This window comes from Ornithodoros turicata, chromosome 1, assembly GCF_037126465.1.
Source record: "Ornithodoros turicata isolate Travis chromosome 1, ASM3712646v1, whole genome shotgun sequence".
NCBI lineage: Eukaryota > Metazoa > Arthropoda > Arachnida > Ixodida > Argasidae > Ornithodoros > Ornithodoros turicata.
Window position 1 is genome coordinate 106,460,983 of NC_088201.1, and position 144,179 is coordinate 106,605,161.

General features: G+C 44.1%; 1 protein-coding gene and 3 long non-coding RNA genes across 4 annotated transcripts; 3 read left to right on the forward strand and 1 right to left on the reverse strand.

Annotated features, from left to right (window-relative positions):
* Nucleotides 1–1,665: 1,665 nt before the first annotated feature.
* LOC135381939 (neprilysin-1-like) lies at nucleotides 1,666–93,714 on the reverse strand. Its single transcript, XM_064612573.1, has 8 exons — nucleotides 93,599–93,714; nucleotides 92,446–92,496; nucleotides 35,762–35,923; nucleotides 35,125–35,220; nucleotides 34,127–34,332; nucleotides 2,272–2,469; nucleotides 2,099–2,185; nucleotides 1,666–1,800 (listed from the first exon to the last, which is right to left on the reverse strand). The coding sequence occupies exons 1-8, from the start codon at nucleotides 93,687–93,689 to the stop codon at nucleotides 1,666–1,668; spliced, it is 1,026 nt and encodes a 341-aa protein (XP_064468643.1). The 5' UTR covers nucleotides 93,690–93,714.
* LOC135367420 (uncharacterized) lies at nucleotides 6,321–8,652 on the forward strand. The gene is made up of 4 exons (XR_010414456.1): nucleotides 6,321–6,787; nucleotides 6,918–7,013; nucleotides 7,137–7,255; nucleotides 8,239–8,652. It is a non-coding gene; the product is annotated as an uncharacterized LOC135367420 (long non-coding RNA).
* Nucleotides 63,120–64,120, forward strand: LOC135367425 (uncharacterized). The gene is made up of 2 exons (XR_010414457.1): nucleotides 63,120–63,600; nucleotides 63,945–64,120. It is a non-coding gene; the product is annotated as an uncharacterized LOC135367425 (long non-coding RNA).
* Nucleotides 93,715–106,054: 12,340 nt separating the features above from the next.
* LOC135367432 (uncharacterized) lies at nucleotides 106,055–110,356 on the forward strand. The gene is made up of 5 exons (XR_010414458.1): nucleotides 106,055–106,139; nucleotides 108,870–109,067; nucleotides 109,552–109,680; nucleotides 109,768–109,836; nucleotides 110,318–110,356. It is a non-coding gene; the product is annotated as an uncharacterized LOC135367432 (long non-coding RNA).
* The last annotated feature ends 33,823 nt before the right edge of the window (nucleotides 110,357–144,179 follow it).

Consider the following 144,179-nt stretch of genomic DNA (forward strand, 5'->3'; position numbering starts at 1 on the left):
GACCTTTAAAACTCGTTTACTTAATATGTAAGCTGTTTTCGGAAGAGAAATTTGGCAAAGTTGACTCTGAAGCGGTGAGGAACATTACCCTTTCGGTATCGTACATACGTTCCCGGATGCGATAGTCCCTTTAAGCCATCTCGCCTCCCAGACTCGGTGTGGAATGCCATCACCGTAACCGAAACCATATAGAGTGCGCGCGACGCATTCATAGCGTGTTACAGGATATATCCAAGCTTAAGATCGAGGCCCCCTTTTGTTACAGCAGTCTTAACCGGCCCCATAGAGGGAATTGAAGTCTCCATTATGTCTTCCATATGAGATTGACTCCAATGCACGGGGGGGTCTGGGCACAGAAGACATATTCAAAGAATCGCGTTATAAGGGGCGCCTGTGTTGCTGCACGAGTCCGTACACCGTCATGGCTAATATCTTCGTGTGTTTCCGTCACCTGACACTGGAATGCGTTGTCCGAGGACACCCTGTCACAGGGGGAAGAATCAGTTCGTGCACCAGCTCCAGTGGCGTAGTGGTTAGAATAATGGGTTTCTACTTGAGACTGGGAGGCGACGCGGAATCAAATCCGCTGTGCTGTCTGAGGTTTTCCCTGGGTTTTCCGAAGACTTTCCAGGCGAATGTCCGCACAGATCCCCCTAAAGCCGACCCAGGACGCATACTAACCCCCAGCCCCCACTCCTTCGTGCTGTCCTCTCTCCATCTGTCCACGCCTGTACGCCGCTCATAGCCACAGTCGCTTCCCGGCGCTAACACGGAATTTTTTTAAAAAAAGTTCTCCGTCCGTTGCGTCTTAACGTCGTGCCGTCTCCTTCGCTTCCGTTAGAAATGTGTCAATTGAAATCGCTTTCCGTTTCTGAACCTGTTTCTTTTTTTGTTTTTTTTGCCATGTACAAGTCGCACAGTACACCCGTTTAGCAGTTCTCTGATATATCGGGCCAACTGGGCCAATGTCATTATTTGACGCTGTACACGGCTCCTCTCAAATACACCACGCTTTCTCTGCCTGTCTCATAGCCCTGACACACGGGCAGCCTAAAAGCTTCTACAGAGAAGGACACCAGTCCGAACGGCGTTTCCTTTCGCACACGCACACCGGATCGGACGCGGATGATGATGTTGATGAGTTGATGTTTAATGGCGCATAAGCAACTATGGACTCTGTGACGCAGATAGAACAAAGGAAGTAATCTCTATGTTGACTTATGACAGGCGGCGTCTCATTCTTTTTCTGAATATGTCGTTTCACAGCTGTAGCTTTTTCTCCGAACTTACGGATATTAACAGAGATATGATGAATACAAGTCGGAAAACTCCGCATCCTCGAAACATAATAAACTCTGATAAACATCATCCGAATATCCAAAAAATAAACCCCGAAAACCCGGAAACTTACTTATGGGTCACTCCCAAAAGATGAAGCAAAAAGAGAGAACAAGTAGGTCTATGGGCGCCATGCTGGTTCTCTTGCGTGAGACACGCAGTCGAGCACATCAATTAAAGGATGCATACATACGACTGCAGTATCTACATATAGAGATTATAGCGATGGGAGCCTATTCTGCATGATGTACAACTCTCCTCTAAACCGAGTATTATATCATTTCTCTCTAATTAGTTATATGGAATAAATGACCTTACTGTATTGCCTCACCTGTTGACAGTGCCGAGGAAGTCGAATACTGATTTATAGTAGTCCGTTTCCCACACAATAAGGGGTTCTTCTGCGTCAACACTTATGTTGATCGTCTTGAAAATATTCTTTACGATCTCCAGCAATGGAAACTAAATTAACAAAATCATTCAAATGAAGAGTGGTCTCCCTGCCATTACGGAGAAAGAGCATTCATTATAGAACACATGATCGAAAGCTCAGAAGCTACACCTGTTTACGTCGTTTGTGTGTTCAACTGTTTAAAGCCATACAGAACAAAATATCTAACTCTTTGGCGCCGTACAAGAGTCACAGGTCGAGTCACTTGATGAGAGATCTCTATGCAGCGAATAATATGCAAATGATGTACTATAGATTCATTAAAACAGAAAATTAGAGTAAATGTGATTGTATGATAAGGTACCTTACCTTCGGATTATCGTTCTGCAGTTCACCCACAGTTACTTTATTGTACCTAGCAATATAATTACGCCTTGCTTCTTGTGATCGGGTTCTCTGTAAACACACATGCCTTGCTATAGAGATCACTTTACCATAACTCAAACACACTTTTCTTTCTTACGGAGGCGTTTTCGACTTACGTTTGCAATCTGGACTTCGAAGTCAACTATTTCGTCTGCCAATGCCCGAGCAGCCTTCTGGTCCGTGGTGCCGTTTGTCATTAGTGTTGTGATATTGATGATGTACTGCTTATATGTTTGGATTATTTTGTGGTTGTGCGGGTTAGACTGGTTCAGAAACTGGTTGCGGCCAACAGTTCCAAAAACGTGCTGGTCCATCTGAAACGTTTTCCATAACGTTGTTTTCATCATGCCATGTTGTATGAGAGATGAACACATTAAGTTCTACCTGTGACACACTGACACTAAAGGCCTTTGAAGAGAGGGACATCTATCCACATTTGAGTTCACTGAAACACGGCAACGGCGAATCTTCGTTTGGGTGCTTTTCGGAAGGGGAAATCGGATGTCTCTGTTCCTACTGAAAACCATCGAACACAGCGCCAGCTGATGATTTCCAGCTCACTAATATCCAGTGATGTGCACTAACTACTCTCGACGTAGGTAAAGTACAACTACGAACTACTTGTTCAAAGGTAACTGGAACTACTAACCCACTAGTTTTTATAGCAAGTACTTAAACTATACCTGTAACCACGGAAAAACAGTTTCGACTACATTTGCAACTAGATTTCCACACGGCGTAGAACCTGTAACGGAATGGTAGTAACACCCTTTAAATACTGCTATGTACAACCAAGTTGCACCACAAGTGCGTGGTTCCCAGTCCGGCTCCAGTTCCGAAACAGAACGATCTTTTCCACAGCACGAGCGCGGCGGATCTCAATTCTCTGCTTCTTCAGCTGGCGCCACTACAGAACCTAATAAAGTTTCACTGAATTTATGTCAGGCTAAATGTACTGCTGATGATATTATGGGATCACTGTGGTTTGCACTTCGCAAAATAAACTTCGAGAATAAACTCTTAAAAATAAATCAAGAAACAATCGACGGTGTAAAGATAAAGCCGTAAAAATCAACTTTTGCGGTATAAACGATTCAGATTCGAACTTTCAAAATAAATAATCTCTGATTGGTCGACAGGCACAACAGCCTCAGAGCAGCGAAGGCTTTTGGCGCCCGCGTCTGAAAATAATTCCCCGCAGGGTGTGGCCATCTGCGGTGGGCTGGGAACGAGAGCACCGAGTCTGGACGAATCGTTTGCAGCATTTTTCGCCTGCTATCAGGATTCTGTTGGCACTACAATTAATGTTTTGTTCTGCTTCTCGCCTGTCAAATTTGAGTATGTCGAACTTGAATTCGTGTCGTAAGTCACCAAGTCAGTTCCCGGTGTTGATTCCAGCTATGGTGGACACCTGTCATATTGTGAACATTGTCGCGGACATCGCCATTCTCCTACAGGGCTGCCTTGGTTGTGAAATCGGAGAGTTGAAAAATGACGATCGACGAAAGAGCCCGATATCGGCACCTTGTGGATGTGTTGTGTTTGTCCGTCTGTGTGTCCGTGAAATCGGAACCTGCCTGTGTACTTTCCTGCGTGTGGTTTTCCTTGGGAACCTACTTTCTGATAAATGCAGGGAACTGGTACTGGACACACTTTCGAAGTGCCTCTCTGCAAGTAAGCTGCACACGAATGTGAAGAAACTGTTTCTTTGTTTGCAAGTAAAAACTATTTTCTCTCGGATGGATAACTTAAGTTAGCAAAGGTGCCTTCATTTTCTGTAACCAGCAGACGGTAATCTCGAAGTGTAACGAAATAAGATTATAATTGCAGGAATATCCACATTGACTCGCACACCTTCATAGGCAACGATTTGCCATGCAAAAGCTGCACGAGATCTATCTAGACATAATACTTCAAGCGCTTTGTTTTCTCTGGTCTTAGAATACCCTGGTCTTTGAATGCCATTTTCAAGATCTTAAAAACCATGAAATTTTCGTGCAGAAGTTTTTGCATCTTTTGTATTCGCGTGGATATACAGTGCAAATTCTGGCCATCGGATGTCGTAACTGTAGAAAACCAAGAGCAGTAAGTAACTGAAATCAGAAGTGTGAGAAATGAACGGCACCCTCTGTTGTATTTGTTTGCCTTCCTTTTTCTCCTATGACCTTCATTCAGAAATCCCCAGGTACGTTTATTAACAGATCATTCTTTATACTGGGCACCTACGCCAAGAAGAGATCTAAAATTTACTATACCAGCAACTTCATTGTGTGCAATGGCACCCTTGCACCTATTTTATGTACCTATAACCTATACCTATAACTTACATATAACACCTATAACTTATATATATTGTGCTGAAATATGAAATCGCTACAAAACTTGCATCCTGCGCGACATTACATTAAATGTGCTGGTTGCAGTTCTGCAGCGTTATGTCTCCCTCACGTACAAGTGAAAAGGCAAAAAGAACTACTAACTAACTCTAAAGGGACTAACTCTCACACATCCTCTATTTCGGGGTCATGCCTTCGCGCTGGTCACGAGTATGCTTTTGAAAACAATAGCGGCACATAGGGAAACCGACATTGCATTTGCACCGACCTTGTATTTCCAATAATTAAACGAGACCTAATTATTACATCCACTTTGTAGAACATGCTGTCAGCCCTTATAACTGCAAAAATATGATTTCTCCAAGAATAAAAAAAAAATCAGTGCATGGACACGCTATATGCACCGCGCCTACTATAAACTAACCAGTGGTCGCTAAAAATATACTGGTATTTGTATTTTATGTGATGTATGATCCACGTTTTATTTTTGTTCAGTTATGCCAGTGTGAGCTCCTACCCCAGACTAGCTAATTCCTCCTGTTTGTCCTCCATGGAGTCACATACACGTTATATTACAAGGAATCGAGCTGGTACTACCAGATCCAAACAGGTGACTTAACATCAACAGAACAACATAGCAGAGTGAATAGCAACCAACTTTGTTGACTTATCTAGCTTGGTCGATGACGACCGAAGGTGGCATATTTCTTTCCTCACATTTTTTTATCGGTTTGTTCCAGCTAAAAGCAACACTGCGAAATAAAAGCACGGACACGGCATAGAAAAACAGAAAATTCAATTGCTAACCTTTGCCTCCAGAAGCCTGACTTTGGCATGAAGCCTGACTTTGAGCCGTGATAAAGGGGACTATGACTGTGTTCGGAGTACCATTTACAAAGTTTGCACCTATAGGGTTAGACTGCTGCCCCCTAATTGCGTGCAGATATTCTGATGCCTTCAGAGCTGCAAACTGTTCTTCCGGGTCAACGAAAGCTTGAAGTCTGCATACGTTGTGGCTCACTCCCGAAGACGATTGGAGAAGAAATTACTGGGAATAAAGCACAGTGCGGCATGCTCCACCCAGGTCACAAGGAGGTACTATTACCTTGAGCCACCTTCTGTTAATGCAACAAAAACACCTATTTCCACTGAAAGCAAGACTCTTTTTTTAATCTGTTGTGGGAGAAGGGCACACGAGATCATAATAAATGGTTTCGAGAAGCTGTTACGTCGCATTCTGACATGATCTGAGCCAATATGGTAAGCTGAAGTAATAAGATCTACAGAAAACACATGCCAGCAGATTTTGAACATGCTATGGGAGAGTGTCTGTCCTTGAAATGATGAGATTTGTTCACTTTCCAGATGACTTCAGGTATGTGAAAGCGGTCATAAATGTTGACAAAGCTGTTATGAAGCAGCGACTGCAACTAATGTGTAGAACTGTAGAATGCAAACAGTAGAATGCAAAAGTAGAATGCAAAATTTGTTCAAAGTGTGCTATAGCGTCATACAGATGGGATATGGATGAGCTGACGAAATATTTTTCTTGTGTACACTCTTAAAGGTCAGATATGCCGATTTTGAAGTGCCGCAGAACTGAGCGATACTCGCGCTGTGTGTTCATTACCTAACACTGAATATGTGTGCGAAATATCTTGCTCCAACTGTTCGTAGTTTTTTAGAAAACAGTTTTTTTAGTTCCCACGCCCGGCCGTCAGACCGTCGGCAAACCCTGCGCACGGGCGCACCGACGTCACTGCTCTCGGTTTATCTGTCTTTGGCTTGGCATGCACTCTTGGCTTGGCCGCTTGGCTTCTTTCGTTTCGTACTCTGTGCATCGTACATAAGCGAACAGCTGTTATGTTATTGCTAAGCCGGAAACAAAGCATGTGAATATTTTTTTTTTTTTTTTTTGGCAAGGCGTCGTTTGGAAAGTGCACTTCCTTGTTCTGACCTTGCCTTTTATGGGCTGGAGCGATATGCCACGGCGAAGTTGTCGAAGATGCGACGGTGCTACGTGCTACGCTGTTAGAACAATTCATCGGAGCATTCAAGTGTTACCTTTTATAAGCTGCTAAAAGACCAAGCAGTGCGAAGCTCTTGGCTGACAGTGGTGCCTGCTAATTTCCACTGCAAGGATTTCGTCAACGAATGTTATCATAGGTTATACGCGCGACTCCAGAGGCAATTTGGAATATCGGCACGAAATCGTCGGATGAAAATCTGAGGTGCCCGACGCACAACATTTTGAACGTGCCACGGAGGATCAAGGCAAAAAACGAGAGCAAAAAAGGTAAGTCGAGGTTCAGATACAAAAAATAGCAAGCCTAATGAATCGTGCAGCTGTCCTACTGCGCTTACTCTGATATAACCACGATTAACAACACAATAGTATTGATAATCTAACTTCTGAATTGTCACAGGTGCACGCTGAAGGCGGAAATGAAGCATGATCTGGCTTGCATCTGGTGCATGAAGAAATTGCTGGCACGTTAGTTGCAGTCTACCTCCACCAACAGGTACGACAGTGTGATGTTATAATTTGAGTATTCACCTAAGTTCAACTTTTCATGTGCACTCGCATGCAAGCATCTTGACACCACTTTTAAATCTGCCCTCAAAGTTACAACCTGTGCTTTCAGGGTGGAAAACAAAGGTCGCCATTCCGATTAGCTGCTATCTCCCAGTTCAAGCACTTTTGCTGTCTGGACACTGGTTCCTGTGGATGGGCTGTTACAAGCTTCACTGTCTGATATAGAAGGTACGTTACATTAGTTCAGTTAATTTGTCTTTTGCACATTTTCGTTACTGTTAGTTGGATTACTGTTGGACATACAATCCTTTGACACACAGAAGCTGATGTCGCCTCTGATAACGTTTTAGAATTTTCAGTGTCATCAACGTCCATTGAGGAAGGTGCCTTTACTATCTGTGAACCTTTAATTGAAGAATAGTCCAGAATTCATGTTAACATTGTCTACTCTTATTAATTCACTGTCTGTGTTCTGAGAGCTTAGAAAAATCGAAACTATTTATTTGTCACAACTTCACACTGGATGTGGTACTGGCTCGACATGTAAGCTAAAATACCTGGATTCTACAATAATTGTGTTGAACTTGGTGCATTACCGTGGGCAATGCCACATTGACTACATTTTTAGTGGGTCTGGTGCACAAATACTGCGTGCATACTGCATACATACATACTGTTTGATAGGCAAAAATACCTGAGGAGTGCTGTGTAGTCTTTTTACCTAAAGTCCACACCCTTACTGCAAAGTCACAGTACGTAGAACAGCAATGTGCAGGTATGCTGCGATAGAGATTCATAACAGAAAGAAAACTGTTGAGAGCATCTAAATTTTAATGAGACGAGACGTTCGTGCACAAGGCTGCTCTTGTTAATGTCTAACATGAAGTTACAAAATCCCGGAATATATAAAACATGTTGTAATGTAGAGAGCGAGGGTTGCTACAGACATAAAAATAATTACACAATCATATATAATAAAATAAAAAGGGGGTACAACTCCCCCCTCAACTCAACTCGACAACTCAATAACTCTACTTATTCTCTACCTTACAACATGTCATATATTCTGGAATTTTGTAACTTGATGTTAGACCTCAAGAAGTACAGCCTTCTGTGCGAAAGTCCTCTTTCTGTTGTGCACAATCATTATACAGTAAATACGACTATCCATTTCTTGTCATTAAATGCCTTTTGTTTCTTTTTTTCTGCAGTGATGAGCATCCATAAGAACACATGGCAGAAAGGGAGTCTCTTTGAGATGACAAACCCTCATCACCTCATGAGGATACAATGGTTGACGAATGGTTCTCAAGTACATCGAAACTTCAACAAATAATTCATGAAAAAGCCGGGCAGTGCTAGCACCAGGAATTGAACGTGGACCGTCCTGCTACCAGTCAGAGATGTTACATTTCAGGTGCTCATTGACTTTTGGTGAATTACTTGTTGACTTTGTCCCAAGGTGGAGCTCGCCACAGCTCATTTGTCTATCTGTTAATGTTGTGGCGTGTGTTGCGTTTTTCTCTTTGTGTGTTCCAGACTCAGAACGGTAAATTTGGATCAGGTCAGGTACGTTTCATTTAGACATGGCAAACATAAAGTGGTGTTTCTCAACACAACTTAGCAGTGACCTTCATGCATTACTGCCACGGCCATTAAGCGTGAATGGAAGGCTGCACATTATGCATGATGTAAAACCCCAAGACTAGGAACATGAAGGGACAAACACAAACACGTCCCTTTTTGTTCCCTAGTCACGGGGTTTTACATATGCATCATCTTCACCAGCTCACTTGCTTCCTAGCCATTTTTTCTGCCACATTATGTTCACTCTACTTCTATCGTGTGCTATGTAATCTTGTTCAAGTTCTGTCAAACGACGTGTAATACTATAAAAACATTCAGTACACTGTTTATGTGGGTTGAATGGTAGCGCATAAATGCAGAAAGGGAACTGTCATGTTATGGAAAGTGTTTACGTATTGTACATTTAACTACTAATTTTATTGGTTAGCTTTCGCCGGCATATGATGTCAAGCCATGTTATATTAATTTGGAACATGTTCTTCTTAGTAGCCAGAGCAGCTGACACACATTGAGAACATAGCCCGTGTGTGTTTGTCTTTTCCACCGCAGCCCTTGGGTTTCCTCCCTGATGGCTACACATGTCAGGGATAGGTTTCAGAACCGGTAGTTCCCGCCAATTGTGAATTACTTTTCAGGGGATCATCACGCTGGCAGATGAAACATATCGTTTAAATTATTTGCAGGACAGGAATTGCGTAGCTTCACACAAATACTACTACTACGACGTAAGAGTGGTTTCAAATCTAGTTTTTTTGCATTCCTGACATTATCGCACGAGATGTAGTATCCACTATGATCCTTTATATGAGGGGTATGTACAGTGCAATCAACAGATGCTATTTACAAATCTGTGTTTTCTACTGTGTTGAAATGGGGTAGTTTGTATCTGAGAGATATAGTGAAACACAGGCAGCCAAGGACAGACTTTTGATGCCCTCGAGAAACATGGCAACACATTGCAGGGATTCTGGATGCTGCATAAATTTCCAGAACACACAGCTCAAGGCAGCGGTTAAATAACAAGTGGTTAGAGAAATACAAGACAGTTGCATGTGTAAGCAGTCTGCTGTTGGATTTGCTTCTGTCTGAGATACGTTATCTCAAAGGGAACGCACGGACACACTCCGAATGATACTAGGGCTGCCTGTGAAATAGAATGAGGAGAGGGGAAGATATATAACCCTTTTTTCTTGTCTGTTATTCTATTGGTTAACTTGTCATTTGCTTAGCAGCATATATGTGTATATTCCAGAGTCTGCTAATAAATATATCAGTTGAGGGCTAGCAGTCGCATTGCAGATGTCTCATCCTGTCCTTGGCTGCTTGTGTTTCACTATGGCCATGCTTGCTATTGCAAAAACAGAAAACAAAAAAAGACAATAGACAAACACGAAAAGAGCGACCTAAAAAGCTGCCTGTGCTAGTGCTCACATGGAGGGAATGCAATGAGGTAGCATGTTCCATTCATGAACTGTGCATAGTAGTACATATCACAACGACAACCAATTATTCAGATTTTTTTTTGAAGTACTTTGTTTTTTTAGCTTCGTTTGCACAGTCTATTATTGGAGCTTTATGTGACTCCCCTCTTGAGCTACTTTAAGATTGCTGATGCTGTGCAGTTTGTTAATTTTGAAACTGTACTGTGCTGAGGTACAAAAACAGAATTGTCATATCTGCATTTGAGCACATAGGAATAATTTGTAAGTACTTTCCTTGTTGACATTAATATTTGCACCAGGTCACAACATTGTTGATTGATGGAAAATGTAAATAAATATATTTATTTGCTTGCCAAACAATGCACAAATGTCTTCTTTTCTAGGGAGATATTCCCTGTTGACCAAAAATAAATGTGGAAAAGTTAAAGGGGCACAATAATGGTAGAGTCTAGCATTGCTTTTTGCCACTTCACATATATTCACTGTTGTTCGTGTGCACATGTAGGAACAGGAAGGTAGAGCATGCGCATAAAAAATTTCGTATGCAGCCACACATATGGTTCAGAAGATTAATTAGATGATGTCCAAGCATATATAATTGTGCTTGTGCAATGGGTATGCTAATGGATTGCTTCCATGAAGCCTTTTCATTTATTTTTTATAAATTCTTTTTATAAACGTTATTTTTATTTTATATAAATTTCATATTACATATTGTATACTTATATTTTTATAAATTAAAAACTCAAATTACACGGCCCCTGTAAGTGTGCCCTTTTTAAATGGTTTGGTAACGTGTCTGAAACTGTAAAGGTAAGAGGCCATCGAGAATGCTGCAGACAAGGTTGCAACTTACATATTGCTTATCATGTCCTACATACAAAGTGATTTGTACAATAATTCCTGAGCACGGAATTAATTCCGACGATGGCCAGTGATGTCACCCGGGACGACAAGTCACATAATTGCCTCTAACACTTTTACACCCCATGGGCTGAGTTGTGAATTGAAAGAGCACTCTACAGAAGGATAAGGTGCACCTGATTTCTAGGATCTATGCTATGCCCTAACTCTTCAGACACCACATTTCTAAAAACACCATTTCTAAGTGGCAATATGTGCTCTGGTACTTCTTTTGCGTCTGCATAGTGTGCAACCACATGGCTACTGGAGCTTTCGTGTGCATGTTTTTGTGCGACGGTGCTCATTACAAACAATATCCAGATGTTAGACATAAAATGCAGTAGTTTGTAGCGTGCCACACAACGCAGCGTGGGGGTGTGATTCAAAGATTGCTTCTGGAAAATGCACAGAATCCCACAAAAAGTTTAAAATGTGATTTGTATTTCGTTTTACGTCTCTCGTCGTTACATACCATCGTCGACGCTGTTGCGCATTGATAAATCGTACGTAAAACTTGTCCCATAGTAGTATGCGGTTTCTCAAATACACAGCACAATTTTTTTCCTGCAGGAATAAAACGCTGTCGGCATTTTCTTGCTAACACGGCTGTCGAAACGTCAGTCTCTACAATGGGCAAGTGATGTAAAGGCGCTAACGCAGACGAGACTTGATACAAATTGTACATGCTCACAAAACACAAACGACGAATTCCAGTCACAACATCGCACAGAGGTTGGTTCGCGAATGAGTTCGCAGCTGCTGCACTGTTTACTTATCGCGGAACGGTGGAACCCGGCTGTCCGCCATCTTCAAGCACAGATACGTGAAGCCGCGAGAAGCCGTAGCTGAAATCCACTGGCAAGTACGAAGGCGCGTACACGTCACAATGCCCGTTCGGGTGCATCTACGTCATAAAAATGGCTGCGCCCATGTGTGTTTCGGAATGAATTATCTATTTTTTTTTACATGGTACTGTACCGAACTGAGAGAATGAAGGTGCATTTTGGGGAGAGCTGGATGTGGGCTTTCAGAATATCACAACCGTTTCGGCTATTTGGGATATCGGCATAGCTGACCTTTAAACCCGTACCTTTTATTGTAACTTTTAGAAACATGTAACGTCTATATAGACATAGATCTCGAGATTTCTTATAGGTTACACCTCTGTAACGTATATTTAGAGGTTAAAAGCGACGGAAGTCATGTCATTACAACAGCAATAGAAGTTACATCTCGGAAAAAACAAAAACAACGTGTTGTAACTTATAAACGTACCCTTTACTCCGACACCGTAACTTCTGAGCAAAATCTCCGGAGGTTATTTCTTTGTTATGTTCTTTTCGTTTGTTTTTGTTCTGTTTTGCAGCATAATGCCATGTTTCAGCCTCCCATGCGGGACGACAGTTGCGAATCTACGTGCACGTTGTTATTTTGTATCTGTTTCAGCGTCATTTGCGTCGACTAAATATTATGAATGCTGTATAAACACGGATTGTAAGTTTGCAGTCTTGCATACTGTTAGCATGTTTCTTTCTACAAGGTGGAGAACCATTGCCAATGCCGCAACAACCAAGAGTTCCGCACTTCCGACAGTTTCGATTTCGCTGCGCAGTCAAGCCTGGTCTAGCCACACTGATGGCGGTTTCCTTGAAATGGGGAACGCCCAACGTGCGTCCGTTGACAGGTGTAATCTGTTTTCATCGATGGTTTTGACCGTCGATTTACCTCGCGTTTATCATAGCATCGTCAGGAACAACATAAATGCGAGATGTCGCTAAGAAACAATGATATTTTCGGTGTTCTGAGAGGAAGGCGTAGTGAGTGCGAAGATTGCAAAGAATACAAACGTCATTCACCGCAGCTGAAGTGCCTATATTGTAGCCACAGCCCTGGTTCACACAATAAGCTTCATACACTGGGTAAGTGCACATTTTGTGCGACGTACGTACTACGTGCATTATTTTGATAGCAAGAGCTGTTAGCGCATGTTGTGATTATGGCAAGCGTTTTGTGGTCCTGCATGTGAACGCCACTTACCCTTGCTACTTTTCTGCCCTCAATTGGTCGCCAAGTCGATACACCGGCGTGCATTTTTTTTAGCTGCGGACATATCCATAGAGAACACGAGTATCTATAATTCGCGGCTTCCTACTTATTGTATTCTTACGATATTCTAAGACTCAGTCGTGGAGAGAACGCCTTCCTGCATTTATGCTGTTCTCTCAGCGTACCTTGTGCTTTCTACGGATGTAATTCAGCAAAACATTTTTTCGTCGACACTGCTGCTAAATGAGGATGGCTGTTCTGCATTGTTGCAAATAGAGGAACACAACGCAACAACTTTTATCGTATTGCTAGCCTCCGATTTCATGTACGTAACGGTCACGGCACATTTCGTACATAATTGCTGCTAGGTATAATGGGCTGCTGATGTTTGCAGATGGAGCAGAATTAGGTACCGTAAAAAAGGCCGCCTCTTGAGGCTCAGGTGCCACACGACACATGGATAGAAGAAGGTATGTGATCGTTATTTATTTATTTTTTTTCCTTTTGGCATTTGTGGTGGCGCTTCCCTGCTTGAAAGGTTTTCCATAAAACTCTGAGTAGTGCTACGGGTTATTTATTGGTTACCTGCTTATTTACTTCATCTCACGAAGTTCTTCGAGCGGAGGGCAGTGGCTGGAGGGCTCATCAGAAAGCGGTATATGCACAAATAACATATTGAATGGTTCCGTAAATGTTACTCTCAATGCCCAAACTTGTGTTCCCAGGATCCCACATGCAGGTTCACAGGCCTTCACCTGCGCAATGGCGCCTCACACAAACTCTTCTCAGAGCGCCTCCCACGCTGATAACGCAGCTGCCAACCAGCTTCTGATACTATTCGAGGTTACCTTGATAATTTGAGTTTTCTCACAGATCTGATGTTCATTATGCCTGAGCCATACAAAACCCTATGTGATTGGCTGCCCTAGCTGCGTGCACAGCACAGCTACTAATGTAGTGTCTCCTGCATTACTCTACACTCATGTTTCCCAAGGTTGTGTGCGTTTTACGTAATACTGTGTCTTTTGCGCTCGCCTCTGCAACACGAATGTGGAATATATTTTTTCAGCTGCAATTTTCTGGTTTGTTGTGTCTGTTTAGCTTAGCAAAAATAAGTCAATTGTTCTGACTCGCTGGCTTTCTGCACAGTTTTATGCATTACTTCTCACTTGAAGATCGTTTTTCTTTCCATATATCTTTGGTAAAGCGAACATGGCTTCTCCTCACATCAAAGTCACACTATTGCACAATGTGTCAGCATGTGGCCTTTCAACTGTTCGCAACGCCAATTGTCATACAAGACGTCTAAATAGACTCCTGTTTTTATAATATATATATGTGCAAGATCTCCTTTTCTGTTGGTGCATTTTGGTACCTTGGTGTGTTCGGTAAATGTCTGTCCATATGCGCACAATGTACAGGGTGTTTATTTTTATTCGCATCACAGGGCAGCGCTCAGTTGGCAGGCGGGTTATGTTAACTTTGGCTAATTAACCCATCCGTAGTTACAAACATATCCGACATTTCCTGACGCACGTGTTTGTAACTACGGATCAATTAATTAGCAAAAATTCACATAACCCACCTGCCAAATGAGCGTTGCCCTGATGCGAATAAAAATAAACATCCTGTATAAAAAGCCACATGTTGGCGTAACCTTTACCGACAGGTTCTGAATTGAAGGCCGTAACCTCTAATTAGTGGGTGTCTTTGTAACTTTTATAAAGGGTACTGCTCAGAGGGTACTTGGTAACTTATGAAATAGAGGGTAAAATATTGCGATTTTTTACCCTTTCCTAACGGGTACCGAGTTAAGAGTGTAAGAACAAATACACTTGCCAGTTCTCAAAATGGAGGAGCAGAGTGTCGATTTTCGCAGGAGACAGCCACAATGTTTTTTTTTTTTTTGCTTCCTAGACGACCTCAACTGACAAACAAGCTGCAGCACATTATGGCGACGAATTTTTTGTTTTTTTAAAGAAAAATAAACCTGTAGATTTTCAGTATGTTGTAGGAGAGGACTGGTTATACAAATAGGGGAAGATTTCCTTTAGGCGACCTATATGTGAATATGCTATTTGAAAAACAGTGTCATTTTTTGCAAGTGCTTGGTATTCTCGAACGCTTCGTTAAACGATGAATATGGACCAACTTGATATTTTTATGTGAAGCTAATCCCCATGCAGCTGTGTACAAGGATAAACAGTCTGGGGTCCTTCAAGAATGCTAATTTTCCGGAAATTTATCGTAAACGACCCAGAATGTGCTCCGTTCTTGAGTTCTCACCACGTCACGATATTTGTTCTCGTTCGACATGCCCTTTGGGATGGCAGACCCATGCTTCTCCTCTAACAACAGGCAATGAAAGCACACAAATGATGTATACGTAGATGTCAGAAGGAAGCTCGTAAGGAACAACTTTTGTATATTTCGGCACAGTTTAATGTGCCCCCATTGTTCAAGGAAACAAAATGACGAGCAAAAAAGGTTTACATTCTATACATGCATCGTCCAAAAAATGCACGCAATTTTTTCAGTGATATTTAAGAGAGTCAAGCTACACCTCTGGCTGGTTTTGGCTGGAATAGCCCGGATTGACAGTTACACAAGCAGATGTGTGTCAGCATTGAAAAGATGAAGAAAGAAAGGTCATTTTAAAATGTCGCACTATGAGTATTCTATGGCCCGCTTCCTTAATTTACTACTTTTCATAGCTTACACCTTCACGGGTGTTCTTTATCCTAAACTAGTTTTATAACCAAAATCCAGGAGAATGACTGTCACCACATTTAGAAGTTTAAACATGAAATTTAAGTTTACGTTTAAACCAAATAATAAACATTTGCTTACTTTTCTGCAATCAAGATGTGAATTACGTCGTTAAATTGCAGGCTTCAGTGAAAAATCGTAACTGCTAGTGACGTAACATGTGATGCCAGTGTCTTTCATCCCACCCCATGTTATTCCATGAGCAGTGAGCATCAAAATATAAATTGCATCGATGTACTTAGGATGGGTAATTTTATGTGTACCGATGAACATACTGCAGTGCTAATCAAAAATGTAGTTCGTGGCTATGGAGCACGCTCATATTCAGTATGCCATGTGAACTAGGGGACCATTTTCTGACATAAACATTGAATGAGTGAAGACCCCAAAACATGTAAGCACTGTTTGCGTGCATTTGACAACCTGCATTTTTATTACTGAGAGGCTCTCTTCGTAGCAAGAGGGCAAGAGTGCTGGCAATGTGGCACATCTTTATAAACTGTAGAATCAGAGACACAGAAAAAAAATAACAGCATATCATGATCTCATGTCATTGTGTCCGTGTTTCTGTCTCCTGTTCTACATTTGTTAATCTTTTTGTGAAGTTGCTGGATTTTAGCCCAACAGCAGGCGTCAGCAATTAGAGAACGTTCACCACATCCAAGGCATAAATTTCCTCATTCTCCGCATTCCTCATTCAAATAATGTTGAAGAAGTAACCGTGCGAAGAAACAAATACAACAGTGAAGCTGGCTTCAGTACACTACAATATGTCACATGTATAGTATGCCTCAGTGTTTCCCAAACACTGTGTCAGGACGTGTGCCATTGAGGCCGCGATAGCGCAAGCGGGGCCCATGAAAAAGCAAATGAAGCGAGCGCAATATGCGACGAAACCCAGAAAACTCTCTCACTACAACTGCAATATATTGAAGTTGTTTTACAAAAATGCAAGTTAAGTTCAGCGCACAATCAGTCGGGAACCAAGCTAATGCGCAGCAATGCTTTCAATCAAGTGTGTCGCAGTATTCCTCACTGTATCGTGACGAGACCCTGGACGTCAGACGTCATTTCTGCGCAGTAGTATAACAATTATATTGATGTATATGTGACAGGGCACAGTTCTAGCTTCCCAAACAAGAGCGCACCCACACACACATGCACAGTCGGAGAAAGACATCAGCTGTCGCACATAGAGCCATCCCTAAAGCTATGCCCACCTTTGTTGATGCACCCACGGATCCACAGGAAGAGTGCCGAGACTTTGCCACTCGCATTAAGTACCTATAACTTGAACTGCAAACAGTTTGGTGTACGCTCCAGAAAGCGAGAGCAGCTGATTGCTGCCGCGGGCATGTGAGCCGAGAAGGACAGTTCAACTTTCAACAGAGAGACAATTTTAGCTGAGTTCGAAGGTGACGCTAGTCTTCGGCGCAACAATTTCCAGAGTGAAACATCCTCGATCTGCTCAGATAGCTCAACGCTTTTTTATTCTTTTTCTTTTTATTATTATGTATTCCTATATTTGTTTCATATCCAATTCTAATTCCAATTCCAGCTCGACGCTGAACGGCCCAACCGCCCAGCGCGCTGACACTAGTGCAACGTAGAGTCAATAAATAGCTGTGGTATAAAAGCAGCACTTCAATTTCACAGCGTGTAGGAAACGAACGGGGAACTCTCGCTTCCCTAAGAAGAAGGGTACTTAAAGTATATTTGTGTACTTACACTCTTAGAAATGGATCTTCTATCGTATCTTCTACATACACCCGAAAAACGGTAATTTTGGGGTTTCTACGTAGAGACCACGCGAAAGCGCGCGGAATGACGTCCCATCACGTGGTTTCCCTCGTAGAAGCCACAAAAGTGGCGTCTGTTTTACTCTTCGCAGTTTCCTCCTTTCCCAGTCGTTTCCCCCTCCCCGCGTGCTACTGCTTCCCCTCTCCCCCGGCGCATGCTTGCAGTCAATAGAATTTGTTTCAAAGGGGATTGAAGACTTTATTTCGGCAAAGTTGTGAAATTGTGGCAGTGATACAGTGAATATTGACTAGACTTGCAAGCTATGCAAAATACCCTCTTCACAGAGAAATGACTCAGAGAAAATAAAAATGAATAAGAACCACACATAGTCAAAATATCACAGATTGCACAAAACGGCGCGGCTCGACGCCGCTGCTGCGAAACTATTTGCAAGCTTGAAACTCGTATCGAAACAAGTTTCGCTGGGATGCAGACCTGTTTGTTGCTCAGGGCATATGATCACCATATTTCAGCGGCTCTACATCTCTTTGTGGGGGCTGTTGATATGGCAGTTGTCACCCGTTGTGCAGCGTTTCCTCCATGCTTCCCATCCTGGCCTCGAATCGGAATTCTGCTTCAAGGCGTAACTGTGACGAACGACGACAAAGACGCATTACAAAGTGGATAGGAACAACATTAAGTGTAATAAAAGTCACTATCGACAACAGTGAAAGGGTACGAACTATAGCTTATACTACAACGATGATAGGTGAGGCAGCGAGGAGAGAAAAATGGTACATTGGTACCACAGCAGTACCAAGTATGTAGGAGGAGAGGTCAAAGAGATATCTTACTGAATGCGATCATGGTCGGCAGGTGAGTGTTAGCATTAGACGCATGTTCCGGGTAACACTTGTGCCGTGTACCGGCTAATATCTGTCAGTGTTCGGTATGAATCGCACGCACATTTCCATCAGGCGGCACGTTGAACACCAGTGAAGTCTTCGTTGGTGACGTCCATACCCACTGCGGCCAGCTGAGACAGAGAATGGTTACTCAAACCACGGTCGAAACGAGCCCCCGAAAGGCAAAAACATCCTGCGCCATACACAAACGTTAGCGCTCGTGAAGTCCACGTTTAGAGGCAATTCTAACAGAGCTACAAACCGGATACAGCTGATAACACATGAGCGTCTCTCGAATACCTTCACAACTCAACTTCTCAAGCATCACCACATAAAGGGCTAAACGCATGGAGCGTTTTTCCAACGTTTTCAGGACGCGGGCGCGCTCGGCGTGCGTGTGACCTCGTAAAAACCAGTTCTTCAACGCGCGCGGAGGGCGTACGCCGGAATCTGTCGACTACAGATATTCGCGCGCGTCTGGGCGCGTTTTCCGAGAAGTAGACAGAACCATGGCCGTCGTGCGGCAGACAAGGTGGCGTATGAGCAGCTCGCATAAATTTGTGGGTCATTATCCATCACACCAAATTTACTTGTACATCTTAATGATGTATGGAATGAAGGAACGCAGGAACCACAGGAAAGAAGAGCATCTACACGTTCTAACAGATATTTGTGGTCGACGAATATAGCAACAGTGGCGTGCGTCACTCGCTCCGTACGCGTCCCATGCGTTTCGTCGCGGTGGTCGCGGTGGTCGCCTCGCTGGCGTTTCTTCGCCGCGTGTGCAAGGCCATGGCGTACGCGCGACGTTTTGACGCTGAGAAAACGTCCAATGCGTTTCGCCCTCAACTTTCGTTGACCGTTCTGTCACGATCGCCATGACACTTCCATTCGCACCTGCAAATTCCAAATGCTCGTTAGAAGCGTGGGGAAGTAACAGGTAGCCACAACAATAGTAGTGCTGCTAGCATAGTTATCGCAATAAAATTTATTAAACGGAGGTGTCTTACCTGTAAAAGAATCCCAGAATCAGCAAAGCGAAGAAACGCTGGCGGCAAGTCATCGAAGAAGAGGTGTGACCAGTGCCGCGCCACCAGCATGTCTGTCCCCGTCGCATAGTTCACGTGACTCCGGTCCTCGACGCCGGTCAGGTGATCACTCCGAGCGCATAGAAACCACGGCAAAAATTTAGACAACACGAAATAGACTTCACGACGTCCGATTCCTGGTCACGTGATAAACGTGTCTTCTACACGGAATACGCGCCAAAAAAAGCAAGACAATTTTTTATGGTATTTTCTTTTCTCCCGGGTCACGTGGGCATCTGTCGTCTAAAACTTCGGCCTTGATCGTGAATCTAGAAGACACGGCAGCTCTTGACGGCACGATAGAAGGCCTATTTCTAAGAGTGTGCAAGCACTGCCCATCACCTGCACTCAGCGTTGACTATACCGTGCTGATACAGATAGAGCTATGTGAGAGCTGCTGAGCTGTCAGCCTGAGAATATTATTGTTGGCGCCAGCGTATCTCGACATTTGCGTGCTGCAGAATCAGGCCTGAGAACACCCTTCCAAAGTTTATATATTGTATCACGGCAGCCTTCTGATGCATGGGCACCGTCACATGGGGTAACTTCAGCCTGTAAACATTTCCGTTGCAACGCAGTCACCAAATTCCCAGTAAACGACAAACGTGTATTAGACATACCAGAAAGATCCAAACATCTAAGACGTTTGGGATGTCTAGTAGACATCCGGATATGTCCAGCTAACGTGGAAAGGATGTATTATGGATCGTCAGAAGCTCATCCAAAACTGTATAAATGGATATCCTCTGGATGTAACAGCTGGACATTTGTCACATCCGGTGGACGTGCTTGTGAAGCATTGCGACGTCCAATATACGTCCAATCGATGTTCCTACTAGATTAACATACGATAATATATAAACGTACGTTTACGAAACGATGTTTCGACTATCAATCCAATAGTAATTTTTACGTATAGCGCTAGAAGAAAGCGAATCTATCTTGCGAGAACGTGAAAAATTGGAGAACAAGTAAAAGCAAGTTTTTCCATTTCTTCGCGTCCTGCTCTCTGCAAAGTATCTACGTAGCACTCTTCCACCAACACAGGAAACTTCTCAGTTTGACAGGTCCACTCAGTAGGTAACCTCATCATAGACAATAGCCTGAATTCCAAACACAATATTTGTTAGCAAGGAATATCAGAAATGTTAGCGGGCAGTTTGACTCATAGCAGACGTACGAATTAATTGCAGAAACACATCCTCGTCACCGTTACAAACGTTTTCGGCCCCACTACACTTAACAAACATCCCGCAGTTATTGGTATTTTAGTATATGTTCCACATGCAAAGATGTTCCAAAAGCCGGCGGAAGACATATTAAGAAAAACACACAAATACACCGACTTAACACAACAAACCAACAATTTACTGCAGACGTTTCGTCTCCCATTCGGGAGGCATCATCAGTACAAAAGGCAGCAGTGAGAGACACAAAAGTCGCTAGATCTATGTCGGAGATCTATGTCGACCTTCTTAAATAGCGACTTTTGTGTCTCTCATTGCTGCCGTTTGCACTGATGATGCCTCCCGAATGGGAAATGAAACGTCCGCAGTAGATTGTTGATTTGTTGTGTTAAGTCTGTGTATTTGTGTGTTTTTCTTAGTATATGTTCCATCCAGTACGCCAACAGAGGCTACTGAGAAATGCCCAAGCCGTGTCGGGAGGGTTACGGCCACGGCTACGGCATTTGCGCTGTTCATGCACACAAAATAACTGAAAAAGTAGACTTGCAATCTGGTCCATATATTGTCGTTAATCCAGTAGGAACATCGATAGGACGTATATTAGACGTCGAAATGCCTCACAAGCACGTCCACTGGATGTGCAAATGTCTGGCTGTTACATCCAGAAGATATCCATCTATACAGTTATGGATGAGCTTCTGACGATCCATAGTACATCCATTCCACGTTAGCTGGACATATCCGGATGTCTACTAGACATCCAAAATATCCACGGTGTACCATCATCTAGAATCTAGATGTCCATTAGACGTTCGTGGTTTACTGGGTTATGGTTCCTTTTCCTCTCTCTAGGTTCCAGAAACATACGGTTTCTGAGCCAAGGCATTATAGTTGCAGTTGACATACAGAAGTATATACAGATCCCGTACCGTGAAGACCACCTCGTCAAACGTGGTTGCTACGGTTTCGGTTTTGGCCCATTTGCATGTCAAAATTCAGGGATGGATATTTCGTTTCACGTGCGTGTTTCAAAATATTTAAACTTGGTGTGGCTTTCAACTAGGACAGTTTCCCATACCGGTACCTGGCTTTTGTTCAAGACGTTCTAATTAAAGAGTTAATTAATGAATTTAGGTAATTAGTCATCTTTATTAGTCATTATAGTCTTTTTTGGAAAAGATATGCGCCTGACCGTAGCTCAACTGTGAAAATAACGTGCTCCCGTGCCTTTCTAATAAAAAATTGTCCAAGCTGAAACACACACACAGACACGTGCCAAAAGGCGCGTGTAGCATACTTCGTGGTCGTAGCCCTTTTTAATACAGAATTTTTGTAATAAACCATAAAGAACTACTTGTACATTACTTTCACATTTACGCGTATGCGAGTGGACGAAGACCTTATCTGCAAGATATTTTCACTAAGATAATTCACTAAGATGTAAATTTTTATAACTAAGTCGTTTTTGTTTCTTTCGAGAAAGAGCAGAATTGCTGTCAATTTTTCTTGATGTTCATTTTACATATGGGATGAATCCTTCATATCTGCATGCTTCAAATTATTATCCCCAGAGGTAACATTTGTATGAGTTTGAGAAACAAACAAGCTAGAGCAAGTACACCCCTTTTTGTAGTGCATCGCTTCACGCTTCAGGTTTTCCATTACGGAGACACATCGCTAGCACTATTCAACTTTCCATATTATCCATAGGGGAGGTCCTTCTGAAGTCGGAAGTCCTTCACGGCAAGGGGGAGCGAGCCCTAACCTAACCTATACCTATCCTGACCTGGAGGAAAACACTGCAGGACATGAAGTTAGAGATTGAGAAGTGCGGCATATACAAAAATAGGATCCACTAGCAATGACGCGTCCAAGTCATCTGATGACGGTGGACGGTGTAATGCAGATGGGAAAGGCCATCTAGCGTTCTTGAATTCCTTGAGGCGAAAAAACTCGCACTAGAGCAGCAGGAACTGCAATGCTTGTTGATCGTTTCACTAAAGGCGGTAAGATAAATTTATAGAAGTGAGCGTGCGAGCGATGGCGTGTTTCTTCTTTTTTTTTAAATTCATGTTGTGGTGGTGGCCAAAACCGAAACCGTAGCAACCAGGTTTGAGGTGGTGGTCTTCACGGTACGGGATCTGTATATACTTCTGTATGTCAACTGCAACTATATTGTCTTGGCTCAGAAACCGTATGTTTCTGGAACGCAGAGAGAATAAAAGGAACCATAATTTGGTGACTGCGTTGCAACAGAAATGTTTACAGGCTGAAGTTACCCCATATGACGGTGCCCATGCATCAGAAGGCTGCCGTGATACAACATATAAACTTTGGAAGAGTGTTCCCAGGTCTGATTCTGCAGCACGTAAACGTCGAGATATGCTGGCGCCAACAATAATATTCTCAGGCTGAAAGCTCAGCAGCTTTCACATAGCTCTACCTGTATCAGCATGGTATAGTCAATGCTGTGCACAGGTGATGGGCAGTGCTTGCAGTACTAAGGGCCGTATTCCCAAACTACCCGCAACTTTGCCCTCAGGGCGCCCGTAGCCCAGGGTCCCTTGAGGGCGAACATCCCCTCAGGGCAGCATGCGTTTCTCAAACGTAAACGTGCACGCCCTCAGCGAAGGGCTGGCCGTCGGGAGGCTCGAAGGGGATTCGGCCCGATTCCTCGTAGAACGAAGCAGAAGCGCATGCGCAGGACCGCGCTTCATTTCCGCTTCCGACGGCTGTCGTCTGCTACTTTGGTATCTCTCCTGTTCTACATGAGAGAACTGATGTTCTAAGGCTGGAACAACATAGAAGGGACAAACACATACAGATGTGGGTTCGACTCCTACAGGTGGCTAACCTTTTCAGTGGCTTTCATCTTTCATCGTTGATCTCCTGTTCTGTTCGCGTTTGACTTGCAAACTTCATGTATGGTGGGCTACTTCATGTCAGTATTCAGATGCTGTACAACTGTTGGATATTGCGGATATGATATGTACACATCTCACCATCGTCTCCTTATGTGTGTGTGTGTGTGTGTGTGTTGTACTAAACGGCCAGATTGTAACAATCACTGAATGGGCGGACAAGGGAAGCCAGGATTGTTGTGGCCCTCCTGATGTGCATTATAGTCTGTAGTGTTCATGCACACGCCCAACTTATCTTTCTTTCAATTCATATTCGTCGTACCGCACAAGATGGTTTTCCCAGTCACGAATTCGTCGAACCGTCACTACGGCAATACCACCGTGAGGGTATAACGCTCGAATCGCACGACGCGATCCACAAATGCATATGTCATCCATGTTTGTTTCGAGGCGAGCGTCCCTCAGGGAGCGTACATTGAGCTCGCGAGCTCACTTGGCTGGCGCGTGCCCTTGGAGCGCCCCTTGCAGATACGGGCGCTTTGGGAAACAAAATTCTCCTCCCTCAGGGCTAGAGGTTACATAGGGAGCCCTCAGGGTTGGTTGGGAATACGGGGGTAAGTACACGAAGTACCCTTCTCCTTAGGGAAGCGAGAGTTCCCCGTTCGTTTGCTGCACGCTGTGGAATTGAACTGCCGCTTTTATACCACAGCTATTTATTGACTCTACGTTGCACTAGTGTCAGCGTGCTGAGCGGTTGAGCCGTTCAGCGTTGAGCTGGAGTTGGAATTAGAATTGGAAATGAAACAAAAATAGTAATAACTAATAATAAAAAGAAAAAGAATAAAAAAGCGCTGAGTTAGCTGAGCAGATCGAGGAAGTTTCACTCTGGAAATTGTTGCACCGAAGACTAGCGTCACCTTCGAACTTAGCTAAAATTGTCCCTCCGTTGAAAGTTGAACTGTCCTTTTCAGCTCGCATGGCCGCGGCCATGAAATCAGCCATCAGCTGCTCTCATTTTGTCGAGCGTGCACCAAACTGTTTGCAGATCAAGTTATAGGTACTTAATGCGAGTGGGAAAGCCTCGGCAGTCTTCCTGTGGATTCGTGGGTGCATCAACGAAGATGGGCCTAGCTTTCGGGATGGCTGTGTGGAGACACCTGATATCCTGCGACACCTGATAGATATTTGTAAAACAATTAAATATATTGCAGTTGTAGCGAGGTAGTTTCCTTGGTTTTGTCGCATATTGCGTTCACTTCATCTGCTTTCTCTTTTCCCCAAGTGGTGTAACCACCGCTTTGGTTATCGCGGCCATCCTATATGATTCATGTCCCACAGCTTTGGAAACATTGCGGTATACTAATATTGTTACATGTGACACATTGTAGTATACTGCAGCCAGCTTTACTGTGTTTGACTGATAATTTGCACAGTTACTTCTTCAATATTATATGAATAACTTTTATCTGATACTGTACCATATAATAGGAATTTTCCATTATGGTTTAGAATTTTTCCTTTACGATGCTCCCACACTAGTCTTGGTGACAAGTTCTCTCTCATTAAATTCCTTTTGAATTGTATTTCACACTCAGTTTTCTATTGTTGCAATTTTTTTTCACTTCTTCTGCCTAAGCAGACCCTTACACAGTTTGAAAAAATTTTGAGACATTCAAAAGCACGAGGAGTGTCGACACCGCGGTGGGATTAACTAAGGTTACATATGCTAGGCTACATTTAAAGAGTTGCATGGGCATGATCTATACAAAATGTTTATGGCACAAAGATTGATATCTCTGCTTGTTAGATATATCAAGCAAATATTGTGCCAAAAATGTGTTACCTATATGACATGCTGTATCTGCTGAGATATGTTACGGGAGAGAGAGACTCCTGGAGCGATTAAAGCAAGTGCATGAGAGTACACATGCTTTGCAAACAAATTGTTCCAAAGCATAATGATGTTCCTGTTGAATTGGCAAAGCATTAGTCATCTCATAACAAAGTGATGAAAGAAACTAGTGAGAAATGCAAAGCGGCAAGCACTGTTGCATGGCTATGTCTACAATGGGCAATGACACATTTCACTTTCCGTACCGCGGGCCGACTATGCTCAATGAGTCGTTTTCAGTGTTTATGATTGATGTAGGCCATGGCAACTACGGATGAACTTTGCACAGAAATGATGTAACCTGCAAACAGGGAAAACCTCAATGTATTACCTTGTAATTTTGGTCCTACAATTAATTGAATTGAGGGTTTCAGGTATTTAAGTGTTTACCTCTCTTCCGATCTTTATTGGAAATCACACATTAGTTATGTGTCTTCTAAGGCTCTTAAAAAAATTGTCTCTTTGAAGTGTACACGAAAACTACCTTTCGCAGACACTACGCTGCTGGTATACAAAACCCTTGTACAGAGCGCCTTGGAAACGGTTTGGAAATGGTTCAGTTGAAGGCCGTTATGTTTATCACTAGACAGTATGCTGAGGATCAGCTTAGAGGATCCATACTTTGTTTTCCCAGGATCCTCTTCACAAGGCTGTGCACATCATCTAAGTATGCCCTCTGTTCAAGTTGCCCTTTTTTCTGTTGAACAAATCTTCGCGGACTGTTTGCTCGCTCCTGCCATAGCCATATAAATGGCTGCAGTATGTATAAATTAGTTTGTAAATGGCTGAACAAACAGGCAATATATATTGTGGTTTAGGTATGGTAATGGGCACGAAATAAGTACGGTTCCCCAAATTCTGGGTTAAATCTCCCCCAGGACATCTGCAGAAGTCGCACAGGAAACACAGAGAGCTTAAGAAATGTGGACTTTATATCCTGCTGTATCAATAGATCTCTCCCGGTTTGTAAGCAAATGACATCATTCTGTTCAGCAGCGCCACCAATTTGGTAGAGTTGAGCTACGCTCAAAGCTAGGGGCGGACAAGATCTGGCCTAAAAGCCACGGTCTGGAGGGGATTACAGTGGTCTGAAAGGGCTCGCAACCTTCGGTCCTACTTTTCTTTGATGAGGAGGCAGCGAACAAGTGCCCATTCGTGGAACCCAGACCTCCCCTTCCGATTTCTTTCGGTTTCAGTCAGTCTACCAACGTCATGATGACATTTATATTCTGTTGAGTTTCTTACGTGCAGTCCGGGACATGTATGCAGGTATGTACAAATTGTTATGCCAAGACATTTCTTCTTATTAACTTTTTTGTAGTTTGGATCCCTTGAAAATCCATTGCACAGCACCAGAACACAAAGGCTACATTATGACACAGTATCACCAACCTGTTAGCATCTGAACTGAGATAACCGTAGGGTGGGTTCAACAAACCTCTTTAATAGAAGACTGAACAGGAAACGGACATGGCTTCAACAGCCCAAGAACTCAAAGAATAACTGGCACACGCCAGAGTAGAATATGGTGCTCTCGCGCATCTTCTTCTTGGTAGTCGCGCCACCACAATACCTCCCCCTTTAAGCCGGTTGGAACCGATCTACCGGCCGACCTCCTGACCGGATACCTACGTGTGGTTGTACTCAAAGGAGGAGAATTTTCTCCTGAAGGAGCAGCTCCTGCCACTTGAGACGGCTGGGCATCTTGCGTCGTACGGTGGTGGCCGTCCTCACTGAAAGTGTCCTCAACTTCCGGGAAGGGTAGAGGAAGTGTTGGTTCTTCCGGTGGCTCATGTTCTGTCGGGGGTTTGGGAAGCGATTCAGTATCCCAGGTATCGGAAGACTCGCTTGCCTTGAGATGGTAGCAGACACATAGTGTATGGGGCCGGTTGGTACATACATAATGGTTGAAAGTTGCGTCGTCGCTGTCTCGTTTCTTCGTCTGTCGTCGCAGGACCAAAGGATTGAGATGGTGTTTGTGTACCCGTTGTACCTTCCCAGAAAGATCCCGAACCTTGAAAATGACTGATCCTTCTTTGCCCACAACAGTGCCACATTTCCAATGACCTTTCTGATGAGGGTCCAGCATCCACACCTTCGCGTTACTTCCAAACGACCTGTCGCGCGCTCGCCTGTCATGACATCTCTTTTGCCGTTCCCTGGCACCTGAAAACATCACCGGAGGGATTGGTCCAGGTGGTCGCACAAGATCCAAAACAGAGCGGTAGTGTCTGCCATTGAGAAGCTCACAGGGTGGACGCCCTGTGGTCACATGGGGAGTGACTCGGTACTTGAAGAGGAATTCCCCTATGCTTTCCCTTCCCCCTCCGCTTGAACGGCGCAGAGCAGTCTTAAATGTCCGCACAAAATTATCTGCCAATCCGTTTGATTTGGGATGGTAAGGGGGCGTTAGCACATGGTGAATTCCCTGATCTTCGAAAAATTTCCGAAACTGTTAACTTGTGAACGGAGGTCCGTTGTCCGTCACGAAAACTTCAGGGAGCCCATTTTGAGTGAAGATGTCTCTGAGCGTGTCTATCGTTTTGTCTGCAGTCGTTGTTGTCATAGTCCTCACGTCTGGCCACTTGCTAAAGCTGTCGATGACTATGAGATAATGCTTCCCATGGAGCTCCGCAAAGTCTGCGTGCAGACGATACCACGGCTTATCCGGCGGCTCCCATTGGTGAAGTGGCACAGGAACCTCTTGCGCTGCAACGGACGCACATTGATCGCAACCTCTCACTCTGGATTCAATGTATTTGTCCAGTCCTGGCCACCACAGATATGAGCGAGCCAACATCTTCATTTCAGTTTGTCCTACATGACACTCGTGGAGCGTATTCAGAAGGGCTGCGCGATACTTTTGAGGTATAACGGTGCGTTGGCCCCAAAGAACGCACTCACGGTGTGTTGTAAGTTCAGCTCGTCGTTGCCAGTACGGAACCAACTCCTGTTCTACGCGTTCGGGCCAGCCACTTGCAATGTACTCTTTTACTTCCTTCAAGTATCGATCCTGAAGAGTCGCCTCAGCAATCTGCTTAGCTCTGACTGGAAGAGTGTGCATGCGAAAATCCTGCACCGCATTAATCTCCTCGTCCACAACGTTGAAAATACCTTCTTCCATTTGCTGATCGAACTCCAGATCGGCGCCTTCGGGCAACCTAGACAGGCCATCTGCATTTGCGATGTTCGTCGTCGATTTAAACTGTATGTCGAACGCGTAGCTCATTAGAATGATGGCCCACCGTTGCAGACGACTCGCCGTTGTCGCGGGAATGCCCTTTGAGGGTCCAAAAATTACAGTTAACGGCTTGTGGTCGGTGAAGAGTGTAAACTTCCGTCCCCACAAATACTGATGAAATTTTCGGACGCCGAAAATAATAGCAAGGGCTTCCCGTTCTATTTGAGCATATTTTGTCTGGGCTGGTGTCAGTGTCTTCGAAGCGTGCGCAATCGGTCGGTCTTCGCCGTTGATGCGATGATAGATGACGGCCCCAATACCTTTCGAAGAAGCATCCACCGCCAGAAATATGTCCTTCCGTGGATCATAATGGGTGAGTACTTCAGCGGAGGCGAGCTTCCTCTTGATTATTTCAAACGCATCTACGCAAGACGCAGACCATTGCCAAGATGTCGACTTGAGTAGGCTGTTGAGTGGAGCACAAATATCGGACAAAGACGGCAGATACTTTCCGGAGTGCTGTACCAACCCCAAAAATGACCGCAGTTCTGAAACTTGTGTTGGCGGTGGCATGTTCAGAATCGCTGATACTTTTTTGGGTGATGGTCGGAAACCTTCCGCAGTAACCACGTGTCCCAAATACTCAACCTGCCGCTGCAGGAAGGCTCATTTCTCCCTCTTGAGAGTGAAGCCGAACTCGCGGGGACGTGACAAAACTTGCTCTAAGTTTTCCAGATGCTCTTTGTCGTTTCGGCCATTCACGATGATGTCATCGAGATAACAGGCTACAGAAGGAATCCCTGCGATCACCTGTTCCATGGTACGCTGGAAAACGGCTGGGGCACATGCGATGCCGAAGGGCATTCGATTGAATTGAAAAAGGCCGTTGTGAGTATTGATCACCAAGATTTTCTTAGCTTCTTCGTCCAGCTCCATCTGTAGGTATTCTTCGGACAAGTCTAATTTCGTGAACTTTTCACCGCCATTTAATGTCGCCAGAAGTTCTTCAGCAGATTGGTATGTTCCATCCGGGTAAAGAGTGCCTGAAGCTTTTCTACCCTTCCACCTATGGAAACATCGAGATCTGCTGCTCCACGAAGTGGTATCTCGTCCTTGTTGAAAGCACGAAGACGGTACGGAGATTGGTATAGCTCTGGCTCACCCAACCTCTTGAACGTCCTTTCATCCAGAAGTGTTGCCCGCGACCCCGTATCGACCTGCAGGATGACGTCCTTGTCTTTGATACTACAAGCAATGAACTTCCCGTCTTGGTCGTCCGCAAGAAACACGTCGGTCACAAGCTTCACCTTCCGAAAATGTTTACCTTTCTTCCGCGTTCCCTGTGAAGCGGATGAACGACACATTTTCGAGATGTGTCCGGTTTTGCCACCGGCATGACAGTCCTCGTTGCGGAATCTGCACGTTTCTTGCGAGTGGTTTGAATTTCCACACCGGAAACATCGTTCCTTGCTCTCCGGCTTGACTGTCACCTTGTGCACAGAGGGTTCTGCATGCAACTGCTTCGACTCTGCCTCCGCGGCCAGAAAACTTTCAGCGAGCCGGATCGCTGTGTCCATTGTCAAGGTCTTTTCCAGAACAAGTCGCGCGCGGATTCGCTGATCCCGGAGTCCTACGATGAACGCTGTCATCAGGGAACATGCTCGGACGTCAGACTCTCCTTCATATTCACAGCGGGAAAAATTGCCGACAACCGCTCAACGAAATCCTTCACTGACTCACCGTCCTCTTGACGATTTGAGAAAAGCTTGTATCTCTCAAACTCCTTGAACCGTTGCGGAGTGAAATGGTCAGATAACGTTGGAGTAAGATCCTTGAAAGGTACCTCCATGATGTTCCTCGGTTGCAGCAGGTTATAGAGCCGCTTGAAGACTGCCGGACTCAGCGACGAAATTAGAAGTCCACTCTTGTCCGCATCGTCCGTGACTCTTGCCACACGTATAGCCGCTAGAAACCTGATCTCATAGAGGTTCCAATCTTCCTTGTCAGGATCAAACGTTCCAGGGCTGCGAAACCGCCGAACACCATCGTCCGAACCTGCTCCGGTTGAAATAACTCGAGACTCATACCCTGCATCTTCTGTGAAGTCCTTCGCTCGTTGCCAGTTGAGATAACCGTAGGGTGGGTTCAACAAACCTCTTTAATAGAAGACTGAACAGGAAACGGACATGGCTTCAACAGCCCAAGAACTCAAAGAATAACTGGCACACGCCAGAGTAGAATATGGTGCTCTCGCGCATCTTCTTCTTGGTAGTCGCGCCACCACATGAACTAGGATGAGCGGCCATTAAACTCTCTACTTCACTAAAGGAGTTATTATTACTGAAACATTCACCACATCATCGATGTAAAAAAAGAAGTGTGTGTTAAGTTCAAGGATTGGCAACCCTTGATCTTGGTCAGTTAATCAGAGTTGGTGAAACCGGGCCTACGGAAGTCGCCGAAACATTGATGACATAACCAACCAAAGTTTGTAGAAACGATTGAGTTCTAGCATGAAGTTTTCGCAACCAGTGATGGGCAGTTGTGAATAGCAGTTTATCTACTGCCTATGTAGCTGCAGCATAATTAGAACTAATTCAGAAAAAGTACTACAAAATGTGAAGGTACTTTACTCTACCTTCCTCTGCGTGGTACTAAAAACTGATCATTCCAAGTGCTCATCCTCTTGCACCAGATTCTGTAGCAGATTTATCGTCCACTTCTGTGCGTATTTGCGGTACTGTGGCAAACTAGCCACTTTACCCACATACCAGCATTCCCAGGTTTCAGAGAACATGCAGTTATAAGGGTGGTTTAAACCACCTTGCCGAAGTTGCAGAAGCTGTTCAGTAACGTTATAAGATATGGAGTTAATCGTTCCAACATCAACTTTATTTTGAGATGGACAGGGAGTTTCATCGCCAGCGGCGATACTCTACCACATAGCTGCTGGTGGTGTGAGGAAGGAAATAATGTCCCATGGAGTCTAAAATGATCAAAAGAGCGTTGAGGGCAGGTATTCGTGAATTTGGTTTAGCCATAGGCCAAGCAATTTTAGACAGGCGGGCAGGAGTCCAGATTATTAAGAGATCCGAAAAAGGCAGTTTGGAAAGCTCGGTATTGTGGGCAATGACGAAGAATATGCTCTGGGTCTTCTACAGCACCGCAGTGACAGCGTCTGAGAGAATCACACTCAGGTGGTAATGCCACTGAGCTGTAAATGCCCAATTAAGTCACAGTCTATGAATTAATACACCATCTTGGCGAGAAGTGTTCTGTGGCATCCAGAAATCAAGTTTTGGGTCAACATTTCTCAGTACGGACGGGAGGAAAATGTCAGTTGTCCATTGACAGGAAGACAATTTGTACAATCCATTGATCTGTTGGTCAACGAGATCTGCTTTGTACATGACCAGTAACACTCCTTTGCTATCTTTCACTGTGATTTAATTAAACACATCCCTCATGTGACGGTGTTCCCGGCAGAGTTTGAACTTACTGAACCACTTTTCGCGGCTCTTATTAAACATAACCTTCGAGGCTCTTCGTAGGCTGAGGCCGAGGAAAGCGAGAGACGTTTACATGATGTTTACGTGATTACCGTCGTGACAAATGGTTGACACAGCAGTTTTGCGGTACCTTGTATATGTTGCTCATCCTGGACATTTTTTACTACCAGATTTCCTGTCCAAAACAGCTATGACTGCATCAATGTTCATTTGGCTTCATTTATCCGGATCCCGCGGTATCCTGACAAAAGGCACGGGAACGGATTTTTCTCCATGTATTTTGTTCTCGTTTATCCGGACTTCAGCTTCCGGACTCGGACAAGACTTCCAGGGAACGAAAGTCGAAAATTCTTGTAATCCAGCTTCAGTTATGCGGACTACCGTGAGTAAGAGGAGACGTTGACCCTGCTTCGTCACCCTTTTTGCTGTGTTGGGGTTATTCCCGTCACACGTCAGGGACCTACATTCCTCCGTAGGGGAGACAACCGTGCACGATGACCCCCTTTTCTATTTGTGTGCGTTGGGTCACGCTGACCAGTCGAGTCATTTGGAAATATCTCGATCAACTGTCCGGTTCTAGAGGGGAAAACTCCAGGCTTGCAGCTTACGGTCCGTTGGCCGATGAAGACATTCCCCTAGCTGAGCTGCGATCCCTGATGCAGAGGCTCACTGCGACTGCCGTATGATGCTGCGGTTTCTGACTACGTTGACGTTGATAAGGACGATGACGCGTGTGCAGCTATGACTGATGACGGTGTGATTGCTGCTGTTTTCTCCGATGATGTGCAGTAAGACGGTGCCGATGACGCCAGTGAGAAACCAGGCTCCGACATCGACATTCTTCGAGCAGCGCAACAGCGTGGCTCAACTCTATGCAATTAGCAAAATTTTGCAGGAAACGAGTGCCTACACTACTATGTAACAGCTGTCATTGACGAGATTTCTGTGTTTTAATTAAACCTTGCTCTGTAGGACGTTTCTATTGGGTCGTTTCATTTATCCGGATGCCCCGGTATCCGGACGATTTCGCCGGGAACGGCACCGTCCGGATAAACGGGGGTCGACTGTATATCGCGGTGCGGACACGAAGCAGACGACCTCCGAGACAATCGCTTGCGCTGCGCTGCCATTCGTGTGTCTGGTTCACGTCATCGTCAAGGGAGTCTGAATTTTAAAACTTGTTTTTTTAATATGCAAGACGTGTTCGGAAGAGAAACTTGGCCAAGTTGACAGTGAAGCGGCTACGAACGTTACCGTTTCACTCTCATACACACGTTTCCGGATGCGATAATCCCTTCAACGTGCACTGCAATCTCAGCACACCGTATTTAACATCCCTAGCGGAAGACATGTCAACTTGTATCCTGACGCCAAGTTCCTGGCGTCTTCGGCCAGGTTTGAAGCCGCAACATTGTATCAACAGGCGAGCACGCTACAAACTAAGCCGACGAGACCAGTCAATGAATGTCAGATTATCAAATCATGTCAATCTCCGACATGTGTTGGAAATATCGAGTAAGTAAGAATCAAATTACATTACACATAAAAGGGGTCAAAAGGAATGAGAATAACAAGATTTAAAACCGCCTGTGTAAGCTCACCAACTGCGGTTTTGATCGACCAACTGCTGGTGATCGACAAGGGGAGATGATCGGGATGCGTTTGGTACAGGTAACTTCGAGGTTACTTCCGAAATAACAGTTGAGAAAAATGGAGGAGGGGTTCCGCTATAAATCCTTGTAGGAATGTGTCTTTATTGTTTCGTAAAAGTTGGTTGAAAACGACGATATGTTTGTTTGTCTACCGTTCTCTTGATGCGCTCGCCCGTAATTCGAATTTCGTTGTAGTAGGTAAGCATATTGACCGTGCTTGACCTTAGCGCTCGGCACCTCTTAATGAAGGGTATCTTGTAGATGAAACTAGCATGAACAGCAGTGAATGCCCCCACAAAAACAGATACCAACAACGTTGTTACGTCAGGTCCACTTACCTGTAGCGCATAGTTCGTAACATTTCTCAAGTCCTGTAACACAAACAGGTTCACTACTGGCACCAGACCAAGTTTTACCACGAGTTTAGTGAACGTCTCGTTCCAGTCAGGGATGTCGGTATCTGTATACGAGACGGGCCATCTTGCGATGCCCACATCACTCAATATTCCTCGTAGCGCCTCCGTGCTTTCATCTTCCGATATCTCTGCAATGGGTGTAACGAAATTTCTTTTTTAGCACAGATATAGTTGTAGGTGTACAGAGATGTTCGTTTTGTGTTCAAAGGATATCGCTCTGATTACATGGAGGCATGCTCTGTGCGCCGAACTCTAATTTCACGGCAGGTCGGCATGTACAGAAAATTGTTAGATCGTCAGTAGCGAGCGCTGCAGCTCTTTCTCGTGTTGATGGGGCTGAGATCGTCTAACACAGTGGTTCTCAAAGCGTGGTCTGCGGACCCCTGGGGGTCCCCTAGAGTGTTCGTGGGGGTCCTCGGTGATCGAAGACAGCCCGATGACATGTCTTGGCGAGTGCAAGATTTTCATGTGTGGCACTGTAATGCCTAAAGAAGGCAGAAATATACTACCTCTTCATTTCCTGCATAGCGGTGCCTTGCTTGTTTGTTTGTTTTTCTGTTTCTTTCTTTACGTCCCTTATTTATGTCAAATGAATCGTACTTAACGGGGGTCGTGGAATGGCTTCTAAGTGGTTTTGGGGGTACGACACAAAGAGAAGTTTGGGAAACGCTAGTCTAACATACATGCTATTCTTCCTTCCGCGACTGAGGAATAGACTTGCGTATGGTTCTGGCAAGCTTACTTTCTATGACATTCGGTACAGAGTCAATATTGGAAAGGATTATGCTACTGAAGAAATTGGTCACAAGAGAGAGAGCGCTCTAAGCCTACGCCTTTGTAAGCTGTAAGCATTTACAATGAATTAATAATTGTCTCGTTTTCATGTAAGTTTCTAATACATACTGAAATCCAATACGCACTCTCATTGATACACGACTGGTACGCTCGCAGTATCTTGTGCGTTATGTTTGGGTTTTCCGGTGGCTGGAAAGACAACGTGGCGTTCCCAAGGATATCTGTAATAGAACATACAACATTTTGTGAGTCCTCGTAATATAGCAAATGACCTTGCTTTGACAATTCCAGGTATTCCTATAACGCACTTTTATAACAAGGAAGATAACCATTGACTACGTAGAGAAACTTCTATTCAACTACTTGGCCACTTTTGGGGCGAAAAGAAACAATCAAACAATCAAATCAACACTGTAGGCACTCCGTGATGTGGGCCTTCTGAGTTTTCTTCGAGGTATCTGAGTTTTTCAGCAGACATTTCAGGTAGAAAGCCTTCGCGAAATGAAGGTCTTCGTTCGCCCTTTTTTATGTCCGTTGCACAGGCCGTTCTTATTGTACCAACCAACCGCTTAATTTTTCCGCCATAGATGTCGTTAGGACTACCGTATTCTAGCTTTTTTTAGCAGAACAGTTTCTATATGCTGCATGGGGCACACAGTGGTACCTTGTTGAATTCATTTAGCGGTCCTACACTATCTTCATCGGGTCGTGTTCATACCTCTTTTCTAAATTAGTCAGCCTCTAACCACTCTAGCCACGTACCTTTTAGTTCTGTTTCGAGATCTACTCTAAGTTGAGTAAACACTCCGTAATAACTCTGGTCGGCAGGAATGGGGTGCGCCTCAAGCCATTTCCTACAAACGTACTGGTCGAAGTCGTTGCATGGATCAGACTTGGTATCGAGAATATCCAGGAGAAATTTTGCTGAAAATGTAAAGAATCAGTAATATAGATTTGCAAGAATAAAGCATACATTTTTATTGATATTGATTTGCCACACTTAGATTAGATACACTCCATTATGTACAGTCGGGTGGGGTGGATGGACGAAAAATAAGATGGAGATGGTGGTTCCACAGACGCTGAGCGCAAAACTACGCAATGCTGACTGCTCAGCGGGGTTGCGGGTTTGAGTAAGCGAAGGAACCACAGGGGAGCAAATGAGAAAGCGAAAACGGTCAAAGAAGGATGAACTAGCTTACTAAATTTGTGAGGCTACAAAGCGAGTTCTGTAAGTTTCAATTCCTTCTCGTTGTACGGCACAGAGTCATGGTTAACAGTTTCCCGGAATGTCCTGGAAATATTGCAAAGTTCTACCTGCTACCTTACTCTCAAAACAGAACTTCACCGCATAGCATGTTCTCCGCCAGCCATTGCCACGAATGATAGGGTCATGGCTTCTGATTCGGTGAGCGAGGGGGTCGTACGCCTTTTTTGTAGAAGTTTTGATATATGATAATTTCATTTACCGCACTGTTGCACCCTTTATCAGACGCTATGTTGGCCTCGGTGGCAACTATAGAAGATACCACCTTTGCCATCCTTTTTTCTTAGAGTGCATAGGAGCGCCCGTTGTCTACCATGGGGTGCCACGCCACGGCCCTTACTGCACTGCGAGAAAAAAAAAAAGGTATGGCAACAACTCCTTTAGGGGAGTAACTGGCTTGTCCCGTAGGACACTCCCTTTAAGAGTAAATTTTACTCCTCCTAATAGGGAGTGAAACTTTACTCCATGTTATGTGAGTGATGATAACACCATTTAGATGAGCTATACTGACACCACTCATGGGTGTCTTGCCAACGCTCTTGCATGGAGTGTTCGTTACGGCTGTTTCCAGTTTTATAAAGACATTCCTGCAATGCCCTGTAGGGCATAGAATTCACTCCTTCCAGTGGAGTGAATGGAACTCCACACTGTAGGGTTGTACAAACCCCGCTTACAAGAGTGACCGCAGTGCCTCCTCGTGAAGTTAAGGTAACACCTTTGGTTGTTTCTACACTGGAGTCACTCATGTTCCCAGCAGGGGCTGTATGTCACACTCTTAATGGGAGTGATCGCAATGCCCCCTTGTGGAGTTCAATTAATACATCCAGGTCTTTCTACACTGGATTCACCCTTGCTCCAAGGGGTAGGGAGATGGGAGGTGAAGGTCACACTCTGAATAGGAGTGGCTGCACTCTAAAAAAAAGGGTGTCGAAAGAGAGTATTAAGCAATTTTACACCCCGTGCTGTGGATGAACTCTCACCAAACACCCTTGAAACTCCTTGTTTGTGCATTTCCATGTTTTGATGCTTTAATAACTCCCTTCAACCTGCGCTTTACTCCGTGGCGAAAGTTAAATCTGCATATTCCTGGACAGTTTTCCTCCTGTCGTTGCGCGCAGTCTAGCAACACTGATATCGAGGCCGTTGAGTTTGAGCGTTTGAGCTCTGCGGCGTGCGTCTCTCTCTGCTTGTCGTGCAGAGACTTGTTAACGGTCTATTGGGCCGCTGAATAATATTTACTTCCAACAATAACGTTTTTCAGCATGCTGAGGTGTAATGAGTGCGACGACTGCAAGTCATATAGCTGCGTGTCCTACCACTACGTACTCAAGGAGGTAAGTCTCCGTCCTGTGAAACGTACTTACACGTATACGTTGCTTTGAAAGGAGGATCCGCTTTGGGGACACTGCTAACAAAATACGGTAGACGTTGGCCTGTACTTTGTTCACACATATATGGTTGAGAGTTTCTTTCTTTTCATAAGCTTGGAAGTACCTTTTTGTTGTGTTCTGAAGGAACTCCGCTAGAGGAATTTTGACAATAGTTGAAATGTGATTTTAGCTAGGACACTGCGTACATGTTAACCAATGTTAACTATATTGCAGAATAGTCTGGCTTTAATGGCACGCACTGCAGATGACGAAGGTGATAATTTCCTCTGAAAGGCCAGCATATCTTGGCATGACATTCAAGTCACAAACTGTGAAGGTGGTGTGAAGGAGGTCCCCTGCGCTGGTAAGTTTCAGTGTGGTAGGTACTACTGCTGTTCTGTATTAATATTTCATTCATATGTATCCTGTCGATGATAAGTGGTGTCAGTGTTGAGTTCTAATGCTGTTGTTAGTAAGTTTCAGATTGACCAGTGGTGTGCACAGCACAGTGGAAAAGACGATGTAAAAGCGCTGCTCCACTTCCACAAAGGAAGAAAGTACTATGCAAATTGCAAGGAAGAGAAGGGCAACAGTGGAACAAAAGGGTAGGTACAATGCAGTGAATTAAATCCCCATTATTTTCTTCTATTACATCACATTACAGTGCTGGACAAAAGTTTGCGGAGCACGCTCCGGAGCATATCTTCCTCAGCGTGACACGCCAGCAGCGAATGGCACCTATAGACTTGCAAACAGGTGACTGGGTTACCTAGGCACATGTCTGTAAGTTCATGCAACCCCATTAGCTGCTAGCGTGTCACTCTGAGGAAGGCGCCGGAGCGTGTTCCATAAACTTTTGTGTAGCACTGTACTAGCATCAATCAATTTTTCCACACGTATGATTCGAACCATTCATTTTCCTAGCACTGTTCGTTTGGCATACGAAATGGTTAATTAGCAAAAATATTTGACATATGATAGCATCACATATCGCCACTGCGTGGACTCTCATTGCCTATATTTATGTTGCAGATTATTACACAGCAGAATTAATTTATGTCTTTGCTCATCTGGTGAGGGAGATCAATCTGACCTGTTCACTTGTGTAAGTGCTTACTTTATTTCATGTGCTTTATAATAGATATACAGCAAAGTGCGTACACATACCTATTTTAGGAAAGCTGCAACAGATGAACAAGCTGGAGATTCACTCGCACACCAATATGCACATCCCAAACACTGTGATTTCTGCCAGTCTGGGATGGCACACACATTCTTACAGCATATGGTTTTTACAGTGCATCCTACTATCTGTCCCATCCTTATATTTAAGGAAGTAAAATGTTTGCAAATAAGAAAGTTTTGAATTTTGGTGTGTATGTGCTCTGTTTGATTTGATTCTTCTCTAATTTTCAGTAACGAAAAAAAATACTCTGCCTCTTAGATTAATTGGTCTACATTGCATACTTGACTGATACTACTTGAGAAGGCCATATAGAAAGGAATGTAACATAACTTCGTAATATATCGCTATCATTTCTCTCCCCTTAGCGGTGTCGCTTAAGGCAAAAATGATCTATATCTCACAAAAATGCTCACAGAAGACCCATTCAAGTTCCAGTCCTCCTGTATCACGGTGAAGGGACACGCCTGTCCAGTAAATGACCGCATTCAAACATCACGAATACTTCAACCTGAAGTATGTTGCATTGGTTAGGGAACGCTTTAAGTGCCGTTAAACACTTTAGATCCTAACTTGTTGTTTCTAGTCATATGATTATGTTCCATGTACATAGCGTGTAATGTGCATAGTAATGTTCAACTTCTGTTCTGTATCAGAGGCACAATAAATGTATGTTTTTTCAAACATACTGTTTTACAACACTTCCTTGCATGTTTTTCAAGATGAAAAGTTGACTAGAGTAATGCACACCCCAGGATAGGGGCATAATTTTTACGCCTTATGTAGTGTAACCATAACTCCCCAACGGAGTTATGTTAACCTCATGAGTGGAGTTGCTTTTACACTCGACATGTTGGAGTAAATAGGGAGCTGTATAGGAGTAACTTTTACTCCGTACTATAGGGGTAAATTTTACTCCATAGTTCCTGGAGTTGCAGATACTCCTCAAAAAGACTCTAATTTTGCACATGGGAGTTAGGGTGTTTTACTCCCGCAAAGGAGTCAGTATGACACCTTTTTTTTAGAGTGTGCCGTGCCCGTCCATGGAGTTACAAAGACAACTCTTACTTTTTCTGCCTAGGAGTCACCCTTGTTCCCACAAAGGATTTAATATCAATACCCTGAGTGGAAATCGCCATGGTGCCTCTGCCATGGGGCCATTTATACACCATCTGTGCTTTCAATAAGGAGCCACTCATGCTGCCATGAGGTATCATAACTGCACCTCAGGTCAGCATTACTAAGAAGAAATTACAGAGATATTGCACTTGCTTGCTGTCACTGCAACTAGTTGCTGCTAACTCGTCGCTGCTCGTTGGTCAAATCGACAGGTACAAACTCTTAGCACAAACACAATATGTTTATTTACAAAACTTCAAAGATGATTCTTATTTACATGCACGTGTAGCAAAACCAATTTCGTTTTGCAACTTTGTAACAAGTACATATTTTTGGTTAAGACTTCGCAGCCCAACGAGAGTTTCAAGCATTTGGAACACCTTTTTGGACCGCTTGGTGTAGTGGATGTTGTAGACCCAATACAGTGACAGCACCACGGCCATTGCTGTGCTGAGGTCTACAACATCCACTGCAAAACTCTCAAGCCTCACTGTCAAGGAAGACGGAGACCATAGTGGTCCACAAACTTCGATGCATGGGTATGCCGGGTCAGAAGGGAGTGGTTCCTGCACAGAACACAATAAATTTAAGTTGAAAAATATGGTCCAACCCGTATTATCTTGTTAGGAGTTACGTATGGAAACAAATATTCTACATTCATATATATTTAGCCCACAGGACTTTGGAAGTCTACAATACGAAAACACGGAAAAAGTATTTACAGTATGGAAGATATCCGCTGACACATCCCTCAGCAGCACTGGTAGTACCTTCCACACCATGGCGGCTGTGCAGGCTGGAGGAGACATTTAAGTTGAGCAATTAGTCACAGTGAGGAAAACTTACACACACTGGCTTGACGTAACAATGAAACAAATGTAATATGCCGTTCCGATGCCTGTTCAAGCGTCATCATCAGAATGAAACAAGAAACGGTACGCCATCCGAGTTCTTCTTATAGCTTAGTCATGACCTTGTAGTAATCAGGTAGTGGTCCTTTATGACTGCGTGCGTTATCATCACGGTGAATGTGCCAAGATTTCAAAAATTTTCTTACCCCGCCATCTATGCTCGTGTGCCACGGTCTTTGCATTGTGAAAGTCAAAAGAATGACCTGTTTCTAGCACGTGCTCGGCAAGTTCTGTGCTGTGATTCACTGCCGGTGGTTTTGATATCTGTTGCTGATGTTCTTTCAGTCTCGTGGCTTTCTTTCTTCCAGTTTCTCCCACGTAGCAGGCACTGCATTGTTCACATTCCATGTTCATGAGAAGAACCCCACTCCTGAAAACATTGGAAATACAGCAAGCAGTGTTTGAAGGCAATAATTCAAGAAAACGAACCCCACATCAGGATCTGCCGTCAACAACTAACGAACCACGAAAAGATCATATGCCGCAGTGTGTCACCGCACTCCTTTCAACGCATCTGTACAGCAAGGCGGAAGGCAGAACAACAGGGACATCTCAAGTGCAACGACAGACACCAACGTAAGTTGAATGCACTCTTATCCGTACACAGCGAAGATCTTCCCCGTAACAACCAGGCCATCAATATGTCGTCGAAACCCCTGACCAAGGAACAAGAGGTTGTTCTAAGTAGAGGTTTAAACTTTGCACCAACCACAGCGAGGATACCACGCAGGGACATCTTCGCTGAGGTCGAGGAAATATTTCGTTTCATCAAAAATGCAGGCGCGGTTAGCTTCGAACGAAACCGCCTTATGGGTATCCTGTCTAAGAAATGGAATGCACCGCCACGCAAGCTTACCACTAAAGAACATCAAGCATTGAAGGACTTAAAGACAGATACGACTATTGTTGTCCTGCCTTCTGACAAAGAGTACTGTTGTGCTTGACAAGACTGCTTACATCGCGAAGATGGAGGAACTGCTAAACGACGAGTCCCACGTTACAAATCTACAGGACGATCCGATAACAAAATCGGAACGAGCTTTGGTAAAACGCCTAAGACAATTGAATACGATAGGCAGCATCTCTGACGCGATTTACAAACGCCTGTTTTCATCCGATGGGCAGATACCAAGAGCGTACGGCCTACTCAAGCTACACAAGCCCAACGTCCTCCTTCGTCCCATTGTGTCCTTCATCGGTGCTCCGACGTACCAACTGTCAAAATTCCTTGTAGAACTTTTAAATCCCATCATTTACAAGAGTGGACATTCTGTAAAGAACTCGAATGAATTCTGTTCAGCCGTGCGCGATCTTGTACTTCATCCTGACGAAATAATGTTGTCTTTTCATGTTATTTCGCTCTTTACCAATGTACCAGTCGATACTTTTCTTTCTGAAGTCATTTCATACGTTACTTAACAGCCTTCACCCTAACATACAGTTTACGAGAGAGAAGGAGAATAACCATAGTCTTCCTTTTCTTTACATTTTAGTTACTCGTGACGAGTCAGGACACATTAACACTTCTGTTTACCGCAAACCATGTGACACTGGATCTGCCTTAGACTTTTATTCATACCCCGCACCTGAACATAAACGTGCTGTTGTCAGAAGCCTTTACAAACGTCTAGATGCAGTTTCAAGCACTCGGCAAACAAGAGAAACCGAACGTAAGGTATCAAGTGACGTCCTCACCAAGAACCATTACCCTCTCGACTTCCTCAAAAGTATCATTTCTAGAATGTCTGGTGTTCATGAGAAGAACCCCACTCCTGAAAACATTGTATGCATTCCCTATGTTCGCGGCCTATCAGAAGTTGTGCGAAGAATTTTAAAGCCACTTGGCATACACAAAGTCTTTAAACCCATTAAATCACTATACAGGGTGTCCCAGAAAACGTGTCATTGCGTCATAATAAAAAAACCACACCACCTAGAGTCATGCGGTCAACGGCATTTGTTATTACTGGTTTTTTGCCACCTCCTCATGTGAATGTCGTATAACGTAAGTTTATGTAAATTTTTGCGAGCTTAGGTTGGAAATTTGCCTAGTAAAGGTCACTTTTTTACCCCACCAATGTGAAGAGCGTGTCTAATTTAGTCAAATTAATGATAATTGACAGGGATATTCAGGAGCTATCTTATCGGAAAAAATAGCCGAACATCATGCTCTACGGAGGTCGCACAGAATAGCGCACGATGAATTTTTCAGCGCAATCTTTGTCAGTCCGACGAAAGGAGGTAGTAAACCCCGCCCTCCACGACATCGCAGAAAGAGATAAAACAGGCACGGCTTATCACGTCCGACTTTCGCAGGGGTAATGCTTTGTCTCTCCCAATTTTAGGAACTGTTACTTTTTCTACTATCACTCTGTGGGCTGGCTTCCGAACCTCCTTTCGTCGCACTGAGAGCGATTGCGCTCAAAAAGTCATCGCGCGTTATGGTCCGGTGCCCCGAAAAGCATGATATTCGGCTATTTTTTCCGATGGGATAGCTCGTGAAAATCACTGTCAATTATCATGAATTTGAGTGAATTCGGCACGCTCTTCATATTGGTGGGGTAAAAAAGTGACCTTTACTTGGCAAATTTCAGACTTCAGTTCGCAAATATTTACATAATTAAACTTGCAGTACATGACATTCACGTTAGGAGGTGGCAAAAACCTAATAACAACAAATGCTGTTGACCGCATGATTCTAGGTCGCGTAGTTTTTTTATTATAATTCAATGACACGTTTTCTGGGACACCCTGTATAATACTTTGTTACCCCAAAGACCCTGTGCCCCACATGGAAGAATCTGATATACTGGATGGAATGTGAACAATGCAGTGCCTGCTACTACGTGGGAGAAACTGGAAGAAAGAAAGCCACGAGACTGAAAGAACATCAGCAACAGATATCAAAACCACCGGCAGTGAATCACCGCACAGAACTTGTCGAGCACGTGCTAAAAACAGTTCATTCTTTTTAATTTCACAATGCAAAGCCCGTGGCACACGATCATAGATGGGGGGTAAGAAAATTTTTGGAATCTTGGCACATTCACCGTGATGATAACGCATGTAACAGTCACAAAGGGCCACTACCTGATTGCTACAAGGTCATGACTAAGCTATTAGTAGAATTCAGATGGCGTACCGTTCTTGTTTCATTCTGATGATGATGCCCGAACAGGCATCGAAACGCCATATTACATTTTGTTTCATTGTTACGTCACGCCAGTGTGTGTAAGTGTTAGTCACAGTAAATTTGCTGTATCTTACTTTTTATTGTATGGAAAGCCAGAAGCATTCACCCTTGTCATCTCCACTCTCTGGGCGTGGAGCTGTAAAATGGTGTAGGTGCTTCTAAACCCGTTTCTTTTTCTCTGCGGCAGAAATGATGCCTTTTGCGTACTCCTGAATGAAGCTCCCTATTGCCCTGTCAGCCCTGCAGCTTGTGAGGCGGCAAAACTCATTGTGGATCTGCAATAAGCAGGCAAATTTATCAGCACGAGCTAGCACACAGTAACGTTCCAGCAGAAGCGAAAATGATGTGAAAAGTTTGGGAAAGTTAAAATCAAACCAAGTAGTAGAGTACAAGCCAACTCACTGTAGCAAGTTTGATCTGATAGTTAACACATGAATACAGATGCACAAGACCAATGAATCAGTTTTAAAAAATACATAATCAAACGGATTATGGGGGGAAGCTTTACATAACAAAATAATAAGAGCCAACAAATAATAAAAAGCCACAGGACATTGGACAGGTATATTCCTCAATTGGAGGTGCACACTAACAGCAAACAGGACATTGAATTATGAACCAGTGGGACCAATAACATTCCATCCACTTTCCAGCATGTGCAACTGTTTACTGGCAGCTTATCGCTTCAACCAATGAAAAATGTCACACCGGTGTTCCATTAATTTATGTTTGTTTTTGTGTTTTACAACAAAGTCTGATTGTGTGAGCAAAGAGTCTTTCATTTGGTCATCTGGTCTCTGAGATGTCCTACTCTGTATAGGCACGGCTGCACCAACAACTTTTCACTGTGTATTACTTGTGCCTGTGTGATGAAAAGGTAGACACTCTCAAACCTGGAAGATCCACATTCAGCTCACCTCAGTTTCTAACATGAGAGCTGGGTACTCAGAAAGTATCTCGGCCACTGAGAGGCACTGCGGTGTATTGTTGCCTCCATCCTTTTGCTCGACCAGGCTTCTTCTCCTGGTGTGAGTCCTGGCCATAGCATCCGAGATACGGCTCGGGTTCCTCTCTCCAGGGCTTCTCCGCATCTCCTTGATCATGAATAGCTGATGAGCATTTATTGTTTCAGCATCCTCAGATTGACATTGTAAGGTCACCTGCAAAACCAGAAATCAATTGCACCATTCGACACCAATGCGCACCATTCGACACCTTGAGCACTGCTGTCCACTGCGCTGCAAAGCATACAAGGCTCTGTCTAATTAGATAATGTATATCGGAACATGTGGACAATTGAAGGCTACAGTCTTTCGCAGACAGATTCTGGGTGCTCAGCAGCCCTGCGTCTCTTCTTGTCGCTTTCTCTTCCCAAATTTTTCACGCTGGGCCTGCATCATTTGGACTTCATTTAAAGACATCCGCTGGTTCTTTGTTCTTTTCTTTAGTTGCCGCCACCACGAGTTCTGAAAATGAACAAGTACATATAAGTAGTCCTACAATAATAACAAAGAAGGTTAAGAGCATCAACTGTTTACCATATACACATTAAAAAACAAGACTTTCAAGTTCGAGGACCTGTTACAAGTGGTGTCCTCAAACCTGAAGAAGTGCAACCCACTGCACGAAAGTCTTGTTTTTTTAATGTGTACATAGTAAACAGTTGATGCTCTTAACCGTCCTTCTTATTTTTGATTCTGCATCGCCGACAACTTGCACATTATCTTTCTTCACGTTCTACGATAGTCCTACAATACACTGGCACCAAGGGAAACTGGCGCTTAAAAGTAAGGAACCTCAGAATGGAAGCTACCGATGCTTTGAACAGGAAACTGTTTTGTCAAGTGTAAGAACAGCCTCACATTCAAAATATTACCAGCTTCCGTCTTGACGCCCATCGTATTTTGCTCCTAAGGCAAAACACGTCTGAAGCAATAAAAGGACGTAACCTGTGGCATCGACTAGTTGACACATTGAGATTCGACATAGTTTGGTTCATGCTACACCTACTCGGGAAGCAAGTATAGAACATAATACTTACAAAGCCAGGTCCATTGATATCGCGAAGAACAGGGTTGAAAAACCCCAGCAGTCGTGCCGCTTCATAATACAGATTCCTCACTCCAGGGTACCTGAGAGCAACAAGTGGGCGCACTGTTACATTAGTGCTATACTAGTATATTTGCACTAGTGTGGGAGACACGAGTCCTGAGGTCACTTATAAATTCTTCCAAAACGTAGCAAAATAGATTGGGAGTCTGATTGGTGGGCAATTACTTACTGACAATACGGATTCAATCAAGTTATGAGGGGAGCGTTTAGGTCAAATTTGGACAATAGACTTGTTCCCTTCATGAAAAGATGAGCTCATGTAAACCAGGTTGTTTCATGAGAGCCATATCACTTGTCAGCCGCGCACACAGACAGTCTTAATTCGTCAAAGGGACGGATGTACCTGAGCTACCTAAAATAACACAGGTCTCAGGTGGACTCATTGCAGAACTGTTTTGGTCGTGTCATTGCATTCGCACGGTTTTGTTCAAGAAAAAGGCACTTACAAGGTGTGGAGCCACCACACAACTTTCGTTCGGTGTTCATCCGGGATGGCACCAGCCTTAACAAGGGCGATTCCACGCGAAACGATCCAACGGACCTGCTCGCCCCTCACCAAACCATCACGGATTTTTACGAATATTTTTTGGGCAGCTCCCAATAGTGCGATTCGACATACCACGAAATGTTTCTTCCCAGACTTCAATGTGGCGCGTGCTAGAAACATGTGAAGGTCGCAGCGCTGCTGAAAACCGTGCCTCTCGTGAACGGCAGCTGCGGTTCATAAAAAGCAGCTAGAAGTGTGCGATTTTCTTTTGCGTATAGAGGAAGCCATGGTCTACACAGTGTCCAAATGCCGGTTGTCACGCTGTAATTGGTGCTGGTGTAGACAGGCCTGAAGTTTCGAAATTTTCCTCCTATTTCGCGATTTTTTGTGGAAAATCAAATCACTAAATTATGATGAATACTTTTTTGTTCAGAGGTCTCTTGGAATACTTCAACAGGAAAAACCGCAGGACACGCAACTTTCGTATTCATTACAGGAAAAATAGGGAAAGTATGCGCTTTTTGCAAAATTCGCTACAATCAAGCGTAAAATACGCAATGAAGAGGTCAGAAGAGGAGTGTGAAACCATTTATATGGATTGAGCTTTCTTGTACAACATATACAAAAATTTCGAGGGTGTTTTTCCGTATACAAGAGAATTTTTTTTTTTTAATTCCAGTCAGGTACACTGTAAGTGCAGCACTGGTAAATACTTATCCAGCATTTTCTAACGCGCACAGTGGCTGTCCAACTATACCTTGAGGACGAGAAATCGCTTCGTGCCGTGGCCAAAAGATGTCTGTGTGGCCAACACTTCGAAATCGCTCACGGGTATAAAGCTGTGGTATGTCCTTGTTCCAGGTACAGCGACAGCTCGGCTGTAACGCTGCGCTAGCTCCTCTTGCTCAGCACTGATGTCTACTTTTTGTACCCAGAACGCGTGCACAGATTTCATGTTGCCGTGCACTCATGTGAATAAGTCATTTGGCGTCAGAATTTGTCCTTCATATGGTTGCTGTAGACTTGGTTTGGATGCAATGCGCTTAACTGTACCCCCGACGCCATCGCACGGCCCCTTTCCATGCGAAGTGGCAAAAAAGTTCCACGTGGCCTCAAGGCAGAAATCTTGGAAGTGCAGAAATTCGCGAAGTTCTTCATGTTTTTATATTGGGACGCCGCACCGTCGCTGAAGTAATGTGCCTTGGTAACACGGGGATGATTTTCCCTGACGTAGGTAGACAGCTGTTTTTAAACATATGTACAGCGGCATTGTCGTGGACAATGCAGTCGGAAATCACCACGAAGGTTTCGTGACAAAGTTCGACGTCTTCTTCTGCGCAGTTGTAATACAGCACCATGGGATGGATGGTTGCTTGACTCTGCTCGCAAGAAAAGGATTGGGGAGAGTTTTGAACCACGAAAGAATAATTTTCTGCGAAGTACATGACTACTATTGCTTCTGTGGATGATAAACGTCGTTTCAGGTCACTGTGGTCAGGTCAAGTGGTGCGGCCTCAAACACTCCATCTCTCTGACGAAACGACGGGTGAGTCTTCCACTGGTAGCGATATTGCAGCAAGGGTGACGCGTTAACCCACTGTTTGAACGAAATGAGGTCGTCTGACTGAAACTGAAGCACTTTTGTGCTCATTAGAAAATCTCGCAGTTCCTTAATTCCCGGACACGTTTGCACTTTGCACCGCAAACAGTGTTTTCGAGGAGTGTTTTGTAGTCATCTTTTAATCCGACACCACGGAGCATGAGCTTAACATATTGATGGTATGTGCACACACTCACACACAGCATGGATACCTGGGCCTCCCGCTATGACGCGCACGACGGACGCAATGAAGCAAAGACAGAAAATCCTGCCTTCGTATCCGGATGCTCCTCTTTGCACAGTGTATGCGCCTCCTGCAGGATCAGAAGCATGGGCCTCTTCTGGTGTCCGTCCTTCACGTCTTTCTTTCCCGGCAGATTATGCGAAATTCTGTCATCCTGATAGAAATTTGGAATGGAAGATACAAAGTCGGAGGAAATACCGCGGCCTGCTCGGCGCTCAGGTTCAGCAAGGACTACGTGCTTTTGTCGAAGCCTTCTTGCTTTTCGCAGCATGGCTTCGGATGCGCCGAAAAATTTTGCTAACTTGCGGCGGCTCCACGACAGAGGAGACAGTGTCAGTAACGACGTCTTCTTGCAACGAGACTTTTCATCGTGGAATTTTCTCTTCAGTTCAGCGAGCAGATCAATGTATTCTTTCGAAAGGGCGTCGCTATTATGTGTGTCTTCGCACGGTTTAATGTTTTTAGAAGCTTTCGTTGATACGACGTCCTGATCTTCGCAAGTTTCCTCCTTGGCGGTCTTGGCTTGGCGGTCTTTCTTTGAAAACTTTCTTTTCACGGGCGTCTCTCCAATCAATGTAAGTGATTCGTTTACCGCCTCCAACACATCTGATTCTTTGCTCTGTTCCTTATGTGACCCTGTTTCATCCGGAGTTAAATCCTTCTGTTCACCTGTTGTCTGCGAGCAGCGGATGTTGCATCCCAGGCAGAGCAGGTCACCTGGCACCAGAGAAGGATTCGCTTCCACGATGCGTAAGCTTACCCTTTTAGTTCCTCTTGAGCTCTTTTTGTGAGTGCCAAAACGATCGCAGCAGTTTTTAGGCGCCAAAAGAGACGAGTATTGCAATACGTAGAGATACTAGTGGGGCGCACATACGTTCGCAATTTTCTCTTGACTTCGGTTTGATCGCAGATGTAGTAGCCTTTGCTCATTGTAGCCGATATCACAGAAGTTGGTGAGCGCTGTCTTTTTCGTCAAAGTATGCTTGTGACAACCATCCGGACCAAAGGAACACGACTCCAGGGACGCGTTCCCAGCCACGTCGTAGGTGCGCGAGCTCGCTATTGTTTCACCCATCTCCATAGCAACGGCCGGGTCACGTGGAAGGCTTTGCGATGGAGCACTAAAGAGCCGTTCCCTGATACCCCGGCGGCGGCTCGTGCATCACGTGACCGTAGCCGTTGTGAGCGGAGGTAGGACGACCCACACCGTTTCGGGGTTCGCAATCAAAATGGCGGATCTGTTCGTCATTTTTGATGAGGAGGGCATCGCCGATCGCGACCCGGAACGCACATATCGCACCTACAGCGATGCTTTCGCTACGATGTCAGAGGACAACTTCATTGCAACTTTCCGCTTGTCTAAGGACGTTGCTAGAGAGGTCTGCGAAGCTGTCAAGGGGATGTACAACAACAACTTTATTTTCGGCCTTGGAGAGTGGGGAGTTTCATCGCAACAGGCGATACTCTACCCCAGTGCTTAGTGGAATGGGGGGAATAAAATAACGAGCCCCTTTACAATAACGATCGGAGTCCGATGGTGTCCAGAAATGTCAGAAGAGCTTTGAGCGCAAGGGGATGTAGAGCGGCGTAAGTACTATAGAAACTCGTATAGTGCACTTGCTAACTGCATTTATGTACCAATGCAGAAGTTCCATTCGTGAATAACGGCACATTTGAGCTCAGCAGTGGCGTCGTACAGTCCTCAGCGTCCAGCAGAGAGTTTTAATGGCGCTACGGTTCTACGCCACTGGGGCATTCCTCGGCAACATTGCGAGAGAAGAGAACTTCGTTTGCAGTAAGCATGCGATATCCGAGGCTCTCCACGCAGTAAGCCTCATCACAATGAACCTTGCGCGGAAGTATGTCCGGTTCTCCTCGACTCCAGAGGAAACGCTTGAAAGTAAAGCGCCGGTCGAGTTGGCTGGGTTTCCTGGGTGCCTGGGTAAGCTTTCCTGTTTTCCATAAACAACATAGGAATGCCTCTCACAATGCATGCAAGAATCATGATGAATAACACATCTCCTCCATTTCACTTTTTTGCCCAAACGCAATGTGTAAAAAAAGTCACGATACAAAAACACAAACTGGATATAACATGAACTATAACGTGCACGTGATGGTGATTAGCTTCAGCATGCGTGATCAGGGAGTAACCTGGTACGAAATGAGTCGAATGAATATCCCCTAAAAGTCGTGTCAGAGGGGAACATCCTCATTATTTGTGTGTATATTTTTCGCAGGTGCAATTGATGGTACCCAAGTGGCAATACAGCAACCGAGCCTTACTGGTAGTGAGGCTTATCTTTAACTACCTTAAGGTAGTTAAAGATGGAAACTACTATTCCCATAAGGGGATTCCCCATTCCATCAACACCTTAGCGGTGAGCAATTCTCGTACTTTTTGGAATTTATTTCTGCACAAATATTTCATTTCAATTTTGTACCACAAAGTCAAAAAAATCAATTAGGCAACTGTGTTTCCAGAACCATTGGATTTCCAATGCCCCTATATGTACATTCTCTTGCTTGCTTGTTGCCTTTTATGCATACAGAGGATGTTCACGCTGTAACATTGTACATCTTTTTTAAAATCTGTAATGCAACCAGGCGCATTCTGTTCCTGAATGCCAGATACCAGGAACCGTGCCATGATGCCTCTGTATGGGCAGCGTCCCAGGTCTGTCGAGAAGCTCCCACAATATTTGAAGATGCAGAGTGGCTAGTTGGTAAAAATTTATTTGTTTGTCTGTACATTTCCTGCTTTTCTTCATTTGGTTACCGATTTGGGTTGCACTTTTTTTACGATGGGCCATTTTCATGGAACCCCTCCCCCCCCCCCCCACACACACAGACCGCCACACACACTGGAAGTTGTGTCAACATCCCCACACATGTACTTCAGTGTTCCTTAGACGCTGCCTAGATTTTATTGCCTGCCAACACCTGAGTCGCAGGTTCAAAATGAAGCTTGCAGGCCTAATCCTACCTCGTGAGAGAAATGTATATAAAAGGCACATCTTTGTGACATCCTGATAGCTATTACAGTTCACAACTGCATCATCGTATAGCTAGAGAGCATGTGTTATTCTTTTGTTGGTTATGTAATGTTGGTTATGCAATGATCTGCTCAACAGAATTCTCCATATGACATTTACATATATGTCCGGGTGCGTCAAGTTGTCATTTGAGACTATCAGTGGATGTAGATTGTTTGATTTTTCTGATACAACCAACATACAAGCCTCACAATGCCCCTTTGCATGCTTTGCTGTAAGAAAGAACATATTGAGGGTGAGTGTTTGTGTTTCCCAGCATGGCTTCGCACGTTGAAGGGAGGGTGGCTAGCATGGTGTAACCGCTAGCTCCTCTGGCCAGAAATTGAAGGTTGTGGAATGGGACCCACTACAGGTGCCTTATTGCTTCAGCGGCGAATTGAATAGAAAGAATAAAACGGAAACGTAGATCACACAGACGCGACCAGCTGCTCCCTGACGCTTGATGAGCGAAAGCATGCAGTCACTTGAAAGATTATTTCAGCACGTATGTTCGAATATCCATTTGATGCAGCCATTCTCAGTACGATCAAACTAAAAAAGAAGTCTCTTACGTCTCATAACATGTTTGAGTGACCTGCTTTGCACTACATGCTATGATTACGATTGGGCATGCAACCTACCTCTGCAGTATAATGGATGAGAGTTTTTAATTATCTACAGGAGAGAGCACCTACCCCTTGCAGCCATGGCTGATGTTCGCGATGGAGCACTAAAGAGCCGTTCCCTGCTACCCCGGCGGCGGCTCGTGCATCACGTGACCGTAGCCGTTGTCAGCGGCTTCATTGCGTCGTCTGAACGCCAACGACACAGGAAGAAATGGACTACAATGACGCACACAGTCGAACACGTGTGCGCATTGAGCACTGTTTCGGCATGCTGAACATGCGGTTCCGGTGCCTTCAGAGGTACCTTACACTTTGCTCCAGAGCGGTGGTGCAACATCATAAACGCTTGTGTGGTATTGCACAACATGTGTATAGCGTACAACACACCTCAGCTACCTGATGCCGGTGATGAAGAAGGTGGGCCTCATGATGACATGACAGAAGAGGCACACGTTACGGTGGCAGAGGATGCAGAGGACAATGACAATGCTGTTGCCACAAGCAGTCGTGCAACCCAGGTTAGAAATGCCTCATAGCACGGTGCTTGAGGCGACATTTTTAACTACCTAACTGACTCCAGTGCTTGTGGAACTTTGTCACTCGTGGCTATAAAACTCTGCCTTTGACTTCTGCTCTACAACAGGGGCCTCAAACACCTGAGCAAGCTATGTGACTGATTTTCAATTTCTTTTTCCAAGATTACTTTGTGAAGAAAGTGCACAATACACTTTGTAAATAGCAGGTAATTTGGATTCTCCTGACAATTGTATTTGTTTCTGAGGGACTACACATTTTTGTTGCTTTTTTTTTTCACATTTTCAGTCTGGATTTGGAAAGGCATTTGATTTATTTTCCTTGTGTGTCATGTTGGGTTTTTCAGTAACAAATTTTGTACACACACCATGATGGCTCCACATTAAGTGCCCCTCTCCATGTTTTCTTTTTATCGGCTTAGCTAGTCGATAAAAAGCGGCTAGCGGCTTATCTGGAGACTATTTTTTCCATCGTGATTTCCCCATAGAGTGGTTTTAACAAAAGTGACAACTGTGTCTTCGGAACAGCACTGCCCTGCCAGTGAACGAACAATACGTGATAGGGGCGTGTCCACATTCAGGTAGACTGACTTTCTGGTGCCTTCGCCAGGCAGCTTTAACGAAAGTGGTGTTAGTGATTCATTTCTTCTTGAAGGCCACTGACCTGTCGATCCATGAAAAAACGCTCAACAACGGCACAATCTGACCCTGGTAGTGCAGTACAACTGCACTTCTTTGTTGTATACCATGCCAACCCTGGAATACGGATCACAGGGTTTTTAGCCTTCTCTATCGTCTCCATTGTCGCAGAAATCAGTTGTGTCGTATTGCATACAGCTTATCTGGCCAAAGATTTTCAAAAGACTTTCCTAAGGACAGTCCCTGTAGCTTATGCGCGTGAAATTACGGTGCTCAACTCATTTTATTCTCCTGTACATACGCATTTTAAGGTATACTCAATGACAGCGATGTTCACACATGTCATGCAACTTCCTTACAGTTTTCGAAGATTTTCAGTATTATACGTGGTGAATGTTTTCCTAGAAATGGAGCGGAAAAATAAGAGTTGGTTTATTTGTGATATCATAGTATTTACTTTCACTTCCAGTTCTCACCCTTTGGAGGTAGCAATGAAAAAATTGAAAGATTTGTTTATGTACTTGTATTTCTGTACAGTGCATATTGCCTTTGTTCACAGTGTTGCAGTCCTAAACCCATGTGCCTCTGCTCTGTTCTTCCAGACTCATGCTGCCACTCGTAATTGCGAAATGCATTAGTTGATTGTGTCATGTAATGTGGGCGAAGTGTACGGAAACACCACAAACTGCACACCGAGGATCAACTGATAGAAATGTGTGTGATCAAAACAAGACAGACACCAGTAACAAAACTGACAGGACTGATTTATTGAAGAATTACAGTGTCCCGTGTCAGGTATGTGCATGTGTATATACCCGAGATGGGTAAATTACTGTACAAAAGGAACTCATTGCCGCTTAAGTTACAGTGCAAGAAATCTAAGTTACTAACAAATCTACATGTAATGAAACTCAACTTTCTCCAAGTTACTCTGAGAAAGTTATATATATATATATATATATACATAGATACAAATATAAAAATGAGCAAATGCTCCATGGCTGCACGTGAGGCATATGTTTACAGTTCAAGCGTGCCACAATCCCAGCTGTGGACGGCCGTTTCGAGCTTCTTGGCTCTCATCGGCACAGCGTAGGGATGTGACACGCTCTTGGGTCGGCACAAACACTGTGTCTCTGCAAGACATCAATGTTCCAGGGTGTTAGCAACACCCCTGGAGGCCGCAGTGCAAAGCCAGTAAGTACAGATACAAATATAAAAATGAGCAAATGCTCCATGGCTGCACGTGAGGCATATGTTATGTGAGGCATATGTTATGTGAGGCATATGTTATGCGAGGCATATGTGAGGCATATGGCTGTGCCGATGAGAGCCAAGAAGCTCGAAACGGCCGTCCACAGCTGGGATTGTGGCACGCTTGAACTGTAAACATATGCCTCACGTGCAGCCATGGAGCATTTGCTCATTTTTATATTTGTATCTGTACTTACTGGCTTTGCACTGCGGCCTCCAGAGGTGTTGCTAACACCCTGGAACATTGATGTCTTGCAGAGACACAGTGTTTGTGCCGACCCAAGAGCGTGTCACATCCCTACGCTGTGCCGATGAGAGCCAAGAAGCTCGAAACGGCCGTCCACAGCTGGGATTGTGGCACGCTTGAACTGTAAATATATATATATATATAATTAGGGGTTTACGTCGCGATACAACTGAGATCATGAGTGACGCCACAGCGGTCGGTCTGTGGATTGCTTTTGCCCACCTGAAGGTTCTTTAAAGTGCAATAACAGCTCATCACACGGCACCCTGTATTTAACATCCCTCGAGGAAGACTGCATGTCTAAGCAACTTGTACCCTGCCACCGAGTTGCAGGCGTCCTCGGCCGGGTTCGAATCCGCGATCTAGGGATCAGAAGGCGAACACGCTACCAACTGAGCCACCGAGGCCGGTCCTGAGAAAGTTAACTGACAAATGAACATGTTCCTGAGGAAGTTACTGAACCTCAAAAGCAACAAATTAAGGAAAAAGGTACTTAAAAAAGAAGCGTAGTTACAGTAACCAGTTACCCCCAATACTGGTATATACGAGTACATAAAAAATTCATAGTTAATAAATAGTTCAGTGCTATACTATCAGTAAGTGAGGATGTATAGTTATAAGTTATTTACAGACATAAAAACTGAACATAGTGAAAAATAGATCAGTCAGTCAGTAGTGATATTATAATGTCAGGAAACTGGTGAAATGGTAAAAGGTGATGGTAAGCTGCTGTTCATGAGGGTGCAGAGGCTGGAGAAAAGCAGAAAGTGATATGGCAGAGAGGCAGTCGACACAGAGGCCAAAAGAAGTCATGCACTGCATTTGCACGTTACAGTTGAGCTCATGACGGGGGTTGTCACACTGGATGCTAGCTTACCTTCCTGGTAACGTCCTGTTGTTACACAGCTGTGGCGATTCCTCGAGGACGTCTAACTAAAGGATGTGCTGTTGATGTAATGCCATCTCTAAAAAAGGGGTACAATATGCTATGTATTGGAAAAAGACAACAGAAAGGGAATAGTCATGTGTTTTAGTTAAAAGTATTCTCCTGCCAGCCTGTGGTTTGTATCTGAGAGCTAAAGCTGATCACTATAGAGCTACTTGCGAACTCTCACTCAAATGTTCATCCAATTTGCTTACAGTAAGTACAAAATTACATTGTGTACAAGTTTAATGTCAGCAAAATATTCCCAACTTCAGTCTGAAACTTAGCGTTAGCGTTAAACTTAACGCCTACAATCCAAGAACTTCAGGCCCCAACCGAAAGTCAGGACACAAAAGTAATTGAACTAAACTACGAGTAATGTGATACCAACTTGCTGTGAACTTTGCTTACGTTGCATAACATCGTAAAACCTCAGTCACTCACTCACAAATGATTTATGTAACTGATTTGCACTTACCACGAAGTTTTCGCTGTGGATGTGAATGTCGATATGGAGCTACTAACTAGACAGCAGACGACAGCGCTGTGCGCTGTTATTGGTTAAGTTGACTTAAAAAGTTGCTATAAAGGTGGACACATTTCTGCAATACAGCATCACTTTATTTCTGAATGTCAACAAAAGAACACGTATGGTTTTCATTATGTTACATTTACTTCTAGCCTTATTGTTGTTCCAAGAGGCACCCCTTGTGGAGAGATATTGCGGGTTCGCGGTTGGTTGTTGGAAGCTGCGATGCGCACTCACAAGACGGCGTTCCTTGCCATGCGTCGGCTGGCGGCGGCACACCGTCGGTCACACGCACAGCGCCGACTATGAGCGGAGCAATTGCGAGCTCGCGAGGTGGCCGGGAACGCGCCCCAGTTGACCGCTGTGGAGTTTCAAGTAACCAGGATGAATATTAGGCGCGTAAATACATGTTCAATTAATCAAAGTTCCCTTTAGTGCTGATACAATTTAAAAAAAATTACAATGTTGCAGGAAAAGACGAAGATACAAAAGCGCCACTTACTTGGCACAACTACTGGAAGCGACGGAATCTCGTGGTGGTGGTCCTTCGTCCATGTTGTACTAGGTTTGAGCTAGGCTCACACGACAAAAATTATTGCTTAGACCTGGCCATCACCGCTAATTCCCAATCTCAGTCGCCGGCACCGTGCACACCGTAAACAAAGCCATAAACTTAGCCACTCAAAATTTCAATACGTGCGATATCGTACTGAAGAAAAGACTGGTAACCTTCCCAAAGTCTGTGCCACAGGATATTCCTTGCACATTGAAACCCGACCAGACAACAACAACAACAAAAAAAGGAAACAAATAGAATTAAAACAGCAGCCCAATAAACAAAGATAGATTACCTCACCGAATATACGCAATATATGCCACTATGCCTGTAATACCTTCTGCTACCAATTTTTTTCTTCTCTTGTATACGAAAAAACACCCACGAGATTTGTTTATGTGTTGTAGAAGAAAGTTCGTTCTATAAAACTGCATTCGTTTCAGATGTCTATTCTGACCTCTTCATTGCGTATTTTACGCTTGATTGTAGCGGATTTTGCAAAAAGCGCATACTTCCCCTATTTTTCCTGCAATAAATACGAAAGTTACGTGTCTTGCTATTTTTCTTGTTGAAGCGATCCATGAGACCTTTGAACAAAAAAATATTCATTAAAATTTAATTGTTTGATTTTCCACGAAAAATCGCGAAATAGAAGGAAAATTTCGAAACTTGAGGCCTGTGTACACCAGCACTTATTACAGTGTGACAACCAGGATTTTGACACTGCGTAGACCATGGCTTCCTCTATGCGCAAAAAAAAAAAAAGAAAAGGAAACCGCACACTTCTAGCTGCGTTCTATAAGCTGCAGCTGCCGCTCAAGCCAGACAAGCTTTTTCGCCAGCTCTGCGACATTCGCGTGTGTCTAGCACCCGCCACATTGTGATCTTGGAAGAAACGTTTCGTGGTATGTCGGTTCGCACTATTAGGAACTGCCAAAAAATATTCGTAAACATCCGTGATGGTTTTGTGAGGGCCGAGCAGGTCCGTTGGATCGTTTCGCGTGGAACCATACCAACCAGATAACAGAAAAATAAGATCTATCAAACTGTTATATTACAAAGCAAAACGTCGCTAAATATATAAGGACAAAATCAATAAAGTGGCGCTTGGGCCGTTGCGGACTGCCAATTTGATAAACCTGACAATTAAAAAAAGTGGCTCTCGTTCACGCGGAAGAACGTCATCGCGCGTCGTCACACATGACGACGTGACATTATAGAAAACGTAGCGACTTCCAGACTAGGAAGGGGGGTCTGACGCATAAACGCTTTGCGTAAAGGGAACGGAAAAAACGAGTTCGCGAAACCATCTCCACTTCAAACACTGCTGCCCCGAATTGCAATTATCGTCCTAACCATAATAGACACGGTGAATTGATGCGTTACGATGACGGTCACCCCAACTCATTCCGCAACAGGACCATCGCGTGATGGCGAGGCTGCTTTCTTGAAAATCAGCTTTATTTTATCGTTGTCTGTCACTGTGCTGTCATCCCCAAAGCCGAGATATTCTTCAAAGCCCTTATCGTAGACCAGCTTTAATACAGATAGCTTCGGTCACAGACATATGAAATGCGAACTAAAAACAAACCGACTTACTTCGAGCTGCAAGTTGTCATCCACCAGATAGCTCAGATCCGTTTCCAAAAGGGCTGCTAAGATGTCGATCCTTCGCCGTTTGTCTCCAACAAGTATCAGTCGTTTCTTTTCGCCAAAAACTGCGAGACAACGTGACGCAGCCATCACCTCGGACTCACGAAGCGTGTGGAAGTGACTCCAGTACGGTTTGACGCTTGCTTTATGCAGGTCAGAGCTTGAGGACAGTAGGAGAAGTATCAACCAACCACTGGCACTGACATTCGTGTCCTTTGTAGAGTCTCGTGTCAAAGAACCACGATCATGGTCATACCACGGTCAGACCAACTGTCATGCCGACTACTGGCCTAATAGTCAGCATGACTCATGGGGGTTCTTGGAATCCGGGAAGACGGTCAGGAAAAATGGGGGCACAAAAGGTGGGAGGCCACAGAAAAATGGCCAGTCAGCAATGGATCCGCTATATGGCGGGGCGAGGTCTCCTCACTTCTTGCAGTCTATGTGAACGACGTTATTGGGGTTAGGGAAAGCATAGAGGATGCTAGCTTCGTTATACTGCCCGTTATTTTCTGCACTTTTCGTGTTTTCTTTTTCTGGTAAACCATACAAGTAGTGAGAATATGCAAAATAATATTTCAAGCTGAAAATTTACGTGTTGGGTGGAATGTATAGTTGGAACCAAACATCAAAATATGCTTCCTTTTTTTCCTTTCTCTTTTTCTTTTTTGCAGTGTGCGCAAGTGAAATTCCTTGTACGTATTGGGGGTCCAGGAAAAAATATACCCAGAAAAAAATGTCCCCGAAAGAAGTGTCCAACCAAACCATATTTACCAACCAAATTTGGAAACCATAAGATTTAATTATGTCTTCAGTGTTCAAGCAAACAATTAGATTAACAAGATTAAATTAGTTAAAAAAGAAACCTCTACGGGCTTTTGTGCAGCTTTTTCTTGCATATTTTGTCTTATTCTGGTACACAGCAAACCAGAGCCTTTTCGTTGAAACCCATTAAAAACACACACACACACACACAAAAGAAAAACGTTTCATGGATTGTGCAGCGGTTTTCCGCGTCCGGCAAAGGAACTGACAAAAGCTAGCCAGACTAACCTAGGCCCCTGAATGACCTAACCTAACCTAACTCGATTCCCGCTACTAATTATATGCCGGCTATTCCAGGCGCTCGATGAAATGGCGTGCTTGCGGTGAAATTGACAGACACGTTTTCCCCAAATTTGCGAAGAAATCAGTGTCGCAAAAGAGAACATTGCGGTACGCGATACGCAAAATCTTGATCGATTAACCCATGGCCGGTTGTATTTTATAAATAAACGTACGCTTCTGGGTCTCTTTCACAGTTCAGATTTTTACCACAAATTGAACGAAATAAAAAAGACAATTTACTGATTATAAATTAGTGATCGAATTACCAGTGATTAGATGTATTTCCCAGCACGGGGAACTTTGTAGCTCTCATTGAGGAGTAGGTTAGGGATAAAAAGGTTAGATCATGTTACAATGCATAACGTTTGGTCAACGACGTTGCCTTAGCGTGACGGCGTTTCCGCGGAAAGAGCCGTCTTTTCGCAGCTTCGGCCCCCACAGTTACATAGAAAATATAGAAAACGTGTTCCCACGGCACACGACACCACCACCGAGCGACCATGCCACTCGCTATACTAACAATCGCGCAAACACGACCTCAGGAAAAGAGACATCGAAACCGTCGCCTTAATAGGATTCTCCTTCCAGCGTACCAAATCTGCGAAAATGAAGGTGAGAAAAATCATCCTTCCAATGCAATACCCCGGAGCCACAGAGTGGCGACGCTGTATACCAAGAGCCAGCAAAGCAGACTTTGATCAAGGAGACGGCGACATTGTTGCCCTAGGTTATGATCATTAGGATGTCCCCCTGCAGCGCACCTAGTACACGAAAATGGAGAGAATAGAGCAAGTAATGGACATAAGGACGGTTTGTCTGTTTTGGCTTCTGCTATTTCTGCATCATGCATGTCCGTCGCCCTCTGAAGTTCTCGGTGAAATGGGTCTATTGAGAAAAAGACGGCTCCATCACCGCCCTCCTGCCCTCATCCGAACCTACAGGGTGGTTCAAGATAACCTTACGCAATTCAACACGTCCGCAGAAATTAAAGGTTGCATGAAGGACAACAAAACTTTCGGTGATGAGGCACAGGTATCCCAAAAAATTGTTTAAACCACTTTCATGTTCGAGAGTTTTAACTAAATACGGGAGACTATTAAACACCGGGAACCGCATTAAAATCTGTCTTCTAGTTATATTGTATTGAGTAACAAGTTCGTTTCTTTTCCTTCTGTGACGTTGAGTTTCTATTTCGCCACTGCTTTCTTTTTTGCCGTTTCAAGTAATACTCAGCAGTAAACACCTCGCGTCATTTCCATTCCATCCATTTCGGAACGCCAGTCTGGCTACATTTTTAAGCGAATCCAAAGTCCCTCCAAATCCAATCCGCAGCCAACACAATCAGCTATGGCTTCAGCTCCTTCAGCCATGACTTCATTCTCCGCAGATTCTTTTCCCCTTCTCCGAATGGTCAAGCGTGTGCAGTCAGGGGACTTTATCGCTCACTGTATTTGAGACTCTGCGACTACGTTGTGACTGCGGTCACAGTTGCGAGAACTGGCGCAGTTGCTTGTTACCCTGTGTATGATTGATTTCTCTGGCGAACTCTCGAAAGCTGAACGAAGGCCGACAGATTTTGAAGATGTACACTTGCTCAAGTTGTGCGTACTTCTCCCCTGTCTATCGCTCTGTTATGTACCACATCGCACTGGTGCATTCGCGCGAAAAGGGCTTTAGCGTGGCATGCGGACTCAACGGTTGCAGCAATACGTTCACGAAGTATGGCACGTACCGCAAACACGTGCAGAGAAAGCACAGGGATGTGGTGCCGCAAATGACAAGAAGTGCAGCGTCCACTGCCGAAAACAGCGCAGACATCGACGGAGACCTACCCGACGAAGGTGAAATGGATGCGGGACCGACACCGCCGAGAGCGGGGGACCACGAATCTCACGATTCTAGGTCTTACGTGAGTGACGTGCGCAACAAAATGAAGAAGCATCTATTGCTGTTCAGCTTGAAATCGACGGAGGGCCACACGCTTCCTCATAGTGTTTGTGATGGCATTTTCAAGGACGTCAAGGTGCTCCTTGAACTTCTCCTAGAAGCCTGCAGGACGTTCTTCGACTTGCTTGTCTCTAGTGAAGGCACCGCTGTGACTTCTGAACATGACCTGTGGTCAGTTTTTTTCGAATGACATGGTGGGCATGTTGTGGGATGTGATTGAGTCAGAGCACGCGCGACTGAATTATGTGAAGTAGGACTTCCCTTTTCAAGAGCCACGAGAAGTCACTTTGGATGCGAGCTACCGAGCACGATCAGATAGCCCAGTGTTTTACTATGTGCCTATTGAAGAAACCTTGTCACAGCTGACCTATGAAGCCATCTCATCACAAGGCAACTGCAGAGTGCTTCATGTGCTCCCCCAAATCAAGTGCTTACTGATGTGCGCGACGGAAGCTTCGTTAAATCTCGTGTACTGACTGACTGATGAAGGTGCTGCTGCCACTATACTGCACTTGTTGTACACTGATGAGCTCGAGGCTGTCAATCCCCTTGGTGGTGCCAGTGGAGTACATAAAGTTCTCGTCGTATATGCCAGCTTGTTGCACCAAAAATATAAGTCAAGGCTAAGCTCAATCTACCTTGTCCTTGTGACGAAGTACCCACTTGTAAAGCAGTATGGCCTCCATAAAACCTGGAAACGCTGATCACAGATCTGAATTCCCTGGAGTCCAATATAATTTAAGTCACACTGAATGGGTCAAGTGTTCGTTTCAGAGCTCTTGTTGTTGGGTTCAGCGGTGACAACCTCTCCATGAACAGGCTGGGGGGATTCTCTTGTGGGTTTGTTTCTGGCCGAATATGTCGGTATTGTCTGGCAAGCACTAAGAAGCTGTCGTCACTTACAGAAAAAAGCCAGTGCACACTGAGAACTGCTGGAGTGCACAAAAGTCACGTTGCAGCAGTCGAGTTGAGCCCTGACAACTTCAGGTTATGGTGTCAAAGAACGCTCCTGCCTCCTTGCATTGGATGAGTTTGATGTAACAAGTAAACTCCTTCCAGACTTGATGCATGATGTTCTGGAAGGCGGTATTAATGTCGTCCTTAAAGCTGTGTTTAAACTCACTGTTGTCTTCAAAAGTGCTCTCCAAAGCTGACTTGAGCGTGGTGAAACAGTTCCACTATAAACGCCATGACAAGGAGAACAATCCCCTTGCTATAACACTCACGAACACCGACAAAGTTCGGAACATCAAGGGTAAAGCCAACCAAAAGCTTTGCCTCTTCCGTCTAATTCCACAGTTTTTTGCAGACAAAGTCCTAGAGGGAAACTCAGACTGGGAAGTATATCTCCAGCATCGCGAGATTGTAAACATTTTGTTGTCTGACAAAATACCTGGGGACTGTGTGAACTATCGTGAGCTGCAGATAGCATCATTTCTTAGGGCATTTGTTCATACATACCCGGAGGAGAAAATCACACAAAAATTACACTACCTCGTCTACTATCCCCGTTATATATCACTGTTTGGACCCCTACATAATTTCTGGTCTATGAGGTTTGAAGCCAAGCCAGCCGCCGGCTCTAAAGCGAAACGCACCGCCTCCAAAATAATGTCGCCACCGGCGCGCGTACGCTAACGATCTCTGATTGGCTGCGCAATATATGTATAAATATTTGGATGCTCATTGGTCTAAAAAACTGGCGTCAGTTTCCTTCGCGCTGATTGGGCGAGAGTCATTTGACTGAGGAGCGAGCATCCGAACGCGCGAACCGCTCAACGGAAGCAGTCGAACGGAGGAGAATCACGAATCACGTCTGTTCGGCCACGCGTGTTCTCTCGGACTGCAACCGTTGTGCACGCAGACGCTGGGGGTAGTTTGAGGGTTTTCAATGCTTTAGATTTAGATTGTGGCGAACTGCTAATGTGAGAACGGAATGGCACATCCACCTCATCATCACAACAGCGGGAAGACGAACATGTGATGGAATCCCTGCACCTCCAAAGGACGCAGAAATCGTCAGAGAGGAAGTCTGCACTCTTTCCGACGTACTGCAGGTGAACGGTAAGACAAGTTTGATTACTTTTTTGTGACTGAAGGAAGTAATGCAGGTTTATCACGTTAAGTGCATTACGTACAACATTTACGAGTCACTCGGTACGTTAGCGGCGTTTCATTGTGCAGTGCATTGCCGTAACTTGTACGTTTCTGATATGCCGTTAATCAAATTATGTGTGGTTATGCTAGTTGCCCCTCATGCGCGTCGTAGCCGTTCATTCACTGTGATCTACGAACATTCGTGACAAATGCCTTGGTGTTCAAATACGAAATCAAGATCGATTGCCTATCATAGCAGTGATTTCCGTGCAGAGCTACGGATCATCAATATATTTTTTGTTTTGTTTTAGTTCTCCCGCAGCCATCGGCAACAACGACGCACATAGCCCAGCATTGGCTTTTGAACTACCCTTCGATGCCGAAGTACCTAAAGCTCCAGTGAAGCCTGTTACAAGACGTAAAAAGATATGTACTGTAGCTTTTTCGAGGCAGTTTCCGAGGACAAATAAAGTTGATTTGTCATACAGCATCGCTTTTTGATTGTCTGCTTTGGGACAGCATGATCGTTGCTCTACAGCAAGCCGCAAGCGCCGAAGACAAACGGACGAGGCTGGGGGGATAAGGGGGACGAGAGGAGAGACGAAAAACCCGAGGAGAGAAGGGGAAGGAGGTTGGGAAAGGAGGTCGGTCTGCGCATGCGCACTGGGCCCCAGCTTTTTTCCCGCGCTGGCCAGCGGAGACGCTGTGAGTGGCTCCTGGGGATCACGTGGTTTGGGCGCCCGCCATTTTCCCTGGACCATTGCGTAAACGGCAGCTTCCGGCGGATGGCCAAGCATGCTAAAGTCAAGACAATCGCAGTGCGGGCAAGAAGCTTCCTCAATGTTGGAAAGACAATAGCCACAAGAATGCAACTGCACTCTAAGAAAAAAAGGTTGAAAACGGGTAGAAGCGCAACAGTTCTCCCCGACCTATTTTCCCTCTACCGACTGCAGGTTGAAGTTGTGCTGTTTCTGCCCTTTTGCTCAACTCTCTCCCCCTAACGGTAGAACCACTGTGGCAATCTTGTCACTATCAGGGTTCAAGTGACTCTTTTTCTTTTTGTGTGTTTCGTAGCAGGGTCACTAATTGAAGTGTAAATGGAGTCACTCAAGCGACGAGAATAGTTGAGGGTTACTAATCCTGCGCACAAAGGCGTTTGGTCCAGCTTCGAGGTCACTGTTCAAGAGATTAGCCAGAGCGACCAAACACAGAGTGTCTGCGCTTGCGCGGAATCGCTGATTGTGTAAAAGGGGTCAGTATAGAGACGAACGCTGAAAGTGACAGACTGTCGGTTTGCACGTGCACATTGCTGCACCGAAGGCCATGCGTGCGGCCTAATGGCTATGCTGAGTCGGGTATTCGCATCTGCATGGTGGAAGGTGTTATCGGTTCAGCTGCAATGGTATGAACATAAGCAAGGTGGAGTTAGGACAGAATGAGGTCAGTAATTTTGATATTCAAGATTTTTCTGCTCGAGCGTCTTATATGCAGTGATCAGATGTGTTTTGCGCATTGCGTGTTCGGGTTGACCTGCATGTCGTCTGACACTTTTTCAGCATCCTATGAAACTGCAATATGAGCAAATGCGTTTGTGTAATACACACAGGTCACCATGACAACTTTAGCACGGCACCTTATCAGCGCCCGCCGGATGTGATTACAGGATCCACTTCGAAAATGAAGAAACGGAGCCATAACATACGGTGAGCAACTGTTTGATGGGAGAAGGCACTCATTGCTCGAGTCATGGTTTTTTAGATGTGCGCTGTGTTATTTATATATTCATTTATTTTTTCTTGGCTTTTGTCTACTGCCGGGTTAGCCTTCTTCTTTTTGCATGCTTATTTCTGAGGGAATCACACATGTAAACATATTTCTGAGAAGTGAAACCTGTACCGTCGTTATTATTTATCGCTTGTCTTAAATGCTCTATTAAGGCCATTTACATTTCAGTTGAAATCATCCGTCCTGCCACGTGTTCCTCCGGGCAGATATTACACACCGAGTGAAGATTCGTGTGTATTTAGAGCGACACAGTAGTGTGAAACGTCAAGCCCTCAGAAGTTATCCCGATGCCCTTGTTATGGTGCATGCCTGTGGAATTTATGTGCAAGACAGTCCATGCAAGTGTTGTGCAGTCTGATGGATGAACAATGGAGTCGTCTGTGATGTGTCGTGTTTTCTTTCGTGTCTCCGTGCTCAGGCTTCTTCAAAATGGATGTACTTTTCGCATTGGTAAGCGCAAGTGTACGATTCCAATTGTGACGTGGTAATAAAATGCTGTGATCAGTAACAGTTGTCTACGTATATATTCTATCTTATCCACACAAGCACTATACGTCAAGTTCTTCTCAAAAGGGCAGACGTCCTTCATGAAAGGCGGAGTAAATATTTCCCTACAAGGTCTAAATGCCCCGTCATTACGGGTTAAGATATGCCACCGGTAGGCACAGCACGAATAATAGCAGAGATTCTTACCATTTCGGGTAAAAAATTATCTTCCAATAAGGGAGAACAGTTCTACTCACGGTAGAACTGTCTTCCGGGAATGGTTGAATATTTAGCGTCAAGGTGGGCAGATATTTCTCATCCTTGGGGTAGAGGTGTCTTCCATATGGAGAGAAAAGATAGACCCCCCAGAGGAATAACAGTTAACCATGTAGGGGCAGAATCTTGCCACTAACAGGGTAGAATTCTCTTCACACTCAGGGGTAGAACTGTTCGACCAGTGTGGTAGAAATGAAGGGGTAGAAGTGTTTCTACCCCTCACTTTCTACCCCAAAAGGGTTGAGAATCTGTGACAACACACTTCTACCCCAAAAGGTAGAAAATTACACCTTTCTTTCTTAGAGTGTGGGACAGTGTTATGATGCCCTCTGCACTGAGATCAGTCACCCCTTAATTGTTCCTATCGCTAAGGATGTGCAATGGGAGAGTCTGCCTACTTTGATCAAAGACAGCTTTCCTGTGACACCACTGCCTGAAGCGAGAAAACAAGTGTCACCATTGATTCGCGCATGTACAATGAGGGGGACATTCTTTGCTCCAAATGGAAAAATGAATCTCCTGTTTATGGACAGATAATATGGCTCATAACGTTCAGAGGGTCACTCCTTATTTTTCTTAGAGTCATGCACACGTCTGCATTCTTACGCCATAGGCAGTCGTACCAGGTAGAGTTTACAGATTGTTGCGTACAACTCTCCCCTGGAGAAGAATACAGCTATCACCTGTTAGATCTGTAGACGCGTGGGCGGGGGTATGAGATAATACCGCAGTTTGAGTTGTTTGAACCATGACAGGAATGTTGTCTTGTGTATGTTCGCTGTTCAGTCACCGTTTCAACTTGTTGCATACACTTAATTTATTGTGTATGTGTAGAGAACATTGATCATCGTTTCAGTTGATATTTCACTTGCTTCATTTTTTTAAACAGTGCCCCCCCCCCCCCCGTGCATGTTTCGGTTTCTTCGTTTTCCGGTTCAGTCCTACATTTTCTTTCGAAACACACTTCCCATACAAGCTATAGTAATGATAATGACGTATCAGAGACGTGACTTATTCGATGTTTCACCTATTCCACCTATTCCCAAATGCACATTGAATAATGAGTAGCGTACCTGGTTTCTCGTTCCATTACTATAGCCAAATTAAAATCCTGAAAATGAAGAACCGTGCAGATATACTATCTGGTGGTGTTCAGAGAACATTTCTTCTTTGTGTAACAGTATGAGCACTTGAGCTGAATGCAGCAAACATGAAAGCGTACCACAAGCATTGTATAGATTTTTATTGGCTGTACGCAATCTTTTGGGCAATTGTTTTTGTACATGTTTGCGTAATGTTGCCTGCAGTACGTGCGAAAAAAGAAGCACTTGCTTAATGAGATGTTTCAGACTAAGCATCCATCGTGTGATTAGTGTTGGTAATAAAGTATGCAACCCAAACATCTGAGACCACTTTGGTTTGTCAGTCTGTTTGTCACTTTCTCTATGTCACCTCTCTACATGTAGAGCGAACTGTTTCGGCAAGTACAGGAATACAGTCATGTCTTGGTTATCCGGACACCTCAGTGCCAGTCCCCTCTCATCCGAACGAGTTTCGAGATAACCGAATCGAGTGAAACTGGGGCACACTATGGAACTCTCGCAGCCAAGTGTTGACCCTTGGTTATGTAAAGCAGTTTCGTTAATGATGCCAATGAAACAGCATTTTCATACATCTCAAATCCTTGAACTACTACTAAATTGAGCTTGTCAGTTCGCAATCATTTCGCCTTCGCTGGGGAAACTGAAGGCAAAGCCACTTCCAGTGGAACGTTGTAGATAGCAGCTTGGATAGCCCACCATATATTTATCCCTTGCTTCCAAAGAATATTGGCCGCTATTATTGCTTTTTGGAGAGCACTCCTACTGCCTTTCTATTTGGGTCTAAAAGGAATTACCTTTGAGAAAAAGAGGACAAAAAGTAGAGCAGGAGGCTTCCAGAAGGGGTGACTGGAGTCACTGAAAATAACAAACCTCTGGAATCGCCATGAAATGCTGCGGACAGATGCTGTTGACACGTTTCCAGGATAAGTGAATCAGAATAACACTGGTTTTGGACGATTGGTTCTGAACAAAAAGCAATGGTAGCAAGTTCATTCCCATTAAGAAGTCCGAACAACCAGTATTCTGGATAAGAGGGACATGGCTACGGCTGCCGTCGAAAAAAAACCTGACAGCAATAGCGCTTGAACCTGCCCAACTCCTGATTACCGGTCCTGACTACCAGCTATTTTCCTTCGTTGTGGCAAATTGTAAACCCAGAGTACAGTCAATGTGCTGGGCTGTCACTATGAATGGGCTAAACGAGGTTAATAACATGTGAAAAAACTTGGAGAACGCTCAAGCTTCGCCAGGCTCTGGTTGCGCAACCCGAGTTGCAGAAGTCGCAGAGCCGATCGCTTCACGAGCGATTTCTCCTGCATCTCTAGCTGCAGCTTGTCAGTCACAAGGCTCCGCCTTGCAAGCACGACCAATCAGGAAGACTTCGATATGTCAGTTATTGGAGCGGCGGCACCCGAGACGGTGAAATTATCACTGACCAATGGAAACTATGCAAAATTATCAAACTCGCAAGGGATTGAAGTCGTAACGAGCGGAAATCGCACTGCGATTGGACGAAAATGATGATGACAATGATGTTTTTTCGCGCCATCTGGCTAGCTCGGTGACAACTACGGCATTCTATTCCGTCATCTAGGAGGATTTGCCTCATCGCAATCGGACGGGGTGTATTCGTAACCAATCCGACCTCATTCAATCACACGCGGTACTGATGCTGGCTTTCATGTTACACGAGTCATATATATTGTAAGGTGCCAACGAGGAGGACGAGAGGGTGGGGTCACGAGGAAGAAAGAAGAGGACACAGTTTTGGACTATTGGGTTCCTTCGAGAAGGAATGTTACATATATATATATTTTTTTCACATGAAGTGCACTGCTTTGCTCGAAACAGGCAGTCTGCCCCAACCACTCAACGAAAATGGAAAAGAAGGGAGAGTAAAATCGCCACTGAGGGTGTTACTTTGCAAATCCAGGGAGTAGAAGGTTAAGGATGGAGTAACCAACTGGGAAGGGGAGTCACGAGGGAGTAAAAGTCGCCAGATACTTCCTCATTACTCCTCTCTTTTTTTTTTTTTTTTCGAAGTGTGTGAGGACATTGAAAGGCCAATTTTCCGCAGTGCTGCCAACTCCGACTGCACGTAGCGACTCACCTCACACTAGGACACGAAAATCAGATGTGCGCGATATCATCCACAGCACCACATAAGCTGCAGTTGTAGGTGGCCGCGATTCATACTTTAACCGTCCACTGTCAGGAACACTCAACCGCAAGCGCTGAGACGGTAAAAGACAGACGTTTAGAGAATCGAAAGCGAGCCCTGACTCCGAATCCGTATCGTCTTACAAATGAGGTACGGAGTGCATTCGAGGGGTTTTAGTGAAATGGGCGCCTGCACATAGTACGATTCCGACTGTGGTGCAGGGCTGGCATGTAGCTCTCGTCAACCTTAATAGTCACAGTGGCAAAAATATGGTCTCGTTTGCGTGCGCGATTACAGCAGCCCTTGGAGCCATACGGAAATCTTAATTGAACAAAATGATTGTGTTAGTTTAACGCAAGGATTTTGTTCACTTAACATTTCCATGGCGAGTGTTATTATAAACAGTTTTTCGAGTGTTATTATTAAGGTTGATGGGAGCACTGCACTGTAATAATGCACCGTATTATAATACTATTACTGTAACACACTTTCCTACGAGGGGTGTTCAAGTCAAACCGGGACTTTCTGTGTCCTGAGTGTACAAGTGGCTCGCGCTACTTCTTTTTCATCATTTTCACACGCGACAGGCCTCCGCGTTCACCACGTGGTGGTCCAAAGTTTGTGCAAAACATAAGACACGTGCTCGACAAGATGACCGACAACGAGGCGAGCGCACAAATCGAACAGCGAATCGTTGAGAAGTTTCTTGTGAATGAAGGCGTAAAATCATCTGAAATTCACAGAAGATGGCCGTACATCAGTGCAGGATGATCCCGGTCAGGACGGCTCAGAGCCCAGTGTCAGAGTTCCTGAGAACATCCAACTTGTGGAGCGCCTGATCCTCAAGGACCGGTGTTTGACCGGCAGAGAAGACTAGAAATCTCCCAAGAGCTAGGGTACCGTTTCGACACTGAAGGACAGCCGGATGATCACGTGCGATGAAACGTGGGTGCACCATTTAATTCCTGAGTCTAAACGCGCATCAAAACAGTAGAAGCATCCGGGCTCGTCAGCTCCCAATAAGTTCTGAAGCACCCTGTCTGCGGGTAAGGTCATGACCACGGTTTTCGGGGCCAAGGCTTTCGCTGTTCCTGTTGATTTTCTGCCATCAATAGTGCATATTATTGCCAGATTCTCAGGGATGTGCATAAGGCGCTGAAGCAAAAACGGCCGTGCCTCATCACCAAAGGAGTCCCCCTCCTACAGGACAATGCACGCCCGCATACTCGCATCTCACGACACGCATCTTACAGGAACTTGGCTGGGAGTTGATGCCACATCCCCCTTACAGTCCAGACCTCGCCGCCAGCGATTTCCATCTCTTCGGGCCACGTTCCTTGGAGGCCGCCACTTCAGCTGTGACGATGAGGTCAAGAATGCGGTCCGATCATGGCTGCTACGCGTCGGTAAGTATTTCTACGCTGCTGGCATCCAAGCCCTCGTGAAACGCTGGGACAAGTTCATTAGTGCAGCTGGAGGTTACGTTGCAAATTAAAACTAGCGGGACGCCTTAACCCGCTCGGCCATGCAAGAGGTCAAAAATATGTATTATTCCTATTACTGTATTGTTCAGACAGTAATAGCCTTCGGTCTTCCCAGTGGGCACTGTTCATTGCCCCTGTATCACTCAGCCCCTGATAAGCAGGGCCCATCTTCTGGGAAAGTGGGTTCATGTCATTGCACCTTCGCACACTTCTATTTTCCCCAACGAATAGCAAGCTGTCCTTTCTGGCTTTCCATTCAATAAATATATATCCCCCCCCTCCTTTCTGGCTGAATTCTCTTGCCAAGATAAATAGATCCCTCCACCCCCTCTGTCTTTGTCGCAAATCGGCGTAGGGGGTTAACAAAGTATACCGTCTTGCCAGTATACCAAAAACCGTCTAACGTATACCAGGAGTCCTGCATACATCGTTTGTGAACGACTCGAACTAGCACTGGGTGACCTGCTCAGAGCGGTGGAATGCTTCATTTTTACAGTCACTTCCACCATGGAAAGTCGCACCGTTCTTCTTTTTGGTGGTGGTTCATGAGGTACCGGGGAGCGCCGGGTAAGTTCGAGTGTTAGCGCCGCGAAGCAACGGTGGCTATTAGTGGCGTACAGATGTGGACAGATGGAGGGAGGACAGAAGGAAGCAGAGAAGGGTAACGGAGGTATTTCCGGTTACCGTTTCCATTTTCGTTACTGCTATATTTTCGTTTTCGTTATCCGTTTCTGATCCCAGCCTTTCAATTTCGTTTCCGTTACGTTTCCGATACTGTTTCCGGTAATGGAACGGCTGTTAGAAAGCCGAGGGAGGAGCTCTGTTACCCTGTTTTTCCCAAGTGCTGCTTCGGTGTCACACGTACACACTACACAAGTCATTTACGTAGTTGGAACGCGCACAACTTGCAAGATTTAAAAAAAAAATGTAGGAACATGTACATGAGTCCAGCAACTCAAGGCGGGCGTGACCTTCACCCAGTGTCGCATTCATAGGTGGACGCTTTCAGTAGCAAATAGTACTGTCATAGCCACGCTGAGGTGAGGAAGAAAAAGGAAATAAAAATCGTAAGCTTTCATCCTCGCGCTATGGTGGGGTAGAGCGCGTGGAGTCTGTTTTGTAAGTCTGATGTGTTTATGTCACGGAGTTATGAGGACTGGGACGAGTAGGTAAGCGAGGGATGCACCCTTGATATCATTTCTATGCTCGATATTCAGTATTGCGCTTTGCTTCCATGCTGTCGTGTACTATTTAGAGCTTTACTGGGAATGGAGTCATCAAAATACAAAAATAAAATGAAAAGTCACTCGAATGTCATAGCACAACAGGAATAGCCATTCAATAGTTTTCCTTTCTGTTTCTGTTTTCGGTAGTGGAGGACCATGGTATGTGTTTCCGTTTCCGTTATCGTTACCATCTCCAATTTCGGTAATATGCCGTTTCTATTTCCGTTAGCCTTACCTTTCCCTGGCAAGAAGGGTTGAGGACAGGGGGCCGACTTCAGGGGGAACTGTGCCGATATTCGTCTCGAAAGCCTTCGAAAAACCCAGGCAACACCTCATATAGCACAGCCGGTGGTAGGATTGGAACCCATCACTTTCCAGTCATCAGCACGACCCTGGCTGCCACCAACGAGTGGGGACGCCCTAACCCGCTCGGCCATGCCAGTGGTGAAAATATGTATTACCCCTATTACTGTATTACTTGTTGAGACAGTAATAGTCTTCGACCTTCCGAGTGGGCACTGGCCATTGCCCCTGTATGACTCAGCCATAGTATGCACTGATAAGAAGGGCCCATGTTCTGGGAAAGTGGGTTCATGTCATAGCACCTTCGCACTCTTACATTTCCCAAGGAATAGCAAGCTGTCCTTTCTGGCTAACTTTCCCTGCCAACATAAATAGATCCCCCCCCCCCCCAGTCTGTCCTTGTCGCAGATCGGCGCAGGGAGCCAACATAGTCTTGCATACGTTCTTTGTGAACGTCTCGAACTAGCATGGTTCTGCTCAGAGTGGTAGAATACCTCATTTTGGCAGTCAGTTCCACGATGAAAAATTGCACCATTCTGAATGGCAAGGCTGCATGTATATTTTTTAGGTTCCGTGTTTGTGCCGCGAAGCAACTGTGGCCATGGATGGTGTACAGATGTGGACAGATGCAGAGAGGACAGCAAGGAAGAGTGGCACAAAGGGGTTAGTATGCGTCCTGGGCCAGATCAGAGTCGGGGGAACTGCGCTGACATTCGTCTGGAAATAACTCTTCGGAAAACTCAGGGAAAACTTCAGACGGCACAGCAGGTGTCAGGATTAGGCGTCACCTACCACAGGTTTTCCCGCCTATTTTAGTCCAGGTGCCATCTGAATTAGTCAAGGTGCCATCTGAAATAATCCGAGCGTCATTCAATTTAATCCGGGCGCCATCTGAATTAATCCATGGTGTTTTTAATCACCATAACCGTGTACTCACACGAGGTACATCCCCGCAGAATATTCTACAGACATGTAGTGGAAGGAAAAGTAAAAAGCTGCTGACAGGACTTCAATTCTGCTGCGTCTTATGTTGAACATTTGCACGGCGTCGAGATATCGAGTGTTAAAGCAGAAGCATAGCAGCATGTCGTCTGCTACAGAATATCTTCTGACTGAGCTGCAGGATATTCCACAGGGTTAGAAGAGCGCGAAAAGGCATGACTCTCATAGCAGACGACACCACTGGTACTGTCGTCTGCTACAGAATATCTTCTCACTCAGCTGCAGGATATTGCACGTGGTTAGAAGAGCACAAAATGCATGGCGCATGTAGCGGACGACACCATTGGTCCTGTCACCTGCTACGGAATATCTTGTGACTAAGCGGGATGTCTTTCCGTGCTCTTCAAACCACAAAGAATATCCTACGGCAGAGTTACAAGATATTCCTTCCACTGGTGTCGTCTGCAGTAGTATAGAGGCATGCCGAGGCTACGGGGGTGAGAAACTACGGCACCCCTGCCCTGAGCCCTGCGCGTATTTTCCCCGGGCGGCGCGTGTGCGGAGGGTTGTCCACGTGATTATCGGCGGGGGAGGGCTGCGTGCGCGCTCATCGTAGCATATTTTTCAGCCTGGGCAGACTTCTTTGGCCGACTTCACATATTTTTCCGATACAGCAGGTGAGCAGTTTACATGCAGAGACATGCAAAGTACGGTTATACACAAAAAAAGGACAAGTGAAAATATATTTTTTAATGCCAGTCAAGTTGAGATATATTTATAAAGCCAATAGTGCTGGGAATTGTACCAATTGTGATGCCAATCAGGTGAAGGAGGAAAACCCAGCCGAAAAACCTTCACCACCTGTAACAGGGCGGTGCTCGGGTGGAGGGTTGCTGTGGTGGGCGGAGCGTGACCGGAGGGCTGCGTGCGCGCTTACCATTCACCCTGGGCTGACTTCTTCCACCATTTTCATACTTGGGCCGAATTCCTTCCTGCGACAGGTGGGCGGTGCTCGGGTGGAGGGCTGCTGTGGTGGGCGGAGCGTGACCGAAGGGCTGCGTGCGCTTACTCTTCACCATAAGCTGACTTCTTTCACAATTTTCCTACTTGGGCCGACTTCCTTCCCGCAACAGGTGGGCGTCGCATGGCCGGAGGGCTGTGTGCGCGTTTACCATTCAGCAAGGGCCGCCGACTTTCGTCATTTTTCAGCCTGAGTCGACTTGATTCATATTTTTTCCAGCTACAACACGTGTGCAGTAGGCTGTTTACATGCAAAGGATAGCCATACACAAAAGTACAAGTGAAAATATATTTATTAAAGTCATTAGGAATTATGTTATGACTCTGCGTGAATGGGAAAAACTTAGCAAAAAATCTGAAATAGAAGGAACACAATACACGTAACAAAGAATATAATTATTAAAGGTACGATACAATAGCATTGAATAGGTATCACAAATCAAACACAATATTTTTATTAGTGGAAGTTTTCAATGAATCAGAAGTGATAGCACATTTAATCAAAGAAGATATCCTTAATCAATACGATTACAATCAAAATTTCAAGTGCTATTATAAAAATTCTGAGATGTGAGAATCTGATAGGTGTAAGTAATTTCGAGCACAATAGCTAAGTTTAATATTCCAACGTGACACAAATTTAATTTCTATTGAAGTGAATAGCACAGACATAAGGCAATAATTCGAATCAACACATAGCATTAATATAGAACCTAACCGACATGTAGGGAAATAATAGCTACAACATATCAAAATGATCAGCACATTTAATCAAAGAAGATATTCTTAATCAATATGATTATAAACAAAATTATAACTTGTACTATAAAAAGTCTAATATTCTTATACGTGAGAACCATCTTTGCAATAGCGGGAAGTTCTGATAGTTGTATGTAGTTAACTGTGAACATACAGAGACACTGGAAGACTATGGGACACGAACACAAGACGAAATAAAATCTATATCACTACAAAGAAGATATTCCACTTCACCACATAGCACACTCCTAGACAACAAACAGAACACGAACGACACGAACACAAGAAGAAATATAATCTATACCACTATGAAGAAGGTATTCCTAATCAAAACAACAGAGTAATCTATCATTCAGAAAATCAAATGAAAAAATCAAACTCATCACAAAATAGACATGTTAAAATGAACTTCACCACATAGCACACTCCTAGCCAACAAACAGAACACGAACGACACGAACACAAGAAGAAATAAAATCTATACCACTACGAAGAAGATATTCATAATCAAATCAACAGTGTAATCTATCATTCAGAAAATCAGAAGAAAAAATCAAACTCATCAGAAAATAGACATGTTAAAAATGAACTTCACCACATAGCACGCTTCTAGCCAACAACCAGATCTAATGATATCTACCCTGATTTGTTGAAGACGTGTGCCGATAGATGTATGGAAGACCATGGAACACAAACGAGAAGAACACAAGAGGAAATAAAATCTACACCACTACAAAGAAGTTATTCTTAATCAAAACAACAGAGTAATCTATCATTCAGAAAATCAGAAGAAAAAATCAAACTCATCAGAAAATAGATATGTTAAAAACGAACTTCACCACATAGCACGCTCCTAGCCAACAAACGGAACAAAGAACGACACGAACACAAGATGAAATAAAATCTATACCACTACGAAGAAGATATTCCTAATCAAAACAACACAGTAATCTATCATTCAGAAAATCAAACCCATCAGAAAATTAATATTCCTATACATGAGAACCATCAATGCAATAGTGGGAATATCTGGCATAACATTTCGAGCACAATAGAGAATCTCAATTTCATATTCCAACATTACTCAACTTTTAATTTCTTATTAAGTGAACAGCATAGACGTAAGGAAAAACGAGAAACAACACAGCCAACAGCTACAATTAATAGAGAGCCAAACCTGCGCACCCTCCAACACATAGAGAAAAAATAGCTAATCAATTTATCAAAGGCGAAATAGCACAGATTTAACACTGAAGAACAGAGGAACACGCGGCGACACGTAAACAACAACAGAGGAAAATAATCTATCATTGAACCATCATAAAAGCGACCAATGTACAATTTTCATTCTAACAAACACTACGAACCTTAATGGAGGTATCCAAGACGTAGGAAATATGCACTGTTTTCACCTTTTTTCCTCAAAGCCGGGAGACTTTATGTCTCTATCTATATGGCCAAAGCACTGCGCATGCTTTATCACTCAAAGCGTTGGGGGCTATATTCCTTCGTCCAGCAAACAGAACGCTCTAGAGGTCAGATAAGAGAGTTCAAAGGCGATATATTTTATTGTGCACCGCAAATAGATGTCGATATCACTCGCGGGGGTCACTATCTTTTCGCATCCTTTCGCTGAAATGGAAATCTTTCGTCAAAGTGGTTGACATGTCGACTGAGTTTGTAGAGGTGCGATATTGTTATTGAACATGTAGAGAAAGTCCAAATTATTAATTGGTAGCAACGATACTCATTCAAAAACGAGGAACAAATTTAATTACATCAATTTTTGTAATATCTTGCAACAGAAATTTCTAATGAACCACACAGAAATATCAAATGTTAAATGCAACTCTGAGTTATGAGGCATTCCAATCCTAGAGGTACTTACTTATGTCAATCGAGTGAACATTTGAAACAAATACAAGACAATAATTATTTCAGGCAGTAAGTTCACACCTCATAGAATATCAGTCGAGTGAATACTTGAAACAAAATCAAAACAATAATTCTCACGACAGGTGGAGATTATGGCATTCTAAACCAGATAATAATTTTTAATCAATCAGAATAAAATTTTAATCAATAAAATAAACATAGATATGCCTTTAATTAAGTGTAGACGAGCACTTGATAACAGAAGACAAAAATTTGCTCTACATTGAAAGATGGACATATTTTGTACTCGCTGCCATAAATCATGAGAAGATGTGATAAAAAACTGCTTCCAAAAGGAAGAGCCGCGAAACGATTCCATTATCGTTGCCTTTCAATACGTCCTAGACGTGGTCGTATTCGGAGATATGGTACAAACTACTGAACTGAAGGCGCAAGAATTTATATGCCGAATCTACAATACTTATAAAAATATCTGCACATCAACGTCGCAAAGGCCATTCGGATTGATGGCGGAGTTGTTGAGGTTTGCTAACGAAGAATTGAAACACACTAGACCACATGTAATTGTAATCATTGCAATGAGCATTGTGTTCATCAAGAAAGCAGTCAGATCAAATTATCATATACAAGCCGTCTATATCGCACGATTCATTACGGATTTGTTGAAATTACACATATCTGAGATGGAAAGTACATAAAATCTTATCATGTGATATGTTCCACTACCACGGCAAACGCAATTATTTTTATTCTACCAGTCAGCGATGTCGAATGAACAGAAGCTCAATATTGTTGTGCAAGGTCTGATGTATCATCATTTATTGAAACTCAACAAACATATCAATTGCGGCGGACCACCGGACGATTTTCATCTAATACTCTCTTGTACGCCATTCAAGAATCTTCATACAAAGAAAGGAGACATCAATAAGAGACTGTGCAAGTTCATCGCAACAAAGTGCAAGTTGTTGAAGCAATACAAACATGGCGACAACATAGCGCCTGCGTTAATCAATGCTGGATTCAAGCGCCCAATAATCAGAATAAACTATTTAATGTCTTCGGAATTCATCAATGAAGACAACAAACGAAAACTTCAGAGTTTGAAATAGAACTGTAATTTATCAAAATAAACTATTGTATAACTGAAACAATAAATGTAATCTGTGTCATCATTATAATGAATTCTTCGCATCACAATGAAAAACACCTTACATTTAGCATGGCTAGACTGAGAACAGCGATCGCTAAGGAAACGAATATTCCACAATTTGTGCAAGAATTCTCATATGGAATGAGACCTGACCACCAAATAGGTTTTACTCGACTACACTCTGTACAAGTTCAACACCCGCAGGATAGAATTGCCGGAGAAGGATCGGTCATTGAAATTTAGAGACATGATACATCAGTCTATGATTACAAAAAAGGATCACTAATCTCATGTGAAAACTTATCATATTTCATGAATTAAATTCCACAGTGCATGTATATTTCTCAATCAGTTGCACTAGCCCAGACATAGTAAAAGAAGAAGAAAAGGCGTCTGTGACAAGAAACCGATTGGAGTGCGGAACAAATAAATACATATTTTTCTCAACACAGTTGTCCGTTTGTATGACTAGATAGGAAAAATGTGCAGTCCAAGATAGCGCAAAACGGGAAACAGGGCAAGATAACTGATTGCGGCGGGATAAGTCAAAGCGTTCGCGACAACTTTTACAATCGCATTGGGGTTCATTGCCTGGGAGATAATACGAAGCCTTCGCGAAAAGCGAATCTATTATCAGATGCCACAATACAAACGAAAGATTTTACGAGCACGACGTGCAGGCCAAGTCTACATTTCTAATCACGTAGTCTTCGTAACACACGGCACACAAACGTATATGAAATAATTTCCAAGTGGCAATCAGATTTTGAGAGAAGCGGATCACACAACCGCCAGCAGAAGTGCTTAACCAATATACAATGAAGATGAGCGTTATGCATAAACACAATGGAAGATATATCATATTAATTATAATAAGCACATCAGCACAGGTCACACATAAACGTAGATCCAATTTACAAAATATACTAGAGATTTCCCGTAACCATACAGAAAAACTATCACATTATTTTAGTGTCATAGCATCCGGGCACTACAAATGGAAAGGCCATACTTTAATTTTATAAGTCTTTAGCTCATAACATTGTAAAACGCGAATTCCACACTAAAGATCATTTTCTTCTTTAAATTTTCAAAGTCGAAACTGCACGCTATTTCTTGCATTTTTCTAAATATATAGATTAAAAAGTTGTGCATATACTCACACATACTATACAAGATATTTGATTGTTGTTTAATTGCTAAAATTTATCGGTTCACATTCAGGAGAAGTGGTGACTACCACACATCAGTAAGAGTTTAATTACAATTTGAACAGGTATTGCGATTTATGATCGATGTTGTAGAATGTGTAATTTCACAATACGCAAGCTTTAGGTCGCTCACTTTGACGAGCACTCTTTCACGATGTCAGAGAAGTTATTCGAATGGATTCATATTTTCTGTATACACTATAACATCATGCGAATTCTTTAAGCCGTGGAAATTAAAAATTACGAATATTTTTCGAACGAAAATTTACTTAAGACTCGAAGAAAGGGTCACCCGCGTCGTCGAAGACGTTTCGGCAACACGCCGGGTCGCGTTTCCCTAAAGCCGTACCCGAAACCGAACGCGATTCTGCGCCCGACGCGTTAACGCGGTACCGCACGCGAGCGTGTTGCCGGAACGTCTTCGTCGACGCGGGTGAGCCTTTCTTCGAGTCTTCACTAAATTTTCGTTCGAAAAATATTCGTAACTTTTAATATCCACGACATAAAGAATTCGCATTATGTTATAGTGTATACAGAAAATATCAATCCATTCGAATAACTTCTCTGACATCGTGAAAGAGTGCTCGTCAAAGTGAGCGACCTAAAGCTTGCGTATTGTGAAATTACACATTCTACAACATTGATCATAAATCGCAATACCTGTTCAAATTGTAATTAAACTCTTACTGATGTGTGGTAGTCACCACTTCTCCTGAATGTGAACCGATAAATTTTAGCAATTAAATCACAATCAAATATCTTGTATAGTATGTGTGAGTACATGCACAACTTTTTAATCTATATCTTTAGAAAAATGCAAGAAATAGCGTGCAGTTTCGACTTTGAAAACTTAAAGAAGAAAATGATATTTAGTGTGGAATTTGCGTTTTACAATGTTATGAGCTAAAGACTTATAAAATTAAAGTATGGCCTTTCCATTTGTAGTGCCCGGATGCTATGACACTAAAATAATGTGATAGTTTTTCTGTATGGTTACGGGAAATCTCTAGTATATTTTGTGAATTGGATCTACATTTATGTGTGACCTGTGCTGATCTCCTTATTATAATTAATATAATATATCTTCCATTGTGTTTATGCATAACGCTCATCTTCATTGTATATTGGTTAAGCACTTCTGCTGGCGGTTGTGTGATCCGCTTCTCCCAAAATCTGATTGCCACTTGGAAATTATTTCATGTACGTTTGTGTGCCGTGTGTTACGAAGACTACGTGATTAGAAATGTAGACTTGGCCTGCACGTCATACTCGTAAAATATTTCGTTTGCATTGTGGCATTTGATAATAGATTCCCTTTTCGCGAAGGCTTCGTATTATCTCCCAGGCAATGAAACCCAATGCGATTGTAAAAGTTGTCGCGAACGCTTTGACTTATCCCGCCGCAATCAGTTATCTTGCCCTATTTCCCTGTTTTGCGCTATCTTGGACTGCACATTTTTCCTATCCAGTCATACAAACGGACAACTGTGTTGACAAAATATGTATTTATTTGTTCCGCACTCCAATCGGTTTCTTGTCAAAGACGCATTTTCTTCTTCTTTTACTATGTCTGGGCTAGTGCAACTGATTGAGAAATATACATGCACTGTGGAATTTAATTCATGAAATATGATGAGTTTTCACATGAGATTAGTGATCCTTTTTTGTAATCATAGACTGATGTATCATGTCTCTAAATTTCAATGACCGATCCTTCTCCGGCAATTCTATCCTTCGGGTGTTGAACTTGTACAGAGTGTAGTCGAGTAAAACCTATTTGGTGGTCAGGTCTCATTCCATATGAGAATTCTTACACAAATTGTGGAATATTCGTTTCCTTAGCGATCGCTGTTCTCAGTCTAGCCATGCTAAATGTAAGGTGTTTTTCATTGTGATGCGAAGAATTCATTATAACGATGACAAAGACTACATTTATTGTTTCAGTTATACAATTGTTTATTTCGATAAATTACAGTTCTATTTCAAACTCTGAAGTTTCCGTTTGTTGTCTTCATTGATGAATTCCGAATACATTAAATAGTTTATTCTGATTATTGGGCGCTTGAATCCAGCATTGATTAACGCAGGCGCTATGTTGTCGCCATGTTTGTATTGCTTTGTCACGATGAACTTGCACAGTCTCTTATTGATGTCTCCTTTCTTTGTATGAAGATTCTTGAATGGCGTACAAGAGAGTATTAGATGAAAATCGGCCGGTGGTCCGCCGCAATTGATATGTTTGTTGAGTTTCAATAAATGATGATACATCAGACCTTGCACAACAATATTGAACTTCTGTTCATTCGACATCGCTGACTGGTAGAATAAAATAATTGCGTTTGCCGTGGTAGTGGAACATATCACATGATAAGATTTTGTGTACTTTCCATCTCAGATATGTGTAATTTCAACAAATCCGTAATGAATCGTGCGATATAGACCGCTTGTATATGATAATTTGATCTGACTGCTTTCTTGATGAACACAATGCCCATTGCAATGATTACAATTACATCTGGTCTAGTGTATTTCAATTCTTCGTTCGCAAATCTCAAAAACTCAGCCATCAATCCTAGTGGCCCTTCCGACGTTGATGTGCAGATATTTTTATAAGTATTGTAGATTCGGCATATAAATTCTTGCGCCTTCAGTTCTGTAGTTTGTACCATATCTCCGAATACGACCATGTCTAGGACGTATTGAAAGGCAACGATAATGGAATCGTTTCGCGGCTCTTCCTTTTGGAAGCAGTTTTTTATCACATCTTCCCATGATTTATGGCAGCGAGTACAAAATATGTCCATCTTTCAATGTAGAGCAAATTTTTGTCTTCTGTTATCAAGTGCTCGTCTACACTTAATTAAAAGCAGATCTATGTCTATTTTATTGATTAAAATTTTATTTTTATAAAATTTTATCTGGTTTAGAGTGCCATAATCTCCACCTGTCGTGAGAATTATTTTGATTTTGTTTCAAGTATTCACTCGACTGATATTCTATAAGGTGTGAACTTACTGCCTGAAATAATTATTGCCTTGTATTTGTTTCAAATGTTCACTCGATTGACATAAGTAAGTACCTGTAAGATTGGAATGCCTCATAACTCTGAGTTCCATTTCACATTTTATATTTCTGTGTGGTTCATTAGAAATTCCTGTTGCAAGATATTACAAAGATCGATGTAATTAAATTTGTTTCTCGTTTTTGATTGAGTATCATTGCTACCAAATAATAATTTCGACTTCCTCTGCATGTTCAATAACAATATCGCATCTCTACAAACTTAGCCGACTTGACAACCACTTTGACGAAAGATTTCCGTTTCAGGGAAAGGATGCGAAAAGATAGTGACCCCCGCGAGTGATATCGACATCTATTTGCGCTGCACAATAAAATATATCGCCTTTGAACTCTCTTATCTGACCTCTAGAGCGTTCTATTTGCTGGACGAAGGAATATAGCCCCCAACCCTTTGAGTGATAAAGCATGCGCAGTGGTTTGGCCATATAGATAGAGACATAAAGTCTCCCGGCTTTGAGGAAAAAAGTGAAAACAGTGCATATTTCCTACGTCTTGGATACCTCCATTAAGGTTCGTAGTGTTTGTTAGAATGAAAATTGTATATTGGTCGCTTTTATGATGATTCAATGATAGATTATTTTCCTCTGTTGTTGTTTACGCGTCGCCGCGTGTTCCTCTGTTCTTCAGTGTTAAGTCTGTGCTATTTCGCCTTTGATAGATTGATTAGCTATTATTTCTCTATGTGTTGGATGGTGCGCAGGTTTGGCTCTCTATTAATTGTAGCTGTTGATTGTGTTGTTTGTCGTTTTTCCTTACGTCTATGCTGTTCACTTAATAAGAAATTAAAAGTTGAGTAATGTTGCAATATGAAATTGAGATTCTCTATTGTGCTCGAAATGTTATGCCAGATATTCCCACTATTGCATTGATGGTTCTCACGTATAGGAATATTAATTTTCTGATGGGTTTGATTTTCTGAATGATAGATTACTGTGTTGTTTTGATTAGGAATATCTTCTTCGTAGTGGTATAGATTTTATTTCATCTTGTGTTTGTGTCGTTCTTTGTTTTGTTTGTTGGCTAGGAGCGTGCTATGTGGTGAAGTTCGTTTTTAACATATCTATTTTCTGATGAGTTTGATTTTTTCTTCTGATTTTCTGAATGATAGATTACTATGTTGTTTTGATTAAGAATAACTTCTTTGTAGTGGTGTAGATTTGATTTCCTCTTGTGTTCTTGTCATTCGTGTTCCATGGTCTTCCATACATCTATCGGCACCCGTCTTCAACAAATCAGGGTAGATATCATTAGATCTGGTTGTTGACTAGAAGCGTGCTATGTGGAGAAGTTCATTTTTAACATGTCTATTTTCTGATGAGTTTGATTTTTTCTTCTGATTTTCTGAATGATAGATTACTCTGTTGTTTTCATTATGAATATCTTCTTCGTAGTGGTATAGATTTTATTTCTTCTTGTGTTCGTGTCGTTCGTGTTCTGTTTGTTGGCTAGGAGTGTGCTATGTGGTGAAGTTCATTTTTAACATGTCTATTTTGTGATGAGTTTGATTTTTTCATTTGATTTTCTGAATGATAGATTACTTTGTTGTTTTGATTAGGAAAATCTTCTTCGTAGTGGTATAGATTTTATTTCTTCTTGTGTTCGTGTCGTTCGTGTTCTGTTTGTTGGCTAGGAGCGTGCTATGTGGTGAAGTGGAATATCTTCTTTGTAGTGGTATATATTTTATTTCGTCTTGTGTTCGTGTCCCATAGTCTTCCAGTGTCTCTGTATGTTCAGAGTTAACTACATACAACTATCAGACCTTCCCGCTATTGCAAAGATGGTTCTCACGTATAGGAATATTAGACTTTTTATAATACAAGTTATAATTTTGTTTATAATCATATTGATTAAGAATATCTTCTTTGATTAAATGTGCTGATCGTTTTGATATGTTGTAGCTATTATTTCCCTACACGTCGGTTAGGTTCTATATTAATGCTATGTGTTGATTCGAATTATTGCCTTATGTCTGTGCTATTCACTTCAATAGAAGTTAAATTTGTGTCACATTGGAATATTAAACTTAGCTATTGTGCTCGAAATTACTTACACCTATCAGATTCTCACATCTCAGAATTTTTATAATAGCACTTGAAATTTTGATTGTAATTGTATTGATTAAGGATATCTTCTTTGATTAAATGTGCTATCACTTCTGATTCATTGAAAACTTCCACTAATAAAAATATTGTGTTTGATTTGTGATACCTATTCAATGCTATTGTATAGTACCTTTAATAATTATATTCTTTGTTACGTGTATTGTGTTCTTTCTATTTCAGATTTTTTGCTAAGTTTTTCCCATTCACGCAGAGTCATAACATAATTCCTAATGACTTTAATAAATATATTTTCACTTGTACTTTTGTGTATGGCTATCCTTTGCATGTAAACAGCCTACTGCACACGTGTTGTAGCTGGAAAAAATATGAATCAAGTCGACTCAGGCTGAAAAATGACGAAAGTCGGCGGCCCTTGCTGAATGGTAAACGCGCACACAGCCCTCCGGCCATGCGACGCCCACCTGTTGCGGGAAGGAAGTCGGCCCAAGTAGGAAAATTGTGAAAGAAGTCAGCCTATGGTGAAGAGTAAGCGCACGCAGCCCTTCGGTCACGCTCCGCCCACCACAGCAGCCCTCCACCCGAGCACCGCCCACCTGTCGCGGGAAGGAATTCGGCCCAAGTATGAAAATGGTGGAAGAAGTCAGCCCAGGGTGGATGGTAAGCGCGCACGCAGCCCTCCGGTCACGCTCCGCCCACCACAGCAACCCTCCTCCCGAGCACCGCCTTGTTACAGGTGGTGAAGGTTTTTCGGCTGGGTTTTTCTCCTTCACCTGATTGGCATCACAATTGGTACAATTCCCAGCACTATTGGCTTTATAAATATATCTCAACTTGACTGGCATTAAAAAGTATATTTTCACTTGTCCTTTTTTTGTGTATGACCGTACTTTGCATGTCTCTGCATGTAAACTGCTCACCTGCTGTATCGGAAAAATATATGAAGTCGGCCAAAGAAGTCTGCCGAGGCTGAAAAATATGCTACGATGACCGCGCACGCAGCCCTCCCCCGCCGATAATCACGTGGACAACCCTCCGCACACGCGCCGCGCGGGGAAAAATACGCGCAGGGCTCAGGGCAGGGGTGCCGTAGTTTCTCACCCCCGTAGCCTTGGCATGCGTCTATACTACTGTCTGCTATGAGCATCATGCCTTTTCGTGTTCTGCTAACCGCGTGAAATATATCAGTCAGAAGACATTCTGTAGCAGACAACAGCACCAGTGGTGCCGTCTGCAATGTGAGTCGTGGCTTCTCATGTTCTTCTAACCGCTTGGAATATCCTACAGTTCAGTCAGAAGATATCCTGTACCAGACGACAGCACCAGTTTTGTCGTCTGCTACGTGAGTCATGCCTTTTCACGCTCTTCTAACTGCGCAGAATATCCAACAGTTCAGTTCGAAGATATTGTGTAGCAGACAACAGCACCAGTGCCGTCGTTTGCTGTACTTCCGCTCCAGCTCCCAATATCTCAGCTTCGTGCAAATGTTCCACATAAGGCACGGCGCAACTTCACTTCTATCAGCAGTTTATTTTTATTTTTTCTTCCACTAAAATACTCTACGAAGATGTCCGCGTGTGAACACACGGTTATAGTGCTTAGAAACATCATGGACTAATTCAGGTGGCACCCGGATTAAATTAAATAGCATCGGGATTTTTTCAGATGGCGCCCGGATTAAATTGAATGGCGCTCGGATTATTTCAGATGGCACCTCGACTAATTCAGATGGCACTTGGACTAAAATGGACGGGAAAACCTGTAGTCTCGGCGTGGAAGGCGATCGTCCTAACCGTAGCACCACGCGAGCTGGTAATGTCAAATATGCCACGAACGTATTTTTTTTAAGGATTCAATTTTTGATAAAATGTTATTAGTAAGGCCAAATAGCGAGTAATGAATTTGTTTCATGCAAATTGCAAATAAATCTTCCAGACGTCATGGACTTTTCCTAAACAGTTATGTATTATTTGTATTATAATGCAGTATTAGTATTATGCATTAGAATACTGCTTCAAAAGTGTTATTGTATTAGTATTATAGTACGTGTTTTTTTTTGCAGTATTATGCGTTAGCATTATAATACAAACAGTAGCAATACTGCCAACCCCTGCTATGGTGTGACCTCGGTGCAATTGCCGATGTGGCGGCACAAATGAGCTATGGAGGGAACTGAACAGGTTGCTGTGACGTACCGTCCCCATAGCTACTTTGTATAACTGCTGCGTCATTTTTTGATACCTTTCTTTCGTTTATGTACTACTTCGCAAACGAGGAATAAATCGTCGTGCACCGTTAAGTGCTTGCATGTAATTCGTGGGGTTCCCGAAACATTGGTCGTGTCTTGTCCTGTCTTCATTTCACGAGACGGAAAGGGGCTGCCTTTCACGCTTAGGAAGCCGCTGCCCCGTAAAACGAATCAGGTTCCGACTCAGCGGTTAGCCCTCTGATTACGGAGAGCGATACATTCGGAATCCAAAGGTGCTTAAGACTTTTGATTTCATGAACCACGCATGAGCGACGCAGATACGACGAATTATATGTCTGGGTGTACCCTGCAATGTGTGCGCCCGCTCAGCGTTCCCCTAAGCCAGAGCCCCTGGTACACGACATGAAACGTCGTCTGAAGAAGGTGATCTGTTTACTATTCTTGCCGCCTTAAAGCATATGTCCTTATAGCATATAAGTCTTAAAGCGGCCCTAGCTATCTGCGCCTACTATCTGCAGTCGCCGTTTCAATACCTTCCGCGACACTCTCAAGTCTCGTACGACCACCTTCGGATACTCGAACATCTCTCTTGCAACATTACTTGGCACCCGCAGTGGTGGTATAACCGCAGCGCTGTTCAACGACATGCGGGATACCGGTGTCCTCAGAAGCCTGTGAAATCGTGGGTCGGACGGCGGGAGACCTCTGCCACCACATCGCGTGACTCTAACTAGGAACCCCAGGAACTTGACCACCCACTAATTTTACTTATTTACCACGGAATAGCGAGCCGCCCTTTCTGGTTGACTTTCCTGCCAAAATAAATAGATGCCCCCCAACATATTTGCCTGTATTACCTGCATCTCTGTACTGTTAATCTGGAGAGCAGTTGTGTAGAGCGGTGGATCTAGGGGGGCGGGGGTGGTTCGGGGATCGCTCCCCTAAATCATTAGGTTAAACATAAGTTTCACCATTTCACCACACCCGCTCTTCGGCAAAGAAACCATACCTCGCCGCGCCAAAGTGATGGCCTGAATAGGGCCCTGGTCATGCTTTCGACATACCCACGTTTCCGAACCCCAAGCTTTTTGGTTTGCTTAGCATTCGATTGATTTTTCCTGGGTGGATCTCTATTAAATCTATCGAATATTCTCCAAGTTGTTCACCTATTGATTTAGTGGTACGCTGATATTGGTTACTCTTACAAGTAATTTACCAGTGGTGTGTATTACCATTTCTGTCGCGGCGAACGTAACAAACGCCGAGGCCAGTGCACTCCAGCGGACAAACACAAAGTTCAGAGCCCCCATGCCAGAGACAGAACGACTGAATGCGACCGGCAAAGAAGGGGGGGGGGTATGGTTATTGAAAAAAGAAAGGGTAGAAGGCTAGTCCAGTAGACAACAAGGAAGCAACTCTCACTACTTGCAGGTTTGCATGCCTCGTGTGAAACATCAATTGAATCGCTTTCGACGACTTACATCACTAAGCATTATTCGACCTTCACTTCCGTCCTGGAACATGCCCGTTCTGAGGGGGTGGGGATGGAAGGGAATTACCTCAGGTGCCTATACTCCAGAGGGGGCTTCAGGTGGCACGCTGGACGGGGGGGGGGGGGGGGTTCAATGACAAAGCGAGAGAGAATGTTCACTGCAGAATTTAGCATATGGTTTATTTTATTGTACCTCCTGTTACATGACGCTTTACCTCTAGCACGCATTGAAGTGCAGATCCTGCAACTAAATATATTACATGTTGTATAGCTAGGTATGTAGAGCACAACTATTAATTCTGTGCCTAAAACATTTGCCCGACTAACTTTGGAAAATATTTTTAGACAATGTCCCTATAATGCGGGGGAGGGCGACAGCTTCACGGTTGTACTGCCCCAGGCGGAACACAACAACTTTATTTAGAGACGATGAAAATAAAGTTCACACAAATGCTTCACCAACGTCTGTGTAACATCGTACTGACAGAAACGTAAAAGAAACACTCCCACCTAACCCTTTAAATACCATGCCAATGATGAGGACGGTGCCCAGAAGAAGAACAGCCTCTGTTCGAAATATCGGCGGCTTCTGTCCTGAGGCAACTCCCTTCCTACTCCCAGCAAAGCTTTTTCCATGAAATGACGCTCTCCCTTATCACATGGCACAATATCTTGTTGGGTTTCAGATATCTTTCCGTGTTCCAGATCCGCATGGCACATCACAGGGTTTACTGACCCCGAACAATACAATTCAAATAATCAATGTAAAATTATATCAACATGATTTTTTTATTCCATGTTAGCGCCGCGAAGCAACTGTGGCTCTGAGCGGCGTACAGATGTGGGCAGATGGAAGTAGAACAGCAGGTAGGAGAGGGAAAAGGGGGTAGTATGCGTCCATGGCCGACTTCAGGGGGAACTGTGCCGAGATTTGTCTGGAAAGTCTTCGGAAAGTCCCGAGAAAAACTTAGACAGCACAGCAGGTTGTGGGGTTCAAACTCACTACCTCCCAGCCTTCAGGACGACCTTGGCTACCACCAACGAACGGGACGCCTTACCCCGCTCGGCCATGCAGCTGCTCCCTTGCAGTTGCATGTACGACTAAAAAGTAGCCTCGTTGTTATATGTGTTTAGCAAACGCTGAAACTCACACGAATACACGCAAGCAAGCACAAATGAACAGGTTCTCGGGTAACAGAAGATTTTTCACCATATTCAGAGGAACATAGCTTTTGTGTAGTTGAATTTGAAGCAGATCGCCAGGCATACGTTTGATTGAATGGCAAGAAAATCAAATAAATCGGTCGGCGTCTCGCTCCCCCAACCCGCAAACCCTCTCTTCCTCCTTTTTTACTTCATGGAAGCTAGCGGTAGCGGAGGAAGAGATAAATTAGTAGCGGAAGTAGATCAGCTACTAATCTGAAGAGTATCGGGATCGCTACCCGCCGCACACACACGCACAAAAAAAGCAGCGAACACGGTAGGGGCGCTATGTACAAGACTGGTGCAATATTGCTGCTGAGGACTCAGGAAGCAGTTACTATTCGAAGGGGTAAGGTAGGTAGGCGTTCTGGTTCCAATATAGTTCTAAGTTATTTGACGTATGATCCATAGTTCACTGTTTTTGCAGTTAGACATTGTTGCAACTGAATGTGGTATCGCCGCTTGCGATAAAACTCCCCAATCTTCATTAAATAAACTTGTTGCTCCTAACGTAGCGTAGTTTGGCGTTGCTGTGGAATTTCCCACTTGATGTTTGTGGTGTCCGTTTGACGTTCATGTTCCTAATCGGCACACTGAGGTTAACTGAATAGTAAGTGTTAGTGCGTCGTACGGTATCCCATTCACGTACGTAAGACTTGTTGTGGAAGTTTCCGCGTGTCGCGAAAGTCTCTATATTTTACGCATGCGCAGAACCCGTAACGCAATCCCTTACCTACACAAATGTCATAGCATACGATGCACTAGAGCTCACTAATGTAGCTGCCACGGAGAGCAAGCACCACCGCACGGCCAGTACTTGCGCGACGCATTCGGGAACATAATTTTCCGCCTGGTGATGCCGAGTGTCGCGCTCGTGTTTCTACATCGTGGTTTGGTTATCAAGGAGGTTATAATGGCGCAGATTATTTTGAATTGTGGTCGTGCAATAATGTGGTATTTGAAATATAGTAGCGAATAGAAGCGGACACAAAGACTGTCGGACAACACCGGACAAGCGTCCTAAGCGAAATTACCTACAAAGGCTTTAGAAACACAAGAATAATGCGTCATAACCCTGCCATGTGCGTCGACTTATGCGCTGCTACTCTTGTCTGAACAATCGTTCCTAAGGCACGCCTAGCGCAGGTTTTAGTAAGCTGGGAGTAAATAACAATGACAGATAAGCGATATGTACGAGGGGTGTTCAAGTGGAACCGGGACCTTCTGTCTCCTGAGTGTACAAATGGCTCCCGCTACTTCTTTTTCATCGTTTTCATAGGCAACAGGCCTCCGCGTTCACCACGTGGTGGTCCAAAGTTTGTGCAAAACAGAAGACACGTGCTGGACAAGATGGCCGACAACGAGGTGAGCGCGCACATCGAACAGCGAATTGTCATGAAGTTTCTAGTGAATGAAGGCGTAATTTCATCTGAAATTCACAGAAGACTTCAGGCTCAGTATGTCCGCGATACACTTAGCCGCAGCAAAGCGTTTCAGTGGTGCAAACGTTTCCGAGACGGCCGTACATCAGTGCAGGACGATCCCGGCCGGGCGGCTCAGAGCCCAGTGTCAGAGTTCCAGAGAACATTCAACTTGTGGAGCGCCTGATCCTCAAGGACCGACGGATAACATGTCTCGAACGGGCTCGAAAGACGGACCTTTCTGTGGGAACGTTGAACACTATCATTCATGAACACCTACAGTTTCTGAAACTTAGTGTCTGTTGGGTCCCGACACAGCTCTCCGTGTTTGACCTGCAGAGAAGGCTGAAAATCTCTCAAGAGCTAAGGTAACGTTTCGACAATGAAGGACATCCATTCCTTGATGGGATCATCACGTGCGATGAAACGTGGGTGCACCATTTCACTCCTGAGTCTAACCGCGCATCAAAACAGTGGAAGCATCCGGGCTCGCCAGCTCCCAAGAGGTTCCGAAGCACCCCGTCTGCGGGTAGGGTCAAGGCCACGGTTTTCTGGGAAAAGGCTTGCGTTGTTCATGTTGATTTTCTGACCAGTGGTACCACCATCAATAGTGCATATTACTGTCTGGTTCTCAGGGATGTTCATAAGGCACTGAAGCAAAAGCGGCCGGGCCTCATTACCAAAGGAGTCATCCTCCTACAGGACAATGCACGCCCGCATACCGCGCATCTCACGACACGCACCTTACAGGAACTTGGTTGGGAGTTGCTGCCACATCCCCCTTATAGTCAAGGCCTCGCCGCCAGCGATTTCCATCTCTTCGGGCCACTGAAGGCGTTCCTTGGAGGCCGCCACTTCAGCTTCGTTGATGACGCCAAGAATGCGGTCCGATCATGGCAGCTACGCGCCGGTAAGGATTTCTTCGCTGCTCGCATCCAAGCCCTCGTGAAACGCTGGGACAAGTGCATTAGTGCCCAGCTGGAGATTACGTCGAAAAATAATACTAACTTTTCGCCTGTAAGTTTACTTTCATTTTGCGAAAAATGAAAAGTCTCGGTTTGACTTGAACGCCCCTCGTAGCTCCTTAATAAGCAAGCGGTCGAATAGTGTCCATTACCGCTATGCTACAAGTTACAATGAAGAAATGATGTACGAAACTTCAAAGAAAAGTCTATTTTAGAAGCACAGAGATACCGTAAATGCTTCGCAAAAAAACAAAAACAAAGAAAACATTAAATCACATCAGCGACTGTCCCGCAACATAGGCATGTAGACGGATGCGCTGTAAAATACAGAATGAAAAAAAAAAAACACGTGTAGATACACGCCTTACGATATCTTTACCGCAGGTGACCCTACTGTATCCGGATTATGTTAAATAACAAAACACAAGTAGTCTGATTAGGTTAAGCATAAAGCCGCGTTGGAACAGTTCGACTTGACTTAAGCCCTACTGAGTAAAAATGCGTCATTTCCTTCAACATTTCAGATCCCGAACATCATGCGCCAATGTAGTGCCGAACGGTTGGGTTTGAGCTCACCTCTTTCGTGACACTCAGTGGTGTTACACACTTCGCGCGTCGGCATGCTTCCTGAAATAGCAATGAATCAAATTCACTGAAAAGTTCACTGTTGCATGCACTGTTGTCGACGAATGAATATGAGCCAAACCGGTGGAGTCCACAGTGCGAAGAAGTCAGTGATGACTTGCGCAGAAAAGATAAGCCGAAGATATGTGGCTGCGGGGATATCTGAGTTCATCTTTCAACATTCGATAAGTACAAACAAAATTTAGGTGCAGCCGTGAACCTCCGACATATGTTTTCTGTATCCCTTCCCTGACTGCGGACTCCACCGGTGTTGCTAACACATGAAAGGCATACCTCACCTAAACACACGTTATGTCCTGTTACTAAAGCTAAAGCTAGCGTGATACCGTGTCATTCGACTTTCTCGTTCTCCGCCTTTAAGGCATTGAGATACACTTTTTCGTCTAAGGCTTCACTCTCCATTTACTGTACTGAGTAGCCTCAGTCAGGGCGAAACTGCAGTCTTCAATAAACGTAATGACATGCTTGCTAAATACAAAAATAGAGAGGTAGAATCATTATTATAATTTTTATCGTCCGCATACCAATCGTCGTCGTTCCATGATACCCGCACAAAGTATGTTGTCTCATCCTGTGTTGACTAGTATCTTAGGAAATGGTTCTCTTATGTTGCTCGAACCACCGATTAAAAACCAAAACGATTTCTTACTAGTTTCCTCTTTACATTCGTAATGTCTTCCTCAAAATATGGGCAGAAATATATAGTTTATGTACATATATTATACTTCATGCCAGCTTTACAACGCGGGAGCTGTTGCCACGATCACTGTCGGCGTCACGTGGCCGGTCTGCTGATTAATTTTACAAGCTCGTTCTTTAACCTGCGCTGCAAACTGAGCACCCGGCACACAATATAAACGGTCCTTGCAGAAAACCAAGTGTCCCAAAATGTTGTACCATGCCATCGTACTGCAGCTACGCGCGTGAATACTTAAGCCTGTGGATTTGCGATTCTTTGCGTGGACACGTTTTGCACAGAGCCACTGAAGCCGTTACCTGAACGCGATCGTGTGATGCGCTACAAACTACCTCGTGTCCTATGTGTTCTCTTTCATTATTCTTTTTTGGAACCTCTGGCATTTACCTGTCGGTAATCCTTTTGCCGTTCCCAAGAAAAACAGGCTGAAATAAACCAGTGTGACCAAAAGGACGTTCCGCAGTCGCATATTACCCATTCTTGAAGGTCAAATCCGTGTCCGTTGGCAGGAACCTAAAATGTCAGTTGAGATTAATCAGCATGGCAAATCATTGCACCACAATTAAAGAAGCTAATAGGGTGAGCAATACGTAACGCAAATTTTAATTTCAACGTAAATATTTAAATTGAATTATGCACCAGCAAAAACAGGCATCAACACAGGGATTCGAACGCACTCCTCCTACTTGCCGTGAGGGATGCTACTGTTGAACAGAGGGTAGCTAGCATTATGTAAAGGGTAGCATCTCTGACCGGCAACCAGAAGGTATGGGTACGAATCACCAGCTTGCGTGGCTAAGTGTTTAGCGTGGGATAAAGTTTTGTATGGATCACGCGACTTCTAGAGCAAAAAATGAGCACAAAATCGCAAACATGTCATGCGTGGAGGTTCATAGCAAGATTCTCCTATTTTATAAGGCAAAATTACTGCAAAAATTCAATAAGACTACCGCATAAAAGTCATGTTCTAAAACTTATTCTACGAAATTAACCTTTCATGTTGCAGGCCAAACAGCGGTAAGCCAGGCGTCTATATCTCATCCCTTCCACGCTACTTCAGCGCCACTATCGGAATAAAAGGAAAAGTATACGAAAATTCGCGAAAATTCGGATATAGGGTGAATTCAAGCTGAGTTAGGCAGGGTGGTCCTGTCGACACCTCCCATTTTTCTTCGTTTCAGTATATGTTTAAGCCTAGTGCTTAGGTAGTCCTCTTGGGGATACGGTTAGCTAAAATCGCCTGTCAGTACTTCACCGTCCCTTATTACCAGGGTTGCACTTGAAAGGGTTGTGCCAGTATTGTATTTGAAGATGGAGCTTCTGCAGCACGTGTTTATTACTCGAAAGAAATAGTATTGCAACACCTGGAGATTTCAGATATGAGAAACCACGGAGTGCTGATTTTAGACAACCGTGTCCCCTACAATACATTGGCGGCGGAAGTATATGAAAATATCTCATAGTTTAAAAAATTATCTTCTTTAAAAATACTCTTCAAGACTGACCATTTCGAGCACAGCGCTTACTCGTAATTTTCAACCCTCGTATATTCGTTTTTTTTTCACGCTTATTGCCTATGTGCTGCAGTACAGCTTGCTCTATTTTTGAGGTTCTAGGTTTTGCAGGTGTCCAGACAAAAAATCGCAAAGCCGCCTCATTTGCGAAGAATCGCACTTTTTCGGCGCATAACTGCTTTTATGCAAATACCGAAGGTTAACGTGGGTGACATCATGCTGTTCGTCTTTAAACACTCTTTCCATTCATATAAAAGAGCTTGTTGGAGAATCTCGGACATAATTCCAGACGCGCGTTTAGTGAGGGGTGGTAAGGCAAAGACGCTCAACTTCGTTGGCGTATTTTCCATATTCGCCCACTCGTAACGTGTTCATGTCCTCACACATGTTGTTCGTGACAAGCTCGCATAGCCTAATGAGAAAAAAAAAATCACTTCAGAAATGGCAGAGGTTCCGTTTCCGACACTCAAAAGTAACCCCATCACAGCAACATAGAATGCGCGGTGTCGAAGCCGCGGTGCCGTTTTATGGTGCCGTAATTTGACGAAGGTCACACACAAGGTGCGAACTAAGAAACTGCGCATTTCCTGCCGGGCGGCTGAGATCATACGTGTTATACAGGGTGCTTCACCTAAGGTGATAACTGGCTACGTACTCGCCGGAGGATTGTCAGACTTTCGGCAATTACCTTCTTGAAACTTTTGCCATCATTGAGGAAGGCTTTCGACAATTTTTAATTGCGGGAAATTTATATTTTTAAATTGAACTTTGAAAATTTACCAAGCGAACCTCACTTTCTTACAGAAATATGAAGTCCTCCACGGATAACCACAGGCCCAACAAAACCTATGCACAGTATCGAAACGGAAATAGTCTAAAAGATAGTAAAAACTCGGCTTTAGCCCCGCCTGCTTGATTGTCGCAAAGAAAAGCGCACAGCATCCGCGGGGAGAGAGGGAAGTGTTCACGCTTCTTGTTTTACCTTTCTTTGCGCCGAGTTGACCTTGATGTTGGCGACAACTGACTTATCAGAAAGAAAACAAAACAACTGTCTTATCAGAAAAGAAGACAAAACAAATGAAGGCGGGGACACTTTCTAGTCTAGACGCGGATTTCGCGCGCGGTTCTCTGCGAAAATCAAGTAGGCGGGGCTAAAACGTAATTTTCACTAATTTTTTTCCAACTATTTCTGTTGCGATACTGTGCATAGTTTTTGTTGGGTCTGCGGTTATTGGTGGAGGACATCATGTTTTTGTAAAAAGAAGTGAGGTTCGCATGGCAGTTTTCAAAGTTCAATTCAAAAAAATAAATTCACGCAATTAAAAATTGTCCAAAGCCTTCCTCAATAGTGGCAAACGTTCCCAGGAGGTAAATGCAGAAAGTCCGGCAATCCCCCGGCGAGTACGTCGCCAGTTATAATTTTTTATCACCTTAGGTGAAACACCCTGCATGGCAGTAAAACATGATCCGCTCTCCAAGTAGTTATTGGAGATGCGATCGAGAGAAGTGGAGAAAGCGCCTCTTTCCGTCGTTCCTGTTGTTTTCATGTCACTTCGTCTAGGCAGAACATATTCTGTTCCTGCTGTGTGTGAGAACACAAAAACCTCAGTTCTCCTTCGTAAGGGCGTACAATGAACAGAATCCATAGTGCATACCGTGTGTTGCGCGCGGACTATGGTTGTAAGCACTTTATTGGTAAGAACGACAAATGAAAAGCTACCTACTATTAAAGTGGGTGTTGACTCCAACGAGACGCGGGGAAGAGTGGATGCGCTGGTGTCGTTGGCGTAGTTACCCAAGGAGCACGCCAATAGTGGTCTAATATAGGACCCCTATGGGCTGCCAAGATTACCAATACGGGCTGCCCATATTGGCAAGCCCATATTCCGCAAATATTTCCGTGATAACTCCAACGAGGAGTCCGGGTAATAATAAAGCATTATCCGGTTCAATAGCCACCACTGATATTACTTCTCCCTTCTTTTCCATCACTGCAGATATTATTGATCCACGTTGCATAGCATTACACAAACAACACTGCATCACCCTAAAAAAAAAGAACAGGTGCTACGCCCGTGTTGCTGAAGGACCCAGGCAGTCCCACGAAGCCGCCAATGCCAAACATCCCTCACAAGCCTTCATGGGGATCGCAATAGTGCATGAAACAAAGATTTGCAACCCGCTCCCAGAGTACAAAGGAGCGAACCACTTTCGTGATGGTGACGGACATACGCCTCAGCAACTCACACTGCTTGCAGTAACTTGAAAGCACCTAGCTTTACAGAAGAGACATCCCCTCCTATCAAGCATTGTGTTTTTTTTACCTGACCTGTCACAATTCCCTTTTCATTAGAGGAACTATGGACATTTTAGCCCGTATGAAACGTCCGATCCGAATGTCGCACATCCGCATTAGTTGTAGGACGCGTGATGTCGCTCAAATGACCACGCTCTCAGTCAATTCGACCGATTGCCATTGGCATCGCGAAGCAAGATGGCGGCTGTTTGCAGCAACTGGAAAGTTGAGTTGTTAAGTTCCACAGTGAATGTTACAGTAGGATTGCCATGTATGGTGTCTGTTTCGAACAATGTGTATCGTCTGCGGGAAGTTGTTGGATGTAACAAGGTACTGAATTAGGCATTTCACACGCTTCAAGGTCCAATCTTGCCGTGCTGTTTGTGCATTTGTACAACACTGGTACGTTCAATTTTCCGCATTTCCATTCAATGTGGGGCGTACACGGGCAATATGGGGCCCATATTACCGGGACTTTCCCCATATTGGTTCAAACTGGGCAATACGGGGGAAATCCTGGCAAAACGGGTCCCATATTGGACTCGTATCGCCAATGACCAGCCAATATGGATCCAATATTGTGTGCTGCCTGGCTAAGCACAATGCACCACTGTAGAACTTAAGACGTACGGCAAATAAGATAATTAGAAATGTGAAGCTGCCCAATATTAAGATGCTTCATCTCCCGGTGCAAGGCATCGCAAGCTATCGTACAACCGAAAAACAAAAATGCCCAAGCAGCACGTCAATATGAGTCCAATATTGGACCCATACGGGCTTCCAAGATTGCCAATATGGGCTGCCAATATGGGACCAATATGGGGAGTGCAACCAGGCTTCATATTGGACCAAGATGGGCTGCCCATATTGGCAAGCCCATTTTGCCCATATTGCGCCAATATTTCGTGATAACGCCAACGGGGAGTCCGTGTAATAATAAAGCACTGTCCGGTTTAATATACACCACTGGTATTACTTCTCCCTTCTTTCTGCTTCTTCATATCTGCATATCTTATTGATCCACCTTACATAGCATTACAAAAACAACACCGCATCGCCGCAAAAACGAAGAACAGGTGCTATGTCCGTCTTGCTGAAGGACCCAGGCAGTCCCACGGGACTACCACTGCCAAAGATCCCTCAGGAGCCTTCATTGGGATCGCAACAGTGTACGCACCAAAAATTTCCAACACGCTCTGAGAGTACAAAGGAGCGAAACACGTTCGTAACGCTGACGGACGTATGCCTGAGCAACTCACACTGCCTGCAGTAATGTGAAAGCACCTAGCTTTACAGAATCACCATCCCTTCCTATCAAACATTGTATTTTTTATTTGACCTGCCGCAATTCCGTTATCGTTAGCGGAACCAGGGATATTTGAGCCCGTATGAAACGTCCGATCCGACTGTCGCGCATGCGCGTTAGTTGCAGCACGCGTTATTTCGCTCAAACGACCACGCTACGCACTCAATCGGTTCGACCGCTCGGCATCGGCATCGCAAAGCAAAATGGCGGCTGCTTCCAGAAAGTGGAAAGTTGATTTGTTGAGTTCTAGTGAATGTTATAATGGGATTGCCACGTATGTTGACTGTATAGAACAATGTGTAGCATCTGCGGGAATGGATGTAACGACGTATTGAATTAGGCATTTCACACGCTCCAACGTCCAATCTTGCCGTGCTGTTTGTACATTTGTACAACACGGCTACGTTCCATTTTCTGCATTTCCATTCAGTATGGGGCGTACATGGGCAATATGGGCCCATATTGCCGGGATTTTCCCCATATTGGTTCAAACTGGACAATATGGGGCTCATATTGCGCAATTTGAGCCAATATGGGGAAATCTTGGCGACACGGGTCCCATATTCGACCGGTATCGCCAATGACCAGCCAATATGGGCCCAATATTGTGTGCGGCTTGGGTGGGAACACTTCCAGCGTGTTCCTGGAATACAGTCCTCACAAGTGTGGGGAATGCAGGATGATCACGTAATGGCGTTCGTGAAGTGTACACGGCAAAAACTTCGAAGAGTGCATGGGGGAAAGTAGCCTTCCACTGCTAGACTTTGTCCCCTTTTCTGTCTGTCGTCAATTATGCACCGTACATGCTTTCAATTTGTGTTTTGCGCGCATGGACAATGTTCGTGCCGACCTACGGAGCGTAACTCCTGTCTTTGTAGATTGATATTTGAACTTGGTGTCGTAACCAAGGTGGCGAACCGAACCCGCACCCGATCCGAAAACCGTACCCGATTCGTTATTTTTGCCGGAACCGAACCCGAACCCGAACCGAAATTATCATGGCACTGTTGAACCCGAACCGGAGCAGAACCGGAAACAATAACAGCGGTAACGTGTTCGAAACAAAACAAGTCAGCATAAGAGTTCAAGTGCCTTCCAATCCCCGAACGAGGACACAAAGGCCTCCATACCATGGATTTAACAAATTTTCACCTAGCAGTCAAACGAGCAGCTATAATCAATACACTTTCAGCGTCTTTTTAACATGTTAAAGCGCAGTTGTCCTTGTGAGCGCCGCGCCTAGCACCCCACGAACACGCTACGGCCTCAGCTCTTCCGAGAGGATGCGCCACGCGGACGAATGAAGCAGGAAACGAGTAGGCCAGTTGTGTATAGGGCGAATATGTGATTAAGCAAGCGCCCATGCAACATTTCCCTTGACACGTGAGCAGGAAAAATTAAACAAGTGTGAAACATGATAAGCGGAGAAGGAGCGTAGGCAGAACGATACGTGCCTGTTTGATTGATCGTGGTTTGAAAAGTAAATGTAAATGTTGTCTACTGAACGGTAGTGCAATTGTGTCGTGCATTGCCTTTGTGTTGTGGACCAGTCGCGAACGAGTCACGGCAGGTGTGCGCGGAAAGCACGAAAATGAATCAGACATTTCTGAAGTGATTTTTTTTTCACTACGCTATGTGATCTTGTTGTGAACAGCATGTGTGAGGAATATGAACCACGTCACAAGTGGGCCAATATGGAAAATACGCAACCGAAGTTGAGCGTTCTTTCCTTACCACCCCCTACTAAAAGGTATGGCATTAGGAAGTATGAACTGAACGAAGAAAGAAGGAAATCACTTAAAAGGTTAGCCAGGCTGCAGGACTCGTACCCACATCTCCTGCATTACCGGGCCCTGGGTTGGAATCCTGCAGCTGGCTAACCTCATCATTGACTTCCTTCTTTCTTCGTTCATTATTCTTATGCACCGTTTCCTTTCTTCTGTGTTCTAGCCTCGGAACATCAATTTATGAAGTATGTCCGATATTTTCCAACAATCTCTTTTATATGTATTATTATGTGTAATATTATATATATATATATATATACTTTTTTTTTGCAAATGAGGCGAGTATTTATCTGGACACCTGCAGAACCTCGAACCTCAAAGATACAACAGTACAGCAGCACATAGGCAATAATTGTGGAAGAAATTAACTACATGACGTTAGTGGTTACGAAGATACGCGGTCTGAAAATCGCGAGGAACCGCAGTGTTCGAAATGGTTAGTCTTCAAGATTTTTTTTAAGCAACTATAACATATTCTCTTCTATTTCCTCCGCCAATGGACTTCCTAAGCACAAGGCTTCAATATATATATATTGGAACTAAATAAATCTGAGAGGTCGACCGAACCACTCTGTCTGACTCTGCTTGAAATCACCCTGTAGTTCGTTAGCGGGACGCTACATGTTACACAAAAATTATAGGATAAAAAATAAAACAAAGAACAAACTCTTTCACGCGAAAAAAAAAACGTAAACAAAGAACGAGATACAGCAAAACCTGCGTAAACGGGCGAGGCAAATGCCTCACACAGCCAGGCAAATGCCGCGGAAGCACGTGAAACTCGACATGGTAAATATCATGAAGCTCGGAGTTTTACTCGAAACAGTTTCAGAGTTTCAAACTGACTCATGTGAATATTGAAGCTTGCATGTATTAGGCATCATAAACTATCCAGATCCGCACTGACAATATTTTTTCCCGGTGTTTCAATGATGGACAAAGCCTCTAGGGAAACATTTACAGATGCACACCCTACGTTAACTGAGATACACAATCCATATTCTACACAAACTGACTGACCCTTCAACGTAGTGGAATACATAAAAACTTAACCTAGCCTAACCTTGGTCAATCTCGACGTGTGCATATTCTACACGAACTGGCTGGCCCTCCAACGTGTGAAATACGTAAACACCTAACCTGACCTAACCTTGGTCAGTCAAGACGTGTGCATATTTTACACAGTCTCCACGACCCGTGCTCTGCATATCAGTCTGACATTCGCACCATGATATCTTGCCTTGGGCACTGCTAGCACAAGTCCATTTTCCCCTTTGGCCAAGTGTAGGGATCAGACATTATCTTCTACTGTTTTGACAAATCCCAAAGACATTAATAGAATATCTTTTAGTCTGACACTTTCACGCAAATCACCAGCTGGCCCTGCGTACGAGGCTATTCCTTTTAAGTGGCACAGGAGATGGCCTATCTCGTAGAACCTGTAGCACAAAAGGACATTCTCCGTTGTTCCGTGTTGGTAGACGCCAACGCTGTTAGAATGGGTGTCGTCCTTTTGTCGTCCTTTAGGGTGGCGTTGTGTCAGAAGTATGAGGAGATAAAGCTTAAGGATCGAACGCCTTCTTCTCATGAATTCTTGCTGTAAGGATGACCCTTGTTCGAACCTTTTCCCTCATATTAATCAAGACTTTATAAGGAGCCATGAACGAAATTCTTACCTCACAACTGATGAACAGTCTTACACAACGTTTCGGCAGATGACTGGTTTGCACACCGCCTTTGTGGACTAGTGCAGCGTTCCGTTCGTAGAGGAATTCTGTAAGTTATTTTTTTAGCGGAAAAAGATAAGATCAGGTGTGAGTCTACACGTAGGAGAAGGGGAGTTCCTTGAAAATGCACCTCCACAAGTAGCACAGGTTACGAATGAGTTGGATTTCTGTATTGCCTCTTCCATTGTAGCACCCTGACATTAAGGGACCACAGGAAACAGGTGGTGGACATAAACACTCGGGAAAAAGAGACTAGGTTTTCTTAAGAACAAAGGTTGTGAAACTGTGGGGCATCTTTATGCACGTTGGATGTAATTCCCGTGCTACGCGATGTTAAATTTAATTGTATGCGATTAACAACTTTTAACTGCATCTAATAATGTTATTGGGAGTCACAACAGACCAGATAACAAGGCGATGTCAACATCAGCGCTTCTATCTAAAATACAACAATAACTCACCGACGTTGCACGGGTGTGGGTGCCGTATATTCTACCAAAATAAGATTTGAAATATTGTGTCAAGTCAGGGCGCGCCCTCCGAAAGCCAATCGTGAAGGGACTGAACCTATGCAGTCAATACTGCTGCAATCAACAATGCAATCAATAGTGCTGGCGCACAATAACGCATCAACGACGGGCAACGGTGATAATTTACGATGTCATAAATGTAGTATTCCCCAAGTAAACAGATGATAACTTATTGTTCCTCAACATGGGATGAACAACAACAACAACAACTTTATTTTGGCTTTGGAGAGTGGGGCGTTTCATCGCAACAGGCGATACTCTACTCCATTGCTGGTGGGAATGTGGGGAATAAAATAACGAACCCCTTGACAATAACGATCGAAGTCCGATGGTGTTTCAAAAAGTTCCAAATTTGATGTGAAGTGTCTCGATGCGCTAATGAATTTCGAGCACTATCGACACTTTGCTCTGAGTCTGACGCCGTCATTATATGGCTCAGTTTGGACGACCAAAAATCGGCGGTTCAAACTCGTACGACTACCTACACGACTGACTGGAATCACTGGATGGACACGCACTGCTGCAGATGACAAAAACCTTGTAAATGCAAAGACTAATCCTTAGGGACGCTGCCTATGAGGAATGCATGAAGGTCTGCAGTAACCTCTGGCCCTGAGGTCATTCCCTTCAGGGGAATATGGGGTAGGCGCATAGCTGGTAATTGTGTGTGACCAAACATTTTTAGAGCACAGGAAAATTACCAATAAAGTGCACTGGTGACACACGGAAGGCAATATTCTGAACAAGTATTACACCTTTTACACCCGGTTGCACCAACGACGTTCAACGCAGAGCCGAGTTCACACAGTTAGCTGACCCAGGCAGCACACTATCCTGGTCCATTATTGTCGGGACACTGGGACTACTGGTCCTATATAAGACCAGGTTTATCATTATTGTTCCAATGATCGTTGTTATATAGGAACGTTGGTCCAAGTGCCACCAACCGGTCAATATTCGATGGTCACTGGAAATATGGTCACCATAGATACATGAAACTGGCGATATTGACTGAACACGGGCTACGTGGTCTACATATAGCCGAGGAGCAAACCATATCGGAAGGAAGCGGACAATGCGGTCCGAATATAGCCGGTGACCAAACAACATTGGCTCAAAGTGGGTAATGTGGTCTACATACAGCCGTCGCCCAGAGAATGTTGGCTGAAAACTGGCAATATTGTTTACATATAGCCGTTAGTCCAACAGTATTTCATGAAAGTTGGAAATATTGTGTACATATTGCCGCCGACCGAACAATATTGGATGAAAATGGGCAAAATGGTCTACATATAGCCGCCGGCCAAGGAATATTGGCCGAAAACTGGAAATATTGTTTACATATAGTTGGCGGCCAAACAATATTCCGTAAAAGTTGGAAATATGGTCTACATATTGCCGGCGACCAACGAATATTGTTTGAAAACTGGTAATATGGTCTACATATTGCCGACGACGAAATAATATTGGATGCAACTGGACAATATGGTCTACATATAGCCGTACAACAAATAATATGGAATGAAAGTGGACATTGTTTACATATAGCCGTCGACCAAATAATATTGGATGCAACAGGGCAACGTGGTCTACATATAGCCGTCGACCAACGAATATTGGCTGCAAACAGCTAATATTGTTTACATGTATCCGTCAACCAAATAATGTTGGATGTAACTGAACAATATGGTGTACATATAGCCGTCGACCAAATAATATTGGATGAAAGTTGGAAATATGATCTACATATTGCCGTCGACAATATAATATTGGGTGCAACTAAGCAATATCGCGCAGTCGAAAAATACACTAGGCTTGGTCTAGTGTGTTTTTGTCTTTCACATCAGAGTGGGAATTCAGACACTGGCCTGGTGTGTCCGGTTCTGGTGTGTTTCCTTTCTGGTGTGTCCCACTCTGATGTGTTCCCGTTCTGGCGTGTTCCCGCCAGTGTGTAGCTCACATGAGTGCCAGAGAAATTAAAGACAACGTGTAGGCTTGATGTATATGTTTGGCGACTTAGCTGTTTATTCAGCTCTCTCCTGTTACAGCGCCTTGCAAGTCGAGCAGCAGTTCGCGTACTGTGCCGGTTCTGGTCTTCGACCCGTTGCGTCGCAGCTCAGAGATTGTTTACGACAGCCAAAGCCTGATGTCTTCCTCTGATCATTTTTAAGACCTTCGCTATGTATTCTTCCGAGTACCCACGGACTTCGGCGTAATGCTTGCAAAAAAACGGCGAGAACCATTCTCTCATGAGTGTAAGACAAACGAATGGAAGTTGCAATTGTCACATGGGATACTTTCTGACTGCCATTCTGTAACAAGTATATTCTCAAAGAACTAGAAATGCAACCATTATACTCGTTACGTATGGATGTAAGAAAGACATAGTTTACCGGTATTTTCGTGGCTTGACTGGTGGTGGCTTGACCGGTATTTTCGTGGCTTACTTGACGCCAGAAGTAGACGCATGCCCCAACAGGCAAATACAGTTGCACGAACTCGAAAGTTGGTTGAGGTCCTCACCTACAACGCGTACACCAGCCTTTCAAAGCAACGACAATGTCTTCTTGCACGCCACGCCAAAGTCGAAATGTCCGTTAGTTGCAACCACACAGACACAGCACGACGTGACGTGCGTGCACTTCCGACTTACGGTTGCAGACTGCAGCCGGCCTGCTGACGCCGTCCTGCTCGCGCAGTTGTTCTTGCTGTCGATGGGATGACCGTGTTACGTGAGTGGAGCAGCGCACGCCGGTTCGTCACCACAAGTTTCGGTTTTAAATGCGTTGCAGTATTGCTCTCGTGTTTGTGTTGAGTGATCATATGGAGTCTTATGGTGTTTCGCAGTAATGTGATAAGGCATATGGATTCCCACATCAGTTGCATATATTAAAATGTGATATATAGCTACACCTCATCAGACTATAGTGCTGGTGTGAGCGCTAGGGGACACCACACCAGGCTGGTCTGTACGCCAGGGCACACCACAACGGTGCCACAGCACAACATTTTAAATGCGTCACACATCACAACACACCACAACAGTTTACATGTGTTGCAATATTGCTGGCGTATTTCTGTTGAGTGGTTATATGGAGCCTTATAGCGTTCCGTAATGATGTCCCAATAAACTATAAACGTCCCATGGACGTGCAAAACTGGTCCAAATATCCTCGTCGATCTTGGATGTCTATGAGATGTCCGCTTGTCATCGCAAAAATAACCTCCATGAGCTGACGTGTCTTAGACGTACGCATGTGGCCGGGAAAAAGACGTCCCTTTGTTGACGTCGCTTAGACATCTCCTTAAGGTAAATTTGATTCATGAGACCTAATATAGATCAGTCGTAATCCATTTAAACATAATTTATTTCCCTTCTACGAGGCGCTTTCAACATACGAAAGCATAAAATTGTCGTTATTCGAAAGCGAGTGTTAAATGAGTATCCGGAACGTGTATGCATTGAATCCTAGAGGAATTGTATCCTCTTATTAACAAAACTTTTTTATGCAGTCAAAACTCGTTTCCCCAAAGTTACCCATCGCGGAAGCCGATCTCTTTGCGATCCCCCTGGGTCCTCCGCACATCTCCAAGTTCCAGCGAACCTAGTGCTTGTTATCTCAAGTTAGCGGCACCGCCATCGACACGATTGCCATCATCATCCCCACCATCATCATTCGCCGCCTCGTTGGATTTTGCACGTTTTGCACGCGTCGCTTCCAGTGGTCGCTTCTTTTGTACGACGTACGGTGGGGAGCACTGTATAAGGTAATTGTCATGCATTTCCATGTTTCCCTTGTGTTTCCTTCGTGATATAGGATTTAACGAAGGATGATGTTCTGGCGAGTTCGCTTGTCGCGTCTCGCGGCTCCGCGTTTCGCTGCAGCGTTGGTGCTATCCTAAAGCTTTCGTAGTGTGTTTTGGTGCCTTGGCGTTTGCAAGTGGGTCTAAAATGCCGAAAGTGAAAGGACAAACGTTACGCTTATAATGCAGCACACCGACAGAGTGAGCGTTTCATCGCCGTTTTCGGTGACTATGCTAACCCAACAGCGTCGACGAGTAGTTCGCATATCGTGGTCGACACGTCTGTGGAAACCGCTGACGGGAACGTTTTAGACGTTTCTGAAGACGATTCGTTGTCATCGAGTGTCAGTGATACTCGTGCTCAGTCTCCTCCGCGGGTGGTAGCAGAACACAGCGAAGCTCTACTAGATGGATGTGGGCATGCTAGGACAGCCGCACTGGAACATTTGCCCAATAGTATGCCGTTTAACGACACCGGCACACCCAGCGTCACACCTGGCGTCACTGATGACACTGACGTTCTTCTAGGAGAAATTAGACTCTGGGCCGTCACACACAATGTGACGCAGACTGCAGTGAGCGCCCTTTTGAAGGTTCTCCGATCCCACACCTGTCACTCTGGCTTTCCTTCAGATGCTCGAGCGCTGTTGCGTACTCCGCGGTCTACAGGAACGAAGCTTGTGCCAATAGGAAATGGCAAGTATTGCCATTTTGGTGTGTCTGGCGGCATTCATTCCATTCTCGCACAGAGAACGGGTGTACCATCCATTATTCCAATTCAGTTCAATGTGGATGGACTTCCCATTAGCAACAGTTCAAAAAGTCAACTTTGGCCCATACATTGCCTCCCTAAGGTTGGAGAGAATCAGCAAATTTTCCTTGTTGGAGTCTACTGTGGAGATGAAAAACCGTCGTCGTCGAATGAGTTTCTCACGCCTCTGGTACACGATTTGAAGGAACTGCAAGATGGAGGTATAACCCTGAATGGCCAACATCACTCTGTCATAGCTGACAGCATTATATGTGACGCTCCAGCACGTTCATTCGTGTTTGGCATCAAAGGTCACAATGCGAAGTCAGAATGTCCAAAGTGTACTGTTGAAGGAGTGCACAAGGCGAGTCGAATGTGCTTCCTCCAAAATGACGCACCTTTACGAACCGATGCCAGCTTTCGGGAACAGCATGACGAAGACCATCACAGGGAAACATCAGTCTTGACAGACCTCGATATTGACTGTATTGCTGTAGCTCCACTGGACTACATGCATTTAACCTGCCTGGGGGTCATGCGGAAACTTTTGAACCTGCGGGTTCATGGTCTTAAGTGTGCGCTTGGGCCAGCTGACCGACACAAGCTTTCAGAGTTGAATCTTTCTTTTCAAGATTATATTCCCCGCGAATTCTCCAGGAAACCGAGGACCCTAACTAAATTAGACAGATAGAAAGCAACAGAATTCCGCTTGATGCTTCTCTACACTGGACCAGCCTGTTTTAAAATATTGTTTGGGTGCGAAGGAGTATGCACATTTTCTAGCTTTTCACTGTGCTATGTATCTTCTAGCGAGCGAAACTCTGTGTCGAGAGTACGCAGACTACTGCGATGCACTTTTCCGGTACTTTGTCACCACTTTTGCGAGGCTCTATGGCGACCATCACGTGTCATATAATGAGCACTGCCTCATACATTTGGCACAAGATGCGAAAAGTAAAGGTCCGGTAGACATGTTCAGCGCGTTCCCTTTTGAAAACAACATGCAGTTCCTGAAGCGCCAGCTGCGAAAAAAGCAGTGTCCCGTTGAGCAGTTATTCAACCGCCTGTCAGAAAGGGAACGCACATTGACATATGTGAAGCCAAAGGAAAAGGAACAGCTTTTCTTACAATCTCACTCAGGAGGCCCACTTGTGCCGGAATGTAGTGGACCTCAGTACAGGATGATGAAGACGCCAGGATTTATCCTGATCACCGCGGATGGGGACAACTGCTGCGAGATCGCTGGTGAAATCGTCTTAATTTAAAAATTTGCCACGTTACGCGCAACATACTGCGTACTCGATGATTTCTACACTCAACCGTTTCCATCTTCTAAAGTGGGAGCCTATGTCGTGTCTCGGCTATCTGGCTTGAAATATTGGTCATCTGTAGGTGTAACAAAGATGGTAAAACTTCCAGTTCGGGACATGCACATCGTCATTCCATTGCTGCACCACAACCGTAAATCATAGAATGGGGGACAAGTGGAAAGTTTTCCTGTGGACTACGAACATAAGATTTAAGTTGCAATCTCGGAAAGTCGTGCATGTGCTAGATCACAATATGGTACAACGTTTTTTTGTTTATTTTAATTCCGTGTTACCGCTGCGAAGCAAATGTGACCATCAATGGCGACAAGATGTGAAGAGAGGTGACAACAAGAAGTGGGGGACAGTGGTGTTAGTAGGCATCCTGTGATTAGTGGAAACTGTGCCAACACTCATGTGGAAAGTTTAAAGAAAACCAGGGGAAAACATGAAACAGCACGGCCGGTACAGGGATTCGAACCTTCATCACCTCCTTGTTTCGTAGCGGAAAGCAGTTAGATGGTGCAATGTATGCATCCTTTTGCTTAGTAGCTACCATATGCACATGTATAGATATGACGACCATATTGTTGAGTATTAGATGAGTTATGATTTCTATTTTTTACGTGTTCACAGATGTTCCTGATAGTAGAATTTCTGGAGGAAGAGCGATGTGGGACGCATTCAGTTGAAATAGTTCCTGTCTCATGGGTCAAAGGCAGCGTCTGTAAATAGCCCAAAGTGCCAGCCGATAGGCACGAAAGCTCATCATGAAGTATGCCCCTCCTACAGCGTCGTGGGACAGCTTTCACGTTGCCATAAAAGGCTCTTTTTGTGAGTTCGCTTCCTTTTTGCAAAGAATGATGCACTTGTTTAGGTTGACTTGCAAGTCCTTATGCTTTCAAGTATGCACATGCACCTTGTCAATATATATATATATATATATATATATATATTAGCAACGTATCAATATGCAAACAGTAAGCTCGATGCTGCCCAGTACACCTCAGACATCAACTCGGCTTCCGATACAGTGTGTCAAAAGAGGAAGCCCGTCCCACTGCGGCATTTTGATGATTATGCGGAAGTCCCAGACTTAGGTGAGAGGTTCATTTCCCAATATGCACTTGAAACAAGGAAACGACAGTTGAAACATAATCCTGTTGCAAATATTAATTATTCTGTGTCTAATCTTAGTGCATTCATTCCCTGGGCTTATTATATTACTACCAGACTGGACTGTGTACTCTTTCCCTTATCGCCCAAGTGTCTACCATAAAGCCATGGCGTAGTAACTATTTACAGTGCTCTGCTTCAGGTTCAGAGACTAGAAGAAAAAGAAAGCGGATTGAGTCATTTGATTCTGACACGGATGTGGACGACGTAGACACTCTGCCAAGTCCGCCACCTTTCCCGACGACATTCCCTGAGAGGAGTAACAATAACCGTGAGTGTCAGAATTACATAGTCTGTCAAAGGCACATTTTGCTACTGCATCTATATGGTACCTGTTAATTTAAGATACAACTTTCAGTTGCGAGTCACCATACCTCACCCACCGGAAGTATAGTCCGGAGCGGCAGCGTTAACAGTGACCTCAATCGTATGCGATGTTTCATATCTTCAACATAAGTTAGCCCTAAATGTATTAATGTATACATCAAGTCAACTGGCCGATGAATATAAGTTTTACATGACCTTGATACTTAAAACATCTAAATTGGGTTGTTCGCAAATCACGTGAAGATAAGAGCACCAAAAATCTCAAAAAATCGCAGCAAAAACAAAATGATATTGAAGACACACACACACATGGACGCTGGTCTGTCTGTGTTTTTGTTCTGTTTCGTCCAAGTTTTAGCACTCATTACCTAAGTATGACCTCGATAGTTGATAGTCTGGTTGTCAGATATTTTGACTATATCTGTTTTGACCACTTACAAACCACGTTTCACCGTAATGATGGAATAATCCTAAATAGTTATGTGACACTTCAAATCATTAGTGAGCACTGCATGAAATGGTCTTTTGTGTGCCAGCATTTACTAACTGTCTGTTTATGTTACAATTCCTGTCTTTCATAGACTGTGCCCAAGATGAACCTGGGACTCATGACAACAGTGGTCAAGCCTTCCAGGATATGAGAGGTACGAGATGTCCACAGTGAGACCCACGGTTGGGCATTGCAAATAGTGTCTTTTCTACCTCTGTTTGCGGCTCCCAAACAAGAACCATTTCCACACCAGTTGTATTGCAAGTCATATCAATGCATTATTTATAGCGTGTTAGGATACAAATGGCATGAAAATAACAAAGTATTAGAGGTGGACAAGGTAACGTTTTCTGTTCACTGCCAGCAAGCATGGAACAATGTTTTCCCATATTTTCGCATAAGCAAGCAGAACTTTTAACCAGCAATTGCAAGCGAGAAAGCTACAAATATGTGACTTGTTATTTTGCTATTTCTATCCATGTTTTCTGTAATAATTGTCAGACGAAGCATGGAGCAGTGGGCTAGCCTTAAGTAAACGATAAACATGCATACCAATAAGCCGGGATATGGATCAGACGGAGACTGATGGAGGTTCAACTGACGCGTGCCTCAGCGCGGGCCCTGCATGCAAGCTCGTGGCTATTGAGTCATTTTTTTGCCCAATGCTTCATCATTTCTGTGGCACCAGTGCACTTCCTTATCTCGACTGAACTGCACATTTGTTCAGCGTGAGTTTCGTCGCTTCTGTGTTTCTGGTAATAAAAACTAATTTGGCATCTGCTGTTAAAGGTCAGAAATGCCGATTTTGAAGTGCCGCAGAACTGAGCGATACTCGCGCTGTGTGTTCATTACCGAACACTGAATATGTGTGCGAAATATTTTGCTCCAACAGTTCGTAGTTTTTTAGAAAACAGTTTTTTTAGTTCCCACGCCCGGCCATCAGACCGTCGGCAAACCCTGCGCACGGGCGCACCGACGTCACTGCTCTCGGTTTATCTGTCTTTGGCTTGGCATGGACTCTTGGCTTGGCCGCTTGGCTGCTTGGCTTCTTTCGTTTCCTCCTCTGTGCATCGTACATAAGCGGACAGCTGTTATGTTGTTGCTAAGCCGGAAACAAAGCATGTGAATGTTTTTTTTTTGGCACAGCGTCGTTTGGAAAGTGTACTTCCTTGTTCTGACCTCGCCTGTTTTGGGCTGGAACGATATGATTCGTGAATATGCCACGGCGAAGTTGTCGAAGATGCGACAGTGCTACGATGTTAGAACAATGCATCTGAGCATTCAAGTGTTACGTATTATAAGCTGCCAAAAGACCAACCACTGCGAAGCTCTTGGCTGACAGTGGTGCCTGCTAATTTCCACTGCAAGGATTTCGTCCACGAATGTTATCATAGGTTACGCGCGACTCCAGAGGCAATTTGGAATATCGGCACGGAATCGTCTGATGAAAATCTGAGATGTCCGACACACAAAATTTGAACGTACCACAGACGATCAAGGCAAAATACGGGAGCAAAAAGGTAAGTCGAGGTTCAGATATAAAAATAGCAAGCTTCATGAATCGATTGTGCAGCTGTCCTACTGCGCTTACTCTGATATAACCACGATTAACAACACAATAGTACTATTGATAATCTAACTTCTGAATTATCACAGGCGCACGCTGAAGGCGGAAATGAAGCATGATCTGGCTTGCATCTGGTCATGAAGAAATTGCTGACACGTTAGTTGCAGTCCACCTCCACCAACAGGTATGACAATGTGATGTTATGATTTGAGTATTCATCTATGTTAAACTTTTCATGTGCACTCGCATGCAGACATCTTGACACCACTTTTAAATCTGCCCTCAGAGTTACAACCTGTGCTTTCAGGGTGGAAAACAAAGGTCGCCATTCCGATTAGCTGCTATCTCCCAGTTCAAGCACTTTTGTTTCTGGACACTGGTTCCTGTGGATGGGCTGTTACAAGCTTCACTGTCTGATATAGAAGGTGCGTTACATTAGTTCAGTTAATTTGTCTTTTGCACATTTTTGTTACTGTTAGCTGGATTACTGTTGGACATACAATCCTTTGACACACCGAAGCTGATGTCGCCTCTGATAACGTTTTAGAATTTTCAGTGTCATCAACGTCCATTGAGGAAGGTGCCTTTACTATCTGTGAATCTTTAATTGAAGAATAGCCCAGAATTCACGTTAACATTGTCTACTCTTATTAATTCACTGTCTGTGTTCTGAGAGCTAAGAAAAATGGAAACTATTTATTTGTCACAACTTCACACTGGATGTGGTACTGGCTTGACATGTAAGCTAAAATACCTGGATTCTACAATAATTGTGTTCAACTTGGTGCATTACCGTGGGCAATGCCACATTCACTACATTTTTAGTGGGTCCGGTGCACAAGTACTGTGTGCATACTGCATAGATACATACTGTTCGATAGGCAAAAATACCTGAGCGGCGCCGTGTAGTCTTTTTACCCAAAGTCCATACTCTTACTGCAAAGTCACAGTATGCAGAACAGCAATGTGCAGGTATGCTGCGATAGAGATTCACAACAGAAAGAAGGCTGTTGAGAGCATCTAAATTTTAATGAGACGAGACTTTCGTGCACAAGGCTGCTCTTGTTAATGTCTAACATGAAGTTACAAAATCCCAGAATATATAAAACATGTTGTAATGTAGAGAGCGAGGGGTGGTACAGACATAAAGATAATTATATAATCATATATAATAAAATAAAAAGGGGGTACAACTCCCTTCTCAACTCAACACGACAACTCAATAACTCTACTTATTCTCTACCTTGCAACATGTCACATATTCTGGAATTTTGTAACTTGATGTTAGACATCAAGAAGTACAGCCTTCTGTGCAAAAGTATTCTTTCTGTTGTGCACAATCATTATACAGTAAATGCGACTATCCATTTCTTGTCATTAAATGCTTTTCCTTTCTTTCTTTCTTTTTTTCTGCAGCGATGAGCATCTATAGGAACACATGCCAGAAAGGGAGTCTCTTTGGGATGACAAACCCTCATCACCTCATGAGGATACAATGGTTCTCAAGCACATCGAAACTTCCAACAAATAATTCATGAAAAAGCCAGTCAGTGCTAGCATCAGGAATTGAACGTGGACCGTCCTGCTACCAGTCAGAGATGTTCAGTGGCGTAGCCACGGGGGGGGCTAGGGGGGGCTCGAGCCCGCCCTACATGCCACGGACCGACCCACACAAATCGTGCAAATCCGAGAACATAATATATGGGGGGGGGGGGGACCAGTGTGACTATCGCGAAAGTTCTTGCAGTTCATGGCGTCTATCTAAGAAGCACTCTTGAATGGTTTTCAAAGTATGAGCTTTTCAAAATACTTCCAATCTCGTGACACCACTCCATTGGTCCTGACAGCCTATACATGTAATCGTACTGTGTACGTCTAAATCAACTATTTTCGTTCCCTTTTTTAATCCTCAGTTTGCAGTGTGCACAAGTATGTGTGTGTTGTCGACACAGGATCAGCGGGGGGGGGGGGCGAGTTTTCGTATCGAGCCCCCCCTACCTTTGAGGTCAGGCTACGCCACTGGAGATGTTACATTTCAGGCGCTCATTGACTTTTCGTGAATTACTTGTTGACTTTGTCCCAAGGTGGAGCTCGCTACAGCTCATTTGCTATCTGTTAATGTTGTGGCGTGTGTTGCGTTTTTCTCTTTGTGTGTTCCAGGCTCAGAACGGTTAATTTGGATCAGGTCAGGTACGTTTCATTTAGACATGGCAAACATAAAGTGGTGTTTCTCAACACAACTTAGCAGTGGTCTTCATGCATTACTGCTGCAGCCATTAAGCGTGAATAGAAACCTGCACATTATCCATGATGTAAAACCCCAAGACTAGGGAACACGAAGGGACAGACACAAACATGTCCCTTTGTGTTCCCTAGTCTCGGGGTTTTACATATGCATCATCTTCACCAGCTCGCTTGCTTGCAGCCATTTTTTTCTGCAAATTATGTTCACTCTACTTTTATCGTGTGCTATATAATATTGTTCAAGTTCTGTCAAACAACCTGTAATGCTATTAAAAAAATTCAGTACACTGTTTGTGTGGGTTGAACGGTAGCGCATGAATGCAGGAAGGAAACTGTCATGTTATGGCAAGTGTTTACGTATTGTACATTTAACTACTAATTTTATTGGTTAGCTTTCGCTGGCGTATCATGTCAAGCCATGTTATATTAATTTGGAACATGTTCTTCTTAGTAGCCAGAGCAGTTGATACACAGAGAGAACATAGCCCGTGTGTGTTTGTCTTTTCCACCGCAGCCCTTGGGTTTCCTCCCTGATGGCTACACATGTCAGGGATAGGTTTCAGAACCGGTAGTTCCCGCCAAGTGTGAATTGCTTTTCAGGTGATCATCATGCTGGCAGATTAAACATATGGTTTAAATTATTTGCAGGACAGGAATTGCGCAGCTTCACACAAATACTACTACTACGACGTAAGAGTGGTTTCAAATCTAGCTTTTTTGTGTTCCTGACATTATCGCACAAGATGTAGTATCCACTATGATCCTTTATGTAGGGGGTATGTACAGTGCAATCAACAGATGCTATTTACAAATCTGTGTTTTCTACTGTGTTGAAATGGGGTAGTTTGTATCTGAGAGCCATAGTGAAACACAGGCCCTCGAGAAACATGGCAACACATTGCAGGGACTCTGGATGCTGCCTAAATTTCCAGAACGCACAGCTCAAGGCAGCGGTTAGATAACAAGTGGTTAGAGAAATCCAAGATAGTTGCATCCGTAAGCAGTCCGCTGTTGGATTTGCTTCTGTCAGAGATACGTTATCTCAAAGAGAACGCACGGACACACTCAGAATGATACTAGGGCTGCCTGTGAAATAGAATGAAGAGAGGGGAAGATATATAACCCTTTTTCTTGTCTGTTATTCTATTGGTTTAATTTGTTATTTTCTTAGCAGCATATGTGTGTATATTCCAGAGTCTGCTAATAAATATATCAGTTTAGAGCTAGCAGTCGCATTGTAGATGTCTCATCCTGTCCTTGGTTGCTTGTGATTCACTATGGCCATGCTTGCTATTGCAAAAACAGAAAACAAAAAAAAGACAATAGAAAAACACAGAAAGAGCGACCTAAAAAGCTGCCTGTTCTAGTGCTCACATGGAGGCAATGCAATGAGGTAGCATGTTCCATTCATGAACTGTGCATAGTAGTACATTACACAACGGCAACCGATTGTTCAGATTTTTCTTGAAGTACTTTGTTTTGTTTTTTTAGCTTTGTTTGCACAGTCTATTATTGGAGCTTTATGTGATTCCCCTCTTCAGATACTTTAAGATTGCTGATGCTGTGCAGTTTGTTAATTTTGAAACTGTACTGTGCTGAGGTACAAAAACAGAATTGTCATATCTGCATTTGAGCACATAGGAATAATTTGTAAGTACTTTACTTGTTGACATTAATATTTGCACCAGGTCACAACATTGTTGATTTATGGAAAATGTAAATAAATATATTTATTTGCTTGCCAAACAATGCACAAATGTCTTCTTTTCTAGTGAGATATTCCCTGTTCACCAGACATAAATGTGGAAAAGTTAAAGGGGCACAATGATGGTAGAGTCTAGCGTTGCTTTTTCCACTTCACATATATGCACTGTTATTCGTGTGCACATGTAGGAATAGGAAGGTAGAGGATGCAAATAAAAAATAGAATGATAAATTGTACGTAAAACTTGTCCCATAGCAGTATGCGGTTTCTCAAATACATAGCACAATTTTCTTGCAGTAATAAAACGCTGTCGGCATTTCCTTGCTGACACGGCTGTCGAAACGTCAGCCTCTACAATGGGCAAGTGCTGTAAAGGGGCTAACGCAGACGCGACTTGATACAAATTGTACGTGCTCACGAAACACAAACGATGAATTCCAGTCACAACATCGCACACAGGTTGGTTCGCGAATGAGTTCGCAGCTGCTGCACTGTTTACTTATCGCGGAACGGTGGATCGGTAGTTATCCCGGCTGTCCGCCATCTTCAAGCACAGATACGTGAAGCCGCGAGAAGCCGTAGCTGAAATCCACTGACAAGTACGAAGGCGCGTACACGTCACAATGCCCGTTCGGGTGCATCTACGTCATAAAAATGTCTGCGCCCATGTGTGTTTCGGAATGAATTACCTATTTTTTTGACATGGTACTGTACCGAACTGAGAGAATGAAGGTGTATCTTGGGGAGAGCTGGATGTGGGCTTTCAGAATATCACAACCGTTTCGACTATTTGGGATATCGGCATAGCTGACCTTTAATGTCTGCGGCATAATTTTGGTTATTAATGTTTTGTAGCATTGAATATTATGGCCTTAGTTGGAAATGTGCCAATAAAATCCCAATCATCGCAATCGTCATCATCGTGTTTTGAATAACCGACTTTAGTTTCTCGTATAGTTCTTACTGAAGTAGGCTTTTTGTTTGTTTTGTGCTCAGTCGACCTCCTAGCAGGAGAGGGCTGCCTGCAGCAATCACGGAAACAGAAGGTTGTGCCTCACGAAGGTACTTATGCATGATGCATCTGCTAAAATTTGTTTTCTGTTTAGCTTAAGTACAAAAATTGCCACACCAGCTTGTATATTGTATTGTGAACACCTAATACTTCTATTAAAACCAGGGTGTCGGCCCGAAGTGAGAACCGAAAAAAAAAACCCCCGCTATTTCCTAAACGAACCATACCCATATTGCCACTGCAGTGCTGGAAGTGAACCACATGAGATCCAAAAACTGAAACATGGTTACCGGTTTAAATAGAGTTTTGTCAAATACGGAAATATGTGCAACAGCTGCGCTCCAAAATGGCTATATCATTATTTGTGGATAACAGTCAAACACAAAAGTCTCACTCCTTTCTGCTCTCATTAAACACATAATCTCTCTCTCTCTCTGCTCTCTGGAGACACGCGACAACATTAATGAATAAGCATGAGCTACACTTTCGGTTTACTGTACGGTGCTACCGTAAGTAATCTTTCGCAGACTATGGTCAGTCATGGTGGACTTGTACTGTGCTTCCATTCATGTAAGGCATACCAGGTACTTTTATACTTCGTGTTGGTGCAATTTTTCAGAGCTGTGTGGCATACCAATCGTTGCCAAGTTGCCAACAACTACTTGATCTCTACCTTAAAGCTTCGGTCGTCCAGAGTATGTGCAATTCTCGTTGGAAACACTTTAAGAAATTGAATCATCGAGCCTTTATCTACAAACGTCTGCGAACCTGAACTGAAGCAATGCAAGTTTTGGTTCGACACTCTGGTTAAAACTACACGGCAGGTTTGATGTAAAAACATCACGTCTTGGGGTGATCACAATGTTGCACTGCCTCAGTTCTGTTTATAGTTGGGGTAGTTAGTATAAGGGTATAAATAGTATATGGTAGTAGACAATATCTATTATGCCTCAGTTCGTTACAAATATAATGGTGCTCTGCCTTCTCAAACAGAGTTTCAACGGCAGGCTATGAGGCTGCTGCATATGATGCGCCTAACCCAGCTGCAACATGGTGAAGTACTGGAGGTGGAGTACTGGAGGAGCTGTGTTCTCGACACACTCGCGTTGTTGAGCATTGTCCGTCCATGATTCAAGCACCTTTCACGACCACTGACGACCTGGAGGCATTTGACAGCACCCTGAAAGAGAGCAAGACAGCTCAACTGGTGAGCAATCTTTCTAGCATTACTGAAGTATATTCACAGTCAAGGTTAATAAGCTACATGCCTTCATGTCAATATGGAATTTGAACGTAGAGGATGCATAGTAGAACTATGCATATTGTACAGAAAACTTAAGGAAACTAAATAATGCTAGAGCTGTGCATATTATAAGTCTTAACATTATCCCAGTATGAAATGGATAAGCAAATTTTTATGCAATACTGTATCCCACAACAAGCATTCCATTTGGTGTACCTGTGCGGTTGATAAAGCTGGTGCACATTACGCTATCATTGAGGTAGTTCATTGGTACTCGTCTAATATCTTTGTTGCTTTACCCAAATGTAGATAGACGAACTATGTCGCCTTGGGGGTAATGATGTTGGCCACGCAACACGGAACATCCTGTGCTACATATTGACAGAATCCTTGGCGGAACAGTACAGCTGGATGGGCCAGAAAGGGAAACGAAAATTCGCAGTGCGCAAGTTCCCCAGCATAATTTTCAGTACGTATCCCATACCTTCAAATGCCATCTCCATCACAGTGCAATGTCCGAGTCTTTACTGCATCAGTGAGAACCGTTCACCTTTGAACTAAAAAGAGCGGCATTTTTGCTAGAGAACATCAAGTGCTGGTTGTACTGTATGTACTATAGCTGCAAGTGTGCTTATGGTCCTACATGTGCCTAGTGCACCATTTTCCTCAGAACGCACAGGACACATGCGTGGCTGTCGTACTGGCTTAAAATAGGCGGAACATTCATACCTGTACCATGCTGACGCTGCTACCATTTTTTCCGTTCTTAGATTTCCCGTTCCCACCAATGAGTTAGACTACGCTTCCTGGGTTTTGGCATTAAAAATGTACGGACATGACCCAGGAACAATAACGGAGAGCTTTAATGCAGGATGGCTGCACTAAGCTCAGGAAACGCATAGTAGCTCATAGTAGCTCAAGAAGCGCAAAACAGCAGTGAATGGCAAGGCCTGTTTCCTGGACCACAGTGCATGCATCAAACGCACACCCAAAAATTTGTGCAAACAGAAGCAGTAAAAACCATGCTTGAAACATAAGATGAATACCAAAAAGCAAGTAAATGCAGGACACTCGTAGAAACACATGAAGACGGAAACCACGCCGCCACATATTAAAAATTGTGCATTCGTCTTAAGCATTTGTACTTAACTAGTTCGCTATAGCATAATTTGTTAGAATGCGCCACGTGCCAATTGGTGAATCAGGTTATCGTTCATTTCAGGGGCTGTACGAGCAAACACAAAAACGTCCACAGCAAACAAGGTGGAAGTGGAGACTCATATCAAGGCATGGTTGCGACATGCTAAAGACCGAGAAAAAAAGCTGGCGAGAGTAACTGTAGAATGAGCACAGCTTATGCACAGGGAGCTTTTTTGTTTTAAACAGTTGTCTCAGTAAGTATAGTTCTCAGCGCTACATGCGTCTGCTACAGCTTCGCTACTATGACTATTTAGATAAAATGCGTTAACTTTTTCATTGGGGCTTTCAAAGAAAGGTGTAATAACTGTATGATAACTGTAGGCTAGTTCCATCTCAAATCGAACAATCCGGTACACTTGATGTCTCGAATGAACGGGAAAAAAATATATGTTGAAGCCATCGGTGAGTTAGGAGAAATAAACGATTTCCGAATTATCTGCACTGCGCGGTTCGGGAAATAGGAGAGGAGGAAAAAACTGCCTCTCATAAGGCGACGTCGTCGCGAGCGGGTTTGAGCGTTCGCTACAAGGCCATTTCTTCTCGCATTATAGTAATTTCTTGATCTGGCTTTAGACCACTTAGGGCACAATAGGATCCTTCGTTGACAGTGCTGTACCGGTTTTTGTTTGTCTGCAAAAAAATATCAAAGTTGACCCAAAGTGCCGAAAAACACCATATTCACTGCAGCTTTGCGGACGATGTACAAAACGGATAAGACTGAGCTTTATGCCGTTTAATTTGTCATTCATAGGGCTATCGAATGATGTATAATTTGTTGCTCTACTCTCTAAGGAACGTAAGCGATACCTCTTTTAGTAGCACCATACCACCGAAAAATGACGAATTTCGGAAGCCTTTATCTAAAAAACCCCACCAAAAACTTACCTCGAAAATTTTATATGTTGTAGGTAGTTCCTTAGACTATGCACAGAAGCAAAATCAAAATTCGGACTTGATCGGTAGGCGCACTGTGAATTTTTTGCCAGCCCTATACGCGGAGCGCATTCAAGCGGAGGCACCGTGTCCCGCGTGTTGCAAAATCGAATTTTCCAAAGGGACTTTCTACGTCTGTCTTCATATAAAAAGTAATTGCTGTCATTTGAAACCATTCTGAGGTTTCAAGGTTTCCTTGTCAAGTTTCTGAGCGTTTGCGTTCATAACAATGGTGTAATCGCTGAATCTAGATTGTGGAGCAACCAGATGTGCTCGCATTTTTTGCGGGATGTCACACATGTATTGCAAGTGCTGGGAGCAAGGGAAGAACATAATGATTTTACATCTTTGTAAGGGGCATATCTGTTCGGGGTTATTCTAAACAAGCATATTTACTGTACGCATTATGGCAGAAGGGACGCAGTGACTTCCAGTATTCTTTGAAACATTTCCTTTCCTACGGCCTCATGACCTCGGAGAGGGGAAATTGCACTGAGGAAAATGTTGTAGTGTCATACGCACACACTCAAGGCTAATTCATGGTGCCTTTTGGGAACCTTGCCGAAACAGCCCGACCGGCGCAGCTGGTCTTGATCGCATTTACTCCCTGAAGACACCTTGCGCAAAGTTTCGCCTACACACAGAAGACGCTTCACTCACTTCTCGACTACAGAAGTGCATGGAGTGCCCTTATACAGAGTGTGTGACGACATCTGCATTACTGTAGTGTGTCGTCCTGGTATCACACCTACCTCAATGACCTCTTCGTTGTACAGTGCTGATCGTGTGGATTTCGCTGACTACCGCCTCATACACAAGAAAAAAGTGCTATAGACAAAGGATTTTCGCTTTGCTTCGGAGATCGGCGTAGCTGCCATAAAGACTGTGGTTCCAGCAGATCAAGCCGAAGGCGTAACAGAAGTGGGTCAGCTATGCAGAAGCTGCTTCAAGTACTTCACAGCAAAGGTGGCTGAACGCAGCAATGTTGCCCACATTTGAAAGAAAATCTAACAACAACCTGCCATCAAAAGTAACATTAAGGAAAGTGGCTTCCACAACGGCCTAAAGCAGTTCATGACACGAGCACTCTCATCCACCCAGAATGCTCTGCATAACTTATGTTACCTTCTTACCTTCGTCACCTTGTCTTCTTCGCTGTCAAGTTCTTGTTATTCTGTGTACTGTAAATATGCTTCGATATGATCACCATGGACAAATATACCTCTTATAAAGATGCAAAAGCATTCTAAAGCATTCTGTTCTTGACGGGCTCCCAGCACTTGCAATGCATGTGTGTCATCCCGCAAAAAATGTGAGCAATATGATTGCTCCATAATCTACATTCAGCGATTACAACACTATTATGAACGCAAGTGCTCAGAACGCTTTCAAATGATAGCAATTACTTTTTATGTGAAGACAGAAAGTCCCTTTGGAAAATTCGATTTTGCAACACGCAGGACACGGTGCCAAGGCTTGAATGCGCTCTGCGTATAGGGCTGGCAAAAAATTCACAGTGCGCCTACCGATAAAGTCCGACTTTTGATTTTTCTTCTGTGCATAGTCTAAGGAACTACCTACAACATATAAAATTTTCGAGGTAAGTTTTTGGTGGGGTTTTTTAGATAAAGGCTTCCGAAATTCGTCATTTTTCGGTGGTATGGTGCTACTAAAAGGGGTATCGCTTACGTTCCTTAGAGAGTAGAGCAACAAATTATACATCATTCGATAGCCACATGAATGATAAATTAAACGGCATAAAGCTCAATCTTATCCGTTTTGTACATCGTCCGCAAAGTTGCAGTGAATATGGTGCTTTTCGGCACTTTGAGTCAACTTTGATATTTTTTTGTAGACAAACAAAAACGGAGACAGCACTGCCAACGCAGGATCCTATTGTGCCCTAAGTGGTCTAAAGCCAGATCAAGGAATTTCTATAATGCGACAAGAAATAGCCTTGTAGCGAACGCTCAAACCCGCGCGCGACGACATCGTCTTATGAAAGGCAGTTTTTTCCTCCTCTCCTACTTCCCGAACCGCGCAGCGCAGAGAATTTGGAAAGCGTTTATTTCTCCTAACTCACAGATGGCTTCAACATATATTTTTTTCCCGGTCATTCGAGACATCAAGTGTACCGGATTGTTCGATTTGATTCATTTGAAATACGAAAAGTGTGAAAGAAATGTGGAATGTCAAGAATATTAATGAGGCAAATATTAAAATTGAGATGAAAGTGTACAATAGTAGACTTGTATAGGATAAAATGTCAGAATGAAATTGGGTGAAGGATAATTCAAACTATATCGGGCGCCTCCCTTAGATCCTCGGGCTAAATAATTCGCGAATGGGTGCACCAAACGAAGAACTTTCGTTTTTATTTTCTGTCCGATACCACCCACAAGCTGCACTCTGTGTGGTTGAGTGGGAAGCGCTCATTCTTTAATTGAAAATTCAAAGTTTCGCTAAAAAACGTAACTTCTAAAGCAGCACGCTGTATGCATTAAAATGGGTACCAACCCTATTGGGACCTTCAGTGACCACCCTTTACACAAAAATCTGCCAACGAAGCGGGTCATTTGTTGCAATAGGTAATTGATTCCGGCTTACATATTTTTCGTCGTAGCGAAGTGCAAAAGGGCTTAATTCATTGTTGTGTGTAAGGATGTTATTCACTGGAAGTAGACCGTAGTGGGCTGTGTTTGGACACCTAAACAAAAATAAATAAAGGTTAATTCGTGGGTAAGTGAGTGGAAAAGCCCCCTTTTGCGCCTCACTGCGACCACCCACGACAAAATTGTGTAAACCGAAATCAATTAATTACTGCAACAAATGGCCGCTTCATTTGGAGATTTTCCTCTAAACGTTGTCCACTGAAGGTACCAAAAGCCGTAGTACCCATTTTAATGACGGCAGCGCCCTGCTTTAAAAGTTTTTCTTTTTACGAAACTAATTTGAATTTTTCTTTAGATAATCAGTAACCAAAACGCTCATTCACATGGTGCGCAGCTTGTTGGCGGTACCAAACAGATACTTGTAAAAAAGAAAGTTTTCCGATTGGTGCACCCGTTCGCAAATTATTTAGCCCAGGGATTTAACTGAAACACCCGGTATACTCCATTTGAGATTTCCTGTAAAGACGCTTGCTTCCAACTTGTGCTGCCATGTTGGAAAGTCACAGGTCCTCAGTAGGGTGGTAATTTCATCTAACTAGGAATCTGGTAGTTACGACGTACCATAAACAATGCAACTTTCTCACTGTATAGGAGTGCACACAAAGAAAAGACACAGACAGTGTATGAAAATACTAAAACAGTCCCAGCGACTGATTTAAAAAGTCCAGATAACATTTTAAAACACTGAACTATTAACGTGGTGTTTCTGCCTGTGCTGCTTCTGCACGCATATACCTCTGGTACTCAAGCTATCCTCGACACCTTGATAGCGTCTTTCTTTCTGCAACGACGTTTCGACAGTGCCACTGTCGAAACGTCGACCCCTTGCCCATTTTACTTTTTAACGTCTCCCTATGTAATAAACTAGTGTTTGTAACTTCCCTAAAATCTGTTTCCGCGTCTTTTTTTGAACTTCTATATATATATATATATATATATATATATATATATATATATTGATAAACACATTCTTGAAGGTCTTGAAGATTCAGACGGCGCTGTACTAATACACAGCAGAAATAAGTTCGCACAGAGCACCACCAAAGGAATATTTTCAGATGACTTCATTTAATTCATTTTGAAATTACACAGACACGACGTTTCGAACGGTGGACCGTTCTTTTTCAAGTGAAAAGATATAATGAGTTGGTCAAACAGAAAACACTCACTTTCGTGTGCTTCATAGATTGAGAAGTTACCCGTCAAAAAGAACTCGCTACAAGTTAAGTTACCGTGTGGAAAATGTAACTAAGTTAATAACGAAGTTCTTCGGCCTGAAATGTAACTCGCAGTTACTGAGTTACTTAAAAAAAAGAACGAGTTACTTCCAAGTTACTTCGGACACAAAATAGCTGCAAAATAGCAAAATGCAAATACGCTTTGCATCTTACTCCCTGTGGGCGCACAATGGATCAGCTTCATTTCAATTGCAGCTGTTCTTACTTCTGAATAAAATACTGTCATTGATTGAATATCACGCTTTATGGCAAAAAATGCCATGAAGGAACCGGGGAGAAAGCAAGAAAATATGTGGATGTGAGTGAAAAGAGAGTTAAAAAGTAACTTGGAACTTAACTTAAGTTACTTTAGCAAAGTTACCTGAAAAAGGAACGAGTTCCTCTGAATGTTACCACGGCGCAAAAGTACCGAGTTAAGTTACAAGTTACCAATAAAAGGAACTTAGTTACAGTAACGAGTTACTTGTAACGAGTTACCTCGAACTCTGGTGTGCTTCGACAGTGGTGGGGGAAGGGAAATCGCAGTGCGTTGAGGTTGCCGAAGGGAGGTAATAAATTCTGTGTGCGGGGTCCTGTCGAGTGTGTTTCGCACGTGGGTGTTTTTTTTTTTTTTTCTTGGGGGGGGGGGGTCTTTCCCTAAGACGCATTTGTGTGGAAAGGACTCGTTTGCGTCGCGTAAACGGGTGTAGCTTCTTGTTGTGTTGTAGGCGTTATTATTTCTTCATGTGTTTCACAGTGGACAGCGATCCCGGGTGTTCGTTTAGTGCCGGATTGAATTTATGTATCTTTTCACTTGAAAAAGAACGGTCCACCGTTCGAAACGTCGTGTCTGTGTAATTTCAAAATGAATTAAATGAAGTCATCTGAAAATATTCCTTTGGTGGTGCTCTGTGCGAATTTATTTCTTTAGGGTATTAATACGGCGCCGTCTGAATCTTCAAGACCTTCAAGAATGTGTTTGCCAACGGCACCTGCTCCCTCTCGCATCAGAGTGTCCACAACCAATGAACCTTGGAACTGGAGCAACATTGCAATCATCGGAACTTCTCTGCTCGAGCATCTGCATACCAGGTTTGACAACACTCACCATCCTCCCTTGTTTATAATAAGAGATCAAGCTCGCATATTCGACACTATTCCTATGATAAATCAGGTTCCTTCCCACGTCACTACGATTTTTCTCTACGTTGGAACTCACGACCTTGAGGATTCGCATCCTATTGAATGTTTCGAGAAATACAAGATTGTGATCGATCATATCTATACTGCAAGACCATGGACAGCAAAAGTAATCGCAACATTCGTGCCTCCCCGCTTCGTCAATCGCCATCCACACTGCCCTGACTGGGGGCGCATTACACGATTCAATATTGACACCCATCAGCTCAACACAATGCTCCTTCAGCTCGCTGCAAACGACGAAAGAGTTGGCTGCCTGGATCATCGTTTCTATGACCACGACCCCCTTCTAGTCCTCTCGGCCGACGGACTGCACCCCAGTCCGCTCGGAACCGACATAATGTTATCGCAACTGTCGCACATAATACCCTTGCTAGAAGCGCGATATTCTTCATATACATCCAGACATCCGGCATGCTTAACGGATTCACGGACACTAAGACCCTGCTGGTACCAAAAACAACCAGGGCTACACGAAATGCAAGACCGTAGACAGGACCGCAGCCGCACTGAATATGCAACCGACACGGTAAAAGAACCCACAAGTCTGTCACAACTAGACACCAGACTGCCTCACACACCGTCTACGAAAGAAAAGAAATCCGGAGCTTTCCTGAAATCCAGGAAGTTGTCTGACAAAATCATGCGCTGCGAGAGCCATTTCAGTTTCATCTCCAAACATCTACAGAACAAATCAATTCCAAAGGGAGCGCGACTCTCATCCAGGCTACCTTTTGCTAACTTCAACGCAACTCATCTGTCCGAGTGGGAAGCTGTCTTACATGATGCGTCGCTCGCCCTTCTCTCTACTGCATCACGCCACTGCGAAGATCAACTCATCGACCTACGAAAAAAGCAACACGAAATGACCTCACTTCTGACGTCTACGGAAAAACGCGCTCTCGCTGATTTTCAGACAAAAAAATCCAATGCCTTGCGGACAGTAAAGGACAGAAAAATGGAACGCGATCTTCCGTCGGCACACCAGGGAACTGTGCAGTCGCCTCAGGACCCGACGAATGCCATTATTGAATCACCTTTGGCAGGCCGTTCTTACAGTCCCCCCAAATCCATGCTAAATCTCTCATCAGTAACGCTAACAGACATCGAGGAACGCCTTCTATCAAAAGGACTCTCCTTCTGTCCAAGTACAACAGGATTGAACGAATTCCAACTGCACACAGATCTTGAAAACTTTGCCCGTAAACTGCGCCTGAGGGAATGTTTCTACGATAGAGAGAACTCCAGACAGACTGCTTCCCCTTTCAAAACAGGTTCCAGCTGGTCACCCCCTGAACACAGGGACCGCCATCTCGATGATTACATCCAAGCTGTGCAAAAGGATATCCTCAAAGTAACGTCCAAAAAAGGACCCCCACGACACAATCTGTCAAGTGAAGAACGCAAAGCACTCAGCGATCTTGAGAAACGAAAGGACATTGTCATCAAACCCGCGGACAAGGGAGGTGCTATTGTGGTCATGGACACTGACGCATATATTCGCGAGGGAGCCCGCCAACTGGAAGACACAACGTTTTATGAGAGGCTTGATCGCGATCCCACACCAGACTATGCGTCAAAGATCGAGAGGACCCTAACCGACCTCCGTGATAACAAAAAAATCACGCCTGATACACATAAGCAACTCCTTCCACAATCTCCGAAACCTGGTCGCTTTTATCTGTTACCCAAGATTCACAAGCCGGGCAATCCAGGCAGACCCATCATATCTGGCAACAACACAGTGACAGAGAACTTGTCAACGCTTGTGGACTACCTCATCAACCCACAGAACCATTAACCGCCCATCAACATCCAGCGAACGTCAGGTTGTGGATGCTGGGTACGTCTCACGAACGTACACATTTGATCCCGGCTACGTTTTAACTACGCCCGTACTACCGTGCTAATCAAGAGAAAATTATGCGAAATGGACGTCGTAGGACCGCCGATGCGGATCCTCGAGGGACCTGTGGGGGATCTCTATTCCGGCCCCGTAGGTACCGCGCGCCTATGGAAATATCGTAATTTTAATCACGAGATAAACACAAGGACGCAAGCGTGCACCCAAAATACTTTATTTCAATGTGGACTTTATTTACATGTGCGTTCGTACATGCCTACCGACACATCAGCAGTACAAATAATGAAGGAACGTGACAAGGTGCCATATCCAGATCATTCCCGTTTATGCAGATCGTGGTCAATCGCCACGTTATGTAAACAAGAAACAAAAAACATCCATGTTACTCGCCGTATAATTAGCTGGCATCTTGCACGGAAGCGGCGCAACTGTATCCTCACGCTCCTTCGCGCCTTATGAATGGCTATAGGTCTCTCTATATTGTTCCTTTCTGTGTCTTCCGGCCTCTGGAACTCACTGGGAAACTTCTGCCGCTGAGGCACACTAATAAAAACAACAGACACAATACAGGCATAATCGGTCTCTGCTTATGGCACACGCGCATAACAGCGTTTGGCCAGACTTCCCGTTTACCTAGCATTCTTACCTGTAACGCATGAGACAGTAAATAATTCCAAGACTGCTCATACACTCTCCTCCCGCACTCTCTGAGGGACGCTGAGACGCACACAGTAATGAATGGCCGATGCTGAACGGTATAGCCGTTCATGTCTGGAAGATCATCAAGAACACACTGAGGGGACCACAAAATAAAGGTAGCACGCACGTGCTAATATGCTTATATTACAAGCTCAGGTAGGATCGATTGCATTTTTGTGCACTAGCCAGTGGGCTAAAGCGACTTGAAGAACAAAAGGGTGTAAAACGCGTGCGCTAACAAACAAAGGCACCACGGCCGCTTACCTGCATTTCAGTCATAGATAGTCGCCTCGATTTAGAATCTGTTACCTCCAAGGCATATGCACCTACCTCTTCACAAAATTCAAGCTGTACCGGTGCTGTTCGCATTGAAAATTACCGTATTCCTGCAAGCCATCGTAGACGCCACCATGTTTTTCCAGCCTCTCCAGCGCCGTTTCAAATCATCCGCACAACGGGCTATGGCATCACGTGACTCTCTCTTCTGCGCGTTGCGAAAAAAAAAAAGCCTTATGCGCAGATTTCTCCTTTGGCGGCAACGCAGTCATACGACAAAGCGGGAGAGAAGAACGAGGTGGAGGGTGAGGAGCGAAAAGGGGTGCTCAAATGGCTCTTTGTGGACACAGTGCGGATAGGGTGCGCACGGTGTCCACAGGGTGATATATGTGGGACATCTGCTGATGTATGCTCATTGGAGCATCCTAACTGACGCGTCCAGGAGGCGTTCAATGGATGTTCACTTTAGACTGCAGATGCTCGGACCCTTGTCGGCTGTCCAGGGGCGGTTACTGGTTCTGTGGGAAGGACATTCCCCCCCCCCCCACCCTTCAGTCATATGTGAAAGACACCAACCATTTTCTAAAGACCATTCGCAACCTCAAACTACCTGAGAACTGCTTCCTTGTCACCCTTGATGTAGCGTCCCTCTACACTAATATTCCCCACTCTGACGGCATCGAGGTGGTCGTGGAAGCCTACACGAAATCACCGTCGGACAGTCCCTACCACGTGGACAGCACCACAGTGAAGGTACTATTGGAAATGATACTAACGCTGAACTTCGAATTTAATGGCCAACACTACGTCCAGATAAATTGCACAGCTATGGGCACAAAAATGGCCCCAAACTACGCGAACATCTTCATAGGTAAATTGGAAACATGTTTTCTGTCGCGGTGCCACATCAGACCATTTCTCTATAAGAGGTATATCGATGACATATTCATAATCTGGGACAACACTGAGAGTTCACTACTGGAATTCATTCGGGACTTCAACAACGCGCACCCCAGCATTAATTTCACCCACCACTATTCGACCACAACTACGAACTTTCTGGACGTCACAGTAACAGTCAGTGACCAATCACTGGAAACTAAGGTGTACCGAAAACCAACTGACAGTCAGCAATACTTACACTTTAATAGCTCACACCCCCGTCACTGCAAACTCTCTCTACCTTATAGTCAAGCATGCAGATACCGGCGTATCTGCACAGAGGACAGCGACCTCGAGCAAAACCTAGGTGATCTACGGCACGCATTCACCGATCGCAACTACCCTCCCGATGTCGTTAATGACGCAATTGAAAAAGCTCGGCGTTTAGGTCCCAACCAGCCCACAGCTTCCTCAAAAACCGATGAGTACTGCGCGCCGAGCTTAACTTTAACCTACAATCAAAATGTAGCTGGCATCGGATCCATTCTGAAACGCCATCTCAATATTCTGCACCAATCTGAACATCTTCGGGAAGTCTTCCCAGAGGCTCCCAAGATTGTTTATAGACGACCGCGAAACTTACGGGACGTACTGGTGAACTCAAAAGTCACGAGGGAACAAAAAGAATTCCTTGGCTGCAGGCCTTGCAAAAAACCCCGCTGCAAAATTTGTTCGCTCATGTTGTCAGCACGGGATGTTACCAGCACTACCACAAGCTTCAAATTCCATATCAATTGCAGTTTTGACTGTGGGACTCAAAACGTAATATACCTTCTACAGTGCACCATATGCCAAGCTCAATACATTGGACAAACCTGCACATCATTCAGAATTCGCTTCAACAACCACAAGTCCCACACCAAAACAAAACCGGAACTCCCGCTGTTTAGGCATATGGCCCTTCCAGAACATGCGATTGAGAAACTCTCTATTGCCATATTACAATCCGGATTCAAGAGCGATAGGGATCGTGAAATGAAGGAATCATTTTTAATACATAAATTCAATCCGGCACTAAACAAACACCCGGGATCGCTGTCCACTGTGAAAAACATGAAGAAATAATAACGCCTACAACACAATTTGAAGCTACACCCGTTTACGCGACGCAAACGAGTCCTTTCCATACAAATGCGTCTTAGGGAAAGACCCCCCCCCCCCCAAAAAAAAAAAAACCACCCACGTGCGAAACACACTCGACAGGACCCCGCACACAGAATTTATTACCTCCCTTCGGCAACCTCAACGCACTGCGATTTCCCTTCCCCCACCACTGTCGAAGCACACGAAAGTGAGTGTTTTCTGTTTGACCAACTCATTATATCTTTTCACTTGAAAAAGAACGGTCCACCGTTCGAAACGTCGTGTCTGTGTAATTTCAAAATGAATTAAATGAAGTCATCTGAAAATATTCCTTTGGTGGTGCTCTGTGCGAACTTATTTCTTCTATATATTGATAAATATATTCTAGTCTGGTGTGTCGGTCAAGGCGACCTATGTCGCACTCCCATGCCTAACCTAACCTCGAGGAGCTTACATGATATTTTTATATAGAGACATATATAGACATATATACAGGTGACCTCGTCTGAGGAATTGTGAAACTTACTGTAGTACTATTAATCCTAGTCTGCACCAATTTTCAAGGGGTGTTACTGTGATACCGACTGTCAAGAGCAGCCATTGTTACACTGTGATATGTATCCAAGCCTGAGGATCTGTTGTGATTGAGTTTTTGATACTTTTATATACTTTCCCGTCAATACTCACGGTGCTACATAACCTTGTCAGACTGTACGTTTACATATATTGTGAATGTATGCTGTTGATACCCATTAAATAATCTATAATAAAGCTAAAATAAAGCTAAGGTACACCGTACTGTCATTACTGGGGCTGTAATACCTGTACGCGAAATCTCCCAGAAAGGTAAAAAAAAATCCATGTGGATGTCTCTCTGACAGGAAATGGATCCTTGTGTGAACATTCACATGCAGTCCATCTTGACACCACCTGGATCATAATGGACATCCACAGGGTGTCCTTAATGTCCCTTGAGTGTTATCTCGAAGTCATCCTCTGGGTGTTCATGATTTGCTGGGGTGGTAAGGCATATGGATTCCAATATCAGTCGCATACAATAAAATTGGATATATAGCTATATCCCACTACACTAGTGCTGCTGTGCACGCCAGAGCACATACACCAGGCTGGTGTGCATGCCAGGGCTCACCACACCAGGCTGATGTGTACGCCAGGGCTCACCACACCAGGCTGGTGTGTACTACAGGGCACACCATAACAGTCTGGTGTGTACGCCAGTACACATCAAGCAGTGTGATGTGTACACGATAACACACACAGCAGTCTGGTGTGCACACCAGGACACACTACGACAGTCTGCTGTATACACCAGACCAGCCTGGTAGTTTTTTTCAACTGGGCATCTACATATGGCCGTAGAATAAATCATATCCGGGACAGCATACAATATTGGGCCCATTGGCCGAGCATTGGCGCTACGGGTCTAATATGGGACCCGTTTTGGCATGACTTTCCCCATATTGGCTCAAACTTGGCAATATGACCCCGTAATGCAAAGTTTGAGCCAATATGAGGTAAACATCGGCAATATGAGCCCTATATTGCCCATGTGCACTTCATATAGGCTGAAAATGCGGAAAATGGGACGAATCTGTATTGGATACTTCTACCAAATGCCAAGCAGCACGGCAAGATTGGACGTTGAAGCATGTGAAATGCCCTACTCAATACGTCGTTACATCCAACAGCTTCCCGCGGACGATACACATTGTTCAAAACAGTCAACATCTGGCAATCCCACTGTAACATTATTCCCTACATTCATGCCGTATCACACAATCTCTTACATGTTGCCAAAAAATTTAATGTCAACCTTGCCTTTCGCAATAACTTTCGTCTAGACGCCCTGACACCTTTCAGTAAATCTGTAGCAAGTTGTAAAAATCATAAGCGAATGTTTTTGTTCTGCCAACCGAATATCATCTATGAAATTCCTTTTAAATGTGGTTTTTGTTATATTGGGCAAAGTAAGCGTTGCTTAAATGATCGTCTGCGTGAGCATGCCTTGAAGGTGAGGAACAAAGACCGTGTGTCAGAAGTAGCTAAACATTTACAGGATTGTAACAACTGTCAACCCTTATGAAATCGAACAATGGTGCTGGCCAGGGAGGCTGACCTTCATAGAAGGCTCCTCCGGGAAACCCTTTGTATTCTCAGTTATGGGAACTGTGTCAGCAAAGCTTCTTTGACCTTGTCTCCCGCTTTGACGAACTTGTTAGCTTACCCCCACTCTCCCACCTAGCGTCGATTTAAATGTTGTTGTGCAATAAACCTGTCAGCTGAGTTTGAGACCGTGTTTGTGTTTGTCTGTTATCGTCCCTACCTCGTTTCGGGTCAAGTCATGGATCGTCACCACCAGCTCGCTTGCTACCCAACTTTCCTTTCGTTATCATTTCCCCTTGCAAGCTTTGTTCCGTTTGTGTCTCCGTCATCTCCTCCTGCGCCAGAACTTCAAGTTCTTCAGCTTCAAGCCCTCTTCTCGCTCTGCAGAATTGGCCACGGCATAGCTGTTGCCCAGGCAGAATTTTGCTTCTTCAGTCTCCAACTCAAGAAGAAGTGCTTGGTATCTCCCATCAGTGGGTCCCTCCCGTCAGCGGATCTCTCCTGGCCTCAGAAAAAAAAAGACTTTTATCTTTACATCGTTGTGTTGAGAGTGATCATATGAGGTTTCTACTGTCGTCTGCCATTTGACACGCTTTGGACATTACTGCTCGGACCTGGCTTCCGCTGCAACGCCCAGTATGCTCAATGGCAAGCTTTAATTGACTCCGCTTTTGTGTCGAACTTTGCGAAGTTGAGGAGTTCATTGCCTGCACCACGTAAGCCTGAACCTAGTCCTGTTTCACGTAATAAAGTCAACCTTAGCAATGTTCCATTATCTTCTTTTGCTGCTAAGATCCTTTCTAATGGACCCAAATTCTGTCTGAATGTAAAACCGTCCCGGCTCGATATAGCCGCATGCATAACGAAGATGTCTTCTGCTATAAGTGACACTCAAATGGCCTCTTCCTTTACTGATCAAGCTGCAAAACGGACCTTGCATTGTATGAACTTCTGTCCGCCTTCAGTGAAACATAGCCTTCTACCATTTTCCTCCATAAATGATGAGCTTCGCTCTAAGAGCTTATGTCTGTTATACCCCTGTCACACGGGCATTTTCGATCCTGCTCGACCGAACCTGCTTGAACCCAATGCAGATCGGATGGTGCTACACGGCCACTTCCAAGCAGGATCGAACTTTGATCCTGCTTGACTCAAGACAGTTCCCATAACAGGATTGAGAATTTCAAGACGGCTCGATGGCCGCCATTTGCATCCCCGACCCCGGTGAACTGTCATAACGTAAGACGGACATGCGCGCGAAGCTACAAATGATGCTTACATCGGTATACGATAAAACCACTAACATCGCTGTTATATAGGAAACGGGAAATTAATGAGTGTCGTCTATTCATTTGCCTATATTCTCGACACCGTCAACCATTCAATGCGCATTGAAAGTCGCCGTGTAGCAGCGTCAAAACTCGAGCGTGCTAGGGAAGTTTGATGCAAATCGGATTCGAGAAGGATCGAAATGCCCGTGTGACAGGGGTATTACAAACGGACAAAAGTGCTAGCTTTGTGGTCCTCCATGTAAATTCTTTCGAAACTAAGAAACAGGAAGCTATTGGTAAACTTTTGACCTCCTTTTCCGGAAACATTGGGGTTTTGAACAAGCGAATATGCTCGGTTCTCAGTGATGGTGACCTTCAGTCACTATGCAAATCGATACAAGCTGAGCCGTTTGATACTCTTTCTGTCAAATTTGTTATCAAGGATCACAAGCCTGAGATGCCTCTAAGAATCGTTGTCAACGAAGGTCGTACCTGGCAGAAAGTTGTATGTACTTATATTCAACAATCCTTGTCCACTGTATTTGAACCTAGTTCTCTCGTCCTAAGAAATTCAGAGTGTCTGGTTGAATCCTTGAACCCCTTTCATGGTAAGCAATGTTTTGGCCTTTCTATGGACATTAAGGATCTATATTACTCCCTGCAAGTTACCGTTCTCTTAAACAGAGTAAGAGACTTTTTAGAGCAGCAGCTGGTACTGTTCCAGTCCCCAGCAGGTATCTGAGTCAGTGATTTTTTGCTAATCTTAGAATTGTACCTCAAATCCACTGCAATCTACACTGATGGCGCATTGTACACTCAGAATACGGGTATTTGTATCGGCTCATCTATTGCGCCAATGTTGTCTGAAATGTATCTACCCACTGTTGATAACGCTATAGTATCGTTTGTTTCTGCATTCCGCTCCCCTTTGGTACTTGTAAAAAGGTTTGTTGATGACCATCTTATATTGTCTTGTGAGAATGAGGATCTTATTGATGAATGCCGCGGTGTGATAGCATCTGCGCCTGAGTTAGCCTTTACCATTGAGCGACCTACCGGTAATTCTCTTCAGTACTTGGACCTAAGAATCATGTTCAATCAGGGTCTGTGTTGGTCTTATGGCAAAGAAAAACCTAAACCGGTACTTCCGGCCTATAGTTGTCACTCGAAAAGTGTTAAATTCGGTGTTTTCTCTGACTTACTGTCAAATGCCGCAAAAACGTCTTGCATACATAACCTTTGCTTTTCTATCAGCCACCAAGTGGTTCGTTTGGGTGATGCGGGGTATTCTCAGTCTTTGGTGATTCGTGGTTTAAGTCTTATTAGCGCTAAGATGTTCTGTCCTGCCAATGACCTTGTGAAACCCCACGAGAACCGTGTGGTTATTCCCTACATTCATGCCGTATCACACAATCTCCTACATGTTGCCAAAAAAATTAATGTCAACATTGCCTTGCGCAATAACTTTCGTCTAGACGCCCTGACACCTTTCAGTAAATCTGTAGGAAGCTATAAAAATCATAAGCGAATGTTTGTATCCTGCCAATCGAATATCGTCTATGAAATTCCTTTTAAATGTGGTTTTTGTTATATTGGGCAAAGGAAGCGTTGCGTCTGCGTGAGCATGCCTTGAAGGTGAGGAACAAAGACCGTGTGTCAGAAGTAGCTAAATATTTACAAGATTGTAACAACTGTGAACCCTTATGGAACCGAACAATGGTGCTGGCCAGGGAGGCTGACCTTCATAGAAGGCTCCTTCGGGAAACCCTTTGTATCCTCAGTTATGGGAACTGTGTCAGCAAAGCTTCTTTGACCTTGTCTCCCGCTTTGAAGAACTTGTTAGCTTACCCCCACTCTCCCACCTAGTATCTATTAAAATGTTGGTGTGCAATAAACATGTCAGCTGAGTTTGAGACCGTGTTTGTGTTTGTCTGTTATCGTCCCTACCTCGTCTCGGGTTTTCAAGTCATGGATCGTCACCACCAGCTCGCTTGCTACCTAACCTTCCTTTCATGCTCTGTAACTCGTCTGGTACAGCTGATGCAAACAGGCGTTATCTTGCTTCGCGATGCTAATCGGGCGCAGCTGCGGAATAAAACGAAACGACTCAGAGCGTGTGGTTGTTTCACCGATATCACGCGTCCTACAACTCGTAGTGCACGTGCGCGACACTCGGATCGGTCGTTTCATGCGAGGGGAAATGTCGGTGGACGTAGTCTCTCATGACAATGGAAGCTGCAGGTCGAGTAAAAAACGCAATGTTTGATAGAAAGGGATATCCGTTCTGAAACGCTAGGTGCTTTGAAGTTACTGCAGATGCATGCGAGATGCTGAGGCGTATGTCCGTCACCCTCGCGAAAGTATTTTGCTCCTTTGAACATGTTGTAAGTTTTTGGGTCATATAATACTGAAGTCCCAACGAAGGCTTTTGAGGGATGTTTCGTATGGGTAGTTCTCTGGGACTACGTCGATCATTGAGCAAGAGGGGCACTGCGCCTGTTCTTTGTTTTTATAAAGTGATGGAACGTGGATCAGTTAGATCCGCAGAAAAAAGAAAAGCAAAGCGAACAAAGTAATATCAGATTTAGTGGTCGATATTATACCGGATAATGCATTATTATTACACTGACTTATCATCGGCATTATCACGGATGAATTGGGATAATTCGTGCAAAATATTTGAGTTGCCAATATAGGCAGCCCACATTGGTCCAAGAGCCTGGTTGCACTTTTCATGTGGGAATAATGTTGGCATCCCATATGGGGCCGATATTGGCGAACGCGGTAGCCCACATTGTACCAATATTGGTCTGCCGCCTGAGTTATGGTCCACTTGTCCATTTTCAAATACAATATTGGCACAACATTTTCAGGCGCGACGAAAGCAATATGGGCTGCTGAACTGCTGAGAAGCAATTCCAGACAACCGTGTCGCGAGCACTGCCTTGATGGGGCCTATATCGACTTCCCCTTTACCCAATATTTTAATTTTAATTTATTTTATTTACATAACATACCAGCCCTTGACGGGCCGAAGCAGGGTGGTCCAGGATAGGAAGAGAACAACACCAGTTATAAGAACAGAGGAAAAAAATAAAAAATGTGCTTCTATCTAATCTAGTACTCCAATCTAATCACATACTAATCACATATATGCATATTCACTGCACGAACTACAGCAACTCAGGTCGTTATAACGACCCTTCGGAGAAGCAGTATGGCTAATTTATCCATCCAAATGTATAGGTTACAACCAAGTAAGCTAGGGAAAAGAACAACAAGCACCGAACTAGGTCACTACTTCACTACAAATCACACAAACACGGTGAGTGGCCCCTCTGGATAAGACTTACTGTACAAGATGGTCAATCACAGACTGAACAAATCCCTCTAATGAACTACAATTGATTACATATTCTCGAAGCCCATTCCAATCAATGATACTTCTAGGCAAAAAGGAAAATTTAAAAAGAATGTAAAGAGATTGGCGTTACGTACAGTGTTTTTTTCGCTGAGGACGCGAGCGAGACCGCATAATATCTTGTGTAAGGCTCGAGGGTGAATTGTGCATTAGTTGAAAAAAGCACTTCAAACGGTTGACAGTAATGCGCTTTTCAAGAGACAGTATGTTTGCGTGGCACCTCAGTGCCGAAACAGATTACGTTATAACTATAACAATTATAAGCGGACCTGAGAGCCCTAGTTTGGATGTGCTCTAGAGTTTGAATATTTTGTTTTGTAAATGGAGCCCAAACAATGCCCAAACGGGGCAAGCATAATTAAGGATAGAACGCACAAGAATATTATAGGCCAGTATCTTAACATCGGGGGGTGCTTGCCTTAGGGTTCTTTTTAACTTCCACAACTTAAGTGAAGCCTTGTTGCAGGTTGCTTGAATGTGTTTATTCCACGATAAAGTGGAATTAATGTGTACTCACAGGTACTTATACTCATTAACTGCTTGCAAAAGACAACCGTCTATGCTATACACAATGGAGCAACAAGTCCCCCCCTTATTCACGTACATGCACACAGTCTTGGACTTATTTATTTCCATTTCCCAATCTTCACACCATTTAAAAACGTTCTCAAAATGATTATTTCATAAGATTTGGTCTTCTATACTATTCACTTCTGAGTAGATCACCCTGTCATCAGCGAACTCTTTTATCCTAACTGGGCTGTCAAAGTTATCGCCCATTATCATTGATAAAATGGTACCATTGTACTCAAATATGGGACCAGTGTGAAGCCAATATTGAGCTGCTGCCTGGGCTGTATGGAATGTACATTGGCAATACTGGATCTGAATATGGGCTGCCAGTGTTAGGCCTCCCTTGGGCAGGGTTGCAATTGTAAAATTCGGCCAACATGGGGAATCCGAGATAGCATATATATTTGTCCAGCCTGGGTCCCACATTGGGGTGCTGCCTGGGGACCTCGATTACAGTTTCCGAACGTTGCACCAAACGTGCTCAACACGAGCGCCGCCGCGTGTCAAACCTCCGGTAACACCTCATTACGGACGAAGTCTCATTACGGCCAAAGTCTCATTACGGTCGAAAATCTCATTACGAACGAGACTCCTTTAGTCCCAAGCAGGGAAAGGTAATACAAACGGAAACGGCTATTATACCGGAAATATAGCAGGTAACGGAAACGGATATCGCACAATTAGAATATACTTGAAACAGAAACGGAAATGACAATAATTTACGGTAATAATTCGGGTACCACCATATGATACCATATGATATCGCCATATCATGTAGATAAATTTATGAAATAAACCTCAATGAAGCCAACTAACATTAACTGAAGAACTAAAACTAAAATGAGCTATCAAACTGGAGCATATAAGTAAGTAGTATACAGAAAATACAAGAAGCATAGTTCTTATACCCTTATGGTGACCTGGAAGTTGCAAGCGTGAGTAACATACCTGGAAACCATGTTCACATTAGCTGTTCGCAAAAATCACGTACCTATATGTATATTTTGAATAAACGTTGTTTCTTGTACGCATGTATCCCGGGTGTCCTCAAAATAGACTTCTGAATGCAGGGGGTTAAGTTTTGTCACGGTCTCAATGGTCTTTTTTTTTAAATGGAAAGAAAATAAAGAAGTTAAACAAAAAGCGCTGCAGGTGAGGCGGTACCGAAACGGAAACGTAACGGAAACGAAAGCAACAATGGTGGTAAGCGAAACTGAAACAGAAAAAATAAGGGTCAGTAACGGAGGTAGTGCCGGAAACGAAAAAGATTCCGTTACCTTTCTCTGTCCCCAAGTGTCTCATTACGACCGAAGGTACTCTCATTTCGGCCGCAGATGTTTCATCACGGCCAAAAAGAGAAAAGAAGCATCCACCATATTAGCAATCGCTGTGTTGTATGCTTCCCAAAGTGTCGGGTATGCCACGGCTTGTGTCACACACAATGGATCATGCACAAAATACTGCGACAGTGTTTCGTGCAACCCTCGTAAAAAATGTTTTATTGCCATACTGTGTCATGCAATATTTGCATCTATTACTCTATTTCCTCTTGGTATTCACGCAACATCCCACTCATTGGTTCTGTGAGCAAACTGTTTGTTTATGTTCTAAGAAGGTTACTCCAGAGGGGCATGTACCAGGACCCACATGACTAATGACCATGATCTTTTCCCCCACTAGTTGCCTTTTACAATTTACGTCCACCTGAAATTAAAAAAAAAGTACATAAGGTGCTGTACAAAATAACGTATGCTCTTGGTTGATGATGACCATAAGAAGTATGTTGTCAACCAGACATTTTTCGTATTCAAGACATAGTCCAGAAATTATGGACAACAATGACAATTCCGTCACAATGATGCAGTTGCATAGCCACAAAAATATTTCAGGAGGTGTTTTATGAGGCCTTAACATGGAGTGGAGGAGTCCCCCTCGTTCAAACGTATACAAAGAGCTGAGCTATACAGCGTCGTCTGCAGAAACTCACACGGGACCGCTGGCGTCGATTTACGTCGTCCCTTTCGCCCCGTACCCCCTGTCTCGGATACGAGGCGTGCTTAAGGTACTCTCGACTCCTGTAGTGCAACGTCACCCATTCCGCTCCCTCTCTTTGGCCATGTCGCGCACGGAACTGTAAATTGCAGAGGACCTCTCTGCCCGCCTCACCGCTTTGCCTGCGTCAAGCCAAGCTGTTCCTGAAGTCGTGCAATGTACGAGCAACGCTGCCCTAGACCTGCCTTTTACGCTCATGGCGCTGGATGCTGCAATAGGCGCATCACCCCAGCATACCTCACCAGGGCGGATCAGATCTCGTACAAAGCACTTCAGCATTTTCTTTATGTGGGGCGACTATGTCTACCACGCTATTTAATACTATTTAATGACAGCTGGCGGCAAGGGCGATTTCCCGAGGAATGGAAAGCCGCAATGGTCCCTGCTCAAACCCGGCCAATCTCCTCACCACCTGGACTCATTACGCCCGATAGCCCTTACCAGCTGTGTGGGGAAGACCCTAGAACGAATGGTCTTCAACAGGCTCAGCTGGTACCTAGAGAGTACCGTTTTTTTCCCGGCCGCAATAACGGGGTTTCACCCAGGCCGGTCGTCACTTGATAGTGTCCTTACCCTCGTCAGCGAAGTGCAACAAGCTCGTGCGGATGGCTTCCTGTCCGCCAATGCAGCCAATTTGGCGCTGTATTCCTAGATGTTAAGAAGGCATATGACAGTGCGCAACATAACGCAATTTTGCGAGCACTCCAAGATGCAAACGTAGGAGTTCTCTTCCCGCCATGGCTCCGAGACTTCCTCACAGATCGCTCTCTTTGTACGCACTACGGACGGGGATACTGCTTCGCATCTCGTCCAACGAGGTGTCCCTCAGGGTAGCGTACTCAGCCCCCTGTTGTTTAATCTCGTCATGGCCTCCCTTTCAGCACAGCTGCCAAAACATACTCACGTTACACTCTATGCGGACGATATTTGTATTTGGACATCTGCCCTTCGTCGTGATGTGATCCAACGTCGTCTGCAAGGCTCCTTGGACACAATATGTCAGTATCTCGCCGACCGAAGCCTAACGATCTCACCTGCCAAGACTGTAGCCATGGCATTTTCAATGAAGTCCTTTCACAAGTACCCATTATCCCTTGCTGGGTCGCCCATCGCATTTGTCTCAACCTGCCGTTACTTGGGTTTTACCGTTAACCGTGGCTTGACATGGTTTCCTCACGTGAAGACACGTGTTGCCAAAGCTTCAAGCCTGGTTAACGTCCTTAAGCGTGTCGCAGGTGCGTCCTGGGGCCCCTCCTGCCGTGACCTCCACCTAGTCTATACGTTTCTTCTCTTGGGCACGCTACGGTATAGTCTCCCTATCCTCCATAGAATCAGCTCCACCCAAGACTGAGAGTTTCTCAACCTTCAAGCCCGCAGCCTCCGTGTCTGCCTAGGGATCCCTCGGACAACGGAGACCTACTCCATCCTCGCAGAAGCTAGAGAACACCCTATTCCTACTCTACGAAACTCAACCACCGTGCGAGTATACGCCCGCTGCCTCACCCACCCTTCCCATCCCATTTGTCAGATTGCAGAAAGCAGCCCTGCTTCCGCCTTCGGTACTGCGATTGCACGCCTAAGGGATTATCTCCCGCCCACGACATCTACTCCCTCCTTTGCGCCAGCTATGTGAACTCTTGAACGCCTCGTCATTTAACCTGCCATCCCGGACCTTCCTCGAAAACACGAAGCTCCTCCAGTAGTAGCCCATCAGCTCTCCTTGGCACATATCAACTCCACCTACCCTTGCTGTCATAAAATCTTCACAGATGCATCTGTGATTGGTGACACATCCGGGGCAGCCTTTTACGTCACAGATACGGACCACGAACAAGCCTACACGTTGCCCTATATTGTGTCATCTACTGAGGCGGAACTGAATGCCATCCTCGCAGCCCTAGAGTGCATTGCTGGCCTGCCACCTGAGAAGTCCTGGGTTGTCCTCACTTACAGCAGAGCGTCCCTCCCCCTTTTGCTGTGTTCCCACCTCAGCATGACCATCCAGGCATACAATCGGCTCTGTGCAAGTGGTCACGCTCTTTCTCTGTAGTGGATTCCCAGTCATGTAGGCTTATCCGGTAATTCACGGGCGGATGCGGCTGCACGACGTGCTGCACAAGTTATGACTCATGTTACGGTACATCTTCCTCTTACCGTTTCTGCTTGGTGTATGTCTATACGCCGCCGATGTGCTGCTCTAGCCCAGGCGTTCAGAGCTGAGGCTGCCTAATACAACAGTCACCTGCAATCATAGACCCCGCAATGGACTTCCTTATTACGTGTCGCTGCAGTCGTCACGAGGCATCGCTCCTGTACCGTCTCCGTCTAAACGTCGCCCGCACACCGCAATGGGTCAACCTAGCAGTCCCCTCTGCACTAGCTGTGGCGTGGTGGATGATATTTCCCACTGCATCCTGCACTGCTGGCAACACCTTCTGCACCGTGAGGCCCTGTGTCGTCGTCTATCCCAACTTGGCTACGGCACTTTGACACTGACTACCTTACTGGGTCCCGTTCGTCAGTCGTCCCAGTGGGCAGTCACCACTGCGCTCCTCCGCTTTCTCCACGCTTCGAACCTTGTCAACGCCTTGTGATTGCGTGACCGTGTGTGTGACTTTTCAGTTTTAGTTTTCCTTTCCCTTTCTTTTCTTCTTTGTATTTTCCTTTCTTTTCTTCTTTGTCTCTTCCTTTTCTTCTCTTCTTTGTCTTCCCATTTTCTTTTCTTTTTCCTTTTCGTTTCTTTTCTTCTTTTCTTTTCCCTTTCTTTCCCTCTTTGTCTTTTCATTTTCTTTTCTTCTTTTTCTTTTCCTTTTCTTTCATTCTTTTTCTTTGCTTCTCTTCTTTTCCTTTTCTTGTCTTTCCTTCTTTCTCTTTTCCTCTTTTTCTTCCCCCATTTACCATTTTTTAATAGCAAGCCGACCTCCGTCTGGCTGACCTTTCCTTTCTTTTTTTTAAATAAACAAATCCCCCCCTCGTTCATTTTTGGGTGCACTACATTAGCGGTTATGCCACTACACTGATGTCACAATGTTGTAAGCGTGTGTCATCCTGGGCATTCAGAATTACTCTAATGTACAATATGTAAATTCAGAATCAGTATATCAGAAGGGTAAGCAGCAGAAGTTACCTGCAGGCTTCATGCTGAAACGTGTGTGCGCAAAACACTTCCGCTGTGGTAGGCGACGTCGTTGGTTTAATCATACACGCAGGACCATTGCGGGGACATGGAACATCGAGCAGTTGCAGCAAGCTGAAAATGATACATTTCCTCGTTATATATGAGTAATCAAAAACAGACCGCTATATACCTTCGACACATGTTTGGTTTTATCGTTCGTAGGAAGCGCTAGTAGGGACACAGCACTTGGTTGGTCACATGTAAGGCACAACGCGATATGCCGATTACGCGATCAAAATAAAAAGTCTAGAACCATTCAAAATTCCCCATGCAAATACATCAACATCGCGAGACACCATCTCCATGTATCCTCGTACTGTGTAATGTGAAATGATGTGTAGGAATGAAAAAAGATGCCAGCATAACTCTAATCCAGTATCTAAGTTTGCTTCGATTTTCTGGCAGCTACCATGGAGCGCAATGCACCAGTTCCGTTTCGCCATTCCCAAAGCTGCCCATTTCGCAGACGTCATGCAATCCCACATGACCTCCTTTTGATCAGTGAAAATTGCTCCCGTCATGAACATATATGTTCATCTCTGCGCTAATCACGTTTTGCATGCTATAGAAGGAGAGGGGATCAATACGCTCCCTTTCGTGTTTTGACCTTGTTGTTTTGCTACTCTTACTTCGGATGGCGATGATGTCTAGCAACGTTGGGTATCTCGTTTCTTGTGCGAGCGAGCAGTTGCGGTTTACGATGTGTTTTTCTATCGAATATCGGTGCTATAGTATGCAAATTAGCGGACTTTGGCGTGCTCTTTAGTTTCCATCGTTGTGTTTCGAGCAGCGCGTGTTGTTCCAGTGGAAATTTATTGAAGGAATCGTTACAGTACCAACGTATATCGCGCAGTGTTGACCAAGACCAAGCAAACCAAGAATTCTGGTGAGTTATGCTTCCGTAGACTGTCTGGCTCAGAAGTGTGCTATCCACACATAATTGCATTCTCATACGAGTAATTTGACTGAATCAAAACAGCCGAAGTGCCTGTAATACGTAGATGTAGCTCGGTATGTGTAAGTAGGTTTGCTCTGTTTGTAGTTCGATCGTTTAGTAACAACAAATTTATTCGAAGTTAATACGTTAAGATACCGATAATGCATCACCATACACTGCAGTGTTGTACCCGTTACCGAAATATGGTATCGCGATACCGGTACCCGTTACTTGAGTAAAAAGTAGCGAAATACCGATATCGATACTTCTTACTAAGAGTAACGAAGTACCGCAACCATTACTAAAAAAAGTAACGCGATACTTTGCCGGATACTTTTGCTGGAAATACGAATAATTTGTATAAAATTTGCAACGTCGAAAACTCGCTTATGTGGACACTATTTGTATAATAGCGAGGGAGAACAAAAGCAGAACAAAAAAGCAGAATATTACATAGACATCTTAGACACTTTTGTTGAACTTAAGCAATAGCTGGCTTTCAAAGTTTTCGTCTCTCATCCTAGTGCGTTTGCTTGTAAG

What these genes read in the sequence shown, in the direction of transcription:
- LOC135381939 (XM_064612573.1), bottom strand. Translation starts at nt 93,689, where the DNA reads ATGGGTAATATGCGACTGCGGAACGTCCTTTTGGTCACACTGGTTTAT. An exon ending in CACTGAGTGTCACGAAAGAG is followed by an intron (nt 35,924 to 92,445) that starts GTGAGCTCAAAC and finishes TTACATTTTCAG; the next exon opens with CAAAATTTCTCCTGGATATT. An exon ending in CCAGTCGTGTATCAATGAGA is followed by an intron (nt 34,333 to 35,124) that starts GTGCGTATTGGA and finishes CACCCATTGCAG; the next exon opens with AGATATCGGAAGATGAAAGC.